The sequence below is a fragment of the Stegodyphus dumicola genome, chromosome 11 (genome assembly GCF_044657685.1).
Source record: "Stegodyphus dumicola isolate Sdum_Otavi_A_Nest chromosome 11, ASM4465768v1".
Taxonomy (NCBI): Eukaryota; Metazoa; Arthropoda; class Arachnida; order Araneae; family Eresidae; genus Stegodyphus; species Stegodyphus dumicola.
Genome location: NC_140778.1, coordinates 134,707,862 through 134,852,040, shown reverse-complemented (window position 1 = coordinate 134,852,040; position 144,179 = coordinate 134,707,862). Strand labels below are relative to the sequence as shown.

Here is a 144,179-nt window from a genome sequence, read left to right as displayed (position 1 = left end):
GTTATAGCAATCCTATATACAAAATTTCAAGGTTCTGAGGCTACTCGGTTTTGAGCTATGCGAGATACGTACGTACGTACGTGTACGCACAGACGCTACGAAAAATTCTATAATTTAATTTTATTTTAAGATTTTTAAATTAAATAATTTTATTTTTTTTTTGTTTTATAATTCTATAATTCTGTAATTCTATAAATCTTTATTTTAAATCATTTTTATAACTTTTTTTGGGGAAAAGAGTCCTTTATTCTGTCCTTTCGTACAGATGTCACTCAAAAACATCGTTAAATTGCATTTGATAGCGGTCAAACTGAATATTTTCGTTGAAATATGAGACCTGAAATTTTTCGCGATTACAATATTTCCTTTTTACTTCGTACAAGGAAGTGAAAAATAAACTTTTATTTCATCCAAAAGATTTGTTTTCAAATACTTAAACAATCAATTAATTCACTTAATCATCAATTAATCATTAATTTATTGCCTGAGGATATTTTTATAACCTCATTTATTACAGTGTCATAGTCTGCGAATAATTTGACATCAGATAAAAAAAAATTTCCTATCTATGTATCTGAGTTACGAAAAAAAACTATTGCTATTTTTTGCTAATATTAAAGTTATTTCTATAAAACGACCGTATTTGACGGCATATAAGACCCCCTTTTTTTCCTAAATTTGGTCTCAGAAAAGTTACCTGCGTCGTATACGTGAAGGACACAGGTTAACTTTCAATACTGAATGCTATTTTTAGCCCGGATAAAGGTCTAGACACCTATAACCTTTTCTACATCTGTCATAATTATTTTGCGCATGCGTGAAATATCTGTCGCCAAAAAGCGCCAAAGCTCGAAGCTGATGTCGAAGTTCGAACAGGTTCGACGGTCACATTACGTCTATGGAGCCTTTCCTTCTTTACATAGACTTTCTTTGACTCAGCCGACACACGTGTCGGTATCGGTGCTTAAAACTATTTGTTTAAAAAAAATATCCTGGAAAACAGGAGATTAAGAAACTACAGGAAAAAAGAAATTAAGCTATACAATTCAGTATAAACTAGGAGTGTTAAATTACGCCAAAGTGCATGGAAACAGAGCAGCAGCAAGGTCCACCACCTACCGAAAAAATGATACGTACTTGGCGAGCAGGAAGATCAACTGAAAACTGCTAAAAAACAAATAGATAACCTTCGATGCCCAGCATCATCTTGGCCTGAACTTGAAAATGCCGTAAAACTGTGGGTGATAGTTAAGAGGAAATCTGGGATAAGTGTTTCGACTAAAATTATAATCAACGAGGCCAAAGGATTTGCAGAAAAACATGGAAATCAGAACTTTTCAGGGTCTGAGGGCTGGTGCTACAGGTTCATGAAAAGGCAAGGCTTATCAATGCGCATAAAAACAACTATTGCACAGAAAATGCCAGCAGATTATGAAGAAAAAATACTAGCATTTCATAGGTTTGTTATAAATGCACGCAAGAAAACTTCTTTTGAGCTCGGTCAAATAGGAAATATGGATAAAATTCCACTCACATTTGATGTACCATCCAACAAGACTGTGAGTATTAAAGGGTCTAAATCAATAACAGTAAAAAACCACAGGTCATGAAAAAACCCGATATACGGTAGTTCTAACATGTTGTGCTGATGGCACAAAACTACCGCCATTTTACATATTCAAAAAAAAAAAAAAAAAAAAAAAAACTCATCCGCAAGAAAAACTTTCAACGGGTGTAATTGTTCACGTTCATCCGAAAGGCTGGATGAACGAAGCTGGAATGAAACTGTGGTTACAGAACGTATGGGCGAGGCGACCTGGTGGACTCTTAACCCCTTAACTGCCGCGGGCGTATATATACGCCTTGCTCAGCCGATGCGTTAACTGCCCCAGGCGTATATATACGTCCTTCCAAACTGCTATCATTTGCTTTGCGCTGCTACACCTAAAATTATTCGCAAAACGCATCGGCTGCGCATCTGGGGCAGTTAACGCATCGGCTGAGCAAGGCGTATATATACGCCCGCGGCAGTTAAGGGGTTAAAAAAAACCCTCTCCTTTGGTTTTGGATCAGTTTAGCACCCATAGAAATGAAACCGTAAAGAATAAAGCGAGAGATTTAAAAACCCAGATAGCTGTCATTCCTGGTGGACTGACTAGTCAATTGCAGCCTTTAGATGTATCGATGAATAAGCCATTTAAGGGAAAAGTGCGAGAACGATGGAACAAGTGGACAAGAGAGCCACATCACACCCTCAGATAGGATGAAGCGGCCCTCTATTTCACAAGTGTGCGAGTGGGTAAAAAAGTCTACGGAGGACGTAAAGGCTGAAGTAATTTTTAAGTCCTTTAAGAAGTGCGGAATCAGTAATACTCTTGACGGAACGGAAGACGACGCATTATTCGAAGAAGGTGATACTAGCAATGACGGAAACAGTAGTGATGACGATATTCTCGTTTTCGATGATGATCGTAGTGAAAAGGATTTTTATGGTTTCGAAAGTGATTAAAGTCTAATTTCATGATAGACAACTTTTTCCTTGAATCTGCGTTTTTTGTTGTTTCTGCTTTATTTTGTATTATGTTTGATTGCTTGCCATTTATTCATTACTGAGATTTACACATCATGTTCAAAATAGCTTGCCGTTTGTTAATTTTCCTTAATAAAAATATGTTTGGTAATTGCATTCAAGGATTGTTTATTTGGCTTTCACGAAACGTGAGAACGAAAAGAAACCACATTTTAAGTTATTGTGGTACCGCGCAGTTGCGCGCGGACTATTGAAACTTGTTTTCCTTGTGTGTGACCTTCTAAATAAGGGTGCGTCTTATATGACGTCAAATACGGTAATTGAAATTGATTTCACCTTTTACAGACTTTTCCAATATCTGATCAATACAGTTATTTTTTCCAGTTTTTCTTTTCTATACTGTTTGCGGTTTGATGAGAACTTCTCTCGCCTTTTTTTTATTCGTATGGATAATGTTTGCCAGTGGTTGTATTCCCGTCGAACACATTGTATCCTTATTTGAAATTACTCTACATGGTACCCAATAGTCTTTGTTAAGTTCAAATGAATAACAAAGTCAAAAACCTCTCGAAAACAGAGTTTTTATTCATTGTATAATGAACAGAAGGGAAAAGATCTGCAGTCTTAATTTTTGGGGAAGTGTGCATCTTTTGGTCTACAAAGGCCAAAATTTAAAATAATTCTCTTCCTATCCTTTGTAAGAATTTCTGAATAAAGACCAAAATAGGGTGAATATCTTTCATTTTTTACATCTCTAAAAAGCAGTTGGGACATTTTCTAACCTTTCATCACCATTTATGACTGTAATTGAATTATTTTCTGACAGTTTGTCTTCTTCTGTGACTACAGTCGAAATAATTTCTGGCAATTTTTAATTTTTAAAATTGTGTTTTAGCTGTCACTTGGTGAATTTAAATGTTCGCTAATTTCTGACGACTGTTCCTGTCAGCTCAAAACTGAGGCCTGTTATTAATCTTAACTAGAATCTTCAGCTTGGAAATATTGATCAACTGTCTTGCCTCTCTTCATTGCCTGGTGTAAACCATTGCATAATTATTTTTTTTCTTTCTTTTTTGCGTCCCATTTAAAGCTTTCTTCTCCATATTATAAGAATTTTTTTAATGTTCTTCTTGTTTTTTAATGTTATAAATAAAAAGAGATATAAGTAGAATAAATCATTTAATTCACCACTTAATGAATCAAAACCAAAAATTTAATAATTGTTCAGTATTTTATGCCTATTGAAACCAGTATGTTTTGTATCGTTTCTTAAAATCGTAAGCAATTTATTTCACATTTTTCTTTATGTACACGTCCAGTCTTAACATAGTTTTAATAATTTTACTCTTAACATTCAATTACTTAATCATCTGCGCAAGGTAAAATTAAAGCAGTCTAATCAGTATACCGAATTCCCACCAGTGGCCGAATGAGTAAGCCTGCTTAACAGTAGTAATTCAAGCAAGAGTGTATATATTGTGATTTTTCAAATCTGTTTAAAGTTTATATTCATTTCTTTTACATGTTTAACTTTTTTAAAGAAATATATTTATTCAAGTTTGTGATGTAAAGAAAAGTCTCACTTATTTACTTGCTTACATTTTTGAAATACTATACTTTTTAATGCTACTATATTGATTGACTCAAGCTAATTTTAATATTTCTGGTAATGATAATTTATATATCTTAGAGGAAAGTGAGATTAGTTTTCTGAATATTATTAATTTGTAAATTGACAACAAATCAAAAAATAGTAAGGTGTATAGTTACAGAACTTTATTTTCTTTGTAAGTTTGTCGTTTTCTAATTTTGATACTAAATAGACTCAATTCTGGTTCTCGTTTCTCAATTTTTGAGGGTATATTCCGTATTAAAAATTTCGTAAATAATATTCCAAACATTTTTGAAATAATAAACATTCAGATTTATTCCATTAAAGATTTTTGATAAATAAATTCTTCATAAAGCTTCAGAAATTTATTTTAATATATTTTTAATGTATTTCTTCTGATACTTTCACTACATAAAACTTGGTTTATTTCATAACATTTGTTATTTATGGTAAACGCTTGACAGAAGGCTCCGGAAATGTCGACTGTCGGGTAAGTAAAATTTTTAGATAGTCAAGGGCATAAAAAGTGCAACCCATCGTAGAAAAGCAAAATTAATGAAAGAAGAAATTTCTTCTTTAAAATTATAATAAGTAATCTTATTTGTTATCCACTTGAATATTAAACGCCTAATTCAAAATTTATAATACCGTAAACAGGAATTGCTGTACAAAGTACAATGACAAATTAAAACATAAAACAATTTTAAATTAATTTATGCGGATTTCAGGTAAACGTTCTGTATTTGCCTTGCTTTTATTTCGAGATTGATTTTGCAGTCGTTAGTAGTAGTCATATACTTCCAATTACATAGATGTTTTCAATGTCAAATTAAAAAATATATACTATATATATAGTGGTGAAAAATAACGTAATAATTTTTAATGAGTTTCGCAGTTCCTATAATTACATCTGGGAAAATTTTATATTCATTATGAAAAAATAAAATTACAGTACAAAGTCCGTAATCCGGACATCCATTATCCGGAATGATTTATAATCCGGACCTCAAAGCCGCAAACTCATGCATGCGCATGCGCGCGTCCGCTACGCATGCGCATAAAGCTAGTAAAGCGTTTACCCATGCGCGCTTCCGATAGTGAAGAAAGTAACAGAGAACGTTATTGAAAACGAAAAAATTTCGATTGACAAGTTAGTTGGTATTCTCGACACAGCAATTACAGGACCTGAACAGTGGAACTTTGTAACTGTACAAGAAATTATGCCTGTTTATAGAATTAAAGAGGAAGTATTAGCACAAAAAACGAAGCAACTTAAACAACTTACATTGATAGAAATGTTTACTGAAGTAAACAAATAAATATTAAGCCTTTTTTTCTTTGTACATTTTGATGCCCTTTGGATCCTAATTGCTCTTTTTTTCATAAATAACGGTTTCATATTTTTAATTGTAAAATTTCTGCATGTTATCTTACTAGATTTAAATTGATGATCTATAATCCAGAAAAAAACCCTAATCCGGAATCGCCGAAGTCCCGACGAGTCCGGATTACGGACTTTGTACTATATAAGGCGTTTCATTATCGTATGACAAAAATTGACAGAATATTTAATTTCAAAATTTGCACTTTTGGATGCCTTAATACTTTGTTGGCTATTCTGGCATGCAGCAGGAGATGCACCACACCTGCTGTTTCCAGATTACTGAATCTGGATCAGGACCTTAGTGTCCTGACGTATGTAAAAGTCCAAAAATGAAGCTTCTCCAATTGAGATAGCCTTATAAAAGAAAAAGATAAGTGAAGCCCTAAGCTTCGGTGATCAGCAAGCCATGTCTGGAGTATCTGCAGAAGGACAGGCAGGTGGGAAAAGCTGGCTGGAACACGTGAAGAGATATGTAGAATCTGAAACGTGATGAGCTTGCAAAGTACTGTAAAATGCACAAAACAATACATGTATGCAGAAACATTAAAGACAAATTCTATGTAAAATATAAAATATCATCTGTTCTGACAAAACAGCAATTAATTGAAGTGATTGCTTCTTGAGTAAATAACAGGAAAAATAATATGGGATAACCTATGTACAGGAACAAAATTTTAAAATTGCTCTTTTAAGGGCAAAACAATCAAAACACTATGAGTTTTCTGGCTTCTGGTAGCAAGGATTAGCGGCGTAGCAAAGTCCGAATGTTCACAGCACTAGAAATACAGTCACAAATATGAAAAATGACCCCTTAAAATTGTTCGTACAAATGGGGACAACATATATAAATATACAGTGAGTTCATAATTTCACAGAGAAACCATAAAAGTATCAAATTTAATTAAGACCTGAGTGAGTAAGCTAAGCTCTCTTTAGTCGGTTTAGGTAGACTGTAACAAGTGAGCGGCGAATTGGCGAAGAAGTTTATCTTCATTAAGTATTTCGTAACTTACGATGTTAGCGAAATTAGCCGGGTTGTAGGTAATCGTTCTACTAAATAATTTTTCATTAAAATGATTAATAAATTCTTGAATTTGTTCTAAGTTTACATCCGAGTGCAAACTATCATTTCTGATGAAGTAGTCTGGTGATTATTCTTAAAAACTTGTTTTGAAGGACTTGAAGTTATTTGTAGTCCTTGTCTTTTGCATTTGCCCAGGCAGGGAAAGCGTATCTGAGAATCAGTCGAATGATTGTAAGATGGAGTCTCTTTTTCGGCTGTAGATAGCTGTTCACATTTTAATAGTGGGGACATAATTTTGTAGGCCTTTCTGTTAAAATTTAAATTATTTGTGGGTAAAGAAATGACATAGCCCAGGTTGAACAATCAAATATAATGGGAATATTTTGGTTACATGAAAACAAGCAACCACAGCAATGCACATCAGATAAGGATAACATGACAACACTGCTGTTTCCAACTAACATTAAGTAAATATTGTGATTGGTATGCATATCTTATTTTTTAACACGCCCCCTTGTCAATCACACTACGTGCAAGATATTTACATACTTCAATAAAAAATTAATCACGCTGTGGTTGTACACATTTACAGAAAAACAATGTAGCTGCTATTACATGCTTAAACACTATTGACCTCTACTTATAATTTGTATAATTAAATGAACACATATTAAGTTATACCAGGAAACATAATGTTTACATAGAAATAATTAAGAAAAATCTGTGTCGACTAGCACTTTTTGAGGTGAAGCAGCTAATTCACTACAGATTTCCTTGATCAAATTTATAATCCATAAGATTTTCTTGGCAGTATGACACATCGCCACATACTCTGCTTCTGTCAACGATAAAGCTGTTGTGGGTTGCTTCTTGCTCACCCATGAGATTGGAGCACCTGCGGTAGTAGCATTATATAACCACTGTAAGATTTACGGTCAGTTCTGTCATCTCCCCAGTCAGCATCTGAGTAGACTTGAAGTGGCTTACCTGACTTCTGGAATCTCAACTTTCTGTGTTGTGTTCCCTTTAAGTATCTTCGAATGTGTTTCACACCTCTCCAGTGTCATTAAATTGGGTCATTATCTTTAGTGTGTGTTTCATTAAATTGGCTCATGTAGGTGGAAGAATAAGCCACGTCTGGGCGAGTACAACAAGTCAGATAAAGCTGTAGCTTGTCTGTAAGGGATTTCCTTGCTGTTTTCTTTGATTTCTTCCCACTGTTGTTCATCTAGCTTCTTATGTTTTATGCTGGGATCCAGTGGCGTGGATGCACATTTTGCTTCAGTCATTTTAAATGTTTCTAGGATCTCTAACACATAAACGATTTGATCTAGCGTGTATGATCATTTTTTTCTTTGCACATTTGCATGGATAAGATAGGGCTTGCAGGACCTAGGTCCTTGACATTGAACCTTTTCTTGATGCTTTTCTTGAATTCATTTATCTCTGGCATGTTTCCAACTATCAGGAGGTCATTAACATAAACTCCAGTTATGATGTTCTTCTCATGACAAAAGTAAATACAAAGGTCTGCACTTCACCTTTTCAATCTAAACTGGATCAGGAAGTCGTTCAAGCAAGTATTCCATGCACGTCCTGATTGTCGGAGACCATAAATGCTTTTCTTTAGGTGGCAGACAAGTTGTTCTTTCCCTTTCTCAATGCAGCCTTCCGGCTGTGCCATATATATGTCCTCTTTTAGAATCCCATTAAGGTATGCAGTTGTCACATCCATTTGGTGAACCTCTGCCTTTTTCTCTGCAGCTACGGCAAGCAGTAACCTTATAGATTTAAGCTTGATGACTGGTGAATAGGTGTCTTGAAAATCCACTCCGGGTATTTGCAGATAGCCTTTTGCCACCAATCTGACTTTGAACTTTGCTCGGTTCCCAATCTCGTCTTTTTTCTTACGAAACAACCATCTGGATGGTATTACCTTGGCTCCTGGTGATTTAGTAGTTAGTTCCCATGTTTGAGTTTCAGTGAGGTTCTGAATTTCTTCCTCCATGGCTTTTAACCACATGTCAGCTTCGGGTGATTTCAGGACATCTTTTAAAGTTACTAGGTCCTTTTCTTCATATTGTCGTATCTCTTGGGCACCGTACAGATAAAAATCTTCGAAATGTTTAGGAATTGTGATGCTTCTTTTTTCACCTCTCTCACTCCCATGGGTAGGATTTCTGGCTGCTGCTTCAACTTCAGGGTTTAGGTTGTTAACAACGTCTTGTATCTGTGTAACTGATTTGCCTTCATCTTCGTAATCTGGAGTATTTTCAAGCTGTAGGTCTTGACATCTTTCAGAATTTTGGTCAATCGGATCATTGGGTTTCATCCAAGTCATTTACATCAGGAGTTATGTGATCTAGAGATGAATCACGAGTTTCTGTCTCAGGTAGGTCCAAGGGATATTCTGATTCAAAGTCTTCAATTTTAAGGGTAGCTTCTTTTGCAGGATTGTCACACTTGCTTAGTTTTAAGGGGAAAACATTTTCTTCAAAAATGACATCTCTGCTGACAAAAAAATGTTTCTTCTTCAAGTCATACAATTTGTAGCCTTTAACTCCTTTAGGATAGCCCACAAAAACACATTCTGTAGCTTTAGGATCAAGCTTGCTTCCTCTTGAGTGTGAGAGAACATGACTCCAGGCTCTGCAGCCGGAAACTCTGAGGTGGTATGTTTCGCTTCCAGATCCTGACCATCTTTCCTCTGGAATATCGCCATAAATTGCCATAAATAGGCGCTTGTTGTGGAGATAGGCCGCAGTGCCATTGCTTCAGCCCAAAACCTGTGATCTGCTCCGGACTCTATAAGTAAGCATCTTGTCGTGTTTATCAATGTTTGGTTCAGTCTTTCTACCAGATCATTTTGTTAGGGTGTGTCAGGTACAGTTAGTTGTCTTTGGATCCCATACGCAGCGAGGTACTTGTCAAACTTTTCACTTATATATTCCCCACCATTGTCATTTCTCAGGAATTTGATTTTTCTGTTTTGGAGACTTTCTACCATGCAACGGTACTCCTCAAATTTTTCTAGTACTTCACTTTTGGCTTTCATAGAGAATGCCGTTGTATAGTGAGAAAATTCATTGGTGAAAGTCACAAAGTAATTCGAGCTTCCAAAGGAAGGGGGAGAAATTTTACCAACAACATCTGATTGTATAACCTCTAGGATGTCTTTAGCTTTTGTACTGGCGGCCTTTGGAAATTTCTTCCTTTTCATTTTCCCCTGGATGTAGACTTAGCAAGGTGCATTTACTAATACTGTTGATTTCAGGTTTCTGCCAATTTTTTGTTCTATAAGAGTGTGGATGACCAAATCTACGATGCAACAAGTCGGCACTTTCAGTTTTCGTAACGTAGGCAGTTGCCATCTTTTCTTAGATTATGTACAGTCTTCCTTTTTTCTCATCAGATAGAAGTCTCCATTCTTACCAATCGCTTTGGTTTTACCTTCAGCAAATTCTACTTTTATGTATCTTTCTTCAATTTTACCAATGGATAATAGATTTCCTCCTAGTTCTGGAACATATAGGACATTTTCAATAGTGACATTTTTTTCCTCCATCTTCTTCTCCAACAGAAAGTGAAATATTTCCAATTCCAGTGACCTTTATTCTTTTTGAATTAGCAACTTCAATTTCAGATGTGTATTTCTTAAGGTCTGAGAATTTTCTTTTATCAGAGGTTATGTGTTCTGTAGCGCCACTGTCTAAAAACCACAGATTACTTTTCCTTGATTTTTCTTCGTTTGCCAGAAGTGCAATGTTTGTCTTGAGGTCAACTTCAGTTTTGGCACTGTTTTGGCTCTGATATTTGGCCTCTTTACAATTTTTAGAGATGTGCCCCCATTGGCCACAGCTGAAGCATTTAGTATTTCTTCCTCTGTTAGTTTCTTCTTCATTTGGCCTTTTAGCTGCATACTTCTTCACAGGTTCTCCAAATGCAGGCTTCTTCTGGTTGGTGTAAAAACTTTTAGTGTGAAGAGCTTGTTCTTCATCATACACTTTGGCTGAACTCTCATTTCTAACTATACGTTTCTCTTCTACAAGTAGCCTTGGTTTCATAATCGTAGTTGTCAGATTTGCTTCGTTTTTTTTCCAAACTTAGGATGAGAGATTCATAACTTTTAGGCAGTCCCAATAGCATCACTAGGGCCACTTCTCTATCTGTAAATGCATATCCATTATTAGCCAATTTTCTATGTAAGTCCATTAATCTTGCTAGATAGGATTGGACAGACTCATTTGGCTTCATATTTATGTTAAAGAATTCTCTCATAAGGTGCAGTACGTGAAACAAACCAAATTTTGTATTCATTTCTTTTCGACAGTTTCAGGCGTCTCTAACGCAATCTCCGATATCATCTAGAAATGTATCTTCAACTATGAGGAATAATAGGGTAAGAGCTTCGTCATTCATTTTCCTCTCCGCTTCATTCATTTTAATTCCAGTTCCAATTTTGTGAAATGAACTGAAGTAATAATTGGCGCGATGCGCTGCTGTTTGTGACGTCAGCCTGCGTGCTGAGTGTTTCGAAAGTTTTGCTTTGTAGACAGAACGAAAGCTGATCTCGAAAGCGTAAGACTGGTTTGATGAAAATAAAGAATGGCTTATTAAGAATTTTTTTGTCTTTATTCATAATGCACCCAGCCTCGGGTAGAGGCAGCCCGCAACTGTTTTGAATATATCTGATTTATATATTTTCTGTGTTCTTCATAACATAGTGATACCCTCGGCGGGACCGGGTGCTTATGGATTAGTATTTTCTGATTAAACTTTTGATTTTGAATTTCGATTTTGAGTATACTTTGAAGATGGATTTGATCGCTTTAAAAGCGCAAAGAAAAGGACTTAGAATTGCCTTTTCTCAAACCTCAAGGAAAACCGAAAGTGAATTAACTAAAGAAGTAAGAGATTTAAAATTACTTTTGATCTACACTTTTTGGAACTTTTACAAGTCGTCCAGAGGAGGAATATTGTTGCATCACCATTTTATCAGGTGCAATTCCCCTTTTTAACGTACACCCAGCACTAGAATTAGATTCCTCTGCACCCAGTTTCTTATCAGGAATTATGTTTCCGTCATTGGCCTGTATCTCCAGAGGAAAGATGCGTTGTATTGGTCGTATGCCGGGTCTTAAGTTTAACCGTACGAATCTTTCCATCACGTCCAGGGATCAATTCTGTAATTTGGGCTAAAGGCCAAAATAAACGTTTTCTGTTATCATCTCCCATCAGTACTATTTCTCCTACTACAGGTTCCCGAGATCGTTTTTCATTATGCTTTTGAACCAGTTGACAAAGGCATTCTTTTCTAAATCGTTGTCTCAGATCATTTAATAATTTAGTTCTATACTTTAATCTCTTATTAAGACTTGACGAATTTAATTCATCAAGATCTTCAACATTGGAATTTCTATTCTCGATAAGAAACATGGCGGGTGTCAGAGGTACTAATTCTTGCGGATCTTCAGAAACATAAGTTAAGGGTCTAGAATTAATTATAGTTTCACGATCACAAATAATAGTATAAAGTTCTTCATATGATAACACTGATTTACCTAAAGTACGTTTCAGCAATTCTTTTACTGTACGAACCAACCTCTCCCACCAGCTGCCCCACCAAGCTGCAGTAGGTGGAATAAATTTCCAGAGTATCTTTTCAGTTCCCGTTTCCTTTAATACTTTATCCCAATTTAGTTTTGATAAATCATTAGATGCACACGAAAATTTGTCCCGTTATCACTATAGATTATTCTAGGGCGTTCGCGCCTAGCAACAAATCGTCGAAGCGCCAGGAGAAACGCATCAATAGAAAGAGAATTTACAAGTTCAAGGTGAATGGCACGGTACAGAGCGCACGTGAAAAGCGCGATCCATACCTTTCCTCCATTTTTTAAAAACAGCGGTTCAGCCAAATCAATCCCTATGATTTCAAATGGCGCACAATCCGTAACTCGGTCTGGTGGCAGAGGTGTCGGTTCGCTTGACATAGCCTTAGTTTTAAATCTTTTACAAACGATACAGTTAAAGAGGGCATTTTTAATGGCCTTTCTACCTCTGACTATCCAAAATCTTTCTCGTAATATACATTGCATCATCTGAGGACCTGCATGACAGTTCTTATTATGCACATTTCTGATTAATAACTTAGTGAAATCACATTTTTCTGGTAACAGTATTGGGTACAGAAAATATTCATGGTCATCTCTATTTAGTATTCTCGTTTTAACTCTCAGAATACCATCATCATCAATGAGCGTTTCAATAAAATTATAAGACTTCTTATCAGTCAGATAAGGATTTTGAACCAAACGAATTAAATTTTTCTCAGAATTTTCAATTTCATACTGTGAAAGTTCAATGTTTCTATTCTTTTCAGAACCTTCTTTACAATTATTTACAAATCTAAATATCCATGCAAATATTCTAATCATTTTATCATAATTGGATACACTGATTCGATGCCAAGGGGTGCGTCTTTTGATAGATCAATATTCACTATTTTTATCTTTTTCCTCTCCAATTCTACTTCTTCATGCAAACAAATGATCTCGCCAGTGGGCCAGTTTTCAGGGCCTTCTCGCAACCACAACGGGCCTTCCCACCATCTAGACCAGGGATGGGCAAACTTTTTCGATCGCGGGCCTAAAATCGAAAAAATAAAATTTGGCGGGCCAAGATGAATTTTTCTAAAATTTTAAAAACAATATACAAGTATTACAATTTAATATATTAATGAGATGAATGAAATTGAGATTTCATTTTTAAAAGTTCCTTATATTGAGGTTCGAAGTGAGATGTACTGATTCTAAGGAACGAGGATAAATGCTCATCTGTCAGTCTACTTCTGAAATAATTCTTTCTAAGGTTCATAGTTGAAAACACTTGTTCACATATATAAGATGAAGCAAACATAGCACTGATTTTCTGGGCATGAGATATTAAATTTGGGAAACTTACTTTCGATAATGATTTGTAAAACTCTAACTTTGGCATATTTAGAAACAATTGCTTGAGATGATTGTTAGATTGCAACTCAATTAATTCAAGCTGCAAATCTGACCTCACTGCTTCACAATTTACGTTGAATGGCATGGTAAAAATATCCAAATCCAATCTGCGTTCGAACTCAAAAATGCAGTTTTTCAAGCTATCTTCATAATTCTTAAGGTTCTCTTCATTTACTGAGGGTATTGAATTTAACCTCGGGAAATGAGATAAGTCGTTCTTACCTAGCTGCCCAGCAAACATATTAAGTTTTAGTTTAAAAGCTTTGAGATGTGACCAAATATCGTCGATAAATTGATTTTTCCCTTGCATCTTGACATTCAAGTTGTTCATATGACAAAGAAGATCTGTGAAAAATGCAAAGTCTGAAAGCCATTTTGTATCTTCTAACATTTCGCACTCCGCAGAATACTGTTTCTCATGGAAGAACGACACAATGTCGTCTTTCAGCTGCCAAACCCGCTCGAAAACACATCCTGCACTAAGCCACCTTACTTTCGTGTAATACAGTACATCAGAGTATTCAGATTGCACTGACTGAAGAAAATCTCGAAATTGCCTGTGAGTAAGCCCACGAGATCGAATAGTATTTACAAGCTTCACGACTGTATCAAGCACGGGTTTCATATTCCATGCAGATTTACACAGAGCATCTTGATGTATAACACAATGTAGAAAAACAACATTGTTCCCGGGATAGTTTTGATTAAAGAGTCCAAGATATCCAGTTTTTTTTTCCTATCATATTTGGTGCTCTGTCGGTTGTAATATTACATATATTTGTTATAGGCACTTTCAAAGTTAAACGCCCTTCCTGAAATTCATGAAAAATATCATATCCTCTTGTAGTTTCTCATCAACACCTCTTATAAATAATACTAATTGAGCAGTATCATTTATATCAGTGCTTTCATCCATAGCTATGGAACAAAATTTAAACTGGCCAATCTTTGACTCTAATTGTGATGCCAAATTTTTATCGATGGCTTCCATTCTGGAAGTCACCGTTTTTCGAGATAAGCTTACAGTCTCAAAATTATTTTTCTTGTCTACACGTAAAATTATGTGAAGATAGTTCTATGTTATTGTGCCCATCCGGCATAAATTTGATTGAGCCAGATAAACTACTGATCTCAGTTGTATTCTGGCTATAAGTTATCAGTCAGTCAGACGTAAAACATCACAAACTTGGAGCATGCATTGTTTAACGAACTCCCCATCACTGAGAGCTTTATTATTTTTAGCAATATTGTATGCTACAATGTAACTTGCGTGTGTAGCTGCATTTTGAATACTGTTCACCTTCTTGAAAAAATTTTGCCGGCCTGATAATTTTTTACGAAGACTTTCTGCATTTTTTTTTTTTTTTTTTTTTTTTTTTTTTTTTTTTTTTTTCATATTCGGACATTGCTTCGTAATTGGAATTCTTATGCTTAGATGTGAAATGACGGGAAATGTTATATTCTTTGAAGATAAGACAGCTTCATTGCAGATAAGACACACTGGTTTATCTTTTACAACTGAAAAAAAATATTTCCATGTCCATTCATCATTAAAAGCGCGGCACTCTGAATCAACTTTACGTTTTTTAGTAGCCATTTTGGGGTTGAAATATTTTACGAATAACCCAAACAAGCACTAGCTACGCTATACTTTTAATAATTTCACCACTATTCACAATGACGCTATATGCCCACAATCTTTCAACACGCAATCAATAATATTAGAACTCGCGCCAAAAGAAAAAGCCGTTAGATGGAGCTTAAAATGCGCAGTCTGCCACATGTGAGGTCTAATTCACCCATATTGAATTCCCATATGTCTGTTCCACAAGAAAAAGATAACGCTTGTTGGCGCCAATCTACAGCTATAACTAATAAATAACTTCCGCTTTTAACACTTTACCGATTGAAAACTGCCTGTGTTTGCTATTTCCTTCGATTTATGTTTTGTAGAACAAAAATAGAGAATGTAAAAAGATTACCAGCTCTCTGAAAAAAAAGGAAGAAAAAATATAATATTTAAACAAAGTAGAAAAGGAGATGGATATATAATATATAAATATTTCTTTTAATTTGCCTCTGACCGGCAAATTAAAATTATATCCGCGGGCCGGATAGAACCTTCCTGCGGGCCAGAGTTGGCCCGCGGGCCGTAGTTTGCCCATCCCTGATCTAGACCGAAGCATTTGCTTCGCAAAACATCCGCGCGATAACAAGTCGGCAATATTCAGTTTCCCTGGGACATGTCCCCATGAATGACCTCGCGTCAACTCTCGAATCTCTTTAACCCTATTTTCGACGAAAACGGACCAATTTCCTTGCTCTGTTATCCATCAAAGGGCAGTGGTTGAATCAGACCAGAAGGTAACTTTTAAATCGGGCAAACTGAGAGCTTTGATAATAGAATTTGCAAGTTTAGAACCTATTCAACAGGCCATTAATTCTAAGCGAGGAATGCTTAAAGGTTTCAAAGGCGATACTCTAGACTTCGCTCGTACGAGATTTATTTTTACTTCAGAATTAAATATTGATCGAACAAAGACGCACGCTGCATACGCCCCCTTGCAAGCTGTGACGAGCCTGCATTTATCCATGGCGGCCCGTAGAGCAATCACAAAACATCCGATGGTTCAGTTTTTCTAATGCTATTTATTATTCGTTATATTTACATATTTACAACTGTCCTATTGTTAGGCGGACTACCTTCACAGAAACCATATTGCCTAATCAAACGACATTTCGTTTCTACTTACATGCATTACGCTACTGCCAAGCAGCGCCCTCTACTTCTCTCTTTACAACACTCCTCACCTGTGAACTCAAAGTTCACACAAACCGAATACAAAATAAACCAGTATTTCTAAATCAAACACAACATTTGAATACTATATAAACTACATCAAATTATAAATAACAATTAAGTAATGTTTAAACACATTAAATCAACTTATAAAGTAATTACTAAATAAGAAACATTATACTAAATCAAAATTCGCAAGAATTATATAAACTAAACTACATTTAGCAACAATCAATAAAGATACTCTGAAGATGACATAAGTGCAAACAACAAATTAGATTATTACAGTGTAACTCTTTACTACTAATTATGCACTTCAAGGTTGTACAGCAATTGTACTGGTCTCTTTAGATTACCTGTTTGAGTTTTAATGAGACAAGAACGAACCTGACCATCTCTGCCAGGATAAGTTTCTATTATCTTACCTAGTGTCCACAAATTCCTAGGTAAACGGTCGTCATGTACAAGGACTACATCATTAACATTAAACTGACCAGACACTTTAGTAGGTGGACATAAATTCACAGATCTTAAAGAAAGCAAGTAATCCTTCCTCCACCTATTCCAAAAGTGATTTAACAAGGTTTGTTGATGTTTATACCTTTTGATCAAGGAACGTCTAGACCCAATCAAGTCTTCTCTGCACACTTTTGTAACTGGAAGAGAAAGTAAACGTTTACAAATTAAGAAATGAGCAGGAGTTAGCGGTGAGGGTTCTGAAGGGTCATTGTAGACATACGTTATGGGCCTTGAATTAATTATGGCTTCGATTTCTACGAAGACTGTTTCTAGCTCATTCAAAGAGAGACTAGAACGTTCAACTATCTTCCTTAAACAAGTTTTGATCGTTCTAAAATGCCTTTCCCAGAACCCTCCCCACCATGCTCCTTTTTCCACAATAAACTTCCATGTTATACCGTGGGAAGAAAACACATTTTGTACAGATGGATGTTGAATACACTTCCAAATTTTTCGCAACTCGAGATCAGCACATTTGAATGTCTTGGCATTGTCCGAATATATCGTTGAGCACAATCCACGACGAGAAATAAACCTGCGAAACGCAAGCATAAAATTCTCCACGCTCATAGAAGGGACAAGTTCCAGATGTAAAGCTCGAGTTGTAGCACATGTAAACAAAAGCAGATAATGTTTATTCTTGCTGTCCTTTGTAAAGAAGGGACCAGTATAATCCAGCCCTGTTACAGAAAATGGAGATGATTGAAGAACACGATCAAGTGGTAAAGGAGCGGTTTCCTGTGTACCGGCACGCACTTTGTATCGTTTACACAAAAGCACTTACTTAACGTGGACTTGAGGAATTGGCGTCCTTTTATGATCCAAAACTTTTCTCTAATATCAGCTAAGGTAGCTTCGACTCCAGCATGAAACAATTTGTTATGAGACTGAAAAATTACTAGTTCACTGTATCTATCTTTATAAGGTAACAGCCATGGGTGTTTTTCTTCGAAAGCAAAGTCTGAGAATTGAAGTCTGCCCTTTAAACGCAGAAGACCATGGGTATCGAATTCTGGGTTAAGTGAATAAATCGACGATGTCTTTTCTAAGCATTTTTCACTTGATAGATCTAGAATCTCTCTCGCAAAGTATTTTCGCTGTGTAACTTTTACCCAATAGAGCTCAGCTCGCGAAATTTCAATAGAGCTTAATAGACCTTTGACTTTCGCTGAATTTCGTTTTATATTGTTGGTAAACCGCATAACATAAGCCGTAATTCGATACACCTTCAGCAGCCTGCTGAATCGCGTTAACTCTAGTAATGCCGAAGATTCTACGTCTTGAACAGAAACATGAAGAGATGTTTGCATCCTTGCTTCGTTCTGAACGCTCTCCTCGTCGATGTTGATCTGTTGATTTACTGGCCAAACACTTTCAGGTTGAGAAAGCCAGCTAGGTCCCTGTAACCAAAGGAAATTTCTCACAAGGTTAAAGGCATTTTCTCCTCGAGATAAAAGGTCAGCAGGGTTTTCACTCCCACTGCAGTGAAACCAGCATTCAGGATCCGTGAGTGACTGAATATCAGAAACTCTGTTTGATACAAAGGGTTTCCAATTTCTTGCCCACCCCTTTATCCAGTAGATAGTTATTTGGCTATCACTCCAAAGAAACTTTTGATGACACAGTTCAGGAAACAGCTTTGTCAAATACATAGACAATTTGGCGGCTACTAAAGCAGCCATCAACTCCAAACGAGGTAAAGTCATGGTCTTGAGTGGAGCTACGCGGTAATGAAACTGGTGCAAATAATGTTTTCTGAATCAAGGTATGCTACTGCGCCGTACGCTTTAGGGCTAGCGTCAGCAAATACATGAAGGCTAACATTAGATTTCTCACTACTACCAAAATATTTTCTCGGAAGAGAAAACTCCTCCAACACCTTTAATTCAGATTGCCAGCGACTCCAGTCCTTAATTATTTCTAATGGAAGGGTATCATCCCAGTCCACACCTAATGTCCAAATTTTTTGTAACAGAATTTTCATTTTCATCACAAAGGGTTGAAATACACCAATTGGATCGTAAACTTTGGCCACCCTTTGGAGAATAGTCCTTTTTGTGGCCTCAGCACTGTCATGGGATAAATTTCCTAAAAATTCGCAATTCAACTTGATCTTATCTGCTTCAGAGTTCCAGATCATGCCCAAAAATTTTGACTCTTTAGCTGGTTCTATGTTATAACCTTTACCAATCCACCAGGAATTAAGTTCCTCGGAATTTGACCTTAATTTTCTCAAATTCATCTCAGCGTCTTTAAAAATCTTAACCGCGTCTGAGCATAATCGACATGCATCTTCAATAGTGTCTGCACCGTAATATAAATCGTCTACATATAACGAGGAATCTAACATTTCATAACTTTCTGGATTTGTGCTTTTATATTTTTTAATGTGGAATTTTATAGTCATCGCTAAAATTGTTGGACTACAGCAAAGTCCGAATGGAAGACGTTTAAACCTTAAAACTTTATATTTTTCCTCACTATTCCCGAACCAAAGAAATTTTAAATATTCCCTATCCTTTTCTAAGATTCCTATCATTAAAAAGGCCTTAGCTAAATCTCCGCTGAAAGCAATTTCATACTTCCGAAATTTTAAAATTATGTCCAAAACCACGGGGATCAAATTAGGTCCAATGTCTAAAAAATCATTTAAGGACTTTACACCTTTAGTTCTAGAAGAGCTCGCGTCGTAAACAATCCTACACCTTGTGGTTTCCTTAGGTTTTATTATTTCCCTGTGCGGCATAAAATACGATGCCTCCGTTATTTCCTGTGAACACTTCTCAACTATACTCTCCTTCATTTGCTCTTCAATTACGGATTTATATTGCTGATAAATCTCAGGATTTCTAATAAGTCTATTTTTAAGACTTTCAAATCGTCTTAATGCGACTCCAAAATTATTTTCTAACTGCCCTGCTTCCGATTTCCATAATAAGCTGACATAGTATCTATTACCTTCTAACCGTATTTCCTTTTCAAAGCTTTCAATCATTTCTCTCACCTCGTTAGAAATCGCTGAGTCATTGGTAAGGCCCAGCAAATCTAAAGTCCACAACGATCTCAATGAATCAGTTACGCAAGAAGAAAGGTTTACTATTGCCGTGTTTTGAGATACTATTTCGCTCTCTTTATCTTGAAGGCCGACTGGGACCCATCCAAACATAGTAGAAATCGCATAAATTTCCTTTCCTAATTGAATCTTTCCCCCCCCCTTACCATCTTCCAGTAATAATCCACACCTATTAGAATTCCAACGCTTCTTTTACATAAACAAGCGATTCGCAATCCACACTCATTCATCATTTTTAGTGTTTGTTTTGACGGTGTGGTCATATGCGCAGCCGTAATGGCGTCAGTGACGAGACAGCTGATTTTTATTTTGTTCTTTTGCTTCGCATCCGAAACACAGAATTCGACAACCTTATATGTTTTAGGTACTGCGTATTTCATTCCGAAAGAATAAATAGACAATGTTTCTTCTCCAACAAATTTTAAGTTTAATTTCTTAACTACACTAATATGAACAAAACTTCGTGTAGCACCGCAATCGAAAATTAAATTAGTTAACTCTGACTTTCCGTCATAATGAGCTAACACTGAACAGGTTTGCAATAAAGCATTTTTCTTCAATGATTTATCACAAGGAACAACAGAAAGCGTGTGTTCTTTTGGGGAGTTTTGTGTTTCATCTACTGAATTGTCTCGCGAGCTTTCGCACAATTCTTTTATACATGTTTTGATTTGAAGCCATTCGCGCTTTGTTACGATTTGAACTACTCGTACAAAGTGACTCATGATGCGACTTAAACCCGCATTTTAAGCAGTTAGTTTTATTCCTGCACGATTTCCAAATGTGATATTTTCGAAAACAAATAAAGCATCTATTTTCAGTACGTAACTTACACAATTTTTCTTTAATGCTTTTATCACAAGAAAATGAGTTATGGGACTTTTCGCAGAAGATGCATGCACGATTATCAACAGCATTGAAACTGGCAGCCGTAGGTACATTTCTGTGTATTTTCTTATAATCAGACTTAGCATGTTCGAAACGTGGAGGCAAGGTATTTCTTTTATCTCGCGTCAATAAACTCGACGCTTCACGACATTCAATTTCTCGCTTTATGAAGTCCAACAAGTCAGATATATTAATTTCTTCATTTGGGTTTTTCCGTCGATTAAATTCCAGAACGAACTCTTCTGGAATAGCTTTAAACAACACAGGTATTAATAACTGACCAAATGAACCTTTCGTAACTCCTTGCGGTTCCAAATTCCGAACTGCAATTTCGATTTCATCATATAACCTACGTAAAGCTTTAATATTATTTGAATTCCTTACTGGTTCTAAATTTAACAGTTTGTTCATGAATTGACTAATTATTATTTCTTTTTTCCCGAATCTATCCTTTAAAGTTTTTATACTCTCATCGTAATTTTTTGCATTTAATTCTAATGAAGATACTACATTACTCGCGGCACCCGTAAGTAATGTTTTCAAGTATGCGAATTTTTCTATCTTACTAAGACTTTCGTTTTTGTCTATAGTGCTTTCGTAACTGTTCCAAAACTCCGTAAATTTTTCAGGATCACCTGAATATTTCTCTAAAACTAGTTTTGGAAGTTTTACCGTACTTTGTACATTTTGCAGTCTAACCAAGTTTTGTTCAGGATCTTTAATACTTATTTTATCCTCTTCCAACATTCGATTAATTCGTTTAATAGCTCGAGAACATTTTTCTTTCCTCAGACTCAGAACTAACCTCATTCTAACTCAGAACTATTCCACAGAACTAACTACATCCGCTTCTAGAGAATCTATCTCAATTGCGGAATGAATTGCCTCGTCTAATTCTTTCAAATTACTTTTCTTTTCTATTAATAATTCATGCACTTCGCATAATTCATCTGTATCTTTCTTTGCTAAGCTATCCTCGACTTTCTTTAGTAGTTTAGATACTACCGTTCTCAATGCGGTTCTCTTTCGTTTTAATCAATCTAGTTCTGACATTATTTTGCGTTAATACACAAATGTACCTAAGACTGCAAATTATCAAAATTCAAATCAAACACGTTCAGAATTTAATAATAATCATGCTCTTACCTAGGGCATGGTCTGGACACATATTTCCTCGTGAAGTTCACTTTAACAAATCCAAACATTGCCGTACGATGCACCATTGTGACGAACCTGCATTTATCCATTGCGGCCCGTAGAGCAATCACAAAACATCTGATGGTTAAGTTTTTCTAATGCTATTTATTATTCGTTATATTTACATATTTACAACTGTCCTATTATTAGGCGGACTACCTTCACAGAAACCATATTGCCTAATCAAACGACATTTCGTTTCTACTTACATGCATTACGCTACTGCCAAGCAGCGCCCTCTACTTCTCTCTTTACAACACAAGCATCCACAAATACATGTAGTTCAGACGTGGCATTCATAAACAAGTATCGAGGCAAGGTAACATCTTTCAAAACATTAAGTTCTTTAAACCAGTTCAAAAATATATGTGGAAGTCATCAACGTCCAATGCTGAATTAGAATACCAGGATTATGACGTCATCAGTGTGCCATCGCGGCCCAGCGCAGTGGGAATCATCCCAGACAGCACTGAGACCTGGTCGAGAGTGGAGGGCAGACGTGAGCAGACGGCTCACACGTCTTCAAGAGTTATTAACTTGATGTTATGCCTTAAAAGGACTTATCTTATGTTAATCCTGCATACCGTTAACTTCATCTTTATATACTTTTCTTAATTATTTTATTTCTTTATATTAAATAAACATTTAAATATTACTTCGTGCTCCCATGCTGTGAATCAAGTCAAATTCTACAAAAAAATATGGCGCCCAACGTGGGGCCTCGAATTCCAAAATGTGCGAGTAGTAGAACTGTCCTTTGAACTACTGAGTGAAAGTTATTCTATTTATTGGATTACTCGTATAAGGTGTAGATTACCCAATTGACGACGATCATCTGTCGGGTGAGTACAAAACTTTCTTTCCAATATGAAGTTAGTAGAAATTCCAGAATTGGAAGCAGCTTTAAAGAACAGTAAAAGTTCTGAAATCAAAAGTTTGCGTAAGCTTATTTTTAATACTGATGGAGATCGAAATAACCGGAAACGATTACGTGAATTTTCTGGCTTTATATTTAAACCAGATTCTGAAAAATTTAATAAGAAAATAGACGCAGTGCAGAATAGTTTTACTTTGAATGAGTTAATTAAAATTTGCAATGTACTGTGCATAAATTCAGAAGGTTTAAAAACGGAAGTCGTAACTCGAATTGTCTCTTAGCTATGTGATTTATCTGTATTATTTGAAAATGTTTTGCATGAAGAAAATAGTGATATTGAAGATGAAACTATTAATAAATTTTCTGAAGTAATGCTAGATGATAATCAAAGAGACAATCCTGGTTTTAATGAGTCTCAAGTAAACAACAGTATGCAGCTTCCAATTCAAGATCATTTTAAACCTCATCTTAGTTTTTCTGATATTGAAAGTATTGTTAATCCTTTTTCTGGTAATGCATATGAAAATGTTGATAAATGGATTGATGAATTTGAAGATGTTATAAATTCTTTGAAATTGAGTGATTTGCATAAATTAGTTTTTGCTAAAAGATCATTAAAAGGTAAAGCGAAACTATTTATTCAGAGTGAACCTAAAGTTAATGACTGGTGTAAGTTAAAAAAGCTTTTGAAATCTGAATATGGTAAAGCTTTTAATTCTTCTGAGTTGCATGAAATGTTATGTAAACGTAAATTAATGCCTAATGAATCTCTAGATGAGTATTTTTTGAAAATGAAAGAAATGTGTTCGCGAGGTAACATTGAAGATGCTTCATTAATTAAATATGTTATTGATGGTATTCCCGATTCTGTGGTTAGGAAAACTATATTATATGGTTGCGAAACAATAGCTGAATTTAAACAAAGGCTTAAAATTTATGATAAAATGAGATCGGACAATGATAAGTTTAAAAATCCGAAAACGAAAGTAGACACTCAAGTTAAAGATAGAAGTAAGCTTTCGTCATCAAACCGAAATCAATCTAACGTTAATAAGGTCAAATGTTTTAATTGCCAGGAATTTGGGCATTATTCAAAGCATTGTGTAAACAAATCAAAGGGTGTAAAATGTAAGAAGTTCGGGCATTATTCAACGAACTGTCCAGAGCAGACCACCGAGACACATCAAGCAGCTTTATTACAACGAATTTCCGACAAGGATAGAATTATGAAGACTGTAGAAATAAATAATCATTTAGTTAATAGTTTAGTTGACACTGGTTCAGATGTAACGATATGCAGTGTAGAGTTACACAAGCAGATTGGTTTTCCTAATTTAAATTGTAGCGATATCACATTAAACGGAATTGAATCAAAGCAAACGTACCCCATCGGCTTTTTCATTTCTGATATTTCAATTGATAGTTTTTCACTGCGTACGAAAATTTATGTTGTTAAGTCATTATGTAATCAAATTGTATTAGGTTTGGACGTATTGAGTCAGTTTAACTTCTCTTTTACCGAGAATGGCCTTCAAATAATTTCTCATCGGAATAAAAGTAATGTAAACTTGATAATTGCTGAGTCATCTCGAAATTCTAACGTTCGTTGCGTTATGGGAAATTTGAATATTGCTATCTCATTGAAGAATGCTTATGATCCTTCGCAATCGTCTGGCGTCTCTGTTAAAGTAAACAAAAGTCCCGAAAGCGGAAGTAGCTCGACGTTTAATTACCTTTCACATCTGTTGAATGCTATTTATGTCAACGAGATTGATTTATCGCATATTTCGAATGCAGAACATAAAGAAAGACTGTGTAATTTAATTAATTCGTACCAGCCTCGGAAAAATAGACAATCTGACTTCAAGATGCAAATAAATTTATGCGATGATATTCCTGTCTGTCAAAATAGAAGATACATGTCTTTTGCGGAACAAAAATTTGTTGACGATCAAATTAAGGAATAGTTAAAAGAGGGCATAATAAAGCCTAGCAATTCTAATTATTCGGCGCCTATTGTTTTGTGTAACAAGCGTAATAATTCGAAACTTTTATGTATAGATTATCGGAAATTAAATAAGAAGATTATTAAAGACAAATTTCCACTGCCTTTAATTCCGGAAGTACTTGACCGCTTAGAACAGTCCAAAGTCTTCACGACACTAGATTTGAAAAATGGCTTTTTCCATGTAGACATAGATGAAAATTGCACCAAATATACCGCATTTGTAACACATAATGGTATCTACGAATTTCTTAAAGCTCCTTTTGGTTTATGTATTAGTCCAAATGTTTTTCAAAGGTACATTTATTCAGTATTTCGTGACTTGTTAAATGAAGGTGTACTAATTATTTATATGGATGATATAGTCATACCGGCTAATGATGAAGTTGAATGTTTAGACAAATTAGAAAGAGTACTCAAAACTGCTTCGGAGTATGGGTTACAAATAAATTTCAAAAAGTGCCAATTCTTAAAACGTAAAATTGAATTTTTGGGACATGTAATTGAAAACGGAACTATTCGACCATCGCCTTCCAAAACTGTTGCTGTTCGAAACTTTCCACAACCGCGTAACTGTAAACAACTACAAAGCTTTTTAGGACTAACGGGATATTTTCGTAAATTCATTCCTCAGTATGCTAAAATAGCTAAACCTCTTAGCGACTTGCTTAGAAAAGGTATTGGTTTTAAGTTCGATTCCGAACAACAGGAAGCGTTTTGCAGATTAAAAGAAATTCTCTCTCAGGCACCTGTTCTACACATATTTAGGCAAGGATATCCATTAGAACTTCATACTGATGCTAGTAGTCAAGGCTTTGGTGCGGTATTACTCCAATTGTCTGATGATGGTAATTATCACCCAATCCAGTATATGAGTAAGAAGACTTCACCGCAGCAAGAGAAACTCTGTAGTTACGAATTAGAAGCCCTTGCAGTAATAGAAGCTCTGAAGAAATTTCGAAACTATTTGTTAGGGACTAAATTCAAAATTGTAACTGATTGTAGCGCTTTTCAGAAAACTTTAGATAAGAAAGATTTAACTCCTAAGATTGCGAAATGGGCAATGTTTATTGAAGAATTCGATTACGAAATTGTACATCGTTCAGGAAGCCAAATGAAACATGCTGATGCTTTAAGTAGAAATGCTTTAATTTTAACATCATGCACATCCGATATAACTGAGAAGATTCGGTTAGCACAACAACAGAATGAAGATGAACATGTGAAGTTAATCAAGAATTTAGTTGAGAAGGGAGAAGAGAATGGATTCTTCGTGAGAAATGATATTTTGTACAAATTTGAAAATGGTAAAGATCTTCTAGTAGTGCCAGAATCCTTACAGAATGAAATCATACAGAAGGTACATATAAAAGGTCACTTTGCCGTAGATAAAACTGTGAATGCTGTAGAGCAAGAATTCTATATTCCCAGACTGAAATGCAAAGTTGAAAAAGTAATTGCTAACTGTATAGAATGTATACTGTACAACAAGAAGCAAGGAAAAGCAGAAGGATTTCTTCATCCTGTACCAAAAGAAAACGTTCCCTTGAGTACGTATCATATCGACTTTATTGGACCTCTTCCATCGACGAACAAGAGATACCAACACATTCTAACTGTTGTCGACGCTTTTACGAAATTTACTTGGTTCTATCCAGTGAAATCACCAACTACGCAAGAAGTTATTTCAAAATTGAAGCAACAACAGACTGTATTTGGAAATCCAACCAGAATCATTTCAGATCGAGGTAGTGCCTTTACATCGAAAGAATTTTCAGCTTATTGTACTGAAGAAGGAATAGAACATGTCAAAATTACTACCGGTATTCCAAGAGGTAACGGACAAATTGAGCGAATTCATAGAATTTTGATTCCTGTTTTGTCAAAATTATCACATGAAGATTCAACGAAATGGTTTAAGTATATTCCAGATATTCAGAGAATAATCAACAGTACAACTACGAGAAGTACGAAATATTCACCGTTTGAGCTTCTCATAGGCACGAAAATGAAGAATAAAGAAGATTTGAGAATTAGTGAAATATTGAATGAAGAATATTTAAAGCAATTGATACAAGAACGTGATGAAATGAGAGAAGATGCGAAAAACAACATTTTGAAGATTCAAGAAGAGAATCGTAAACAATTCAACAAGAAACGTAAGAAACCGAAACTATACAAGATTGGCGACTTGGTAGCCATTCAGAGAACTCAATATGGGACTGGTTTGAAACTACGACCTAAGTTTCATGGACCGTATAAAATCATAGCTGTTCGATCAAATGACAGATATGAAGTCGAGAAAGTAGGATGCCATGAAGGACCGAATTTGACATCTACTGCGGCTGATCATATGAAGCCATGGTCAAATTGATTTAATGCTTGTATCAGCTCAAAACCTAAGGACCTGATACTCTCTTTTTCTTTTTTTGTTTTTTTTAATTCTCTTTGCAGGTACGTGATAGTGATGTCCATTCAACAGACATCGAGGACGATGCCTCTTCAGGCTGGCCGAAGCTGTGGAAGTCATCAACGTCCAATGCTGAATTAGAATACCAGGATTATGACGTCATCAGTGTGCCATCGCGGCCCAGCGCAGTGGGAATCATCCCAGACAGCACTGAGACCTGGTCGAGAGTGGAGGGCAGACGTGAGCAGACGGCTCACACGTCTTCAAGAGTTATTAACTTGATGTTATGCCTTAAAAGGACTTATCTTATGTTAATCCTGCATACCGTTAACTTCATCTTTATATACTTTTCTTAATTATTTTATTTCTTTATATTAAATAAACATTTAAATATTACTTCGTGCTCTCATGCTGTGAATCAAGTCAAATTCTACATATATTTACATCATTTGGAGACAATTCATCATCCCATGCAATTTTCACTTTCAATTCCACAATTTTTGCAACAACAGTTTCGGAAGCAATTTAGTTGGCGTTAATAAACCAATGGGATATAAAATTACTGCACAATTGCCAAAATTGTCCTCTTTGTGATTTTCGTATCACAGGTCAATGTATCTGTATCTGTGCAGCACCTCAGCGTATCATTATCCAAATTCCAAATTACCCCGAATACGGAAGTATTCCCTGAATGTTTGTCAACATTTGAACCAGCCACATTGCTTTCAAAACCGCGCAAGTCAAAACATCCATTTGACATGATTAATTTGGAATGTTCAATAAACGTAAACTATTCATCAATCCTAAAAACACTAGATAAACAATTATCCACATAAAATGACAATTTCAATTTTTGAGCAACTTCACTATATTGACGTGGACAATTTTCTAATAGATGCATTATAGATGCGTTCAACAAGTAGGGGCTCGAAGAAACTCCAAACACAACTCTGCAATGCCTATAAATTAATTGCCCTTCATTCCATGGGAAAAAAAATCTGAGAAAATCTCTATCTTTAGATGCGACGGATGACATTAAAAAGCTTTTTCAATATCGGCACTAATACCAATCGGATACATTCTAAAACGATCTAGAATATCAGTATTAATTCAATAAGATTCATTCCTTTATACAAACATTCGTTCACAGAGAGTTTCCCTTTCTGAGATGCAGAAGCGTCAAAAACAGGAAGAATTTTCGTGGTTTCACTTCCTTATTTGATTACAGGCCTATGCGGCAAATAATGACATTCATTATTCAGTTCGTTTTCTGGTACGCGTTCAATAATATTCAAACTTTCCCATTCCTTGAACGCATTTTGATAATCATCGAAAAATTTACTACATCTGAGTTTATAGATCATCTTTTGATACCTTGAAAAATTTACTACATCTGAGTTTATAGATCATCTTTTGATACCTTTTCCAGGATAATTCTTTATTATCGGTTAAATGTGTCGTATCACATTTCCCCGGAAGTTCTTCTTCATGTCTTCCATCTGGAAGAATTTTCATTTTATTCTCAAATTCAGATAAATTAAAACTTTCTTTCTTGTTAAAAGTTTCGATTGTAGCGCATATTCCTATTTTTTCAAGTTCCCATAACTCATTCAGAGGAATTCTCCTGACATGCATAGAAAATGTTTTCAAAATATTATCCTTTTCACCCGAATTTCGTTTTCCAAATACCGTCCACCCAAGTTTCGTTTCAACAGCCGTTACTCGGGACTGTAATTCAATAAAATTTCCCGTCAATAATTTTCCTATAACATCTGCTCCGATTAAAAGGTTAATTTCAGTTTCCTTTCGCAATGGATCAGAAAATTCGATTTCCTTTTCTTTTAATTCATTCAAAATCTCTTTATCTTTAACCTTAGGAATAAAACCGCAAATCCTTTTTTCAGAAAGTGCTTCAAAACTACATGCAAACGTTCCTTTTAAATTGCTGACCTCGACCGAAAACACTTCATGTTTAGCTTTCGTTTCGTCCCCCCTCCAAACAGTGCATGTATAACTGTCTCCTTCCTAAGTGGAGATGCTTTAAGGTGACACATCCTACTTTCACTAACGTAGCTACTTTGGCTTCCGCTATCAATTATGCAGCGAATAATTTTCTCGCGACCTTGATTCCGAATTCGAACGCAAAGCGTTTGCAAAAATACAGTTTCGCTTCTGCCACAGTTAGAAAGAGAACTCTCTTTTGAAACATTTATCTAATCATTATTTTTTTAGCTTTTGATTATACATTACATCAAAATGATTACAACATTTGCAAATAGAACAACTTAATTTACCTTTCAAAGGAAAAACTTTACTAATGTGACTCGCTCTTTTCAGACAAGAAAAACAAGCATCTTTTTTCTACAATAATTGTTGTTTAATAGCTAAAGTCATTTTTTTTTGCAGAGTAACATTTTTTCACTAAAATGTTTCTTTTCACAAAAGTTACAGATCGGAACACTCTTACCTGAATTCTCTAGACTTACTAGAGCTGATGCTGTTACGGGTTCATTTTGCTTTATCTGCTCGTGGTTAAAATCTTTCTTCCGATGGTTATGTTGGGAAGCGAAACCAGTTTTTGCGAGTTGAACCGTCTCTTCTCCCTTGACTTCCTGTTTTAGGAAATTCATTAAATGTTGTAAGGATCGAGTCCCTTTAGTTTCAATGGAGTCGTGATTTCTGCTTCTTTCCCATGCCATCAGTACTTCTTCTGGTAAGCAACTTTCCACTAAGGGGGTCAAAAAATCCCCATATTTTTCTTGTGTTCTCCCCCAAACTTTCCAACGCTCGCAGTTTTCCTTCTAGTTCATCATACAGGGAGGGCAGATCAGTTTTCGCTCTTCCGGTTACAGCGTTCTTCATCACTGGGCTTAACAAGTCTCTCACATAGATTTGCACAAGTAAATCTTCGCGTCCAAAGCGCTCTCTTCGTTGTTCGATGGCTTTAGGATAATTAGCTGCCGTTGCCGGGAAGCTAAGGACTAGGCGTTCTGCTTACGATTTGGGTTCTATGGCCTGCAACAGATACTGCATTTTATCTTCATCCGCAATAATTTTGTCGTCGTGGATTTTCTGGAACTGACTCCAAAAAGTCAGGTAATCTTTAGCTTTACCACTGAATTTTTTAAGCTCAATTTTAGGCAATTTAAATTTCCTAGATTCAGAATTACTTGAAAGAGAGGAGGCTTGTATTTCCGCATCTATTTGAGCACACTTTTCTAGAAACTTATCTCGGTAATCCTCCGCTTCTTGAAAATCATCACTAAATAATTTTTCTCCATCTTCAGTCTGCAAAATCTGCTGCGATATAGCACTCTGGCATACGTCAAGTCTCTGGAATTTATCACAAAGTTGACACTTCAAAATCGAAAGTATTTTTAAATCTCTTACTTCTTTAGATGTTTGTCTCTTAGGCAATGTTGTGAAATGAACTGAAGTAATAACTGGCGCGAGGCGCTGCTGTTTGTGACATGCTTGCCGCCCAACCGGTATAGTGGTTAGCGTTGCTGACTACCGTGCCGAAGGGTCCGGGTTCGAATCCCGGAGAAGGCATGGATGTTTGTATATGTTTAATAAAAATTTGTAAAAACGTTTGTTGTTAATTTCAATATTAACCCTCACGAATGGGAGGAAACGGCGTTCGCCAAAGTCCTCATCATCTTTCTTCTTGTCTAAAAGGCAAGATTGATACTGATACTGATACTGATTGTGACATGCTTATTCACAAAGCCTACAGACCGTTTCTTCTGCTGTTTGCTCCGATTGGTTAAAAGAGGTAGGGTTACAGAATCTAGTGCTTGGCGACTTTTGGTTCATCGCCTTTACAATTTGTATCTGAGCGTCGTGTATCAAAAAGTGAGCATATCACACCGGAGAAACCGCAGCCCAGTGGTAATGAGCGCGAGGATAATTTTCAGACTTCTAGGTCGCCAGTTCTGTCCCCGCTCGTAGCTTTCATAAACTCTGCTCTATATGGATTTATTTTTATTTTAACTTTATTGAATGACTTTGTCATTATTTGTCTTTTCGCCTTCGGGTACGGTGTTAAAAATTAAACGCTTTTATTTTCTCTATTTTTGTTAATGTTAATTTTTCTTATTTTTATTTACTAGTTTGTACTCTTTGTAGTAGGTACCAGTAAGCAAGATTACGATCCAAGATCCCGAAAAGCGTTTCAATAGATATAGCGCATAATGGAATAAAATATAAGTTTAGTTATACTTACTCGTAAAAAGAATAGGTATTCGACACCCTTAAATGTTTACTGAATGTTTTCATTTGGTTAATTTTTTAATATTCCTTTATTTGTATAAATTAATGCGCTATGAAAATTTACACAATAGACTCTTCCTAAGCGAAATAACGAAAAAGTGCATATGCTGTCTCGATATCAACACCTTTTCTTGTAAAACAATTACGTACTTTTAAAAGTTTAAATTCAAATACAAATAAACTATTAATAAGATCAGTAGGTTATTTAAGATATATTCTACACAATTCCTCTAAGCTTTCATTCATAAACTAAAAAAATATTGAATGAAATAAACGCTTGTTGTTTTCGTTTGTTTGGCGTTAATTAACACGCCTACAGGGCGATAACTCGCCATTCCAAATATGACCGCCAAGCAGATGTTTCCTCCAATGAGAGCAGCCCGTAGCGAAATTGTCTGTAGGCTTTGTGAATATGCTTGTGACATCAGCCTGCGTGCTGAGTGTTTTCGAATGTTTTGCTTTTAGACGGAACGAAAGCTGATCTCGTAAGAGTGATACTGTTTTGATGGAAATAAAGAATGACTTATTAAGAATTTTTTGTCTTTATTCATAATGCACCCAGCCTCGGGTAGAGGCATCCCGCAACTGAACGAACTGGTCGACATGATTTGGAAAAAATTGCCGGCGGGCGTAGAGGCATGCTAGGAGAATGTTAACGTCATCTGGAAAGCTGGGGAAATCGTTAACGTTAATTATGTTGAATTAGAGCCCAAGGATGCCATCTTGTGAAATACCAGCAAGGTTAATTAATTCAAATCGGCTTTTCATGTTTGATAGTAAAAGTGTAGACAAAACATTTGTGTAATAATTTGGCGAGAAATTTCTCGCCTACCGAGGGAGTAGGCTACCGAGTAGGCGGGGCTTAGAAAACTTTATGCACATATTCGAGGTCTTTAGGCAATGTTGCTGAAACCATTCTAAATGCTTCTAAGTGCGTAGAGTACGTGATATAGAACCCTATAAAAGGAAGAAGGTGCATTTTGCCAATTTTAATAGATAAGAAGCTTAGAAAAGTGCGTCTTCCAGTGTTAGCTGTAGTTTATTATTCAAAATAAAATTAAAAAAGTAAATTGTCGCTTGCAAAATTTAGTGATATTTTTCATAGCAAACTTTCAAATATTATTTACAAGGAAGTAATTAAATAAATTATATTATTAAATTAAAAAAGACTTATGAAAACGATGCAGATACTTCTCATCTTCATGAGATGCAATTTACAAATACTGCACTCGGAACCGTCTTTCTGTGACTTTTACTGATCACGTCTCTTTAAATATTACCTAAAAAGGTTACCGCTGAAAAAATGAACCTGCTGTATAATGTTATTTTATAGTTTCTTCGTTGCTTTTATTAACACCATACTTTGATTTTTTTTGTAAAATCTAAATCTGCTTGCTATCTTTTTCTCAAAAAGTAACCAAGATATCAAATCTTTAGCAGCACATTATTTTTAAGACCCGCCTACCATAAAACTTGCACCGCTTGGACGTATTAGGTTTTGAACTATCACTGACATTCGTGGTGCATATTTTTGCAATAAAAAGTGTGCAAAATTTTTCATTTTACTAATTGCTTTTTACTTATCATTACGGATTACTTTTTAAAAATGGCAATGCATTTTTTCAGTAGATCAGTTGTTAAATTTTCTTTACATTATGTAACAGTTCCCAACAGGTACTAAAGAATTATGCATGTACAAAGCGTAATAATTTTTTAAAAAATTCAGTTTTCATAGTTGAGCATTTGAACAAACAAATGAGAAATTGGTTAAGTATTGATTTTGTTAAACAAGCTCAATTTTATAGTAATTCGTTCAATCATGTTTAATAAATTTGAAACAGATAAGAATAAAATCAATGCATTAAATATACTTGGTAGTTTTAAGAATGAATATACCAAAATTCAATTCTGTTACAAAAAAATTAAATATATTAGTTTTTAATAAGAATCAGATTATAATGCAAGATAACAACATAAAATTAAACTCAAATGAATATGATGGTTGAAATATAAATCGTCACTCTAACGCCCACCAGCGGCCGAGCGGTAAAGACGCTGAACACTGGTAGTTCGGTCTGAGGTTCGAATCCCGCGAAAGGGCTGACTGCATGTGTAACGTGTATACGAGCCAGTTTCCCTTAGAAAGTCCTCCACGAAAGGCATCCCTCCCTTTAGGCAGATAGCCCTCGCGTGCTTTGCCATAATTGAATAACCCAACCCAACCCAACGTCACTCTAACAAAGTAACAGGCCCACCATCGGCCGAGAGGTAAAGTCGCTGAACACTGGTAGTTCGGTTCGAATCCCGAGAACGGGCTGGCTGCATGGGTGTTTTCGTGGTTTTCCCCGTGTGTAACGTGATACGAGCCAGTTTCTCTTAGAAAGTCCTCCACGAAGGCATCCCTCCCCCCTAGGCAGATAGCCCTAGTGTGCTTTGCCGTAATCTCAATAAACCAAACGCGAACGAGCTGGCTGCATGGGCGTTTTCGTGGTTTTGCCCCATGTGTAACGTGTATACGAGCCAGTTTCCCTTAGAAAGTGATCCCTCCTCTTAGGCAGATAGCCTTAGTGTGCTTTGCCATAATTAAATACACCAAACACCAATAAACGAAACCTAACAAAGTAACCTATTTTCTTTCCATTGAGATACCACCTTCCTACGTCTATTAAAAAATCATGTCACAACTGAAGAGATTTTTCTCTTAAGGTCACCCATTCGCTTCTCAGTCCTCATATACAAAATTACTTCGCACTACATTGCTTTATTAGCGGATTCACATTTGTTTGAATAACGCACGTGCTACATTGCGTTTAAGCAACGCTGCACATTGCTCGACACAATTTTATTCTGTGTACATGGGGAGAACAACGATAGAGCCAGTTCACATTCCTTAAAACTGATAAATTGGAAGCTATGCAAAAAGTGGTGATCAAAATCAATGCTATAAGCAAAGAAATTAAAGCAATTTTTAAGATTTCTGGATGCAAATAGAAAAGCAAGGTTAGAATACCTCCTTGGCGATAGCAGAAATGCCATCTACCTGTATTCTAACCTCCTAGTACCAAAAAGATCCCACTTTAGTTTGAAGAACTACATTTCTTTATCACACATATATTAACATCAGGACACGGCTGTCAAAGATTCGGTCACCCTTAACCAAGACCCACTGTCAGCATGAAAATATTCCTTTGTGTTTCTGCAAAGGAGGTTAAAAAACATCTATAATCTAACCTCCTTGTATTCCTGTTTCCCTTTGTGAACTGACGCAAGATCACCGCGTTACTCTTCTGATATACGTCTGCTATACTTGGCCCAAATGTAGCAGAAACGAATACTGCAAATTAAATTTCTGCAATACGAAACGAACGAATATCGAAAATTCCTTGACATACGCAAAATTAAAAAAAGAAGGAGATTAACCGTAATAGACAAAAATTTGTGAGTTTCTTTTTACTACACATATTTACATTATTCATCTTATTTACGAAGAACGCATGAAATTTCAACTTATCCTACTTTTTGCACGTAGAAACACAAGTTATTTGACCCGGTTTTAATTTTCCTACTTTACTAAATATCAGTGTTTGTGAATTATATTTACCAGAGGTATTTATTTTATTTAACTATTTGTACAGTAAGAAATTAGTAGATAGCTATAGAACATGTTATACAATTGAGATACATTCCAAAAGAAAAAAGAGGAAAAATGTCACGTGGTTTAATCGTTCGCGTACAATCAAGGATCAAGGATCAAGGAAGTGCAATTTACGGAGTTCATAGGCAATTACGCCTTTACCTCCACATCTTCAAAGGAAATTTAATCATCCGAAAGAGGGTATTGTCAAATAGGGTAAAAATTTTGATAAGCCGAATGACTTGGAGTAAGTGCCTTCACACTGAGTCAAAAAAAGGCAAAAAACTCAGAAGGTCTTAATTTTGCGCCGAAAAAGGGCCAGAATAATTTAGATAGGGGCAGCCATAAAAATTTTGACTAGAAATATAAAAGGTGAAGTTTCCTTGAACCTTGATAATCATTTTCTTGGCATACGTCAGATGAAGGGCACGCAGGGGAATTCCGATGCGCGCTCTTCGAGGTGGGGGGGGGGAAGGGGGGAACCTGTTTACAGGTTGAAAAAGTGGTTCTGTCAGTGATCAGCTGGGAGGGAGAAGTTTCATTTTATTTTTGACCGCTAGTCATTGCGGTTTTTAAAAGCCAAAAAGGACGCTGTTAAGCGCCTAAGAAAGTTCCTTCTTAAAAGAAGAGAGAAGTTAAAATTTAAAGAATATTTTTCAGTTTTAGAGGGAACTTTTTCAGTTTTATTTTAGTTGAAAGATGATAGTAAGTTAAAGCAGTCCTATTTGACTGTGATGTTTCTTGTTAAAGAAACGTTAAAGAGGTTCCTCGAGTTAATGCCGTGTGCATTAAAGAACTTTAGAGGCGGGGGGGGGTTAAGGAACGAGAGGTAATTATTCACGTGGTTATCGGTGTGCTCATATCTAGCCCGTTTAAAAGGCAGAGCCGAATATTCCCTATTGAGTACCGCTCTGGGTCTCTTTCGGGAAGAAGCAACTGCAGGTTACGGGTAGCATATGAAGCACAGGATTAGCGACACGTTGAATATTTTTGAAAAATTTTTCCGAAAGTCGCTGTATATAGCGATTAATGGGCATAATTTTGAGGTCGTTATGAATCTCTTCGTTCCGTACATACCACGGAGCTTTTAGAATTTGCCGAAGCATTTTAGATTGAAAAATTTGGACATGTTTTCTGTTAGTCAGTGCGCATGGGCCCCATACGGGACACGCATACGTAAGAACCGGCCTAATCATTGATTTGTAGAGCAAGATTTTGTTATCAGTTGACAGGTCGCTATGACTAGCTAAGAGGGGGCGTATGAGTCTAGTAAAACACCTAGATATTTGTAAGAAGAGACCCAGGGAATAGGTTCACCGAAGAGCATTAAATTGGGTAAATTTGGGATATTTCTTCGGATGAACATGGTGGCAGCACATTTTGCGACATTAATTTTGATTTTATACAGACCGAGCCAGAGTTCTAAGGTCGAAAGGTAACTCTGCAATTGTGAGATTACCTGGAGGGTGTTGGAGTGTTGAGAAATGATGGCTGTATCGTCTGCGTATAATGCAAGATCGATATTTGGGGCCTTAGGAATATCATTTACATAAAGGTTAAAGATTGCGGGGGCGAGGAGACTTCCTTGAGCCACCCCAGCATAGATTGGGCGGGGAGAGGAGAATTCGTGGTTAACTCGCACGCGGAAACTGCGTCCGGTCAAGTACGAGTTAATAATTTTAATGAGATGAGCCGAAAAACCAAGCCGCATGAGCTTGTAAATAATCCCGTCATGCCAAGTCCTGTCAAAGGCTTTGGCAACGTCTAGATAGACAATTCCAGTTCTCTCTCGCTTACGAAAGCCTTCATGAATGAATTCCACTACACGGAGTAACTGGTGTACCGTGGAGTGTTTAGGTCGGAAGCCGAATTGTTCCGGGATTAGTAAATTTTGATCCCGACAGAATTCATTCAGGCGATTAAGTAAGACAAATTCATAGATCTTAGAGAGAGAAGATAACAGACTGATGGGTCTGTAATTGACGGGCAGGTTTAAATTTTGTCCCGGTTTTGGAATGGCAACGACTGCTGCAATTTTCCAACAGTCGGGGAAATAGCTTCTCCTGAGCATTAAATTTATGAGGACCGTGATCCATACGATAAACATAGGGGGGAAGTTTTTGATCATGCGATTCGAAATAGAATCTATGCCAGGTGCCTTGTCAGGTTTCAGTTTGTCAATGAAAACCATGACTTCAGAAGGGTCCGTCGGCCTGAGTTCTGGTGTGGTAGGTTGTGATAGAAAATCTTTAACCCGTGCTTGTATGCGCCCCTGTGTAACCGGACGGTTACAGTAGGAGTCGTGGTTTGTTGTGAATTGAGTTGCAAGGCTGTCAGCTATGACATTTGCCTTTTCTGAGTCAGTGTAGGCCATCTGCGCGCCATCGGCCGTTTGAAGGGGCGGAATGTGTGTTTTATGTTTGCGTAATCGGGCGGCTGCGCGCCAAATCGATTTGTCTTCAGTCGTTAGGGACTCAATGAATGTTTTCCACTCCGCTTGTTTTAATAAGCGGGTTTCGGTCCTTATCTCGTTCGTTCGCGTACACTTAGCCGATAACCATTTAGCCAATGGGACACTTAACCGACACCATTTAGCCGACATGGACACTTCGCCGACACAGACAGTTAACCGACATGACATTAAGCCGACAATGAGTCTCGCTCTTCCCAATGGTTTTAGATTTCTAATACTTTCACATTTCATTACTACTTTGCTCAACACATAACACTATATTCATTCCCGTATAAAGTCGTTTCGCTCCTCCCTCTAATGAAATTTCCTTTCCTTGTCAGGAAGTAGAATGATTCGCCCTACTCCTCGCTACACTGGAACTACTTTTATTTTTTTTTTTTATCTAAACTGCTATTTACACCCTGTACAATTACACGTTACAACAATTACAGGTTAAGCATCGCATATTTATTAATATGGAATAGTATTCCGGCACGGGAAATCGTACTTCTTGGCCGACGGCAAAGCCAGAGGGCTATTTGCCTAATTTATACCTTTGTGGAGGACTTTCAACGGAAAACTGGCTCGTATACATGTCACACATGGAGAAAACACCCATGCAGCCTGTCCGTTCGCGGGATTCGAAATTCGGACCGAACTGCCAGTATTCAGTGACGGCCGCTGTAGAGTGACAGTTTTACTTAATATATAACCAGTATCTTCCAATAAAATTGCCTTTTTAGGCTAGAACTTTATAAATGCATTCAAGAAATTGGACACCAAAAATTTCCCTATTACCGTGTGGCTACGACAGAAACGAGAAAGCAATGAAAGAGAAAAAAAAAAGTTAATGAAAAGTGAAATGAAAATTTATACATTTTTAACAGATATTGAGAAAGTTACATTTTATGAAAAAAACATGAAACAATATAACATATTGTATTAAAAGTTACGCATCGTGACTTTCAAAACAGTATATAATATTATCTAGTTACATGACTGATCTAGTTAAATTACGCCTTAATAGATGGCACCACATTACGGTGTCTTTCAGGATTTCTCGCTTTGCTCCGCCCTGCTTGGTGCTCCTCCTTCTGCAGATTCCACCCATTTCTCTTCCGAGATTTTCCAACGTCCGGAATTTCATATCAGCAACGTTTTCGATATATGAAGAGTGTCCTGGAAGAATGTAGTTTTTGAGAATAGAATTCAGTAATGAATAAAATAAAACCTTAAAGAATATTTTACTTCTAAATTAAACAGAATGCAGCAGTTTAATGCTATAAACATTAACCTGAGTATTTTCAGAGAGAGGCGTGGTCAATAAAATGTTACAGAATTTTTATGGTAAGTATGGTGGCAGGACAGCCCATTATAGAGATCAATAATTTATACCTTTGCTTGTCTTGATTGACTTATTTTAATTGTTTCTAATAAAAAAATATATATATATCGAAACCCTTCACCACCATATGTTTCTATAAAAAGTATAATTCAGGAATAACAATAATTTTTATTGCATTATTTAGATTTTTCGGTACTATTCTGTTTTGAGGGCCCTAAGAAAATTGCCGTAAAAATAAGTATAAGTTGGCCTTGATTTCAGATTGCGTAAGTTTATATAGTTCTATATTTCTTAAGACGCCATTGAAATACTAGTTTAATTTTAAAATCCTTTTTTGATTTTAAATCCTTTCTCGATATCCCATGGATTTAACAATTTGGGAATTTCCCATGACGAAAAGTCGGCAATAGAATTTTCGGTAAAGTGCAGAATCAACCACTGCTTGACGCGTTTTTAAGAATTGCACATACTCGGTATCCATGTGCACATTGACCTATTTTCACTTTAAAAAAAATCCTAGAATTGCACAAAAATGGCACTGCGCACACCCTTGACTTCATCTATGTACACATCGACCTATTTTCACTTAAAAAGTAAAAGAAAATTGACAAAAATCCAATTGTTTTTAAATGCGGCAAAAAAAAAAACAAAAAAAAAAAAAAAGTTTAAAATGCGGCAAAAAAATAAGTGAGCGATTCTGCACTTTACCGAGAATATTTTCAAAGAAAAGGCATCATTCATTATGGAAAATTCCGTTTGAACAACCAACGAGATGAAATTATGCTTTAGCGATAAGTCGGTAGCGAAATAGCGATGCAGGCACCCATTCAGTTAGGTTTAGCAATTTTTATATAAATTATAATAATGATCTGAAATAGTTATTTACTCTTATGCTTCCATTCCGTCATTTTTAGGCTTTTTCATATAAATTATAATAATAAAAAAGTATTATATGAAATTAACCTTTCATCTAAATTAAAACATCAATCTTAGATAGTAATTTACTATTATACTTCCTTTCTTGCCGCAATTAATAGGGTTGCCGCAATTCTTTTTGGCAGCATTGGCATCAACGATAATTTGGCGATTTTTTACGGCCCTCGAAACCGAGTAGTACCGATTTTTCATGACAGGAAAAGGAAATTTTATTTGTGGGAGAAGCGAAACGATTTTGTAAGGAAAAGAATGTAACACGATGTATTGAGTAAAATAGTAATGAAACGTAAAGGTATGAGAAATTTGAAAGTATTCGGAAGAGCGAGATTGGAAAATGGAAGCATCTCCGCAGAAAACCCGGTAAATGTAAACATTGCCAACTTTGGCGATAATAGTTCAAACCTGGTAACCTAGCTAATTCATTCTATTCGCTTATGCGAAGGTTGTCGTTGTTCGCATTTGGAGATTTATATTATTTTTCTCTTATTTATTATTATTTTTTCTGAATTTTTTAACAACTAATAGATAGAAATATTTTCGCGTAATTAAAGAAGTTTTCATTGAAAGATGCCGGTTCTCGGGTCGTCAGTTCGGGTTCAAAGGAAGAAATTATGGCGGGAGGGGTGAATGCTAATTTGTAACATGGCTGTTCACGTTATGTTCTTAATTATTAACAGCTGTAAGCACGCAGATCCATGAGGTTTCCAACCCCTATAATAATTTTAAAATTTATAAAGTTCTAGTTTTATTAAAAATGCTACTGAAGAAAATTTGATTACTGTTGAAGGTTATTTGTATTGTGAAATATATTATGAAAAAGGATAGGTATTTGTTTCAACGTAAAATGCTTTAAATGCAAGTAATTGCAAAATAAAATGCTTTAAACGCAAGTAATTGTATGCAAGTAACTTGAAAAAAAAAAAAAAATACTTAAAACTGTATATATAAACTGTAAATATGTATATAAACTGTAAAATATGTAAAATGGATATATTAAAGGTCATGCATTCATTAATTTATTACATGGGCATGGCTCTTACCGAAATACATCAATCAACAGGCAAAGTACTTAATAGTGAAAAAAGACATTTGTAATAGAAATATTAGTATTCTATATGAATTAGAGAAAATACATATAAGTATATTGTAAACGTAAGTATAAGAATACTAATTGTTATTTTTTAAATGAATTTTTACTTCCCGTTATGTTTAATACATTGTTTTCTGTGCTAACTTGAATTTAATAGAAATTTATTTTCGTATATCACGTTCAACCTGTTAGTTTTATATCTACATACTTATTATCTGTGAATTTTTACTACCATTGTCTGCTAACTTGAAAGCTTGGCGAGTAAAACTGCAACGGCGCCAAAGGGTTCTTTCCCGAAACGCCAACGGGTTCTCTGCGGATGAAAACTCTGGAAAGGAAATCTCGTTAAGTAAACAAGAAAAATTATTAACGATGTGAAAGTGTTTAAAAGAACCCAGTTGATTTAATGAAGAAGCTTTACGGATAATTTTTGAAGATCCCAAATGTAATTAAGTGATCCCCGTACTTAGCTAAAAAAATTCTTTTTTCCTTTCAAAATTTAATTCATATTCCCTGACGAGAAATTTCAGCGTTTTTTCAGTTTGGCCAATATACACCAAGCAGCACGATACATAAACAATGTTAAATTAACACAATAATTAAAAGCATAAAATATGAGATTTATAAGAATCGAAAAATGGAAAGAATCGAAAAATGAATTTTACTGTTAGGTGAAAAAATAACTTAAATATTGAACTTATGGAGAAGTCGAGAAATTTTGTAATTGATAGTAAGTTTAAATAATTATTGGGTATGTGCCAGTTAAACGTCACTGTCGGCTTAGTATCCTGTTGACTAATTTGCAGTAACGCTGACTAATTTGCAGTATTTTGCAGTAAGTTTCGTAACGTTTATACCATTAGTTAAGTTGATAAACTGGTACTTTGGTAGATTTACTATCTTTCTTTGTTACACGTTACTCTCCTCAATGTAGTACATTATAGATCGCATCAAAAATTAATCGGAACGGCAGCGGATAAAATCTTGGAATGACTGCTGGTGCAATTTATTTACAAGACTTTTATATTTGAAACAGCATACCGAAAATCCTTACATACTTTTAATACAGATCGGAGATGATCTTTCTTTGAGAGGTGTACGACCCGAGGGCCTTTACCACAACATTTTAATCATTACCCTAGGGACCTGTCAGAGTCATTAAATACCTAAAATTAGGAAACGTCCTGTGTGCTTAGATAAAAAGTGTACTGTCTTCAGTGGAAGAAATAGTGCAGGTCAGGGCTTAAGTTCTAAAATTAGAAGTGCCGGAGCCCTATGGAAAACTGTGAGAAAGGAAAGAAAAAAAAAAAAAAAAAAAAATAAAAAATAAAATAAATAAAATATCTAAAAATTAAAATAATTAAATAATAAATTTAAGTTATGAAAAATGTAAAGAGAAATCTAATAAATTATTAAATTAATTTTAAATAGTTAAATAGAAAAAAAGGCATCAGACTTTGTCTCATTTGAGGCATTGACTGGAATCACAATTCCACTTAGATGCTAAGAAGCACCTCAGCCGATCTCCGTCTGGGTTTAAGTCCTGATTATACGTGTAATGTACTATTCCAAGGAATGACAAGTATTACACTTTTTTGCAGTACAAGGAGAAGAGTATGAGGATATGGAAAGAAATTTAACGGAAAAGTGTAGCTTTGAAAATAAAGAGGGGAGAGTTCAAGACTTTCTGATCGCGATGCCCTGCCGATATAATTCTATCCGTCAAGCAGAAATTTTCACTGACTATTTTTCCTGAATACAACGTGAGAATAAAAAAATAGACTTTTGTATACAAGTGACATTAGTGGTTCCCCGTTGATTTACATCATTCAGAAAGTCTACAGGAGCTCTGCAGTAGGAAGTCACCAGCATGGAATGCACGACCAGGCTATCACTTTTAGTTGATAGCCTGGTCTTTGAGAGATACAAAATTTACCCGCTTTCATAAATTCATTGCTATCCTGGAGAATAAGCCTTTGACATATGACTGTGGTACTTTTCTTTCCTTAAAAGTCTCAACCTCTGTGCAAAGCTTGAGTGCGAGAGAAATACAGGCCTGCATTCAGAAGTTAGAATTGATTTTTAAGGCATGTTTACTATTAAAACAAAATTTATATCCTAAAATTGTGGTTCACTTACATAACAGAAGTGCCGATTTAGGGCTCCGGTGCACTCCGACTGAAATTATAATTTATCTCGAAAACTGTAAAATACCGAAGCCGAGCTCCGGTGGGCACCGCCTCAATTTAAACTCTGGTGCAAGCGTGGCGCCATCTATGGGCCATTGTTGAAGTCTTCGTTGGTTGGTCCCATGGACCTTATAAGGCGAAATATTTTGTCACAAAGAGGATTAAATTACAAAAATATTTGTGGCAACACAAACTTTCTGGTTACTAGTTTCCAAAGCAGCTATATTATGTAGTCAGCTGTAAAAGGTTGGAAGTAATTGCTTTTAAAATAAATAAAATATTCCAATTCTTGCAACAGTCACATATTGGAAGATCATGAGGGGTTTAAGGTGTATGAGCCCCCTTAAAATAGTTGTGTATCTAGATATGATGCCTGGCGGTAAGCATTTGATTGCAACATTAGTGACGTTATCGTACCCCGGTGCCTTCTTATTTTTTAGCTTTTTAATAATATCCAAAATTTCCTTTGGACGTGTGAGTTCAAGATCATTTGTGTTGTCATGTGACTGCATCCAGTTTTTAGCACAGTATCTAATGTAGTGAACAACGTCCCAATCGCAGGGGTCGTCCTTAGATTTGAACTGTTCTACAAAGTGATCTGCTAAAATATCAGCCTTATCCTTGTTGGTTAAAGCAATCCTGTCATTATTTTGAATGAGCTTGGAGGTCATGGCCTTATTCTTTAGCATTTTCACAAAGGACCAAAAAGAATTGCTGGGTCCGTTGAAGCTTTTTATCTTCTCGTCCCAAACTTCCTTTTTATATTCGCTAATTGCCTTGTGATAGTCCTATTCACTCTATTTAGATTAGCCTTAGTGTTCGGGTCCCATCATCTTTGCCAGTTTTTCCGTAGTTTGTTCCGCTCTCTCTTTTTAACTCTCTAATGTGCGAAGGAAGCATGTCCGTGCAGAGATTCATAGGAATTAATTTAGTAGCCTTGTTATAAGCATTGTTAAATGAAGTAATGAGTTGATTAAAAGCGACATCTATATCTTCAGCAGTCCTGAGACTGCATTTTCCGGAAGGGTAGCTGGAGAGATTATTATAGAAAGGCCTTCCAGTCAGTAATTTTAAGCTTATCAGCAATCAAGTCTTTTATGGTACCCAAGGTGGAAATAACATGGACGTGATACGAGTTTAAGTGGTGTATTACCTCTATGTAAACTGGAAGATGGGTAGTCGTGATAATCAAGTCCAGGATATCACCTTTATTTAAATGCTCGGGTAAGTAGGTGTACTCGCTTGGAGCATAGAAGTACACTGGGTAGTTGCAAATAAATTCAAAACGTTTTCCTCCGACTGGGTTTGTTTTCCTGCATAACCACTCTTGATGTCTGGCGTTAAAATCACCCGCTAGGATGATTGGCTTGGAGGATGATGGGTACATCAGCAGTGAATTGTTCTCCTCTTTCCCCAAATACACTACGCCGTTAAGCAATAACCATTCACTAAAGATATTGCGTATATTTCCACTCATAATAATTTAAATTACGAAAATCTCACAATTAGCACTTGAACACACGAATCAGCACCACAATTATTTCGAAAGCGCGCCGTAGTATCAAAAGTGGGATATGCCGTCTTCTATTTGCCAGATGAAACTAGTCGATATTTCCGTGCCGAAAAGTGGGGTAGGTTTCGAAAAATGCAACCCTACTGCATAAACTTTCCAAATAAATAGTAAACTGATTTATGACCGCTTCGTCCTGCCTTCCTTGCTAAGTCTAGTGCAAAATAATTGTATTTCGTTTATCAGGACATTCGTCTCAAGACACTTGTTCTATAATGGTTGAACTTACTGAAGAGAAATTACACATAATAAACAGTTTCTCTCCCTCATCCGGTGATCTAACAGAAAATCTTCGAACTATCGAAGATCTAATAAGGCGATACGATTATTAAGGGAGAACTCAATGCTAAGAGTACAATCTGGGGCTCCCCATTTTAAGATCGAAGAGGAATAGAATTGAGAGAGTCTTCCAATACTCTCAACTTGTACACTGAAAACAGTCTTCCAACATAATCATGTAGTAGAGGAAGGAGTTGGATCGACATTATAATGTCTAAACATGGTATGAACACTCCTCTCGTTGCTAACTGGATTGTTATAGATGAAATCTCAGGAAGCGATTACAATTATAGTACTCTCGATGTTCTCGTCAAATACAAAAAGAGACGTCAATATTATATCTTAAAAATAGACTGGCTAAAATCAAAGACTTTCAGTGTACTTTGGAGATTTTATAATAGAGAATTTCCAAGGTGACGTGGATCTGAACTCAGTGATGATGGAATGGACAGAGCGGGTCCAAAATATCTGCAGTGAACGGAACTTTGAAAATCGAGGGCCCCCGTCAATGAGTGTTCCACACGGGGAAACCTCGTTGGAATATAAAGCTACAATATTTAAGAAAAATGGTCAATGCAGAGCGCAAGTGTCTCCAACGCTGGATCTCGAATGACACTCTAGGAGAATAATATAATGTTTTCTATAAAATTACTTTGCTATATGCAAACGAAACCTATTTATAGCGAAAAAACAGTCTTGTAGAAAACACCTCAGTTCTGTCTCTTACGGGTTTCCGTTCAGTACCCACTGTGAAATTGCACTGAAACATCTCTTTCAACTGAACGGAATTAAAAAAGCGGACGGTACTTTGACCGAGAGTAAAAAGAACACAGTAAAGGATGAACAAGAGGCGCATAGGTCTGTCAATGAAGAAGTCTTAAAATCATTCAACACAGATGACTTGCCTTTCTCGGTTCAAGAGGTTGTAAACGCGATCAAAAGCTTGAATCCTTGAAAAATGCCAGGAATATATGACTTGCCTGAATAAATAATATATGAAGTACGCATTTGTGGCCAACATGGAATTCATGATCGGGCTCTTCAACTTACTAGTGGAAAAAGGCATATTCCCAAAGTGCTGGGAAACAGCAAAACTAGTGTTTTTTAGGAAAGATGGTAAGGATCCAGGAAAAGGCGCATTTCTACAGATTAATGTGTCTATTAACAGCCTGGGGTAAGGTTTACGATAGATTACTAAAATAAAGATTAAGTTACTTGCTCTTCTGGAATAACAAATTATACTCTATTATGCATTCCCGCGAAGTAAGAGTATTACACATGATGTACAAGAAATTATCTACTTTGTGGAATATAATAAATAACTTAAACCATATTCTTGTCTGATATCCTTGGATATCAAAAGAGCTTTCAACACTAAATGGTGGACTACTATCTTATTCCAATTAAAAAGGACTGAGATACCTACAAAATATACATAATATATTTAAGGACATATTAAAAGATTGCAGCATAATATACGAAATATGAAATATAGTGGGCTGAAATTCAAGCCCACTATATTGGAACTTAATCATGAATACTGCATAACTAAATCTTGGGGAAGATATTAAATCCCAAGCTTGTGCTGACGATTATTATTGATGATTTCGGGCTCATCAGTGGCGTTCATAGAACAAAAAGGAAGATGGGCTATTTCCCGTCTATTAGAATGGACAAGAGAATGTAAACTGGAATTAGACAAAGAGATGTACATATTAATGTTTCTACCATACAAAGAACAGAGTCTTGTCCTGTAAATAACAGTCGGAGGATTCAACATCCAACATGTTAAAGAAATTAAATGTCTCAGACTTAAACAAAATGCTGTGATGGCTTGCACATAGAGATTACATCAAAGCAAAAATTGGCAAGATAGTAAACAGATTGAATTTGATGAAGAATTATTATAAGTTAGTAGTAAAAGAATTATATAAGAGGCTGTTATTACGAATAGCAACATACGACTGCCAAGAGTGCTGACGGCAAATCTCGCAATTAGAAATGAAAATAGACTTTCAACTCTACGACGTTTTAATTTGAAGCGAAAAATTGGAAAGAGATTCTTCAAAAGGGACGATCATCCAACCACCAGATCCATCTACATCACTGGATCAATGATCTGCCGAAAAAGTTCTTAAAATGTTCCTTTTCTTCTTTTTAATATGGTTAAGTTCTGAAATATGCACTAACGGTTACAAAATGTAAGAGGGAGCAGGAGCTGCATTCTGTGTCTTCGAACATGGCAGGATAGTTTTCAGAAAATCATATGAATTAAATAGCGATTGCTCCGTATATCAAGGGGAACTGAATGCATTACACCAAGCATTGTTATGCACTCAAATATTAAAAGGAAAAACTGCCATATTTTCTCGGACAGCCAAATGGCTCTTAGGAACCCTTGGCAAATTTCACAAGGAATCAATAATAGTAAACGAGATCGGAAATCCTGTGAAGAAGACTAAAGCAACACTACAAAGGATTAAAGGCTACGCAAGTTATATCAGAAATAAAACACCAGATACATTTTAAAACGAATAAGAATCAGCACTAGAACACGACTGAACATAAAACTGCCAAAACGTCACATCAAGTCAAATTTTAAGCAAGAAACAATTAAAGAATGGCAGCAAAGACAGAATTCATTGGAATTAGCAGATTGACGTATAAATTGGTTCCTAAAGTTAAAACAAGATGACTATGCTCGGATTTCTTCTTGACTCAAGTTTTAACAGGACCCCAGGCATTCCCTTCCTACTTGAACATAAGTAGATTGATGAGTGCTAAATGTATATGCGGTTTAAGAACAGCATATGAATCCTGCCTGAGTGTCAAAAGCTATCACAAATTCGAAAGCGTTTCATAAAGAAAGTTTACTTCGATTAATTTCAAAGACTCTCACAAAATGGGAAAGGTAGACAACTCATCATACATTCATGCAATATCTGACAGGCCTTAGCTTGGGCATCCCATCAAATGGCGTCTGTCACTATAGAAAATTGTATCATGCCAGGAGGTCCTACCATCATATACGGATAGCTTCAGAGAGGGACATGGTAAAGAGAGGTATGGGCAAAACTTTAAAACCATCAGAATTGTTTCCTGCTGTCGCTAGACATTTCTTTAAGGTCTCAACTTCTTTGGCGACCGCAGAAACCCTGTCATCAATTTGTTATTGGATAGCAGATATTGGATTCTTCGATTTGTTGCTCCACAGTCGAAAGCATGTCTGCTATTTCCTCCTTTACAGAGGAAACTCATTCTTCATTTCCTTCAACTTTATTTTCCACCCCCTCTATTCTGCCTTCCATAGTCTCAAATTCGTTTTCTATTATGGAGGTAATTTCGCAGTCATTCAGACTGATGATTAGAGAACATACGTAGCTGTTGACCCAGTACCATAGGTGGTCAGAGCAGTGTTAGTGATACGTTTTTAACGCAATTCTCTTTGCTTTAACTAAATTTTAACGTGCTGTTCTAGGTACCCTTGGGTACATAAAAATGTCCTTATTTAGGATACTGACTGACATTATGGATGACGAGGACTTGAAATCGTAGCGTCCTTATCGATCGAAAAAATATTTACTATTCCCGATAAGGAAGGATGACTTTCTGATATCGCCAAGGAGAAAAAACAAGAAGAAGAAAATAAAAACGACGTCAGAGACAAGAGAAATAGGAACAGGAAAAGAAAATGGATAGGAATCCTGCATTAGATTGCCTGATGATATTAATCAAAAATGAAAGAGTGGAAAAACTAATGAACATGCTGAAAGAAAACCGGGAAGGAAAAGAAGCCAAACAAATGGAACTTGAATCGCAACAAGGGAAGAAAAGTAAAACCGAAGAGGAAACCCAGAAAGATGGCTAGTGGATATTACGAAAAGAAAACGGCAAAGATAGTTCAAAATACTGAACCGAAGGAGATACCGCAGAAAAACAGATTTGAGCATTTGGACGAGACGCAGAACGCAGAGAAAGGAGGAGCGAACCCTGACGAAACGCTTCCATCCATACTATTCCAACAAGGAAATGTTGATTGGCTGAAAATTGAAAAAGAACTCAGAAAAGTATGCAACGAGAACAAAGAAGCACAAATGAAGTCGAAACCGATTTTTGGAAACGTCAAAACTGTCGATGACTACAGAACTGCTACGAAACTAATGCAAGAATACCGTTCCATACTTACCTAATGAACCACGAAAAGCAACTAAAAGTGATCCTGAAAGACCTCCCTAACAAAATCGCAAAATAAGCTATATTTGCGGACCTGAAAAGACGTCTATAACTAATACAAGTCAAATAATTATGCAGAAGGAGGAAAAATAATTTTTAAAAACTACCTATATGGCTCTTGGAACTGAAGAAAAACGAAAACGGATATGCGATCCATTCACTCAACAATATGTTTATCGTTAACGTTAGATAAAGAAGTTCAATCCGCGAAGTGTGTGTGTGTATTATGGCAAAGCCTCGAGGGCTATCTGCCTAAGAGGAGGGATGCCTTCGTGGAGAACTTTCTAAGGGAAACTGGCTCGTATACACGTTACACATGGGGAAAACCACGAAAACACCCATGCAGCCAGCCCGTTCGCGGGATTCGAACCTCGGACCGAACTACCAGTGTTCAGCGAATTTACCGCTCGGTCGGTTGGGGGGCCCCCAATCCGCGAGGTGAAGAATGCATAAGTGAAGAATGAGTTTCCTCTGTCAAGGAAGACCAATACAGTGTTTTAGATGTCAGGACTGGGGACACTCCCAACATCTTATGCATAAGTAAAGTAAGATGCTGTAAGTGCGGAAAAGTAACGTTTGCCCACTAAAGAAAGAAGAAAAGCCTGTTTGCATTTTCTGCAAAGAAAATCATGTATGGAGTTACCGAGGATGTAGAGAATACAGAAAAAAGTTTGAAAAGAAGCCAGCCCAACCAAAGCCGAAAGAACTCGTGAAAATGAAAGATTTCCCCGAACTAATTAACGCAGATAACGAAGAAAAAAGGAAGTATACGCAAGCCACTATTCAGCGAAAAAGTCCAAAAGAAAATAACTAAAATCCCGGAAGAAGTAAATGAAGCCATGTCTTGGTTAAAAGATACAAGAATTCCTAAGCAACATAATCGATCATCAGGAAAAATCAGAAGAGCAAAAACAACACCTGAAAATTTATTCGTAGGGTTCAGAGCTGCGATGTATTTAATAAAAGTTGCAGAGGAAGAAGATGAGTTCTGCTACTTCAAAAATCCCAACGATGAAACTCAAAAACTAATGTAATTTAACAAAAAAAACAAACAAACAAACAAACAAAAAAAAAAAAAAAACCTCTTTCTCTCAATCACAGGGTTCCTGTTTCCAAGCAGTAGCTATCGGGGCCATTGGAGGGTGACCTCCCATGTGACTGGCCTTGACGAATCAACGCGTACGAAGGATAGCGTAGAAGTTCCATTGATAGAGAGGATTTTTAAAGCTCAACTTCTTGGCTTTGCCACCTTTAATAATTTTTTTTGTCCCCAAGACGCGGTACAAATGCGCTTTATTTAAAAATCAACATGAACGCATAAGGGGGAATGAATTACTGATTAGTATTTGTTTGTAGTAGACACCAGAAACGAAATCGACGATTCCAAGTAATTTCTTTTTTTATTTCCTCTTGACCTGCTTCAGTCTTTTCTCTTGACTTGCTTTCATCTTTTCCTGAACAGCCGTCGCTCTTTTGTACCAGATTTTAGGCCAACTCCCATCTTTTTTTGAACAGCTTTCATATCCTCTTTGATTACAAAAACTAATTCCTCGCATTCCAAGCTGCCAGCGTTCTGCCGCTAGTCTCAGTTCTGGATTCTTCGGAGTTGTGATTATTTGGTCTTTCATAGCTAATGCGGAGTCTTGATTATTTGATCCTTTCGCTTCCTCGGATCTGTTCCTTTGATTACTGTGTCATAGTATGACTATGTATATTAGGTATCACCTTTTTTATGCAATATTACTGTAATAGTCATCTAAAATAATGAATTATATTTTTATTTACTTATTTTACTAACGTTTTGTAAACAAGAGCTGTGAATTTGTCTTTAATCTTTTTAGAATTACTATACATTTATAAACATAAATTTTCCCATCTCATGTATTTCTTTAAGGTTGCGGAACAATATGTGGATCCTAACGAATAGTAGAACATCGAGCGATATTTGGTATCATTTTGTCAAATTAGATGAAGAAAGAAAAATGTTGGTATTGTCAGCAAACAATTTCCTGTTCTTTGGGATTTGCCTCCAATCTAAAAATTAGTTTTTGCACTGTGCTTTGTAGTAGCAAAAAAATATCAATTATAGTAATTAAATAATCTAATCAAGAAAAGTGAGTTTAGTTATTATTTGTTTAACTTTTCAGCATATTTTTTGTTCCAGAATTTTGTTGTTGTTTCCATGCAGAAAGGTTTTTTTTTTCTTTTTAGAGAATCTCAAAAGTACAGTTGAAAGAAGTCAATCCAGGGAGTAAGCGCTGTGGTTGAGATGATTCCAGCAATCCTACTCCTTGTTCAGTTCTTTCTGCTTTCCCCCCATCTTTGGACGCCTCTCTTGATCCAGCGAACGGGCTGCCTGCATGGGCGTTTTTGTGGTTTTCACCATGTGTAAAGCCAGTTTCCCTTAGAAAGTCCTCCACGAAGGCATCTCTCCCCTTAGCAGGTAGTACTAGAGGCTTTGCCATTAATCACATAATCCAAACTCTCTTGATCCACGCCAGTTCCGAGGGCATTCATCAAGGTCATTGTTAGTCTAGGTACAGTACTAACGTTGAGTTAACAGCTACAATAACTGTGACCAGATGCTCTCCTCGGCCTTACGTTTTCATCTGGCCACCGAGATATTTCCAGCACTTTCTGCTTCTCAAAATTACCGATTTGCCGAAATTATGAATATTATTGAGAAAAAGAGGAACTAAGAAGAAAGTTTAAGGATAGAATTTGAGTGCCAATTTTTTTTTTTTTTTTTTTTTTGAAAATGTAATACAGTCAAAAGTCTTTAATCCGGACTCGTCGGGACTTCGATTCCGGATTATCGGTTTTTCCGGATAGATCATCAGTTTAAATCTGGTAAGATGGCATGTGGAAATTATAAAGTTAAAAATATGAAACCGTAATTTATAAAATAAAGAGCAATTATGATCTAAAGGATATCAAAATTTACAAAAAAAAGCTTAATATTTATTTGTTTACTTTATTAAACATTTCTTTCAACGCGCGCATGCCTAAAACATACATTACGCATAGTCGAAATTAGAAAATTGCAACCAGAAAACTATTAGATGTGTATTTGTGATATTTATAATGACGAGGAATTTGATTTAAATCATATCAAAGACGGAGTACATCGCAATGAAATACTACATTTAGTAAGGAATTATAAGCCGAATAAAATAAAAACATCTGCGTGAAATTGATAAACAGATTTCGGAATGGTTAGAGAAACAAAGGATATGCCTTTATCCATTTTTTGCAGCAATTCCATTTTTTGTTTGATGGACATCGAAACATGCTTTCGCTTTGTAGATTCTTTGGCAGCGGCAGAATTGGAAATTCTTTTTGACATAATAGAAAATTCAAGCTTACTTTTATAAAATTGCTCTAACAGTCTGCAAAAAATAATAAGCCGGGTCCAATTAGAAGATTAAGGAACAACGCAATCCGTAACATTAACTGAAATAGATATTTAGATAATTTTAGCTTAGCTTATACCGTCCGTTATACATTAAATGCCTATGCGTAAATGTATTATGGGCATGCGTAGACGCATTATGTGTTTACGCATGCGCAGGGAGATTCTAGCTTTGAGGTCCGGATTAAAGACTTTCGACTGTAGTGTATGCAGCACATTAGTCATTTGGAAGGGACTCTATTTTTGGCATATTTGAAGACTCTTAAAACTGCAGCAACCCCTTCTTCTGCTGCTATAGAATAAACCAATGCAGCATTAACACATTCGAAACCAGAACAACATACAATAATTATCATCAAGAATATTTTTAATATAAGAAATTGCCAACAGACAAGATTATCATGGTTTGGATGACTTCACAGTTTTGATTTCAAAAATTTAAAGTAAACAAATAAAGTTTCAATGGGAAATTAGATTTTTTAAATTAATATTTACACCATACTTGTTATAGGGAGGTCTTCTGTCAATGTCTGCACCTTTTGTTTCTTTCATGAAGCTGTATTCCACTAATTGTTTAAGTGTATGAAAAAGTACATGCAGGCCCCTCCCAGATTTTAGGCATTTGCAACTGCAGAGGCCTCTAAAACCAGCCCTGATAAGACACTACTTACCACCGCAAAGACAAATTACGTGTCCAGCAAATTGAAAATGGATAAAATGTGACATCTTGTGGTTCCTTATTAATTTTTATTGTATTTAATGCAGTGGATCTGACACAAATTGTTTTCATGAAAGAGGAGGGGCACAAGTTATCTAGACAAACTTGAATTTTTTGGCTTATATTATACTACGATGGATAATTACAACGTAATGATGTGTGCAGTACTTCATTATCAATTTGATTGTAATGTTGTAATAAAAATGTTTATTATTGTTCTGTTTAACGTTGAGGTAAGGTCATTGTGAAGCAAACATACAAATAACCTCTATCTGCCTACTATAAAGCAATGATATTACTTTGCATTTTTATCAATATATGGACCTCTGTGCCTGTAAGTAAAAGAAATTTCCATACAATGCTTTAACTTTTAATATATAGTGTTGATAATGAATATATATCTACAGTATTTCATAATATATGAGATGATAACATAGACATACAAAAATATTAATATATATTGGTTAAAGAAGAGCAATTGCTGCTGGTGATGCATGTAAATATCATAACTTGCATAAAAACTGACATATCATACATGCATACTTATATATAACATAACTTTATGAAAAATAATAAATAAACTAAAGCAGGACTTGTAATTCTTTGCAGTATAAATTAATTTATGAAAAAACAAGATGACCACCTTCATATATATAAATATTTGCTTATGTTTATTTAATGATTATAATAATTTTCGTTCTATATAATGGCTATTTTGATTTGAATAATAGCCACTAAACAATAAAAATTATTCTTTCTGAAAGATATTATGACATTTATTTCTATGCATAATTAGCAGAAATTCTTGTCTGTTACTATTAACTACCCAAATCTTATAAACCGATAATACAAGCTTATGATATCAATGATAGTATCATAGAATGTATTTTCTTTACCTTGTGATTTTTTCTTTTATTTTATTGTATAAGGGCTGGCAATACTGTGCCAATTCTATAATTGCAGTTCATGAAAGTAGCCTTTTTACGATTTCTTAAAACCGATCATTTATTTGCTCAGTATAGAACTTCAGTGTGCTTTATAGTGGCAGGAAAAAAATTTTTTTTTTCCAGAATAACACTGAGTTGCATACAGGATGCTGGTTTTAGAAGATTTGCAGGAAATCAGTATAGGCCATCGCCATGTACACAGATTTCAATGGATTTAAGGGAATATGGATTAGGAATGGGAAAAGTACCACATCCATTGTATCGACTGTAAAAAAGTATTCTATAACTTGTGTTTGAGAAGCTATTGCTTTTTTAGAAACAGTGTTTAGAGTATGAAGGCTGCTATTTTGAAAAGAAAACCCATACCTGACAAAATGAACTTCAGTGATATCAGTCCACGAGCACAAGTTTTGTGAAATAGTATGTAACATGCAAAACAGAATAATAAGTTATTGTTTAGATTATAGTTAAAACTTCTGACTAATGGCAAACCAGTAATAATTGGATATTAGTACCCCTAATGCCAGTTTACATATGCATCAAATGTACTTTTTAAATCTAAATGGAAATCACTGGTTTTGATTAATTTTTCTGCCTCACCATATGTTTGAGTCAACTAGAAAATATAATCTATAATACATATAACAATTATATACACATCATATTTAGGATTTCTCATATCATGAAAACTAAATTTAATTTTTTTTGCTAATTTTTTAATTAACTGTAATAACATAATTCTGAATTCAATTCGATATTTCAAGTAGTTGCTGACGTACCTAATGTTAATCAATATTTCTGGATGTTAAATAATTTCTTGATAATTATATCAATAAATTATTTAACAACCAGAAATAAAATGTCAACAATATGTTGAAGTGACTAAAGGAACAAGAATCAGTATTAGTTGTATAAATTTACAGAACAAGTTCTGAAGGTTAAACAGAATCTACTTCAGCTGCAGGAGTAAAAATGATAAGGAAGAAGCAGTGCTCTGTTGATAAAAACAGATAAAAAAAAATTCAGAAAGCTCTGACTTAAAAAAGGAACAAACTACTGGCAACATATTGGCAAAACGTGAAATGGTAATTTCTTTAAAAGCTAAAGATAAAGATGGATTAAAATCAGGACCAAAGAATTGAAAAATTCTTATGTACGTGGAATGCCTGGAGAAATGTAAAATATGATTTTTTTTAACCAGTGCTGTTAGACAATAGAGGATTTATTCTTTTTTTTTTTTTCCTAACTATCATACTCCTTAAGTGTGAAATTTCAAGGTTCCATGAACCAAACTATCTAACAAAAACATATGTGATATAAATAAATTATAAATTAAACTAAAACTGATAAAAGAACATTGCTTTTTTAATTATGCTTAACGGTATGATACAGAAATTCTTAAATTTTGGCGCTAGTGGGAATTTTACACGTACAGGTTTGTACATATACACACATTTTTAAATAGATACACTACAAACTATAAAAGGTAAATGTGTTATATTACATTACAGAAATTTTTATCAAATTGTCTGTGGTTTGGTTGTTTTCTTTTTGGCTTGAAATTATAGTTTTTGAGTTACAACTGGAATATATGTAATTTTTTTTGGTATATTATTGGTTTTTTCCAATGATAATATTTGATTTCATGAAGTATTTAAAGTAAGTTAAATGAATCATTTTATTTCAGTCATTATTATTATAATTTTCAGTCTTTTCAATAGTTGCGAAAGGTTAATTGTAGGATTATTAAATATGCACAGTCACTGTTGCAATTGTGTAACTGCAGATGATTGTGGCTCACAATCCCCTAAGCATAATTAATAAAAGTCCTTTTTTATTAGTTTTGATTGGCTGTACAGATGAATTATATAACTGAATAAAATTTTTTACACAAATGCTAGATTACACATTACATAATTTTACGGCATAAAAGCAACATGTAAAAATTGTTGCTTTTTTTATCATTACTTCGCATTTGAGCTGAGACAACTTTAGAAGATAAAAGTATTGTTAAGTTTCTCTTTCCTTCTGATTACTAACTATTTTGGGGCTGAAAAAAATATTTTTTCAACTTAATTAAAATCTAAGTGATTTTTCAGGATATCTGATGATTCTTTTCATGTTTACCAATTAATTATTTTAGATTTCTAATAATTTTTTCTCCCTTTTCCCCTCCAAATATCTATTATCTATGTGGATATTAATGCTATAAGATCTTTCATAAGAAGTATCTGTAGTATTTTGAAAGTTACTCTAGTGTTAAATTTTTATTGTAAAGGCGATGGGGGGGGGAATAGGTGCTTAACGATGTAAATTTTATTTGGGTAATAAAAAAGTTCTAGAAGAAAAATTATTTTAGTTACATAATTTTTAGAGTTTGGTTTTTAAACTAAGAATCATTTTATGTTTGGCAATCGCATTAGGTAAAGGCTCACACATTTTCTAGAAGAGATAATATAAATTTGCAAATTTTTTAATCCTTGGGTAGCTATCAATTTTGTTTCCTTTCGGGACCCATTTTTTTTACTCAGCCAATTATTCATTCTTACTCAGCCAATTATTCATTCTGAAAGCTATTAAATTTGTTCTACTAACTGACTTCATGAAAAAAGCTTTCATTTTATAAGAATCTATCCCCAAATGTTTGAAGTTAATGGGAGCATGTGGGCAAAATACTAGTAATTCAAGGAAAATATTGTCACTATTGATAAAATTTTATCAAAACGTGAACAAGATCATAGGACATACAGCCCTAGTATAGCAACTTTAGATTTATCATTTTTTCATACTGAAAGGACTTTCAGGTAAAAAATGCCTGATATCAGATGAGGAGGCCAAAGAGTTTGCCTGACTGTAAAATGAAAAGAAGAAAGCTAGAATTTAAATAAAATTATTAGTTTTGAGGGCAACATCACAGACCTATCTTCAGGGGGGGGGGAACTGGCTCTTCATGTACAGCAGGACTTCTTAAACTTTTTTCAGTAGTGGGCCTTTTTTATTGTTAATATTTTTTTTCATGACCACATAAAATTTACTAAAATTTTACAGGATCCCACAAGCATTGCGCAAATCCGACACACGTGTGAGTGAAACTGCCAATTTTTTCACTTGTACTGTAATATACTATTGCAGTTCTAGGTCATTAACTCTAATTATTTTAAGACATAGAACAAAGTAAAAATGTTAAATAAGTAACAGACGAAATGACTGCGAAGCAAGTAAAATGAATGTTTATATTATGAAAAGAATGCATCAAAATGTTTTCGTTTTTTCTTTATCTGTATTGTCATATCATGTCATCTATTTTCAGATATATTGTGTAAAAATATTTGGTAATTGTCAAATTATTATAATAAGCTAAAGAAATATCAAAACTGCTCAAATTTCTGGCAACACCCTGCTGCAGGTCCCGTGATTCCCATGGGGGACGCAACCCACAGTTTAAGAAACTTTGATGTAGAGGAAACCTATGTCAGTCCAATCTGAAATCTGCATCAATCTGAAGTGTTTTTTTAAAAAGCTAATTTTACATATTTCTTTTTCAGACAGACAGTTAAACATTTTTAAGAAACTGGTGGTGATACCCCACCAAAATAGCCCAAGACTAAATAATCTTTATCTAAAATGGGTCAACAAAACAACCCAATTTCAAATTCTCAATAGTTATAAAAATATGCTTTAAGAAATATGCATACAATATATTAATAAATCGATATACAAAACTTACATATCAAGATAACGTGAAATGCAGTGAAGAAGTTATTATGTAAGATATTCACATAGTTTTCTACTAATCCAGACAGCAATTAAGTTGGACATATTGTATTCCAGGTGCTTATTAAGTTGCAAGAGGGGGAAGTACATGCCTATTTTCTGTCTATTTAGTAAAATCTTTTGAAACTTTACCACCATCCATAACCAAAAGACTGAATGTTGTCACCGCAGCTGCTTAGTCTAGAGAGAGACTGGCTGATTTGAACAAACCTGAAAGGCCTGATGTAAGCACAGTTGGCAAGTGTTGAAAGTCAGTCTTCTATGTTCAGGCTCTTTTTGATGCAGTTAGTGTTGTAGCTTCGTGTAGAGTTCCAAGGGGTAATATACTTTAAGGTTTCAATAAGCCATTAAAGCACAAAAGGTGATAAGTTGTTTTATATTATTTTAAGTCTCACTAGATGCAAAGAGTAGGTTTTACTTGAATTTTTACATTTTTGTATTTTATCTTGTGACCACAGTGAGTATTAATGAAAGGCAATAACTCGCTTTAATATGTAGAGGTAATTTTTAAGGGTAAACAGTTAGTTATCAATAATTAAATTAGGTAGTTTAATAACCTTAGTCATTATGGATTTACATGGCCACTATTAAATTTTATTTTTTAACAATATTTGTTAAAAAAGCCCTATTAAAATCACAATCTAATAACATTTTACAGTTTAAAATACATGTAATTTATGACATTGATTCTTAAACAATATTAGGATAATTACACATTAAAAGATACAAAACATTTATGTTTGTTGAGTGTTGTTGTTTTATATTTTGTAACAACAACACTCAACAAAATATTTATCCATCATTTTAATTTGAAGGCCTTCCCAGACATTTTGGCTAGTTTATATCGATTTCCTTCTCTTTAAGCATCTTTTCTTACAATTAAAGATTTGTCTCAACATGCAAACAAATGCTCTTGCTAGTTTCTGCGTGCTTTATCTCCTAACTTGTCAACCTCTCCACAATGTACTTATGAGGTTTTACTTGATTTGGTAAAAGTTTAACAGTCCAAAACTGATGACAGATGCGAAGCACGTTATCGCTATGTCTGAAAGTAACTACAATATTAGACAAAGGTTTAAATAAGCCTCTTATTTAAAAAGAACTTAAAACATAAAGGCATGTTCTGATGCTGACAAAATCAATTACAGCTCACGGTAATGTAATTAAACAAGAACAGTCAAATTCAAACTAAAAATGTGGATTAGTGGTCAAAGATTATACAATTTAATTTTAATTTAATCTGGCTCAGTAACTCTATCATATGAGGAAATAGAAATGGGAAATTATGGTAAAGGCTGAAATCATAAACAATGGAGTAATTTACATAATAATAACTGCACATATCTTTGAAGAATAATTTTCTTTATGTATTAATTTTGAAAATAAATATAATATCAGACAAAGTTTTAAATAAGCTTCTTATATTTAAAAAGAACTTAAAACATAAAGGCATGTTCTGATGCTAACAAAATCAGTTACAGCTCACGATGATGTAATTAAAGAATAACAGTCAAATTCAAACTAAAAATGTGGACTAGTGGTCAAAGATTATACAATTTAATTTAAATTTAATCTGACTCAATAGAAATGAGATATCATAGTAAAAGCTGAAATCATAAATAATTGGGTAATTTACATAATAATAATTGCACATATCTTTGAAGAATAATTTTCTTTATGTACTCAGTTTCTTTCTTCAACACATTTCCTTTTCATTTTAGAATTTAATTAAGGATTTCTGTTATTCTAAAAAACACTAAATGCATTTAGAATGTACAGAAAAAGTGTCTAATTTTATTCCTTTAGTAATATGAAATATATATGGTAAAGACCAGTTACAGAGCTGATGTGGCAGAATTTTTAGAATTTAGTTACAGACCAAACAACAAAATCTAGAAATGGCAAAATTTTTAGAATTTAGAGCAGGCATTGGAAGCAGGATTTAGAAAGGCGCTAGGCAGCAGAATTTAGGATCCACAGAGATTGCATCAAGTGGGAAAATGCCTAGTGCCAGCTATGTATGGTGCATTAAGACATATTAGATTAATCTTTTAAATTGTACGTTTTCAATTTTTTTATTAATAAAAAATCCCTTTCTATAATGCCTGCCCATGTAATAAGATTAGAAGCATTTTTGATATTTTCCATGCTTGTGTCTAGTGAAAAGTAGAGAAAATAAAAGGAAGATAAACATGTTAAGATTCTAGTATCAGAAGTAAAACATTAATATTATATTTTCATTGTTCTTCCAGATGTTCTCCAAAAAGTAAGAAATTCATTGCAAACTTTCTGTAAAATACATCCATTACATGTTGATACCATGGAGACATTTTTCATTTTGTCACATAGTTCTCGAATCTTCTAGAATCGTGGCTCTATAAATCTTGCCTTCAAATCCTTCTAAACTTTCCAAGCTGCAATGTCTAAATTCCTAAAGAAAAATTATCGCTATCAATTCTGTACCAGCAAAATGCCAGAAATATTTTGACAAAAAAGGAGGGAAAAAGTGTAAAATTAATTTTATAGAGAAAAACTGATGCATATTCTGAGAATTTTGAATATTTTGAGATAATTACATGAGATAATTACTCTTACTATGACAAAAAACTAAAAAGAAGACCTTTTTAATTAGTTACATAGCTAATTTTGCTTTTGCTAAGAGCTGTTTTGTAAATTATGGTTTACAGCATTACACCTTGTTTATTTTTCAGATTCAAAATATTGTGTAATAAGTTGCTAAAATGAAACTTTATAATATGACAGCAAAAAATAAAAATGTTTTATTTTAATGTTATTTTTTAAATATAATTTCAATATATTACCATTATTTTAATGAAATTTATCAATGTTACGATGTTTTAAAAAAAAACTGTAAAAAAATTCTCAGATCTCGGAATTAAACATTTTCTATAGAAACTGATCTTAAAATCACCAAAATGTTGATAAGTCACCAAATTTAGAACTGTTTATTAAAAGAATTCACATCCCTAAAAGCGAAAAGTTATTTATGGGCTCTTTATTAGAAAAAATGAATTTCGCTATGCTCAAGTTTTTCTTGCTTAGAACTTCGAGTATCCCATCCTTTATATTAAAAATAGAAACAAATTATAACAGATGAACCCATTCAAAAGATAACCATATATGTCAGTGGATCGCCAAAAATATTCCTCCAAAATGCTAATTCACACTCAAAATGGCAATCGTTAAAACAGACAGAAATTTCAGATAATTAAAATTAAGGATCTTCTGCTGATTTTGGCCAAAATTAAGGATTTTTAAGGACCAAAAATCGATTCCAAAAAATCTAAGGACTTTTAAAGACTCAAGAACCGTATGAAGCCTGTGAAAAGGACTACAGATTAAATGGTTGTATGAAAGAAATAGACTGAGACATACCTATCAATTATCTGGGCTAATGCTACAGAAGCAGATCAAAGATAGTTTAAAAAACATGTATAATTCAAATTATCAAACTACGCACGAAAATACATACAAAACAAAAAAATCTTGCAGATCAACCAAAATTATGCCTTCAACTATGCACATGCAGAATGAATTTTATACGGTAATTGTTGAAAGTAAACTTAAAGATGTAATTCAGCAGTTTTAGAGCACGCTTGCGCTTTTAGACTTGCGCATTTACTTTTTACACGCTCTCGCGCACAGCACTGAGTGTGCATACACGGGCACTGCCACACATGGATAATTCACAAAATGGATAATTGAGGGCAGATTGTATTCAATAATTATTTTTCAAATAATAACATGCTCTAAAAGTTACCTACTAAGTAGTTAAAATAAATTTTATTCATGAAATTGTATAACCTTTCTCTCTTCTTTTAGTTATTCATTTTCCATCAATCACTTTAATATGTATGTGTGTGTGTACTGAATATAGATAAAAAGGCAATAATACTTTAAAGGGTAGGATTAATGGTCAAATAAAGTTAAATTATTACACATATTCAACTTATTCAACAACAAGATTATCATATCAAATATGAGATAGTTTTTCTCTATTTAAATTTCTTAATTCCATTTAAATTTCTTAATTCCATTTCGGCTTTTTTACGTGATCTACTAATAAAAATATCTGAGTCATATCGTATATCTAACTAAACAATGATCATCAGCAAATACCGAGTAAAAAAGTAGGAAAGCATGAATGAAAATGATATACAAAGCATTCTACGAAAACAATATACTTCATTCTGTTTTAACATAACACATATCAAAAACTTATTTTGTGTATCATTTATTATTATACGATAGTCTCAGAAACAGGTAACACAAATATTAAGCAACCAAGAGCTAAGTTTTTGTTTTTCTATTTAAATATCTATACAAGAACATTATTCTTTTGTTCATGTTTTTCCACTTTTTAGGTCGTGTCCACCTCCAAAAATAGTAAGCTCTTTGTTTTTCTAAAAGCATTTGAAATTCATTTCCTTGGAAACCTCGTAACCATGGAGGTATGTTTGTTAACAACTTGACAGGATGAATGCTCCCATCGCCCAAGATATCTGTAAAATAAAAATTAAAATAGTAAAAATATAAGGAAAGTACACAGATTATTAATTTTAATACTAAGGTCAAATTATAAGGACTTATACGAGGCAATAATATTTCAGCAGATGTAAAGAATATAGACTAAAACATCAAGCTACTTTTCTTTTTTTAAATTTCTTTCGATTAAGGCCAAAATTAGAACAGAATAATTTTTTCCTTTTCTTTTTATTTTTGTAAAAGCCAGGGATTGTTTTTTATGTTTTAACCATTATGTCAGGATAATGGAAAACAATCTGTTGCACTTCATAACCATCAGTAATTGCCTTAAAAAAAAAGTTATAATTGGATGATTAACACAAAACTTTTGCTTCACTAATTTTGTTTAATCATGAACAATCTCAAAGTGAAAGCAGTGGCATAACTAGAACTCTTGGGCCCTTACGCAAAAAATTTTCCTGCCCCTTAAATAAATTTGCTGTGCTTAAAAAAAAAGGAAAAAAGCGCATTCCAGGAGCTGGTGTTTTGATGATGATTTTTATCAGATTCGGCGTAATAAAAGCAGGTTCTTAGGGAATCAAGTGCAAGGTATGTAACACGAAGAATAAAAAAGAAAATATTTTTCCTTGACCAATTGCGGAATGCAAATTTACTTTAGTCTCAGCGTAACATTTGACTTATTTAAGTTTTTTTTTTTTTTTTTTTTTTTTTTGGTGTGTGTGTGTGTGTGTGTGTGAGTGAGATTTTTCTCTCCTTTCACTGAGATACATACTGATAGCAAATGAATAACTCTACATAAAAACAAAAACAAGTTGATGTAAAGTACAGCATTAAAAAAAGGATGAAAGCCTAGATTTGCGAAGATTTTTAAACAAAATCCAGTAAATTTTACAAACAAATATATTGTGAAATTTTATATAAAAACCTACACCAATTTAAGTTTTTTCCACTTGATTTAGCAAACTAATAAATACCTAACTGGTTATGCTATAAACTGACAGAGACAACATAATAGGTAAATGTATAAAAAAGAAATCACTAATATATAGTGACCTGTGATGTACTCAGCATGATGAACATGGTTTATGCAATAATATATAAGTTAATAAATAAGAATTTTTATAATGTAAATGTTACATTTGTTAAATATAAAACATATTTATCATAAATTTCTTAAAGGAAACTATCTGAAAATTCAATTCTTGTAGAAAATATGTATGGTAAGGTTTCCCCCCCTCTCTTTAAAAAAAAATCTTTTGGTACACTAAACTACTTGAATACATGATTTTTATAAACATGTGCATGGTAAAATTTTTTCCCGTTTCCTTTTAATTTTTCTTGGTCCATACTGTTCTTTTTTTCTAATGTTTTTTCATAATTAAGTGTTATTATAACAGTGGTGGCCTAAATTCATTATAAAGACAAAAGTCTTTAACTGCACCTCCTGACGTTCATTTCTGCAAAATTATTTATGAATACCTGGACGTCTAATTTCTCAGCCATATCAGCTTCAATGCTCAATAGTGATAGGTTTGACAACTGATCTTCCGTTACAGTGTTTCTCAAGTACGTTTTTATTAGTTTCAGTTTTGAAAATTATATCTCACTCATGACTGTGATTACAGGTAATGATAAATACAATATAAATTGTACAATTCCGAATAGTTGCTTGCCATACCATAAAATTTTTACCACTGCTAATATAGCTAAATCCTTAATGCATTTCTGTTCTAAAAGTATTTATAAATAACAGTAGTGGTACTTCAAGTGCATTAGTAAAGTCTTCACATGTTTTCTGTCTTTTTGAAACATTATTAATAATTTCCATATTTGTTAATGATAACAGAGTTTTAGGTTTCAAAATGGAAAACATCATTGCGATTTTTGTCATTCCAGTCATTCTATATTTTAACCGAGTATTTAAAATAGCGACAGCAGCATAAAAACTTGTTACTTTAAAAGATATTTCAGAATTTTCAAAGCTGTTATTCTCATTAACTCATCAATAAATTTTTGTTGTCTCTATTTTTCTTTCATTTTCAAATTTAGTTTCTGTGTCCCCATTTATTTGCAATAAACCCAACTTCTTTCATAACATCTTCAAACTTGTTTCTCATATTTTACATACTAATAGAAATGTTTTTTTAGATGTTGATGAGCTTCATTCAAGTTGACTGATTTTCTGTGTAATATTTAAGATATTGCATTAGTAAAAGATATAAACTTTTTCCATAAAAATTGTTTAGATTAAAAATTCAAAAGATTTATTTTTTAACCTATTTGAAATGTCTTTTTCTTGCACTTTCTTTGAAGTTAATGTAATTTAATGCTTTCAAGATATCAAAATTATCTTATTTTAAATTGCTACCAAAGATCATAATAGTCCATGCCACCTTGTAGGATTTAGATTTTTGACAGTGATGTTACTGTTACGGAGTCAGCCTGAAGAAAGTAAACTCCATCTTTTTAAACTTTCTTTGAAATATTTAAAGAATTTCAAAAAATTTACATAGCTCTCTTACACTTTGCACTGCATCACTGTATGTGCTTGCCTCAAGAAATTCAGAACTTGTTCTCACAATACACTGGCAAAAGCCTAGCCCTGGTTATCAGTAATAACTCGAAAGCTGTCCTCTAGAGGGGAATCATAATGAAAGCACACAGCTTTTTTGTTTTGTTGCATTCAGTATAAATTCAGCTGTTTCATATGCTTCCAAGGGTCTTCTATGTGCATCACATAAGGTATGCATCCCTTAAAAACTTAAAAGACAGATTCTAATGTGTATATATATGTAAAGAATAGAATACATGTTTTAAATTTAAATATGTAAGTGTAGTTCAGCAGGACATTCAAGGGCTCCCTAAGCCTTTGGGCCCCTATGCGACAGCATTCTTTTCATACCCTTATTTACGCCACTGAGTGAAAGGGCTATCTGAAACTATCAAACATGAGAAAAATTGAGACTAAATTTTTAAAAGTAGCATCGGTCTTATTTAAATTTTATCTTCCAGAGAAAATATTGGTGGTCTAGCAGCTAATCTGCCCATTAGAAGTTCTTGGGTCAAATGCAGCTGTCCACTGGCGGCCTAGCGCTAAAGTCGTTAAACACTGGTAGTTTGGTCCGGGGTTCGAATACCGGTGAATGGGCTGGCTGTATAGGTTTTCCCATGTGTAATGTAAGTATAAGGCAGTTTACCTTAGAAAGTTTTTCACTAAGGAATCCCTCCCGTTAAGCAGATAGCCCTCACATGCTCCATATTAAATAAACCAAAACCAATCAAATGGAGCCGTTGCTGGCATTTTTTTAACTTGCATTTTTATTTTTTAAATGCTGCATTATTTAAAACTAATTGTGAAAAATACTTTTAAAATAATATATAAATATATATATATATATATATATATATATAAAATAATATATAAATATATAAATATATATATATTTAAAATAATATATAAATATATATATATATATATATATATATAAAAAACTAAAGGCTTTCACATTTTATATTACATCCAAAGGGGCATTTTTTAACATTTTGTGTGTTAGCTTTATTTATTAAATATCATGTTATTTGCACTTAAACCATAAAATTCAAACCAACAGCAATATTGCAAAATATTTAAAAGAGCACATCACTAGAATTTCTGATACATGGTCTCGCGCACTGGAGATAAAAACGTGTTTTTTTTCCCACATACAGTTTTGCAATTGCTAGCTTTGAAATCGCTGAGTTTCTTAGTCAAAAACTCATAAATGCTTTACAAAATATGAAATAGATAAAAAAACAAATTCAAAATTTGGGCTTCCAGATGCCCATATACAGGTAGAGACATACATTTTACAAAATTTGATGGTTCTAGGTACCGTTGTTTTAAAACGAGAAATGCGAAAAACTTATGCATATTCTTCATTATTTAATTTCTTTAAATATAATATAGGGCGATAATATTTGGTGGCAACGATTTCAAAAGTTACTTACCATTTATAGTGGATCGAAGCAAAATGCCAAAACGAAATTAATAGCCCTTCTGAGCTAACACTCCTTTGAGCTAAAAGTGATATACGACAATAATTTTGTATGAATGGTGATTTTTACTTATTTCACTCTGACTGTATTTTCTCATACATTTATTTCTGTTTGAATATGTTATTTATAATACAGGCATTAAAAATATAAAACTGGCACTAGATACACTGAATACATTTTTATGCAGTGCTGCAATATTTGATGAAGCACATTTTCTATATATATTTTAATATTTCACCAATAGTATATCATAACCAAAAATTTAAACTGCAATAAACTAGTATGTCTTTAATGAGTTCCTAATCAAGTATCTTAAATTTAGAAAATTTTTATAATACACAGTACTTATGATTTGTCAGTTAATTCGTGAAAAGCAATACGTTAAAAAAGAGGAAAAAATTGCTTTTTGCATAAAATATTTTTAACATATAATTTTTTAAGCTATTTTCTTGACAATACTTTTTATGAAAAAGTTTTTTTAAAATAAATATTAAAAGTCTTAAATATACCTAGGTAAAAACTATTACCTGAAATTAAATCTGAAATGAAAACTTTCATTTAGTAAATCTACACACCAGCCTCTAAATTAGCACTGTTTCCTCCAAATGAAAATACTATGAATGTTTCTTAAAACTTTAGCTTGAACTCACGTGCAAATTTTGAGAGCTATGGCCTAAAGCTTCACATATATAATAACTTTGAGGTTCTCCATGATGCAGAATTTGGGTGAAATTATTTTGAAATTATTTCTGATACATGGTCTCGCGCACTGGAGATAAAAACGTGTTCCCTTGTTAGCTAAATATTCAATTATCACAATGTGAGAAATATACACACATTTATGCAGATTTTTCATTATTTAATTTCTTTAAATATAATGCAGGACTTTTGGTGGCAACAGTTTGAAAAGTAAGATGGACATTTATAATAAACGAATGCAAAATCGCTAAATGAAAACAATAGTCCTTCAGGGACAAAGCCCCTTTGGACTAAAAAAGAAACAATTTAAACAACTTACATTGGAAGAAATGTTTAATACAGCAAACAAATAAATATTGAGCATTTTTGTAAATTTTGATTACCTTAAGGTCATAAATACTTCATTATTTCATAAACCACTATTTCATGTTCTTATTTTTATAATTTCTACATGTAATTTAACGAGATTTAAACTGATGATCTAATATCTAGAAAAATTCTAAATCCGGCATTGCTGAAGTCCTGACAAGTACATATCTCAGACTTAATACTGTATTAGACTTACATATAGCACTACTATGATATATTTATTTTGAAACAAAATCAAACTCTTCTTAAATGATATGCCAGTTTCCCCCCAGATTGAGTCTATACCTGAAATTATACAGAAATATCGAATTTTGTAAACATGTAAACCATTCTTAAGATAATCATGTTTAAAACTCCGCATTAATTTTCAAAATGGTCCAAAAAAGTTAAAAAAGCAGGGTTGCAGTAAAATTAAGAATTTAAGTTCAGAATAATTTTTGTACATTCCATTACTCATCCAGAAGCACTTTGTTTTAAAAATTTGCAGATGGATGATATTATGGAAACAATAAACTAAAATAAACTTTATTCATGGGCAAACCTTGAGTCACTGAGAAATTGCTACATTACTTGAAGAAATTGAAAAAGAATACGAAGAAATTATTTATTATAATGAAATAGGGTGGTTATTAAAGGAGTGGTATTCATTTTTTTAAAATATAACAAAAGAAATAAAATATTTTACGACACAAAGACAAAGCGCAGATGAAATGATAAATGATTCAGCATTTCTTGTTAATGCAAGTAGCCACTCAGATTTTCAATAATGAGCTGCATGGAAAGAAAAAACTTATCACAGACATGCTTGCTTGTATTAGTTTTTAAAATTAAATTGAAATTATGGGAAACATAACTGGGAAAAAATTATGCATTTCATATATCTTAAATATTGTTCTATTGCTTCAGGATGAAAACCATTACAAAAATTATTTAAAGGATTTTAATGATCTGACTTTACATCATTATTATTAGCATTAAAAACATACATTCACTTCATTATAGTTTTCTGATGCATTATTATATACCAGGAAATCTATAAATGAAGTAAATTAATTTACACTGTGATGCAAATAATATCCAATAATTTGATTAATAAGATTTCTATTTTTCATGCCCTCAGTTATGAAATTTTGCAATAAGAATGATAACTTTGTCTGAGAGAACATCTGTATATGAAAAAGATTTTTTTTTTAACCGATGAAAATTAATAAGAAAAAGAGCCTAGTTGACCGATAAGCATATACGATCTATGAAAAAGATAGTTTCTAGTTATTTTTTCTCTAATATTTCAAACTTCATCAGATTTAAAATGCCATCAGAATGCATTACTATATCTGAATTTGGGGGCAAACTGAAATTTGCGCAATACTATTCAACAGCACCACATTTTACTGCCTCATAGAACATGCTTCACATGAAAATGCTTTATCCCATTCTTTGGATCAAAGTATAAAATAGGATATGTATAATTGCATAATTTTGGTAAAATACATTAAAAACTTTCTTTTGAGCTACCACAACATTCTTGGCCATATGCAACTAAAACTAAAATTATGCAGCACTCATAAGTATTTTTCATTGGGGAATCACAATTTTAAAAATTAAATTGAGCTCTGAGCAGGTGTTTATGACATCCCATATGTATTTAATATGATTAATATCCAAAGAGTTAAAAAGCAAGGACATCAAATAAAATTAATCAGGATATTTCTCAAACTACTGTAGCACAATTACGTGAGAATGCCAAGAATTTTTCTGCTACAAGAATCTATTTTTGGTGGGAAAGACAGAAGCTGCGACTAGAAATGATGCACCATAATTTCGGACAGATAAGCCGCAGATTATATACGTGTTTAAAAGTTGAAAATTTAGGTCTGAGGTGTATTTGCACAGGCAGCACACCTGAAGAAATTATACTGTTCTTCTATCTTTAAAACTTCTAGTTTATATTGTAAGTTATGAACATGCGAAACAGTCAATGTAAAATTCGCTGCGACATTGTAGCCTGATACAAGAGTTCAGGTTGCACTAAGGTAATGCAGCAAATTCGAATTTGTGTTAAACTTTGTGACGAAATTAGGTGGCACTTGCTGTAAAGCCGCCATAACGTATGTTGACCAATTTTTTTTTTTTCCAATGGGCCACAGGAACATTTACTTTGTCAACTTCTTATATGTCTCTTGATGCTTTGCAGCTTGCTTATTGCTTATTTGTTGCAGTGCCTATTTTATTGTTCATGCTAGTTGAATTAAAAAATATATATATTATTACAGTCAAAAGTTGTTAATTCGGACACGTCGGGACTTCGGCGATTCCGGATTATCGATTTTTCCGGATTATAGATCATCATTTTGAATCTGGTAAGATGGCATGCAGAAATTATAAAATTAAAAGCATGAAACCGTAATTTATGAAATAAAGAAAAATTATGATCTAAAGGGTATCAAAATTTACAAAAAAAAAAAAAAAAAAAAAAAAAGCTTAATATTTATTTGTTTACTTTATTAAACATTTCTTTCAATGTAAGTTGTTTAAGTTGCTTCCTTTGTTATGTGATAATACTTTCTCTTTAATTCTATAAACAGACATAATTTCTTGTTCAGTTACAAAGTTCTGCTGTTCAAGTCCTATAATTGCTGTGTCGAGAATGCTGACTAATTTGTGAATCAAAATTTTTTCGTTTCCAATAACCTCTGTGTCACTTTCTTCGCTATCGGAAGCGAATTATAATGATGAGGAATTTGATTTAAATCATATCAAAGACGGAGTACATCGAGATGAAATTTATATTGAGTAAGGAATTATAAGCCAAATAAAATAAAAACATCTGCCCTGAAGATAAGGATAGTGCTGACAGATCAACTTGCAATTCATTGCGCGAGCCGCGGCGTCCCCCCTGAGCAGAGCAGAGTGAAATTGATAAACAGATTTCGGAATGGTTAGATAAACAAAGGATATGCCTTTATCGATTTTTTGAAGCAATTCCACTTTTTGTTTAATGGACTTCGAAACATACTTTCGCTTCGTAGATTCTTTACATATTAGTAAACATATATCAGAAATTCTATTTGACATAATCGAAAGTTCAAGCTTATTTTTATAAAATTGCTCTAACAGTCTGCAAAAAATAATAAGCAGGATCCAAATCGAAGATTAAGGAACAACACAATCTGCAACATTAACTGAATTAGATAATTTTAGCTTAGCTTATACCGTCCGTTATACATTAAACGCGCATTTGTAAACGTATTTTGCGCATGCGCACACGCATAATCGCAGCCGTGAAGGTCTTACGTGCATGCGTCAAAGCAACGCATGCGCAGAAAGTTTTTAGCTTTGAGGTCCGGTCTTTGATTTCTGATTACGGGTGTCCGAATTAACGACTTTTGACCGTACAACTTAAAGAAAACACTATACAGCTGCTTTTAAGCATTCAGCAGTGAAGAAAGTGATAGAAATTGAGTTGCTAGAGAATTTCAAGTAAACAAGAGACATCCAAATAAGAAGAATTAAAGAAAATGCCTAAGAATAAAAAAATCTTGTCAGACCTCACATCTTAGTCTGGCCTGTTTTGGAAGAAAATTTAGAGAAATAGACAGCACAGCACGGAAAAGGGATTATCAGTGTTAATAATCAGAATTCACCTTGTAAGTGCTCAACAAATGGGGAACAAAAACTTTGTCGGTGGTCCTAATTGGTGTTTCAGTTTTACAAAATGAAAGAAATTAACCATCAGGACTAAAAAAACAGTTGGACAGAAGCTTCCCATGGATCTCTTTTTTTCGAGTACATATTTAAGAAAATTAATGAGCAAAATTTGAACAGAGGAAAAATACTAATATGGATGAATTCCCTGTTAATTCTGATTGTCCTCCAAGCAGAACTGTTCATTCAACATGTAAAAAAACTATTTCTGTGTTAGCAACTCATGAAATGAAAAAAACATCTTTTACTTGTGTTTACGGATGTATTGCCAATGGAGCAAAGTTAAGCCCTTTCATAAATTTCTAAAAGAGAAACAGTTCCAAAAGAAAACTTCTCCAAAGGGATATTATTTGCGCCAATGAAAAAGGATGGATGTGGAAAGAAATGATGTTTTGCCTGCAAGAAATTTATCAGAAAAGGAAAGGTGCTGTTTTGCAACTTCATGGACTCAGCATTCTGGATTCAATGCGAACCCATTTAGTGGATACTGTAAAATTTGAAGCAAAAACACTTAGCAGCAATGTTTCAATGATACCAAGTTGGCTTACAAAAATTTTACAGCCAATGCATCTTTATCAAAATTTTCAAGCACGAATTATGAAAGCAATGGAAGAAGTGGATGTGAAGTGGACACATATTCTGGACAGATAAGAAAAAGCCTTGTATGAGGAGGCTGCCTTGTGGGTCCATAAAGCATTGCAATCGGTCCGAGCTGATACAATTATATCAGCCTTCATTTAATTGGAAATCACTGAAAAATAAAATGACGATGATGACGTTTGACAGTTTTTGTATAAATAAATGCAGTTTATTTTAATTATAAAATTCCATTTGATTGTTTCACTTATGTATTTCATTTTTCATAATATGGCAATTTATAGTGATAAGCAAAATTTATACAACCTGTAAAAATAACATCTACTGGAAATCAGCAGAGTTCATTTTTGGCAAATTCAAGGTAAGATGTTTATTTTTATTTCTTAACATATTACTTTCATACTTATATTGTAAATGTTACAAATGATACTTACATCCCTATGGAAAGGAACTACTGAATAAATGAATAAGTGCCACGTTTCAAAATACTTCCTTGTGGCGTATATGGTGGTGCGGCTTATCCGATCAAATTAAAAATTTTTTTTTAAAATGATGTTGCAGCTTATCTACCTGAAATTATGGTAACTAGTCGAAGAACATGTTCATGTAGATTTACAAGCTTACCCCTTGTATAATAGCAGAAAAACATATCTACAAAAGGACAAACTATTTACAGAATATATAAGCTTTGAAATATGCACCATACCAATATAGTCATTCTGTCCAAAATACTTCCGCTTCTCAGACCACTCATTAATAGGCTTATACTTTTTTAGCCAATGCAAGGCTACTTTACTCTTCTTGTCGGTCTCTTTAATTCTTGGCAAGGTATCTAAAATAAGAATTAAAAATATAAAAAAATTTTAAAAAAGCAAAATTAGGTAGCCAGAGTTTTAACATAATAGCTGAGAGTGTCTTTAAATTTTAATAAAATGCTCTTTTTTTTTTTTTTTTTTGGTTATAAATTTAGCAAGACAGTGCCATTAAGTCATTACGATAAAAAATGCAATAAAATTCCGATTATCTATGTGCAGATTATCATGTATCAGGCCCCCCCCCCCAAAATATATATAATACCCAAAAAGAAGAAAAATTGGTACTTATGTATTATCACAACCGTCTTAGTAGAAGTCGCCAAATTCTGGCAATCATGCACATAACAGTTCTTTAGGAACCATATCCATTGTAAGTTGCAATCCAAAAATTCACTGAATCAAATTTTTCTTCTGTAAAAAATTACTAAACTGTGCCAAGGTGGTTGTGCTAATAGTACTGAAAAATTTATTGAAACATTAGTTAAAAAGTAATTGATAGAAATGATTCCTGCAACTGTGAATTAGGAACATTTTACAGATAATATGGTAACAGCATTGAGTCTCCTTTAAATTATGTCTCGTTTTCTAAAGTCTAAAACTATAAGTGCAGGAAAATGTGGAACGAGAAGGAATATTTCTCAAAAGCATTTTTGATAAAGTAAGTTATTCATGAATAATCATAGCAGTACAAAGAAAATACAGATCATGACAAAATAACAACAGCAGCTATAGAATATTGGAATAACTGGTGAGTTTTAGATAATATAGATGAGTGAACAAAGTTTATACAACTTAAACAGTATTGGTCTACTGCCAAAGAAGGAAACAGAAAAATGAGAGTTCATATAAATTTCATCGTTAATATTACGAAATTTTCAGTTAAAATCCCTCAACAGCATATTTTTTTTAAATACCATTGCAATTCTTGCTATTTTACAGGACCAATTTTGGATAATCAGTATTTTCTGAGTATTAATTAGAACACATAACCATGACTTTAGCACAGAACTACTTAAATTAACTATCTTCATAATTAACAATATTAATTAAGACCATTTACTAAAATTTCTCTGGTACTTAAGCATTATCCCACAGACTGTAAAACTACAGCCAAGGAGCACAATTTAACACCAATTATATATAAGCGAGCCATAGAACAGTCATCACATCTGCATTTTCGTTTCATATAACTCCAATCAATTCTCGATAAGTCGTGTTTTATTTTTATAAGCAAGCACATAAATTAACTTTTACTGCAATATTTTTCCCCTTGCATTTTGAAACAAATTATTAAAATCTGGAACCTGTCTTCCACAGAACAGCAAGCAGTAGATTATTTGGATAGTCTATATTTTAGGGTACCCCTTGGATCATTGCGAAGTTGTTTCATTTATGGCAATCTGAATGTTTTACGGTGCATGTTTTGGAAACCCAACCATGACATGATTGGTTGAAATGCTATCATGACATCATGGCAGTGATTTTGATTGTTGGGAGAGCATTTCTCAGGGCTTATTTCCGCGCTGGATGTTGGTTAGGAAGTACGTTGCTGATTTTGTGCTTTACACTGTAAAATGGCTGCTGGTGGTCAACTAGGTGTTTGGTGGCACAGAACAAGAGCGGAAGATGTTTTTTTGAAGTGGTTGAGGACAGAAGAAAAGAAACTTTGTTGAACAGAATATCTCATGTGGAACAGCGATCATATCCGATTGTTAGCAGTCGTACGATTGCTTTTCTCATAGTGGCTTTGTTCACCTCTCAGTAAATCATGCAGTGACATTTAAGGATCTGAAACCGCAGCTCATATCAAAACAATTAAAGGTATGTGGGACGTAATAAAAAGGGACTTTTCGAAAGAAATACCACTGATAGTCCGGATATTGAGTCTTACTTTTGTTAATTTATGTGGCAATAGTAGTATACAGATTCTAGTTCAGATAATTTTAAACAGTTTTTGGTTGCTGTTAAGGAATTCTGTATGCCACACACTAAAGACACAAAAATTTCTAAATAAGATAAGTTGGTACAGTCAAAAGTCGTTAATCCGGACTTGTCAGGACTTCGGCGATTCCGGATTATAGATCATCAGTTTAAATCTGGTGAGATGGCATGCAGAAATTACAAAATTAAAAATATGAAACCGAAATTTATGAAATAAAGAACAATTATGATGTAAAGGGTATCAAAATTTACATAAAGAAAAAGCTTAATATTTATTTGTTTACTTTATTATACATTTCTTTCAATGTAAGTTGCTTCGTTTCATGTGATAATACTTTAATTCTATTAAACAGACATAATTTCTTGTTTAGTTACAAAGTTCTGCTGTTCAAGTCCTATAATTGCTGTGTTGAGAATACCGACTAATTTGCCAATCGAAATGTTTTCGTTTCCAATAACCTCTGTGTCACTTTCTTCGCTATCGGAAGCGAATTATAATGATGAGGAATTTGATTTAAATCATATCAAAGACGGAGTACATCGAGATGAAATTTATATTGAGTAAGGAATTATAAGCCAAATAAAATAAAAACATCTGCCCTGAAGATAAGGATAGTGCTGACAGATCAACTTGCAATTCATTGCGCGAGCCGCGGCGTCCCCCCTGAGCAGAGCAGAGTGAAATTGATAAACAGATTTCGGAATGGTTAGATAAACAAAGGATATGCCTTTATCGATTTTTTGAAGCAATTCCACTTTTTGTTTAATGGACTTCGAAACATACTTTCGCTTCGTAGATTCTTTACATATTAGTAAATATATATCGGAAATTCTATTTGTCATAATCGAAAGTTCAAGCTTACTTTTATGAAATTGCTCTAACAGTCTGCAAAAAATAATAAGCCGGATCCAATTCGAAGATTAAGGAACAACGCAATCTGCAACATTAACTGAATTAGATAATTTTAGCTTAGCTTATACCGTCCGTTACACATTAAATGCGCATGCGCACATATTCGCAGCCGTAAAGGTCTTACACGCACTTGTAAACAAACTTTCTGCACATGCGTCGTGTTCACGCATGCGCAGAAAGTTTGTAGCTTTGAAGTCCGGATTATAGATCATTCCGGATTACGGGTGTCCGAATTAACGACTTTTGACTGTATTACCTTTTTGTACTGCACAGATTAGATAACGTGTATTTCCATTTTTATGTTATTTCCTTTTTTTTAATTTAAAGTATAGTTTATTGAAATTATAATTTTTTTATGTACTAATTACGTTTAATTGCATTAAGCTTCGTTCAGACGGGGGCATAAAGCGCATAGAGGGATAGTCATAAGGGCATAAAATACGGGACATCCGTTCACACCTGCGAGACGGGGGTCTAAGCTGCGGCCAATGAGAGAAGCTACATTTGGGCATGCGTGGATGTGTCTGATGCTAAAGCAAAGTTTAAAGTTTAAAAAAAATTAAACATTTAGCAATAGTAGCAATAAAAGCTCCCTGAGATAATATGTTGTGCAGACATTGAAGACAATAAAAAGTTTTGAACTTAACCAATTTATTAACAATATAATAAAGAATAAAAACACAGAAAATAAATTTAAACAATATCAGAGTCTTAGGAAAAATATAATATAATCAACATTCATCAAATAATAATTTTACCTGGTCTCCAAAAAACACTGGCATTCAATACAAACAAAAATGTCCTAAACTGTAATTATGCGGCCTAAAAATGAAGTTGGCTACACATTCAGAAAGTCCATGATCAATGGCTAAGAAAACACCTGAAATCAAGTTCTTGAAAGCACTCAAAACTGGCCTAACTCTGTTTGCATGAGTTGAACACGAGGAATCGCCACTCACATATTTTAAATGCCACCTTTATTGAAGAACATGGATGCCGCCCATGGCAGTCACTCACATGGTATCCTCTGGAACCAAGGAACTCATTCTGGAACAATCATCTTGTGGATATGAACCAAGGAACTCATTCTGGAACAACCATCTTGTATACAGGAATCAAGGAACTTTGTTCAGGAACAGTCATCTTGTGAACAGGAACCAAGGAACTTTATTCACCGGACTGCATGCATCCTTCTGAAGGGGCTGGAAACTGCACACCCAAGTGCCAGGAAAGCAGGAACTAGAAGGGTTGAGCCAGAGCGACGTGAGATACTTATAGCAGAAGTAGGTAGGCATGACGTCATCTCATGGCAACCAATCAGCTATCAGCACGAATCGGCTTTCCAGATGATGTAACCTCACGTTTTGTTTTTGCATCTCAATTAGGTTGAAACAGTCCGTTCTCAACGCAAACAGTGGCAGTAAGGAAAAGAAGTAGAAGTAACTACTACATTACACTAAAATAAGAATTAAACTAAATAAACATTTCAAGAAGGAGAGATGATGCAGTAAAAGGTTTACAATAAGTTATATTTTCCAACAGTGTCTACACCTTTTGCGCGCTGTTTTCTAGCTCAATTGATTTCTCGCGCTTGCTCTGCTTGTTTTCGTTATTTTGTGTCATGGCTTTTTCAGCTCACCATAAAGTTTTACTGGTTCAACAGAATGCTTTTTTATCTGCCCTTCTTATGAGCCAAGAAACAACGGAAGAAGGTAAAAAAAGAAAAAGAACATAATGGTCTAGAGATATTTTTTTGAAAGACCAACACTTGGTTGGCACATATATTTCTGTGCAAAGCAGTATGGAATATTTCTGAATTTCTACCAGAGAAATAGCATGAATTTAATGATCAAAATTCCATTCAAATGATAGCAATAAAGAGTGGATAATAATAACAAATACCAGTCAAAAGTCGTTAATCCGGATGCGTCGGGACTTCGGCGATTCCGGATTATAGATCATCAGATTAAATCTGGTAAGATGGCATGCAGAAATTATAAAATTAAAAATATTAAACCATAATTTATGAAATAAAGAACAATTATGATCTAAAAGGTATCAAAATTTACCAAAAAAAAAAAGCTTAATATTTATTTGTTTACTTTATTAAACATTTCTTTCAATGTAAATTGTTTTGTTTTATGTGAAAATACTTTTTCTTTAATTCTATAAACAGACATAATTTCTCGTTCAGTTACAAAGTTCCGCTGTTCAAGTGCTATAATTGCTGTGTCGAGAATACCGGCTAATTTGTCAATCGAAATTTATTCGTTTTCAATAACCTCTGTGTCACTTTCTTCACTATCGGAAGCGAATTATAACAACATGGAATTTGATTTAAATCATATCAAAGACAGAGTACATCGAGATGAAATACTAAATTTAGAAAGAAATTATAAGCCGAATAAAATAAAAAATCTGCATCTGCCCTGAAGATAAGATCAACTTCCAATTCATTGTGGCCGCGATGCCCTTCCCTCCCCCCGCAGAGCAGCGTGAAATTGATAAACACATTTCAGAACAGTTAGGTCATTTTTTGCAGCAATTCCACTTTTGTTTAATGCACTTTTCGAAATATACTTTCGCTTTGTACATCCTTTACATATTAGTAAATATATATCAGAAATTCTATCTGACATAATCGAAAGTTCAAGCTTACTTTTATAAAATTGCTCTAACAGTCTGCAAAAAATAATAAGCCGGATCTAATTTGAAGATTAAGGAACAACACAATCTGCAACATTAACTGAATATGTTTTGAATATGAATTATGAATATTTATGATAATTTTAGCTTAGCTTATACCATCCGTTATACATTAAACGCGCATGCGTAAACGTATTTTGCGCAAGCGCACACGCATATTCGCAGCCATAAAGGTCTTACGCGCATGCGTCAGAAAGTTTGTACCTTTGAAGTCCGGATTATAGATCATTCCGGATAATGGGTGTCCGAATTAACGACTTTTGACTGTACTATTCATTAAATTATAGTCCATGTTATAAATTATGTGTGCTATTCAGTTTCATTAAAAGTAAATTCCTTTCATGAAGAACATAATTAAAAAACAGAACAGAACTTCAACAGGAGACAAAACTGTTGACTTAGGTTGTTTTAAGGATATTTCATTACATTTTTTCCTTCTTGGACTTCATAAGAGCATTTTATCAAAAGATTAATCTTTTATTACTTATACAAAGCTTATACCATTGAACTGACTATTGCGACTATTCTTAAATAAGTGAAAATAACTTTTTCTTTTTTTTTTTTTTTAAAGTAACCTTTAAAACATTTTTTTTACCCTTTAAAAAAACAGCAGGTTCTTGATATTGATTTGATGTTTTAGTGAAATTAATTCATGAAGTTTGTTTGGAAAGAAAATCGGCATTTGAAGCAAATAGCAATACAATATTTCCAGCTTTTTCGATAAATTTATTCTCAAATACAAAATTAAACAGGAAAAAAAATGATAGTAAAAGAAAGTAATAATAATAATTTACACACACACACACAGTTGTTGTTTGATTTATCGCCAAGTTGTTGTTTCATTCATGGTAGCCTGAGTAATTGAATGTTATGGAAACCCTACTGTGATGCAATCGGGTGCATGATTCTGGAAAATTTTGAATCATGGGACGTTTTGTAAGTGTTGGTTTGATTCTTTAGATGGTAGAATAAACGAATGTAGTAAGATTAATTCGAAGTTTCTGTACGATTTGGAGCGAAAGGGGAAAAGAGCTTTAATTGACTGGTGTGTAAATGAAGGTTTACTTGGTAGCCATTATAAGTGTCCTGTATGTAGGAAGGATATGCGTCTAGTCGAACGTAAAAACCGTTTAGATGGATTTGAATGAGTCTGTAGGAAGAAAGGTTCATATGGTCACTATGCGAAGCGTTCGATCAGAAAGAGTACCTGGCTTGAAAAAAGTCATTTGAGTATGATTGATACTTTGATTTTTACATGGCTCTGGGTGTAAGAAGTGAACTCGAAAATCATGGTAAGTGAATATTTGCTTTTGGTAGTGCTTAAATGTAACACATGATTTTCCTTTTTTATGTTATTTTATTGTTTGATTTAAAATGTATTTGATTGAAATTATGTATTTTTTGTTTGCGTATATTGTAGAATTTGGTGTTCCTTTGACTTTTTAAGTGAAAATATGATGTGTACATGGACAAAGTAACGGGAGTGCGCAATGCAAGTTTGTGCAATTCTGGGATTTTGTTTAAGTGAAAATAGGTCGACGTGGTATACATGGATAAAGTTAAAGAGTGTCCAATGCCATTTTTGTGCAATTCGAGGATTTTTTTTAAGTGAAAATAGGTCAATGTGTACATGGATAAATTCAAAGGAGTGCGCAATGTTATTTTTGTGCAATTTGAGGATTTTTTTTAAAATGAAAATAGGTTGAAGTGTACACAGATAAAGTCAAAGGAGTGCGCAATGCCCTTTTTGTACAATTCAGGGATTTTTTTTAAGTGAAAATAGGTCGACGTGTACATGGATACCGAGTTTGTGCAATTATTTGTCTTGTTATTTTGGCTTTGTACCGCTTCGCAAGCCAAAATAACGAGTTAAAGAATTGCACAAAATCGGTATCCCTGTACCGCCAAAAATCGCCAAGGGGTACCCTAAACTATACTTTTACCGAAATATCTTAGTCTTATAAAACATGCCAAATAAGGCATGACAGCAACAGGAAGATAGACATTTATTGGCAAGTCATTGGCGCCTTATTTGCCATATTTTATATGACTAAGATATTTCCTCTCAGATTTCAGAAATATAATGTTTTAGAGTGCTACTGTACTTACTCCGTATTAACTAGTGGTCGAATTATTGCTGGTACCTATCACTTATCCATTTCCTGATAATCCAGAAGTATAACATTTAGACATTTTAGAATTGTGAGCTGCCAGTACTTCAGCCATTTTCCACTAGTTAATTTAGCATAAGATCGTTAACATTGAAGAAATAAATTAAAATTGAATTATCTGTAATATTTAAAATATCTAATGCATCTGCTGAGTTTCAGGACTGATTTTTTACTGCATCCTGACAAAGGTAACAAATGAAAATAATTACTAAATCTTGCTTCCACTAAAATATCATTTGCTTCCATAGATTTGATAGATTTCCAATACGTTTTGGTGCTGTTATGAAACTTTTATTAATATTGAAGAATTTTCTTACCTTACTTTGCTCTTTTAGAAGTGAAAATCATAGAAAATGCTACTTTATATTAAACAGTTTTTTTTTAAAAATATTTTTTGCAAAAACAATACTTTCTCGTTTGTGAACTTAAAATCTCTTTTTATTTCACAAAACAAAATAACGGTATATTAAATGATGACTGACCTGGTCTCTTAAAGAATGGATCATTATATCCAAATCTCCTTAGATAATGCCTTTTCCATGGAGTTTCACGTATATGCCTAACTTGCGTGAAAGAATTTGGAACAATAATGCTTTTGATGACTGATGAACGGATCCAATTCATGTTGTACACCTGCCATAAAGAGTAAATCAGTCTGCATATTCAAAGTAAGGCATAAAATTAAAGTAAATAAAATAACCAATATACTGTAGAAAATCTAACCAATCTCAACTAAAATATGAATATTATATACCTGTCGAAGAACAGTAATAATAATATTTTTTTCTAATATAATATATGTGTTTTCAAAAGTTAAACAACATCGCTTTCTCACGGAGATCCATATTTAATTTACCACTTCATTTCATTTGAAATACAATTAACCAATAATTTGTAAAACACATGTATATTTTTATGCATCAAATCATTATTGCAAAGATTCATAAATATTACCTTACTTCGTAAATTTTCTTCTTAATCCATATGATCATAATACATTTCACTATTATTTTGTGTTAGAGGTAAGCCACGCAAATATATTTCTTTGTAGAATGTCAAGCTATGGAATTAATTATTATCAATTGTAAACAAACATAAATTTATTATTATTTTATCGAATGTATTAAAATAGTGCTGAAGAAATTTGCTCGAGTAAATGTTATTAATTTCCTTGATTTCATCAAAGAAATGCAAGATGAGTTCGTAACAAAAATTTATCAAAAATTCATCAGTAATTAGCTGTTTGTTAATTAGAAAACTTTTTCGATTTCTTGGGAGTTGGGAGAACTGATTCCCTCGAATTCGTTTTCTTATTGATTATTCTAAAGAACGCGACAAGTGTCTACCACAGAACAGAATGCTTTCGGGAAGGATTTACTAAAGGGAAGGGCTGTTATTCACAATATATAGGAACTCAAAAACTAGCATGCAACAAGCCTTTTCGTGGTGTTGAATTCCTGGTGTTCATCGCTTTTATCCTCTCAGCCCTTGGTAGGTCGCCTTCAAAATTAATAAAAGCTTTATCTATTAAACTAGTGCCAGTCTAAAATTTAATTTTTGCCACCCCTCTCCCATATATGTGTTTTGTTTAGGAGTAGCAGTTGAAAGAAAAAGGGGTCTATACCCCAATTACCAAAGTTTAACGTAAATTGACTTGTTTAGGAATAGCGGCTGAAAGAAAAAGGCTGTGATGTATTTAAGTATCTATATCCACTATTAAAGTTTAACTATAAGATTTCAATGAAAGTTTAGCTATCAGTGAATTTCATTAAAATCCGCCTTTTGATAGCTGACAGGATTTTCATTGCATATGATAACATTATTAATGAATTTAATTAAAGATTTTCAGGTTTCTCATGTTTTATTTATTTATTTATTTATTTTTGTTCTAATTTTCGAAATTTATTTTTATTTATTGCTATTGTATTAATGTAAAAGGAATGTGTTTCCACTTCTGTTAACTCACATTTCAAAGTAAATGTAGAACTGAAGGGTCATTCAATATAATTAAGTAATCCAGTATGAGGAACAACAGTATTTTTCATGTTTTTGGATATGTTTCACATGTTGAAAAAAGTACCGTTATGTTTTTAAGGCTTATTTTTTGTTTCAAGTTATCTGCTCATTGTTTCAAGTAGTCTACTTATATAAGAAATGGCTAGGTTGTTAAAAGTTTGTGAAAAATTACCATTTTCTTAGCTGCCGACTTTCCCCATTTTTTGACATATCTCCTGGTAGATCATGAATTTTCCTGGGTTTTTTTTTTTAGTCTTTGCTAATGATAGTGTTTTCCAGCAATAAAATTTTATTGTGAATATGGGGAAAGTGCAGAATCACCCACTGCTTGGCGCATTTTAAGAATTGCACAAACATGGTATCCATGTATACATCGACCTATTTTCACTTAAAAAAAAAAAAAAATCAGAGAATTGCACAAATTCGGCATCGCTCACTCCCTTGACCTTGTCCATGTACACATCAATGTATTTTCACTTAAAAAGTCAAAGGAAATTGATAAAAATCCAATTCTTCTTACTCTTGTAAAAAACACCAAACATAATGTGCCAAATAAATGGATGATTCTGTACTTCACCTACACTCATTTACTCCTAATGTTCTTCAGCGTACTTTTATTATCAAATTTTATTTGATCTGAATTGTCTTAATCTGCTGTAAACATAAAACTTTGCAAAAAATTTAACCAAATATGTATTCGGTAAATATTTGTACTTATATTTTACATTATAAGTTTACCTACACATTATTATTAAGTTTATATAGTATGTACATTAATTGCTAATTTTATTTTTATCATGTTTAAAAGTACTTTGATAAATTAAAGGTTTCCTTCTGTATTTAGTATTTTCTCAGCATAAAAAGGAAATCACAAAAGGAAGTTAACCAAAGAACATAAAATTTAGAATATGTTTACTTTAATATATTTTATGCTCCTTGAAGAGTCAAATAAATTTAATCATGCATTATAAAATTAATTAAAATTAATTTTGAATTCTGAAATGATGCTGTCATGCAGTGTGAAAAACTTACATAATCTCCCGGTTTTGGGGATCAATAACCAGGTCTGTAGTAAGACTTCTAGAGACTGTAAGCATTAAAATGACCGGATAAATCCGGTCATCAGAAGTTTTACTACTTGGCATATATTAGCTTATAATTTAAGATATTTTGCTTTCTTATTTTCTTTAATAATGCAAATATCATCTTAATGAATGTAAGTTTGTGAAAATGCAGACTAAAATAAGTAATTACTCAAACTCAATTAATAAATGCTGTTTAAATACCAGTCTTTATGACGGAAACTTTTTCATCTTGCCGATAACATGCTGGTTTTTCATATTTCAAGGTTGACAGCTATGCATTACCTTTTGATCTTTTTATTCAGTTCTTTTTATTGATATTTTCATTTTCAGTGAATATATGTTTTATGGCTTAAGATTTTGAATTTAAAAATTTACATAAAATTAAAATGTAAGTTGTATTAATATTGGTTTTAAGTTATGAATTTTTCAGTGAGTGATTACAAATGCTCTCATCAAAAGTGTTAACTTTATCTTGAGTTCATTTCTTAATGTTGTAAGCCAGTCCACCTCCTCTATTATCAACAGAGCAATAATTTTACTAAAAGAGAAAAGGATAATATTCATAGAATGAATCATGAAATGTTGCAGACGTTTCACGGTTTATAGTTTGGCAAAAATTTTGCAATCTGAATTTACACTAACGGTTTTATAAAAATTAATGATCTGAATATATATATTAAGATTTCCAACCCATTTTTTATAAAATTGGAATGTAAATAACTAGCACATAGCTAAATGAGCATCATATTTTGTATGTCTTCAGATTGGTATTTATGTTTGTAGATCAGTCACAAATCTCTAAAACTCCCTAAGAATTTGAAATAATAATTCCGTGAATTCTGAAACAGTCATTTTAACACCCTTTATTTTGAACATGTAATACAAATGCACTTTTCTTGAACTAGAGTTCTCACATACTTTGCATAATTAATTAATTAATTAGTTTTCATGAGTTTGACTAATTTTGAATTGTGAATTTTAAAACTTTATATGGCACTTGATTATTACCTTTCGCCCACTGGCGGAAATTTTGGCAACTTTCACCAATCACCAATTGTTACTGCCAAATTCTAAAGGACAAAGTCATATATAATTGGCATTAAATTACACTACTTGTCCTGTTGATGCGATAATACATAAGTACCCTTCAAATATATATATATATATATATATATATATACAGTACAAAGTCTGTAATCCAGACGTCCATTATCTGGAATGATCTATAATCTGGACCTCAAAGCCATAAACTTTTTTTTTTTTGTATGCTTTACGCATGTGCGTAGTGCATTTATGCATGCACGTTTAATGTTATGCATGTGCGTTTAATGTTTACGCATGCTTGTTTAGCACAAAAAATTGAGCAACTTAAACAACTTACATTAAAAGAAATGTTTAATAAAGTAAACAAATAAATATTGAGCTTTTTTTTTTTTTGCAAATTTTGATACCCTTTAGATCATAATTGCTCTTTATTTCATAAATTACTGTTTCATATTTTTAATTGTATAAATTCTGCATGCCATCTTACCAGATTTAAAGTGATGATCTATAATCCGGAAAAACCCTTAATTCGGAATCGCTGAATCCCGACGAGTCTGGATTACGGACTTTGTACTGTATATTACAGTTTCAGAAAGAAGATCAGTTGAATCCAATCTACCTCCTTTTGATAGCACCGAATCAGATTTTTATCACATTCCTCTTCCTACATATTTTTTGTAATTTTTGTATTTCCCATTTCTGTGGTTTAGTGACTGTTGGTTGATTTTTTACATATTTATAAGGAATTTTAAATTTTGCTTGTTTTGAATTTCATTTCTTTTGTTTCTTTCTGTATTTGGTTCTAAATTTCTTATTTTTGTCTATACATACACACACACACACTAAAGAAAATTTGCTTAACTGAAATTATTGTGGTGTTGGAATCAGAAAAATGCCATTATTTGTCTACTCTTCTGTTTGATGAAGGCTGTCCACAGATTCAGTGAATGTCTCCAAGTATTTTTGGCAACTTGCTAAATAATTTTGTTGTGATTTGGAGGTTTTTCAGTCTAGCCCTAACTAGTATTCTAATGTATGTATATAATATAGTATGAAATATCACATTTATGTGTATACATATATGTATAAAATATATATTTAATAAGTGAACTGAAATTCATTGAAATCGAAATAAGTTTCTTAATACTTGCGCAATAATTGCAAAGTAATTATTTAGCCAATATTAATCAGGATAGCTCCAAAGTCACGTTTTACAATCGTCGAAGATCTGTACACTCGCTGGAACAATCAGCGACACAGCCTCACACTATCAGGCAATAACGGTGGAGACAGCTTCACTGCAAAGCACCAGAATACAGCTCCTGACTCTGCCCGGTCGTTCTCGGAACTTTCAAGACTCTCAACTCTAGAACTCGCGAGGCACTCAACAACACACAGAGCACAGCTCCCGACTCTTCAGTTCATTTGCTCCCGGAGCTTAACACACTCTCTCAATGATGCACTAACCACGATACACTAAAGGACTCTTCGATGTACTCGACGACCCACTCGGCACTCGCTGGTCGGCTGTCAACTAGATTGTCTCCAAGCAGACTAGCTAGATGAGACACACTAACTGACTGCGGACCGGGAGGGTTTATATGGCTTTCGGCTTGTGTTTGAGAACATTCTGGGCTAAACCAGTAACCATTCGTTCCAGAAGGTTCTCCATCCGTCTACGGCATATTGCCAATTTTGTCGCCAAATGGAGATTTCTCGCCAAATATGGCAACACTGCATTCCCTTGCCATTTTATGGCAACCCTAAACCTTCTTTGCAGAGAAACCTTCTATTCTCACCGTGCCTGTATATTTTGTAACACTGCCCCTTTCCAAGGACTGCACGTCCCGGGCAGAACAACGCTTGGTCAGAAGCCAAATTCAATGCAATTGAAATGTTTTAAAACATACAGATAACTAAAGAAACAAATATTTACCCTATGTACAAGTTACATACACAAATTAAACACATCACAATTTTAATCACAAATTAATGTTAAGATTGAATTTCATTCTCAGTCTTTTCATTAAAATATACCCAGGTCAAATACTTTTCCACTGCAGTTCTCAGATGTATTTCTGTTTTGCATATCACAGTCTGAAGATTCAGTCCTTTCAGACTTGTCATCCACAGGAAGAGGTGAAACAGTTTGTTCACCACTCTGTAGTTCATTCGCAGCATGCATACAGTTCACCTCGGTATTTTTAGCAGTTGGTAGATGCTTATTTATCTCTATTTCCTGAAAACCAGTTCCGATGTTTGCATTAGAATCATGAATAGAATTCTATCCTTTACAAGCAGAAGTATCCAGGTTTAGAATCAAGTCCTTGTCTGCAAAACCTGCAGTATGAAGCACACACCCAGTTTGTGAGGTGGGCGAATTTTCCTGTAATACTGGAGCACACTTTTTAAGCTGTACATCAGCTTCACCCATCTCCGCATCAAATAAACATTCAGATGGTTCAATACTTGCTAACTGTGACTTCGTAATTTCACTTTCAGAACAGACGAACCTAACAGTCACATTTTCACTTTCTTCCATTTCCACTTCAGGCACTTGAGAATCAAAAGCTGGAACTGTGTATGGGAAATTCTAAAGATATGCTCATTTTAAAATTATTTTGCGACATTGCTGTTGAACTGAATTTTATGGTTTAAGTGCAAAGAGCATGATAATAAATAAATAAAGGTAACACACAAAACGTTTAAAAAATGCCTCTTTGGACGTAATTTAAAATTTGAAACCTTTAAGATTTTTTTGGTTAATGATGGTTCATTTTAAATATTAACCATAAGCAATGTCCCTTTAATATCGTCACTAAATAAAGGTGCTTGCTGGAAATTTGTACGACTGCGCCGATTAGCCTGTGCGCGGGCCTGACCATACTACGGATTTCAGTATCTATTAGTTAATTGATTATTGAGGCATTGTTATTGCAATAGAATACTTCTATTATATTATCTTCATTTATTACCATTTCTTCACAAATTTCATAAATTTGAAAATTTCGCTTTTGTTTTGCTCTAACTGAAAACCTTCACATTTGCGTGCGAGCATCCGCTATATATTATTGGCAATATATCATAAGACTGACAACAAAAGACAAGTTTTTCCATTAAATTTTGTCTTGCTTTTATCACACACTAAGGAAGTTATGCCTTAATTACTGTACGTATTTAGTTATTTATTATACTTATATCTATTTACCTCATACGCTTAAGTCCCGAATAAATTAATTCATACATATAAATAAGGCTTATCGGAACAACAAATCAGTTATTCTTAATACAAGCAATGCTAAATATAATCTTTTAGCCTATGAATATCATTTATAAAATTTATTTTTTGCTTATGGAAAGAAATTTATGTTAAATTTCTTTTTGTCAACATATACAACACTCTGCAGTGCAATTGGCTGAATATGTAATTGTTGCCAAGCATAATGTCAGTATAAAATTGGCATCGCCAAACTATGGTTCTCTGACCAAGTCTGCCCTGCCATTTGTTTTTAATCCAGCCTGTGGGATGATATTGTTTTTTACATGAAAACTAAAACAACTTGAGCATTATTTTGCAATGGTTACACTTGAGGGGAAAAATTGAGAATAATAACCCCAAGTGGAGCTACTTGTTTGTCATTGTTTTTAAAAGCATTTCCAACCTGCAAATGTTTGTGCATTGTATGCAGCGAAAGCGTGTTGACAGTTCTGCTATAGTGGTGTGCATGGTATCGTCTGTCAAGGTACAGTGCAATATCTTATTTAGTACATACTGTTACCATGTATAAGAAACATGGTATAAGGTATGTTACCGTGGTATAAGAAGAAAAAAGTAGACCTCGCTGCATACAATGCACGAACATTTGCAGGTTGGAAGTGCTTTTAAAAAAAATGACAAACAAGTAGCTCCACTTGGGGTTATTATTTTCAATTTTTCAAGTAGAATGGAGTGCTAGTTATTTTTCCATAGAATTAAATGACAAAGTTTTATATTCAATATGCTATAGCATAATAGCTGTCTGAAAAGAGTACAATATATGTCATCATTACCAAAATATGCATGTGACATGGTGTTCATATCTTACAGAAAATGAATGATCATTAAAATTTGAAAGTTTAAAGCAGAATGCGTCATCGCAATGCAATTTATTCATAAACTAAAAAATGATAATGAAGCAGTAAGTAAAAGTCAGCTTACAAATAAATTGTTTAAGGCACATCAAGATTCACTAAAAAGAAAATGCAAAAACTTTTAAATGATATGATTTTCATTAAGTCCTGATGAGGCAACAGATGTTACTGATACTGCCCAATTGCTGATATATATTTGAGAGGTCAGTGCTGAATTAGAAGTGATTAAAGAATTAGTGTGTATGAGTAATCTGCTTGTGAAAGCTATATAAGTGAAGATATATTCAAGGAAATCGATAAAACACTAACACAATACAGTTTAAAATGGAATCGCTTAAAATGTGTCACAACTGATGGTTGAAAAAGTATGTGTGAAATCAGCAAAGGATTAGTTGGAAAAATTTTTAAGGCTTGTGAAGATGCTAAATATTTAAAACCTCTGGTAATTCATTGTATTGTTCAGCAGCTAGCTCTTTCTGGAAACACTGCTATCTGTCATGCCTTATTAAACTAGTTGTATCAGTAGTAAACTTCATTTATTCTCTTGGACTTAACCATAACCAGTTTTGTAAGTTTTTATTAGGGATTGACAGAGCTATAGCTAAGGTTTTCAGCACCCAGGGACAACTGAAGATTTTGCACCACTTTCGGTGTGCCAAGAATAAAAAAGTTTCATTTTAAAATTCCGTTACATCAATTTGGCGTCCACTGGATGCTGCGCCCGGTGATAGGTGTCCTCCCTTGCCCCACACTAGCTATGCCATTGGGAACTGAAGCTGAATGTCCTGACTTATTATAAGCTGTTCAATGGCTGAACAATGGGAAAGTTTTTTTTTTTTTTTTGAGATTTTTTTAATTGATAGAAGCCATAGATATTTTTTTAAAAGAGAAAAATCAGATTGTTATTGAACAGTGAATAGCTATGAAAATTAGTATTTGCCACTGATGTCATGAGATATTTTAACAAATTCAGTTTAAAATTACAGGAAAAAACAGTACTTGTGATATATATTCTATTATAAAGGCATATCGCCAAAAATTTGCATTGTTTGAAATGCAAATAACATTAAATAAATTTGATCATTTTCCATGCTGTAAAAAATTTCAAATATTAATGAAATATCTGTTCCCAAAAACATTTGTGTAGGATATATTTTGTGAACTTATACTACAATTACGACAGCATTTTGCGGATCTTGATGCAAGTAGAAAAGACATTTCCATATTTCAAAATCCATTTGACTGTAAAATTGAGGGGCTTTTATCAGACCTTCAACTGGAAATGATTGATTTCCAAAATAATATGTTAAAAATGGTGTTTGCTAAATGCAGTTGCTTAATCATAGAATTCATCTGAATTTTCTAAAAAAAAAATCAGCAATGAATCAAAGTTTCATTTAGAAGATAAATTTTGGAGTTGTTTGCAGTGCAGGATTTCTATTATAGGCACTATGGACAATTTTTTGCTGCTGTGCTATTAATAAAAACATATTCCTCTTTATCATTTTTCCCCAGTATACTTGAAGTTTTTATTTCTAGTTATCAGTCTTTAAATATGAGTGTTAATTCTCAGTACTATTCCTTTTTAAAGGGCTCACTGTTAACTCTTTTTAATATTAATTTCTAAATTTTAAGGTTTTGAACTTAATTAAAATCAGTGGAGGAGACCATAAAATAGTAGCTCCTTGGTAACCATACTTCACAATATCAGCAATGGAATATATCTATGGGTTATATCTATATAGAAGAAGGCATATAACATAAAATTTAACTTTTTGTATTTTACTGCCAACTTTGCAACATGTGAGCTCGCTGTTGTTAAGTTTATCTGTATTTATTATCAAAACCAATTAATAATGGTATTTATTATATATTAGAACTGATATAAGAATAATACTTTATATATATAATTAATATATTTGTGCACTTTATTAATGTTTACGAAGTGTTGAGTAACAGTATGGACTTTAATTACTTTGAATTTACTTGTAAACTATGATACTTTTTTTTACTTTTAAAAATATTGTTTTCTTACAGAAATTCTGGAGAACTCATCAAGATCAAGCGGTCATATTTTTAGCTTTTAAAAATATTCTTTTCTAATAGAAATTATGGAAAACTCATCAGGACCAAGTGATCTGGATTTAAACAAAGAAAAACTTCTTGTTATGAAGGATGAGTATCGTCGTCTGTGTTATGAAGCCAGAAAGAAAGAATCTCTCTCTCATTCTACTCACGCCAAGATGCAACAACAGATTCGACAACAATGGTAATTTCTTTTGTATATATATAAAAGATTTCCGGTTTCGGATTCCGGTGTTAGAATCACTGTTGCTGTAAAATTTCAACAGCTTTTCTTTATTTTTCTGTACATCATACACAATTGTGTCGCAATTCCATACGATTCTGCTATAAACTGAGGAGTAGCACCTGCCACCATCTTTTGCAGAATTTGCACTTTTTGCATTACCGTCAATGCAGCGTGTTTACGTTTCTCAACGTTACAAGCAGCAAAATCATGAGTGCGTTTCTTATCTGTAATTGTATTAAAAAGTGCTGAAATTTAAAATATTCTTAATTTATCCACAAAATAGCCAGATAAAAAAAATGGCAGCACTAAATAATCTCGTTAAATAACAAAGCTCAGAAAATACAATAACGTGAATCGTGAACTTGAAAGAAGACTTGGGTGAATCGTCTGCTTTTTTACCTCGATGCAGAATAGAGGGGAAGAAACTTTTATCATGATGTCAATAATTTGGTATTTCCATTATGACTCAATATTATTCGGTAATTATGATGTCATTATTCGATAAGTATTTTTTCTTCGATATTTTGTACTCAATATTGCGGTTTCCGGAACCTATAAACTGAATGTTTATATTTTGAAAGGCAACGCGGATTTCAGGTCAACAGAATTTCGGTATTTGACTGTATTAAACGCTAAGTGTAAGTATGATTAGTTTAGGGTGCTTATAAAGCAAATGATTAGTAGATATGAAAGTAACTGAGTAAAGAAATATAAGCTGAATATTGTTGTCACTTAGTATATTAACACAGTACAGTTTGATAATTTTTTTTTATAAAAAAGTAGAATGATGTCTTGTAATTGGAAAAAAAAATAATTTCATACCTATTTTATGTTTAAGTATTTTTAGTGAAAATCAAGCAATAAACTTACTTAAAAGTTTCTTTTTCCCTCTTGTTCTGGAGAAAATTTTGGTGATTGCTTTGAAGAACAGATTTAAAGCAGTTGTTTCCTTTGCAGAAAAATACTGTATTTATTTTCTACTAATTATTTTATTACAGACTGAGCCAGTACCAGGCATTTTTCTACTTGGTGCAGTTTCTGTGAGTTCTAAATTCAGCTGTCTGGAAACTCCCTAAATTCTAAAACTGTCGCCATCGCAAAGTTTTGCTGCTCATTACATCTGTAAAGTCTTAAAAAATTTACCATCCTTAAATTCTGCTGCTGATATGACTGTACCAAACATGCTGCCTCTAGTGTTGTCCCTGATTATTATTAATACAGAATGATCTTGATGAAAGCGATGTTTAAATACAGTCTTTTCTGCTGAGAATGTATAATTCTGGCATGTGTTGTGGCATAATTTTTGCTTCAAAGCAGTGCTAAGAATGAAAAACTCATGTTCATTTTTATCATGTTCTGTTCTTTTATTTTTTAAAAAAGAAAAGAATGCTAGTTAGTTTGCTTGCAAAATTTATATGTAAAATATATGTGGAAAAAGTGCTATTTCTGATGACATGACTCAAAGCTGTTTTGAAAAGTGTGGAAATTTTTACCTCAAAGATGATGCACACTCTGGACATCCATCTGTAAACAAAGACCTATTAAAAGAAACTGTCACTGAAAATCTAAGTTTTACAATTCAAGAACTATAAGACAGAATAAATATTCCAAAGGGTACATGATCATTTCAAGAAGATTATGTATGTAAGCTATTTTGATATATGGGTACCTCATACTTTAACAGAGCAGAATATAATTCCTTGGGTTCTGGCTTGTGTTTTTATTGCAAAAAGATAAAAAAAAAGTTCTTTTTAAAAAAAAAAAAAAAAAAAAAAAGCTCATTATTGGCAATGAGAAGTGCAATAATGTTAAAAAGAAAAACATCATGGGATAAGCCCAAAGAGCCACCTTTAGTAGCATCAAGGGAGGGGGGAAGTGCTGCATCCTAAAGAAATAATGCTTTGTATACCCTGGCACTCTACTATAATTGTATACTTTGAAATGTTGCCACCAAATCAGATAATAAATTTGAAAAAATATTGTTCCCAGTTGGCAGTTTTAAAAGCAAAAATTGGATCAGAGTGTCCCAAATTGAATTGATCAGTCTTTGAGGTATTGGCTTTCAAATTTCAATTTCAATAAATTTCATACAAAAACTTACCAAGTATGGCTGAGATGTTTTGTGCTAACCATATTTACTAGATCTTGCCCTGTCGGATTTTCATCTTTTTAAGTCACTTTAAAAATCAGTGAATGGCCTGGAATTCACTTCTTTGGAGACTGTCAAGCAGCACACATTGGTAATTTCTGCATGTTAAACAGCATGCCAATAATAATAATAAAAAATCTAATGACCTTTTTTTAAAAAAAGGATTTTTCCTTCTACATGAGAGATGACAAAAAGTCATAGGATAAAATGTTGCTTATGGAATTCAGTGAAAGTTCCTTATGTTTTCTGCTGCTTCATTTGTATTTATTATACTTATAATGAATACAAATGAATCGTTAATCCGGACTCGTCGGGACTTCGGTGATTCCAGATTATCGATTTTTCCGGATTATAGATCATCAGTTTAAATCTGGTAAGATGGCATGCAGAAATTATAAAATTAAAAATATGAAACCCTAATTTATGAAATAAAGAACAATTATGATCTAAAGGGTCTCAAAATTTACAAAAAAAAAAAAAAAACTTAATATTTATTTGTTTACTTTATTAAACATTTCTTTCAATGTAAGTTGTTTAAGTTGCTTCGTTTTATGTGATAATACTTTCTCTTTAATTCTATAAACAGACATAATTTCTTCTTCAGTTACAAAGTTCCGCTGTTCAAGTCCTATAATTGCTGTGTCGAGAATACCGACTAATTTGTCAATCGGAATTTTTTCGTTTTCAGTAACCTCTGTGTCACTTTCTTCGCTATCGGAAGTGAATTATCTCATAATCAAGTTTTAAATTATATTTCTGAGATATTTTAAAAATATGCCTAATAACTGTGTGCACATGAAAATTTCACAGCTAATTTAAATGCTGCTAGTAAAAAAAAACACGGAATTCTTAGAGTTTTGCGATTAATAAAAGTTAACTGAAAGAATATTAGATTCAATAGGTACCAAATTATCAAAAAATTGAAGTTTGTTTTTATTTTTTTATATCCTTTATTTCATGTCACTATTATTTCATATCCTTTACTGTGTTAACTTTTTTAATTTCCTTTTATAATTGCTATAATCTTATAGTTAGCATAGTAACTTTTCATTTTTAGGGAAATTCTAGAAGAATTAAAAAAGAAAAAGTCTGAGTTAACCTTGCAACTAAGACTTCAGGATTCTGAAAGCTTTTCAAACAAGGGAAATAAAAATTTTCAACATTTTCTCAAGTCATTGGAAGATATGGTGAACCTTGAAGAACAAGTGAAGAAGCAAGCAAAAGCTCTTGAGCAATATAAGAACGAAGTAAAATTTTATGATATAATTATTATTTTTTCATAGACATGAAGCAAAATTCACTTACTGTAAAACTATCACCAAGCAGCTCAGTTTAGCTGCAATTATGGATAAGCCATGATGTCGAAACACACGTATAACATCTACCCTTTCATATGATGTAATGTTGATTGATTCTTCATAAGTCATGTTTTGATTTTATGAAAAAGATTATAAATTAAATGCTGTTACTGTATTTGTTTCTGCCTTTTTTTTGGGGGGGGGATGATTAAAATTTGGAACCTGCCTTCTGCAGAATAGCAAGAGTGGAGTATCCTACCGTAAAAGAAGTCTGTATTAATGACATGATATGGTACTTTATTTAAAAATGGATGAAAAATGGCAATGTTATATGAATATCCATTCGAAAAGAATATTAAATTGAGCAGTGTAGAACTGTGCTTGTGACTGCACTCTGGTTCAAATGCAGCTCAGGAGAGTAAACATCTGCTAAATGGGGAAAAATATCTGAATATGGCCAACAAAATAGCAAGGATAACTTCATTGGCTTATAACAAATGGAAAAAAAAAAAAGACATTTAAAATGATTTCAGTTGTTGGACATTGATTCCTGTGATATTTTTCTGTGAACTTAAATATTCCGACTGTCTTATATTACTTACATAAGCTTGACCTTATTACTTACATAAGCTTGACCTTGCCAATCACAGACCTTGGTTTCTGCGAAAGTTATGATTAAAAAAGAAGTGCTGAAGTCTATGGAACAAAGGACTGCATCAGATTCTGACCTGGTTTTCCAAACAATTTGCAGAGTTTGTCATGAGTGGAGAATTTGGTCATATTTTCACATCCTTGTTATTTCCCAGATTTCACTGCTAGTGTTTTGATTTTGAGATTGATTAATTGAAACTTTTGTTTTTTAACTTTGGATGTTAGAGAACTTCTTTTTAGATATTTTTTGTAACATTCCTATTTTGTAATATTTCAATAATTTTTATTGTCCTCTTATTTCACACCTTTTGCAATCAAAATCTTTCTAAAAGTATGCAAAACAAAAGTGTGAAAAGAAATAAAATATACTGATTGTTTGGGTTTTTGTCATTAAAGTATTTTGACTTCATTTACAAATTGATTTGTTTAATTAAGATGTTTTGACATCATATAAGCTTAAATCTCTCCTGTCTAGATTGCAGACACCGATAAGAAAATTAGGCAGAAACAGAAAGAAATTGTCCAAGCTAATCGAAGTAAAGACAGAATAGAAAGACATCGAAAGAATATTTCATTCTTGGAAAATAGACTGAACAGTGTAAGCAACTTATTTATTTATTATTATCTACCATTGACTCCTTATTAACTAGGTTAACATTGGAGATGTCATGCACATTTAAACCCAAATCACTGTTAAGCCAACAACAGGTAAAAAAAAAAAAAAAAAGTTGTTGTACTAAAGAAGAAAAACCCATACTATAATTAATAGAAAAATGCTGTTAATAATTTATATGAATTTTTAAGCAGTATAATTTGAAGAGTATCTTCATTTAGTTATATAAATTAAATCAGCATTCAAAACAAGATGAACACATGTGCAAACAGAAAGAATAATGTTTTTGTTTTTATTACTCTTGTATTTTGATAGAAGGGTAATAAAGCTGGAAATTTGAAAGAAAGGAATATTAATAGCTATATACTTAATTTCTTTTTATTAATTGGCAATTAAAATTTTTAATGGATGATTTAACAATGTTTATATATTCCATATTATCTGTTAGTATAAAAACAATTCCTAATCTACTGTAACATCATCTATCACTTCTGTTATCCCACACAATTTTTTCTACTTTTTGTATTTCCTGAGAAATTTTTACTTTATTGTGATGGTTTAAAGTAATGATATTTAAATCATTCCTCAGTTAAGAAAACTTAACATTTTAAAATAAGATGAGATTAGTTTGCAGTTGATATTTAACTCAATGTTTTAATACTTAATTTCTTTACTTTAATATTTTGTATTCATAAATTTAATTTTTTAAATAATATGTTTAATAAATATTTAGTAATGTTTTAAAAAATTGCATGCTCATTGGTTTTAAATGTTTTAAATTCAAATTAAATTTAAGTAAATGTATTAGATTATATGTAGGGTATTCAGTTTAAAACAAAACAATCAGTTTATAAATTGTATTTGTAATATAAATATAATATGAAGTATAGATAATTTGTATATAGTAAATAGATAATTTGTATATAAAGTAAAAATATTGTATAGATAATTTGTATGTAAAGTAAGAGCCCTACTATTCAGCATTCAACTAAACAGAAAGCTCAATCAACTAGAATATTTTAGAATTTTAGAAAAAAAAAAAAAAAAAAAAAAAACTTTCCTTCCCCCCCAAAAATTAATGAAACAGATTGTTTGTAATGCCAGTATAGAGCTTATAATATTATTAATGCATATACATTGTCGCCAAGCAGCATGATTTAGTGCCATTAATGGATAAGCATGATATCCCAACACAAATCATAAGAAATTTGTTTTCATTTAAATATAAATTTGATTAATCTTCAATAAGCCAATTTAAATTTTACAAAAAAATATAAGTTCTATTTTTTCCTCACATTTTGAAAAAATGATTAATGTTTGAGATTTTGTGAAGTAGAGTATATTCAAAGGTGTAGAATCCAGGCATTAAAAAAAGCCACAATATGCGACTTTCAAAATGGTTGAATAATGGTGATGCAACATAAAAAATTATAATAAATGATTTAAGTTTTTCACATATTCTATCAGTAATCTGTATCACTTTATTATTTAAGTAAATAGCTTTGTTCATTTCAACATCTACCAGAATGATTGTCGACATCTCCACCAATTTTCTTGTTTGGTGCAAAATTTTGTCTTTTTCTTTTTTAAATCTTGTATAATTTTAAATATAGGCTTTTGATATTCAAGTTAATAACAAATAAGGTGATTGTTTTATAATTTTAGAGTGTTAATTTTTCTCATTTGGCTTTTCTAATGTGAATTCCTTTTTTTATATGCTCAACCATCCAGAATTCAGCATTTTCCATGCTTTCTGAATAGTCAAGCTCTTACTATATTTGTGAAACAGAATGAACCATTTGTGAATCAGTAAATGCATATATTTGTGATAATAACTTGCCCAACTTTTGTGGAAATTTTCTTTCTAGTTCAGTGCATTTGTTTGCATGTTTTATCAAGTTCTTGATGATGATATGAAATTTTTAAGTATGCGTATTTTGAATGGCAGCAGTAATTTCATTGTCAAGTTTCATAAAGTGGGGTATTGTTAATGAAAACAGTTTGTTTTATTTAAATATTGCCATTAAAAGAGTTTAGACTGGTCAGATTGATCACAGTCTTGTATAATTCTATCAAAACAAAATAAATGAATTGTTATATAATAATCTTTTATGTATTTTATTTATTTTGATTATTTATTGAAAAATATTCTTTTTTTTACATTAATAGATTATCAACTATATTAGGAAGCAGTTTGTGAAGAACATGAGAAAGGCTAATTTTAACAATTAGGAAGTGATCAAAAGATTTAAAATTAATGGTTGAATAAATGAGAAATAAATTATTGGTAGATATAGGTAAATGAACGAGATTTAAAATATTTCCTGAATTTTATGTAGTAATAAGTGATATAAATTATTTGTAATATTTGAACAGAGTCTCAACAAGTATAATCAACTTCTGATTGCAAATAATGCTTTACGAGAAGAAATCAGTTCCCTTCTCCTTACACAAAGTTCTTTTCGAAGGAAATATGCTCATATCAAACATTTACTAGCAGTTGGTAAAAAGACATGGTCTGAAGTCATACATTCTGCAACTGTATCATATCAAACTGGGTAAGAGAAGCTATTGAATTTTTATTGAAGGAAAATATATTTAGTTTGAAAATTATTTTATAAAACTAAAAGTCATTAAACTGAAATGACTAGAACAAATTTAAAGTAAAATCATTTTTATTTTTGATTTATAATGTTTATTATATGGAAGGTTGGAAAAGCCACAAAATAAATAAGCCACACCAAAATTTCACTTATTAGATCTGATTTTTTTAAAACCTGAATTGTTTATTGTCAATTTATTTGTGAATATTATGTATTAAATTTGTGTCAATTTATTTGTTAATTTATTGATAAAATAGGAAGTGAATGATATCTAAAGTGATGTAACTTTTAGTTTAGTTTGTAGCTTATACATTTTAATGAAGAAATAATTATCTTATTTGCTGGCATATGGGATGCACCGGCCTATAAGATGCACCCCCTTTTTGATACACGCTTTTAAAAGATAAAACTTTATTACTGGTCATTATAATGAATTTACAGTATTTTAAATATAAAGTAATACAAACACAAAGTCTGGCATCTTTTGCAATATTTTTGTTTTAGTCTGCATACATAGCTGGTTTCTCTGAATCTTGAAAAACACCAATCCAGTAAAACTTGTCAATCCAATAAAATCAGCAATCTCTTTATCAGTCGCTATCACTTTCGCTTGATGAATAATCATTTTTGCAGAGATTGAAAGTCTTGCTCTTCTGTGGTCTAAAATCCAAGTATTCAGCTCTGCTTAAAAGTTCAGACCATTATGCAGTTCCTTTTTGTAGGTTATGTGTACTGTGAGTTGCTTTTTTTTTAGATTCTCTTCCTGATTCCGCCAAGCTCTTATCATTTTCTCAGTTGGGGATGGCCTGAAATGCCTCTCTGCGGCCCTGTTTTCATGTATTTTATCATACGCAATCACATGTAACTTGTATGCGATATTATAATAATGCCAACATTGTTGTTTAGCTATAATTTTATTTATTTACTTAAGAATTTAAGAAAACTGAACAGTAGAAATTTTGCACACTTGGAAGTCGTTCACAAAAGTTGGAAAGTTTAAATGAGCCCAGCTGTGACCGTCATTGATAGTACATGCACATTCGCTGAACTCTACATGACTGTAATATTCCCACACTCCACAAGGAAACAAGAAAAAAAAAAATCGCATAACTCCGAATAGGGGAAATTTCTAGAAATGAGTGTAATCAAAAACTGAGTATCGATATATAAGACGCACCCTGTTTTTCAGACCTATTTTCAGAGGGAAAAAAGTGCATCTTATACGGCGGCAAATATGGTAAATACTGTATTCTTAAATAATTTATTTTCTGTTCGGAAATACTGTAATATATATTAAAAAAGTATTGTGGTATTATTATACTATTTTGCTCATATTGCATGAAAACTGATATTTAAGAAAATTTCTTGATTATATTATTTTAAACTTTTTTTTTTTTTTTTTAAATTTAGAAGTGAATGTTTTAATGAATGAAAAAAATGCTGTGTATTCTTTCTGTCCAGAATTATTTGTCTTTTAGAGAATCTGTGAAATATAAGCTGAATTTGCTGAAAGAAAGAACTCAGATTGATCAGAAGAAATTAGGTGAAAAAATCAAAGAGCTGAAAATATTAGTTGAACAAGATAAGCAGTTAAAGGAGTTTATGGAATTTAAAGCAAAGGAAAGAATGACAGCCAGGTTTGTTGATAGTTTGTTACAAATTATTTTGAACTGCAGGTAACCTGCGATTTACACATAGGGTAAATTACTGGATAAATCACTGAAATTAAAATTAGCATAATTTTTTTACAATGCCCCAAAAGCCTTTGGAAACTTCATGTCCAAAGTTCCCCCCCCTTGATAAATTAAAATCTTATTTTAAGTGAGAAGTTAGAAGGCATATTTTTCTGTGGCTGAATATTGATAAATAGTAAAATGGCTTCCTGTTTAGATATTTAAATAGTGTATAAGTAGGGGGAAGGGAAAAGAAGACTTTTAAAAGAATCCATTCATTTTGATAACTGTAAATATTTTGTATTACTTGAATATGCTGACAATTCAGCCATAAAGCAGTATTTGCTTTCTGATAAGATGATCATTTTTAGAAAATGACATAATAAAAATGGCACCAAAGCTTCCTCAAAAATTAATAAAATTTTTTCCTTTATAAATAGGTTAAAGCATTAAATGCATTAAAATGAAATTTTACATATGTAATCATATTTTTTCCTTTAGTTCCACTCATGAAACCTAATTCATGTTAGATTATATGTTCATGTTAGAAGTATATAATTATACATAGAACTGGATTGCATTTTGTAATCAAAATAAATGATGTGAGACTTAATGATTTGGTAGTAGAATCATTCTGATAAAAAGTATGAAATATTATAAAAATTGTAAAATGCATTTGATGACCTCTAAATTAAAATTATATTAATCAATATAAATTATATTTGGACAAATAAAGAATACATTTACAGTTATTTAAAATAAGAATTTGCATGCTACAAATTTTACGATTTTTTAGGTATAAATTTAATTCATTCAAAATTATTGAAACATAAGTACTTAAAGTTGAATTAGGAAGTAGAATTTTGTATGAATTTTTATATTGATTATATTTGAAAATATGAAATTTTTTACAAACATATTTTTAGTTTTACTTACATTGACTGAATATTATTTATAAATTGTAATTTTATATTGATAAATTATATGTTTAATTAATACTTTTCCCAGAAGGTATTAATTAGCTTCACATTAAAAAAATTAAAATCAGTTTAAGAGTCATTAGTGTTTTTTTAAGCCCAGAAGGGCTGTTAATTTAATTTTGACATTTTGTGTTGATTCACTATAAATGTCAGTTCCCTTTTCAAATTGTTGCCACCAAATATTATGGCCTTGTGTTAAATTTAAAGAAATTAAATAATGAAGAATCTGCAAAATATATACATGTTTCTCGCATTGTGATAAAACAACGGTACCTAGACCCATCCAATTTTGAATAACGTAATCTTCCACCAAATATGGGCATCTGGAAGCCCTAATTTGGAATTTGAAATATGTTTTATTATCAATTTCATATTTTGTAACACTTCAACAAATTTTTGATTAACAAACTCAATGATTTCAAAGTGAGCAATGGCAAAACTGTACACACACGGAAAAAAAAAAAAAAAAATTGTCTCCAGCACGCGAGATTGTGTATCGGAAATTCTGAAGTTGTGCTCATTTTAAAATTATTTTGCAATATTGCTGGTGAATTGAATTTTATGGTTTACGTGCAAAGAATATGATATTTAATAAATAAAGGTAACTAACAAAAGGTTAAAAAATGTCTCTTTAGGCATAATGCAAAATCTGAAAGCTTTCAGAATTTATATATATATGTAATAATAAAATTCCATAGTCAAGAATACACTTAAAATTCTAACTGTATGTTATTTTCATTTTTTTAATGGTGACGGTCTCTTATTTGAAAGTACGTGGAATTAAATCCACAGCCCCGTAGTCAAGTTTGTTTTCCTGCCTTTTTCTACATGTACAGTTATAGAATGTTCTGGAGATATTTAAAGCGAACTGGAATGACTGACGAGGCTGACGTCATTTCTTGGAAGCTCCGCCTTTCCAGAGGCTATAAAAGGACTCACAAAGGAATATTGGGGTCTTTTCTTTAATGTAACGATGCAGTAAACTTCATACAAAAAGTTATTAGTAATTCTTTTTTATTTGCTCCAGAAATATGATTTTTGTAACCGCTATTTCTCCTGACCAATAATAAATGGATCCTGTTTTTTAAACTTATCGTCTGATAATTTAAGCTACGACTACATCTATGATTCTTCAACAATCTATTTATTCCGGACAAAAGCTGGTACATCACATATATATATATTCCCCCCCCCCGAAACGGCTATTAGTCTCAAAATGGGATTTTGTATGGGATCACTGTAAATGCATTGCTTCACTTTTCATTCGAGCTGCCATTTGGATAAATGTAAGATATTTTTTTTTCAAGTCTGTTGCGGATTAACAAATTGTGATATGCAAGCAATGGATGCAGTTCTAAAGAATATTTTTTTCTTATAATTGAATCAGATTGATTTAAATAATAAACACGTATTTAATTTATGATCTGTTTTATTAAAATTATTCAGTATTTTTATAAAATGGCATTACATTATATATTTTTTAAATATTTATTTCATATTTTGTAAAACTTTAATGAATTTATGATTAACAATCTCGGCGATTTGAAAACAAACAGTGGCAAAAAGGTGTCTGGGGTGGTACGTGTGAACAGGCAGCATACAGTTTGCCAAAAAGCAGAATCAGTTGGGATATCAGATGTCACATTCTAAGGATCTTAACATGCATAGGGTGTGTCAACACATTGTTTGTCGCATGTTAAACTAGAAGGGAATTCAAATGGAAATGGCAGGAGACTTAATCTCGGCTGTTGACAAAGATCCTTCCCTACTTGGCAGAACTGTTACTGGAGATGAGAAATGGCATTTTTTGTATGACCCACAAACCAAGAGAGCATCGACAAGGTGGAAATCACCACAATCTCCATGGAAGCAGAAATTCTGGAAGCAGAAATTCCGCCAAGATCACTGTAAAGGAAAGGTCATGCTAGAGGTATTCTTCGATATCCAGGGCATTGTGCATCAGGAATTTATTCCTGAAGGATGCACTGTGAACAAAGAACTCTACATCAAAATCCTGTGTCTTTTGCGTGAGTCAAACTTGAAGAAGAGACCAAAAATGTGGGCTGAAGCAGTCACGGGTGCTGTTGCATGACAACGCTTGTGCTCACCATCCCTACTCGTCAATGACTTTCTTGTGAAAACGAAAACAACTTTTTGCCTCATCCTCTTTACTCACCTGATCTCGCACCCTGCGATTTCTTCCAATTTCCTGAACTGGCCGGATGCTTGCAGGGTAGTCAATTTTAATCGTCAGTTGAAGTTAAATGTGCATTGCAGGCTGAATTAAAGGACATGGCTAAAAAGGGATTCTAGACATGCTTCAATGAACTTTACAGGCACTGGCAAAAGCGTGTTGTTGCACACGGATCTTTTTTTGAAGGAGGATGCGTTTCTGCAATTTAATTCATAGTATTTTTTATGTTATACACTCAGTCCGGGAACTTTTGAATTCTACCTCGTACTTTTCCTTGGTTTAAATTTTACATTGGCATGCTTCTCTTCCAATTTTATTTATCAATTGTTTCCTATGATGTGTTTGTGTTCTATAATGAAACAGGACAACAGTTTTATAAAGATTAATTATTATTTAATTTTAGTATTTGACATAAATTTTAATCATATATGTGAAATAAAAATTTTTTAAGGATGTTGAAATTTAATGAATGACCTTCTTATCAGTAAAGGAATGACTGATCTAATGTTTACAATGTTACAATCAGATTTTACCTTAATGCACAAAGTGAGTTTATCATTTATAAATAAGTATTATTATTATTTGCTTAAAAGGCAAATAAGGAATCTGTCTTTAGCTGTATGATAATTAAAATGAATGTATTTATTATAGTGATATCTGTTTTAAATGGGCTCATTTATACTGAACTGCTCAACTAGAACTTCATACTACTTTAATCATAGTTATATTAGGCAGTTTTGAATCTTGTGGTAATTTTGCCTTTAGATTGAGAAATGTGATGGTACTGATAAAAATCTCTGCTGCACTAGCTGTAATGTCAGTTACTAGAAAATAGACAGTACAGGATATGGCTAATGAATCCAAAAGTAATAGTAGAATGTCCTTATAGGTCTAGAGAGTTAATTTAATTATATTCACCCATTTGTATTCATGTCTTAAGTTCTGATTATCTAGTTATTTATTTACTTTCTCCCTTTCCTTTTCATTCTAGTGAAAATGAAGAAATAGTTACAGGAAATGAGCAAATTCTAGAGCATAAACTTCAAAATTATCATAGCATCCTTGCCCGAATTCAGATGGCTTCTGGATGCAAAGATGTTAATCATATATGCAAAAGCTATATTGAACAAGAAGAAGCTAATTTAGCATTATTTGAAAAAGTTAATGAGATGAATCTTGAAATAGAGAAGTTACATGAAGAAGTTACAGCTCAGAGGAAAGAACTTGAAATTATTACTCGACAATACAAAGAACAACAGAGGAAAGATTTAGCTATTAAAAGTGATATTGAGGTAAATCTGCTAATTTGTATTACAAAGAGTGGAAAAAATACCCGGAATTCAAGAGTGTTGAAAATGTTTTCATTTTAGTGTTGTGTGAATTATTATACATTGACAACCCAAAACATTATTACCATTTCCACATTTTTCAAAGATCTCATCTGCATGACATGCACTTACTTTTGCAAGTGATGGGAAAGGCTGCTGATCTAAGCAAATTTGATAGAGGGTAGATTGTAATGGCCCTAAGACTTGGAGCGAGTCTCTCAAAAAAAATCATTCAGATGGGTTCGAGAATGGTCAAAAGATTTAGGAACTGTCTGAAATAGGATACCTGAAACTTTTCATGAATGCAATACTTCATTTACTTCGTACAAGGAAGTAAAAACACAGATAGAACAAGTGCTTATCAAAGTTCTAAAGTTCATCATGCATGTCCTTATCAAAATACTTTTATAAAAAGTGAAACAATAAATTTCAAAGCTGTGTAAATAGTTTAATTTTGGCAAAAATTTTTAATTTATATTTTAGAGTTAAGTATTGCATTTTGTTGTTAGTCATTATTTTACTAAAAGAATTTAAAGTTATAATCACAATTACCAATACAGAAATCACTATATATCAAGCTCTATTTCTATATATTTCTGTTTAATGAATTTTTAATTTATAATTTATATCTATTTCTGTTTAATGAACTCAATTGTGTTTAGAAAAGAAGGGATTTTAATAAGCGGTGGGTAGTGGGTATTCATTTTTTTTTAATTAATTAAAAAAATTAGGGGATCCCTGAGGATGTGTTGTGATTCCTGTAACAGAAATGCACATTTAATATCTTTTCATACTGCTAATTGAAGCATCAATTAAATCCACTGCTATCAAATGCTTTTTATATTTATTTAAAACCCTGTCTAAAGATATATTTCTTTGTTTATAAGTTGTACAACTGTAAAATATTTCTGCTGTTATGAAACTATGTAGAAAATTATAGAACTAGAAAAATTAGGTCATCCCTGAGGATGTAATTGTTTAATAGGATGTGTTGTGATTCTTGTAACAGAAATGCTCATTTAATATCTTTTCATACTACAGTCAAAAGTCTTTAATCCGTACTCGTCGGAACTTCGGAGATTCCGGATTATCGGTTTTTCCGGATTATAGATCATCAGTTTAAATCTGGTAAGATGGCATGCAGAAATTATAAAATTAAAAATATGAAACCGTAATTTATGAAATAAAGAGCAATTATGATCTAAGGGGTATCAAAATTTACAAAAAAAGCTTAATATTTATTTGTTTACTTTATTAAACATTTCTTTCAACGCGCGCATGCGCAAAGCATATATTACACATAGTCAAAATTAGAAAATTGCAACCAGAAAACTATTTGATGTGTATTCGTGATATTTATAATGACGAGGAAATTGATTTAAATTATATCGGAGTACATCGAGATGAAATACTACATTTAGTGAGGAATTATAAGCCTAATAAAATAAAAACATCTGCCCTGAAGATGAGGATAGTGCTGACAGATCAACTTCCAGTTCATTGCGCGTCGCAACATTCCCCCACTTCCGCAGAGCAGCGTGAAATTGATAAACAGATTTCGGAATGGTTAGAGAAACAAATCACCTCTCTGTCACTTTCTTCATGCCTTTATCCATTTTTTGCAGCAGTTCCACTTTTTGTTTAATGGACATCGAAACATGCTTTCGCTTTGCAGATCCTTTGGCAGCTCCAGCATCGAAAATTCTATTTGACATAATCGAAAGTTCATGCTTACTTTTATAAAATTGCTCTAGCAGTCTGCAAAAAATAATCAGCCGGATCCAATTCGAAGATTAAGGAACAACGCCATCTGCAACATTAACTGAAATAGATAATTAGATAATTTTAGCCTAGCTTATACCATCCGATATACATTAAACGTGCATGCGTAAACGTATTATGTGCATGCACACACATATGTGAATGCATAAATGTATTATGCGCATGCATAAACGCCTATGCGCATGCATTAACGTATTATGCATTGACACATGCACAGAAAGTTTGTAGCTTTGAGGTCCGGATTATAGATCATTCCGGATTTACGACTTTTGACTGTACTACAGGGTTCGTACGGTCCTTAAGAGTCCTTAAAAGTCCTTAAATTTTTTGGAATTGATTTTTGGTCCTTAATTTTGGCCAAAATCAGCAGAAGGTCCTTAATTTTAATCATCTGAAATTTCTGTCTGTTTTTACGACTGCCATTTTGGAGGAATATTTTTGGCAATTCATTGCTGTATATATGGTAAATCTTTCGAATAGGTTCATGAGTTATAATTTGTTTCTATTTCTAATATAAATGATGGGATACTCGAGTTTCTAAGCAAGAAAGGAAACATAAGCATTTCGAAATTCATTTTTTCTAATAAAGAGCCCTTAAACAACTTTTCGCTTTTGAGGATGTGAATTCTTTTATTAAACGGTTCTAAATTGGGAGACTTTTCAACATTTGGCGATTTTAAGATTAGTTTCTATAAAAATTTTTAATTCCGAGATCTGAGAATTTTTCGACGACTTTTCAGACATCATAACATTGATAAATTTCATTAAAATAACTGTAATATATTGAAATTATATTTAAAATAGAACATTAAAATAAAACATTTTTATTTTTTGCTGTCATATTATACAGTTTCATTTTGAATCTGAAAAATAAACAAGGTATAATGCTATAAAGCACAATTTACGAAACAGCTATATCAAAACCAAATTAGTTATGTAATTAATTAAAAATGTCTTGTTTTTAATTTTTTCATAGTAAGAGCTTTTCCCATGTAATTGTCTCAGATTATTCAATATTCACAGAATGGGCATCAGTTTTTTTCTATAAAATTAATTTTATACTTTTTCACTCCCCCCTTTTTTTTTCAAAAATATTTATGTCTTTTTGCTGTTACGGAAATGGTAGGGATAATTTTTCTTTAGGATTTTAGACATTGCAGCTTGGAAAGTTTAGAAGGATTTGCAGGCAAGATTTATAGATCCATGATTCTAGAAGATTCGAGAAATATGTGACAAAATGAAAAATGTCTCCATGGTATCAACATGTAATGGATGTATTTTACAGAAAGTTTTCAATGAATTTCTTACGTTTTGGAGAACGTCTGGAAGAACAATGAAAACATAATATTTGAATGTTTTACTTCTGATACTAGAATCTTAACATGTTTATCTTCCCTTTGTTTTCTCTCCTTTTCAGTTGACACAAGCATTGAAAATATTAAAAATGCTTCTAATCTTATCACATGGGCAGGCATTATAGAAAAGGATTTTTTTATTAATAAAGAAATTGAAAACTTACAATTTAAAAGATTCATCTAATATTTCTTAATGCATCATACACATAGCTGGCACTAGGCATTTTCCCACCTGATGCAATCTCTGTGGATCCTAAATTCTGCTGCCTAGCGCCTTTCTAAATTCTGCTTCCAATGCCTGCTCTAAATTCTAAAAATTTTGCCATTTCTAGATTTTGTTGTTTGGTCTGTAACTAAATTCTAGAAATTCTGACATATCAGCTCTGTAACCGGCCTTTGCTATATATATTTCATATTTATTCTGAATGTTTATATTACTAAAGAAATATAAAATTAGCAGCTTTTTCTGTACATTCTAAATGCATTTAGTGTTTTTTAGAATAACAAAAATTCTAATTAAATCCAAAAATTCTAAAATAAAAAGGAAACGTTTTTTTTAAAAAAAAAAAAAAAATAACTGAATACATAAAGAAAATTATTCTTCAAAGATATGTGCAGTTATTATTATGTAAATTACCCAATGGTTTATAATTTCAGCCTTTACCATAATTTCCCATTTCTATTTCCTCATATGACATAATTAATGAGCCAGATTAAATTCAAATTAAATTGTATAATCTTTGAACCATTAGTCCGCATAATTAGTTTGAATTTGACTGTTCTTGTTATTTAAACCTTTGTCTGATATTGTAGTTAATTTCAGACATAGCGATAATGTGCTTCACGTCTGTCGGAGGTTTTGGACTATTTAACGTTTACCAGATCAATTAAGCTCTCATAGGTACATTGTGGAGAGGTTGACAGGTTAGGAGATAAAGCATGCAGAAACTAGCGAGAGCATTGGTTTGTATATTGAGACAAACCTGTAATTGTTAGAAAAGATGCTTAAAGAGAAGGAAATCGATATAAACTAGCCAATATGTTTGCGGAGGCTTGTAGAAACATTAGATATTTTTGAAAGCAGGAAAGATAAAAAGTTAACAACGCCTTCGCCGGGAATCGAACAGCGGACCTCTGGAATACCGGCCCAGTGTGCAAACCACTACACCAAGAAGGTGGGAGAAAATCCTTATAGGCTTCAAATTAAAATGACGGATAAATATTTTGTTGAGTGTTGTTGTTACAAAACATAAATGTTTTGTAGCTTTTAATGTGTAATTATCCTAATATCGTTTAGAATCAATGTCATAAATTACATGTATTTTAAACTGTAAAATGTTATTAGATTGTGATTTTAATAAGGCTTTTTTTTTAACAAATATTGTTAAAAAATAAAATTTAATAGTGGCTATGTAAATCCATAATGACTGATGTTATCTAATTTAATTATTTTTAACTAACTACTTAACCTTAAACATTATCTCTACATATTAAAGTGAGTTATTGCCTTTCATTAATACTCACTGTGGTCACAAGATAAAACACAAAAATGTAAAAATTCAAGTAAAACGTATTCTTTGCATCTATTGAGACTTAATAATACAGGGTGTCTGATGATGGGACAAACTTGGAGGGGTGGTGGAGCGTACTAAAACATGCATTTTTTCATAGGAATGTAGGGTCTAAAGTGACTGGTTAAGGCAGGAACGTAAAAAAAAAAAAAAACGACACGAGAGGAAAATGTGTTTATGTACAAAATTAACGCAAAGTGTCTCTTTGTAGCAATACAGTATTCACAGTAAATGTTCAAAATTGCGACCACCATCAGTAATGCATGCTTGGTAACGTCGCAGAAGGGATTGACGAACATTTTGAAAATCGACGGGCATTTCGTGCACTCTTACAGCCACAATGGATAGTCGTGCATCGAGGTCCTCCAGTGAGTCAACGGGAGTCTCGTAAATGATGCTCTTCAGATGGCCCCATAAAAAAAAAATCCAAGCTTGATAAATATGGCGAACGGGGTGGCCGTCGAATGGGTCCACCACGGCCAATCCATCGGCCCGGAAATGTCCCATCCAAGTAATTGCGGACCCGCACATGGTTATGGGCTGGTGCACTATCATGCTGGAACCACGTGCGATCACAAACGACAGCCGGAACATTCTGCAGCAATTCCGGTAGCACCTCTTGTAGAAAAATGTGATAACATAAGCCATTTGTACGTGCAGGTAAGAGGTATGGGCCTATGAGGTAGTCGTTAACAATACCCGGCCCCACATTCATGGAGAAGCGGGTTTGGAATGCATGTGGACGTGTGGATTATGAGTTGTCCACACATGCATGTCATGGCTATTGAAGATGCCGTCCTGTGAGAAAGTTGCCTCGTCCGTGAATAGCACATCCGATGGGAAACCCGCCTGCGCCGCACACTGCTGCAAGAACCAATGACAGAAATGAACTCAAAGAGAGTAATCTGTCTCTTGCAAGGCTTGGACTCTGCAAATCGTATGGGTGCAAACCATTTTCATGCAGTACTCTCCAAACGGTGGAATGACTCAGCTGCAGACTACGTGCAGTAGCTCTTGTACTTGTCTGAGGTGATTCATGCACAATGTTCAAGATGGATTCTTCAATGCGAGGTTGTCGTGCACTTCTTCTTTCACTCATAGTGTCAGAGTTGGCTTCAAATGACCCGTTTTCGCACAGAGACCGATGCAATCTCTTGAACGTTGTGTGCTACGGCATACGCCTGTTCGGAAACCGTTCCGGTACAACTGTAGCGCTGCTCTGCCGTTCCCATTAGCAGCATGAGATGCATGTCAGCTTTTTACTCTCGACAGCAGAGTTGCAAATGATCCTCTGATGCATCGGATCGTTGTTTGTCCGACTCACTACCGCTGCATTGCCAACCAATCACAGCTGTAGTTCCTATTACTGTTAGTGTTCCCTTTTTTGAACATTTATTGTGAATACTGTATTGCTGCAAAGAAGCACTTTGCGTTGATTTTGTACATAAACACATTTTCCTCTCGTGTCGTTTTTTTGCGTTCCTGCCTTAACCCGTCACTTTAGACACTATATTCCTATACAAAAAATGCATATTTTAGTACGCTCCGCCACCCCTCCAAGTTTGTCCCATGATCTATGAAACACCCTGTATATACAAAACAACTTATCACCTCTGGTGCTTTAATGGCTTATTGGAACCTTAAAGTATATTAACTGGGTTACAACCCCTGGAACTCTACACAAAGCTATGACATTGAATGCATTAAGCAGAGCCTGACTAACTTTCAAGACTTGCCAGCCGTGTCTACATCAGGCCTTTCAGGTTTGTTCTAATCAGCAGGTCTCTCTCTAGACAAGGAGCAGCAGTGACAAACATTCTGTCTTTTGTTATGAATCATACTGATTATGATCTTACTTCTCGTTTTAATCTATGCCGTTTAACATAAAATCTACCTGCTATTTACTAAACCTCTGGACTGACCAAGTGTGTGACAAAATGAGACATAAAAATATCAACATGAAGCTAACTGTTAGTAAAACGTAAATGTCACTTATCTTCTTTCAAACATGACCAACTATTATAAGTGTAAAATATTTAATGCTACTTGATAAGTTGCATAAAGTTTATTTTTTTATCAAACATTTTAATAATTATGTTAGTTAATTCATGTTTAGTAATAATGGATACTACTTAGGGATCTATTTTATTTTTAGGATGGTATTACAAAAGTGAAATTCAGGCATAGAATAATATTTTTAATTGACATTATTCAGTTCCCATTTGCTCATAGGTCCTTAATTTTTTTCACTAATGGTCCTTAAAAGTACTTAATTTCCGTGTGCAGAAATGTGTACGAACCCTGTACTAATTGAAGTATTAATTAAATCCACTGCAATCAAATGCCATTCTTCCAAGAGGGCATATCTTAGCTTCTATAGGCTCCATGAAAAGATCTACCATGTTGCAACTTATTTACCTTGGATATCCTGAACATGCTGAATACAATTGAAATCGAACAAGTATGATTTGGAATCCAGTCAGATATCTTCAGTTTGAAGATATTATTATATGGTTTTTATATTTTTTTGAAATAAGCATTTGATATCAAACATGTTTCCTTATATAATTTGTTCATTAAATAGTGCAAGTGAAAATAAAGACTACACAATATTGGTACTTTGACTGGTGAGTCGGTTAATTTCATGAGTGTTTTTATGGTTTTCGATTAGTGTAACATAAATAGCTGTTAGTTTTCCATATTAACTTTTCTATGAAACTTCTTTTCCATTTAGGCAATTAGCCTTTTTGTATTTGGCCACATTCAATGAAACAAACAAGCAAACTTCATAATTTGGTCATGTTTGGATATTGTATACAATGTATTTGCAACTGCTTGTATAGCAATAAGTTTTTAATTTTAGTAGCATAATTTTATGATAAATAATTACATTCTGTGGAATGCTAATAATTTTCATGCAGCTGCATCTATTTTATAATTATTCTTAAATACTGAATATAGTCTATGCTAAATACAGTATATCCCAAAATTATCCTTAATGTATACATAACTGGGTATTTTTAGTGTTTCAAAACATCTTCAAAGCATATTGTAGTATATTTTTGTCACTTTAATATGCTGCTCTTTTAAATCTGCTGTTCAGAGAGCATATTCTGTTCTTTGAAAATATAGTAAAACTTATAACTCAATTTTAAATCATGTATTTGAAAAATATTTCAGTATCATTGTTTGATAATGTAATAACTTTTTTAGAATGTGACAGATAAATTACGAACTGAGGCTAAAGAACTAGAAGATGCAGCTGATGCCAGAGCTGAGGAACTAGAATATGTAAAACGGGTGTTATTGAAGATTTATGGTGCTTTAGATGGAATTTCATTCAGTGGTATTTCTTTTTCTGTTGATGACAGCATTACAGATGACAATATTCTATTATACTTAGAAGCTCTTGAAAGAAGAATATTAGAGTTAATAAATTGTCATAACTTCATGAAGCGGAAGGTAAAGGTAAGGTAAAATTTATTTATGATCCATTTAACTTTTCATTTCTTTTTTTTTTTTTTTTTTCTTTTTTTTTTTATCTTTGTGGTGCATATTTTATGTAAAGGTTCTATAAATTTACTTTGTAGTTAAAATTTATTAGTAGTTTTAATCTTAAAATTTTTCTTTTGGGCTACACATAAATTTTAATAAAACTTTAGATATATCTGCTGAACTTTTTTTTTGTTTTTACTTTTTTAAATGCTTATTATGGTTTATAATTTAAAGCAATAAGGGGGGAAAAGTGTCTTTCTTGTATTATTCAATTTAAGCCAAATAAAAAAAGTTCATTAATGTAAAATAAAAATTTTTAATGGGGGTAGTGACAATGTGCTAAACTTTAGCACTGAATCAGTAGAAAACACATTCAAAGATCTGTCTACTTTTCAAGAGACAGCAGTATCATGAAATGCATTGAACATTTTCAATGATTATAACTGATTCAGGTGATTTTTGCATGTTATTAATATTAAAGTTCAGAGATTTGTTTTGTTCTTGCTAAGACTCTACTGAAGAATTCCTGAAGAACATCTAACCATAAAGTTTCAATGTGATATAATAAATTTTTAGAGTTAGGTTTGCAGTAATTTATTATTTATTGTGGAAAATGCTCTCCTTAGTTTAGTTATATTTAGAAATGTTTGCTTTTATTAGAATTCATGCCTTGATTTTTCTCCCCTTTAGCTTGCATTATAAATCTCAGTTTACATTTACACTGCGTCTTAGAAAGATCTAAGATTTTAATACATTTTTAATCATCTGTAGAAATTATAGAGTGTCCCGTAAATGTTGCGACAAACTTCTGGGGAAGGTAGGACACATCACAAGGATTAAAAATTGCATAGAAATCCATGCCCGGAAATATCAGGGGTAAGTGGTAGTAGAGTGGAAAGGAAACAAGACAGTGATTAATTTGAAACATTTATTGCACATGAATACAAATGGTGTATAGCACCTTGAATGTTAAACAGACGCTCGAAGTTTACTCCATCAGACGCCAAACATGCCTGACACCAACAGACCATTGATTGCCGGACATATTCAAACACACCAGGAATTTCTTTGATTGTAGCAGTTGCATAAGTGAGTCTTGCCACAAAATACATTTTAGACATGTGATATACAACACTTTTGATGGCTCCAAAAAAGAAATCAAGGCTCGATAAATCCTGTGAGCGTGGGGGCCAGAAAGTCAGCCACCATGCCCAATCCATCGATGCAGGAATGATCTGTTCAAATGGCTACAAACATCCAGTCCAAAATGAGCAGGCACCCCATCCCCTTCATGTTGGAACTATATGTTGCACCTCATGTTTGGTGGAACATTGTCAAGCAAACCATGAAGAACCTGCTTCAGGAACATCAGATAATTCGCAACATTCAACCTGGATAGTAAAATGTACGGCCTGACTAAGCAGTCGCCTACCAAACCCAGCCACACATTAACTTTAAAGCATTGTTGTGCTGCATGGTGCTGCACACCGTGGGGGTTTTCTTGAGCTCACAAATGCTGATTGTGGTGATTTATTATGCCATCCCTATTGAATGTGGCCTTATCCATAAATAACACATAAACTGGGAAATTAACATCATGGGCATTTTCTTGCAGAAACCACTTTGCAAAACGCATCGTTCAGGATGGTCATCGGGGAGCAGTAACTGAACCCTTGGAGACAAAAGATGTGGAAGGATTTGGCGTTTAAGACATGCTGAACACTGGTATGAGACATTCTTAATTGAGAGGCAATGGAACGTATGTCAATTCTTGGATTACTCTCCACCGTATCCAACACACTTTCCTCTCTAATGACCGAGCGAGTCAATCGGGGCCTGCCCTCACTTGTTGTGACACTTCTTAATGACCATTGTCACACAGATTTTGATGCAGATGTGCAAACTGTGGTGTGCTTGATGTCTATCTGGGAAGCATTGTTAATAAATGCATGCAGCTGCTTGTCCATTACCCTCGTCCATTATCCAGTGCATGTCTGCAAGCTCTCTATTTGTATAGCTTTCCATGCTCTTCGTATGATGCTTACTGCTCGAATGAGGCAATCCTTACTTTCCACTAGCACTCTCCTGTACAGCACCCCCTGGCAGTGTACAATGAAGTTTTTGGGCATGGGTTTCTATGCAATTATTAAACCTTATGATGTGCCCTACCTCTTCTAGAAGTTTGTCACAACATTTAGGGGACACTCTATATATGGCTGTAAATACTGAAATTTCAAATAGCAAGATTTCAGGTGTAAAGTATTTATGGCTTATTTTCCTACTATGTATCAGAGTAAACTTGTGTTATTTTTTGTAGTTTTTAAGGTATGCAGATACAATTCTCTGGTTACAAAATATTATTTTAGATTGCCTTACATTGCAATATAAATTATTTTTTCTAAACAAAAAATATTTGTTTTGTAGTATCTAATATCGAGAGGGAGAAAATATAATTTGCTAAAATGCATGTTTATAAATTATGTTCTCAATTTCTTAAGTTTTTTTAACTGATGCATAACAGGTTTCATTGTCTGTGCAACATTTATGTATGTTTAATTATTATATATATATAGGATGGGATATTCAGCACTATAGGAAGCATTAAAATATTTAAATATTCCAATATTAAAAAAGATAATGTTATTCCAATATAGTGCATTTCTGTTAACAATTAATATTTAATTGTGTGTTTATTTGTTTTAGAATAAAAGCCTTTGTTTTATGTATGTATACAGGCAAATTATTAAATGCATATGTGACATCTCTAGTCTGTTAAGACTTAAATCTGAACAGTGGCACAAAGTTAGATCTGTGAATAAGGCTGTATAATAATTATCTTTTAAAATTTTCGAGCATTGAATAGGTAAATAAAATATTTGGTATAAAATGAGGTAAATTTCAAAGACGATATTGATTTTTTTTATGCTACAAAAAGCATTAGTTAGGTGCTTCTTGACTACTGAAGTTGAATTGTTGTTTAACCTGATAAAAATTTTAATACCTTCATTGGATGCCCCATGTATTTTTTATGAAGATTAAATTAATGAAATTAATTAAATTTATGAAATTTTAATTAATTTAATTAATTTAAAATTATTTTTATGAAATTAATTTTGCATAGTAACATTAAAAATATTTCTGATATATATGTATATTTCATTGCATAGCTCAGCTATGTTAAAATAAATATTTGATTAGTTTCATTTCTAATTATTTAACTTTCTTATTCCAGTCCTGTGAATCCAAAAAGGGACTTAACAAAAGCAAAAATAATACTCATAAATTAAATTTTTCATTGACAAGAAAATCTCCTCATTGCATGCCTGTCCATCTGAAAAGGTTTAGTTTTTTCAAATTTTCTATAGATAAAATTATCTCAAAATTTTATTTTGAAACTTATGCAAATTTTTCTAAATTTATTATTATTATTTAATTTATTTACTTCTTTTAAATTTTCTGTTGGTCAAATAATTGTTTCAAAGTTTTATTGCAAGGGTTATGCAAATTATTCTAAGTAATTTTGTAGTGTTTAATTTATTTGTTTCTTAAAACTGCCAATTATTAAGTCGCAAAATTTTATGGCGTATGTAACAAAATAATTTGTGACATAAACAATAAACTTCAGTTACAGTGAAATAATAATTTAATGCTGTAATTGATTTTAATATGGAGTAGGTTCTAATATACTCGGCATTTTTTCCCATTTGCAATTTTTTAATGAAAAAATCTTAGTTAAAAATATGAGAGAAACATTCGTAGTAGTAGAAATGTAGAGAAAGTTGAAATATGTAAGTAAAACTGAACTTCTTAAAAATGTGTGCAAGGGCATTCGTTTAAAAAATATCACTATGTATCAAAGCTTAATTGTTATCTTTTTTTTACATTAATCGAATATGTATGGATATATACAGCGTGTTCACAGAAAGATGGTTCATAAAAAGATGGTGTTGCCCATCTGGTGTAGTGGTTAGTGATCCTGATTGCCTTAGTGATGGGCTCAGGTTCCCAGAGAAGGAAGGTATGGTTGTAACTGTTCATCCCTTCATAAGAGGCAACAATGTTTACCTATCAGGTGCTTCCTCAATGAAATGGCCTCAGTTCCGGCCCTTGTAGTGGCCCAAGGCTAACGGCTATTAATTAAAGCACCTGGCTATTAAAATAATAATAATAATAATAAAATGATGGTACTCATCCCTTCGTCAGCTACTAACACTGGAATTATCAGGAAAACTTGGTAGAGTGATCAGAATATTTGATTAAACATCTTTCTTGTAAAATGTGCATGTGCAAATAGAAAATAGCCTCCTTTGATGGTGTTTGCCACAGTGGAAATGATAATGCATACGATCTGTTGTTAGCTCTTCAACATGAATATCAGTTTACTGACTGCTTTCAATTTACTCAGTTGCCAGTTACATTAAAACATTTGTCTTTGAACTGCATTCTGAGGAACTTTTCTGTTCCATGGAACTTCTCTTGGATTGTTGCAAGTCCAAATCAGAACTCAAAGAATTTTTGACTGCAATGTGAACTGAAACTTAAGTATCCAAAATAATTAATTAGATTATGTTTTTATTTCTATTGTCATCTACAGTAATATGAAGAAGATTCGTTTTTATGAGTATTATTGTTATGAAATTATAATTGTTGTTTCATTTTCTACATAAAATATGCACTATATTGATATATGGTCAGTGTATTTGTAATTTTGTGTTTGTGTCTGCCTGTGGTTGGAGGCAAGTCTAATCTTAAACCTAGAAAATACCATCGTAGATCTATTTTTTTCAGAATGTTATTGGGAGAGCAATTAAAAGGCATAATATGGTTAGTACGATGACATAATATATGGCTACCATATTTGACAGCATATAAGATGCACCCTTATTTAGAAGGCCACACACAAGGGGAAAAAGTTTCAATAATCCACGTGAGAGCGTGCTATCACAATAACTTAAAATGTGGTTTCTTTTAGTTCTCACATTTCATAAAAGCCAAATAAATAATCATTGAATGCAATTACCAAACATATTTTTATTAAGGAAAATTAACAAATGGCAAGCTATTTTGAACATGATATGTAAATTTCAATAATGAATAAATGAATGAACGGCAAGCAATCAAACATAATACAAAATAAAGCAGAAACAACAAAAAACACAGATTCAAAGAAAATGTTAATTATTATGAAATTAGACTTTAATCACTTTCAAAACCATAAAAATCCTTTTCACTATCATCATCATCGAAAATGAGAATATCGTCATCACTACTGTTTCCATCATCACTAGTATCACCTTCTTCGAATAATGCGTCGTCTTTTGTTCCGTCAAGAGCATTCCTGATTCCACACTTCTTAAAGGATCTAACAATTATTTCAGCCTTTACGTCCTCCCAAGATCTTTTTACTCACTCACACAGGGCCGCTTCATTCTACCTGAGGGTGTGAGGGCGTGATGTGGTCCACTTGTTCCATCGTTCTCGCACTTTTTCCTTAAATGGCTTATTCACTGATACATCTAAAGGCTGCAATTGGCAGTCAGTCCACCAGGAATGACAGCTATCTGGGTTTTTAATTCTCTCGCTTTATTCTTTATGGTTTCAGTTCTATGGGTGCTAAACTGGACCAAAACCAAAAGAGAGGGTTTTCTTAAGAGTCCACCAGGTCGCCTCGCACATACGTTCTGTAACCACAGTTTCATTCCAGCTTCGCCCATCCAGCCTTTCGGATTAACATGAACAATTGCACCCGTTGGAAGTTTTTCTTTTGAATATGAAAAACGGCGGTAGTTTTGTGCCATCAGCACAACATGTTAGAACTACCGTATATCGAGTTTTTTAATGACCTGTGATTTTTATGGTTATTGATTTAGACCCTTTAATACTCACAGTCTTGTTGGATGGTACATCAAATGTGAGTGAAATTTCATCCATATTTCCTATTTGACCGAGCTCAAAAGAAGTTTTCATGTGTGCATTTATAACAAACCTATGAAATGCTAGTATTTTTTCTTCATAATCTGCTGGCATTTTCTGTGAAATAGTTGTTTTTGTGCGCATTGATAAGCCTTGCCTTTTCATGAACCTGTAGCACCAGCCCTCAGACCCTGAAAAGTTCTGTTTTCCATGTTTTTCTGCAAATCCTTTGGTCTCATTGATTATGATTTTGGTTGAAACATTTATCCCAGACTTCCTCTTATCTATCACCCACATTTCTACAGCATTTTCAAGTTCAGGCCAAGATGGAGCTGGGCATCGAAGGTTATGTTTTTGTTTTTTAGCAGTCTTCAGTTGATCTTCCTGCAGTCGCCAAGTACGTATCATTTTTTCGGTAGGTGGTGGACCGAAATGCCTTGCTGCTGCTCCGTTTCCATACACTTCGTCTGGTATTTACTCTCTCACTGAGACTATAGATCCATCAATCGGTCAATGAAAGCAGAATTTTGCGCAAACTGAAATGCAGCTATGAAGTAACTTTTCGAAAACCATTTCAGCAGTAAGTTCATCCAAGAATACTAGAAATATTTTAATATCTGGTTGTAATGAAATTTTTCCGCCAAAAAACGGTCTTAGTAAAGTTAGACAAAAAAACATGAAAGCAGTACCTTTAATGCAAATAGTAATCACCACCCAAATCTATGATTTTCTCCCAACGTTTTAAAATGTAGGTTTTTAAAGTTTTCCCAACGTTTTAAAACGTAGGTTTTTAAAGCCTCCGGCCCAGAAACCTGGTGGCCCCGAGTCCAAAAACAGATTAACCTCATTTCGGACGTCCTGTGCAGAATAGAAGATAGTACCAGCAAGATGTGACTGCAGGTGTATAAAAGATATAAGTCTGAAGAAGCGATGTTGGGGCTATATGATGGGTGTGGCAAAAGATCCCATTCGAGTCCTTGCAGAGCCCAGCCGGTGAATGAACCTTTCTGCGCAGAAACTCCATTTGACATTTTCCTTGATAGCAGCATCAGCACGGGCTAACATCTCACTGTATACCTTACTGTCCATGATTTTACCTTTTCCAGATACTCTTTGTGGATAATACCACGGCAAAGCCACCAGATACAAAGCATGATCTTTTTGTTAGTCAAATTACACTTTGCCATGCTGCTGACTGGCTCACCAGGCACAAAACTAACCCCCCTTTCGGCCTGTGTTGTTGAAGTAAATCCACATTTCATCACAAGTGAAGGATCCGGTCCGGAATTTTGTCCTTGTGTTAATATTCGAGCAGATTAGTGCTGGCCTGAACACCTCTATCCTTATCTGCATTAAGTCAGTTCATGCAGCACCCAGCGATTGAATTTGCACGTCAAGTCTCTGTGATACATAACGCTACAAATGGGCATGGCACTAATGTCTAACTCCTTGGCAAGCTTCCGAGTAGTTGCATGCTGATTTTCTTCCACAAGTTCTCGCAGGCGGGCCTCATCAACATGAGTAGGCTGGCCAGAGCGCTGCTCTTCTTGAATGTCATATGATACATTATCAGTACCTAAAGCTGTGCACATGATTTAGTGACATTTTGTAGCTGACATTTTGCAACAGAATTGGAAGTAAATGATGGTTCTAATCAGGTAGCGTAATAGTTCCATTTCAGACAGATTGTACTTAATGATAAGGATATTTTTTTTTACAAATTTTCACAACAGAGTGTACTAAAGCAAGTCTCTTTCTTTGAAATTCCAAAAATCATTTGACAAAAATATGATTAAACACCTCAACGCGAACCAACTGTTTGCACAGACTATATTCGCATTGGCGGGAAACGTTCGTTAAAACCAGATATAATCTCTGAAATGTGGAGCATTGCAAAGTCATGAGAGAACGTGTCTGCAGATATTTTTAAAAGTGTTTAGCATAATATAAATTTGGCTACCAAATTTCATGATGGTAATGAAAGCGGGGAATCTGAAGGTTTTTCGAATATCATAAGCAAAACGCGAAATTTTGCAACTAATGAAATAATCCTGAGAAATGAAGATGATGTAAATGAAGGCTCACATTGAGATGACAATGCCCTCAATTATAAAATTAATTGATGGAATAGCAAATATGTGTAATAAGTTTTTTCTGGAAAATATCGCCAATTATCTTGAGTCACATTTCAATTTCACATGCTGGTGATTCAGAAAAAATTTTCTTTATGTAACATACCTTTTTATTTAATAATAAAGAATATTTTTAATTTTAGAATTTCTATATACCATCTTACTATGTGTACTCTGATGGTCTTTAATTCAGAAATCTCCGAAACCCCGGATGGCCAAATTCCTCACGATTTCGGACTTTTGCTGTATTATATTAAATTAATGAATTTTTATCTTGGTAAATGTAGTATATATGTATGTTTATTTGATTTTTCTTTTTCAGTAAGGTTACCAATCACACAATGAATGAAAATAAAGAAATATCTGAAATTTTATACAACAGAGAAAATCTAAATGCTTTTGCAAAGAAGCTGGAGCAGAAAAAAGCCTAAATCTAGTTTGTACTTTTTCAACCGGTGCTGCGGTCCGTCCAAAACATATGAAAATAAAATATACATAATAGTAAAATAAAGAGCTACCTTCTTTCATTGTTAAATTTATTTGTGTTTAGAAATCTAGTGTTGCTTTCATTTTTGGGTAATTTTATTTGCTTAGTTCTCAGTAAAAAATCAAGAGAATGTATCTTAAATATACAGCGCAGATCACAAACGAACATATATATGATCACTTTGGAATTGGGGGAAAATTTGCTTGAAAACAAAAGTTGCAAATTTATTAAAGCTGTCAAATCACCAGTATAATTTTGTGCAGCTCTGTTAAACTGCATAATTGAATTTTTTAAATTTACAATATTCTTCTTTTTAGTGCAAAGGGATTTGAGTCCAGAAGGACTATTACTTTCGTTTTGGCATTTTGCTTCGAACTCCTATAAATGTTGGTTTTTATTTTCAAACTGTTGCCACAAAATATTAAGGTCCTTCATTATATTTGAAGAAATTGTATAATGAAAAATCTGTATAAATGTATGTATATTTCTCGCATTGTGATAAAACAACGGTACATAGAGCCATCGAATTTTGAATGACGTAATCCTACTGCGAATATGGGCATCTGAAATCCCAAATTTGGAATTTTTATCTCCAGCGCATGGAACTGTGTATCGGAAATTCTAAAGATATGCTCATTTTAAAATTTTTTTGCGACATTGCTATTGAACTAAATTTTATGGTTTAAGAGCAAAGAACACGATATTTAATAAATAAAGGTAACACACAAAACGTTAAAAAAAGCCTTTGTGGACGTAATTTAAAATCTGAAACATTTCAGATTTTTTTTTTTTTTTTTTTTTAATTACTGTTATTTTTATGGAGTTGGCCCATCTATGAGTAATACAGTAAATACTGTGGTCGCTGAGTTCAAAGAAAAGTTTTAAAATCAGTATTTACAGAAAAGAGAGGCAAATTTAATAAATATTTTAGTTTTTTTGTCAATTTTTTTAAAGTTTGCTGAGGTCACTGAAATTGTTATCATGTAAAAGAATTACTAACTTATATATTAAATGCATAAGTAAAAGGGATCCTTAAAATCTAAGAGCGTAAATTGCGCCAGTACTTCCTTATTTTTAGGATAAATCATAATTCTAGCCGGTGGGCACCGGAGCCCTAAATAAGAAGGTTCCGGAACTCTTTTTATGTAAATGAACAACAAGTTCAGTATAGAAATTTGATCTTGAAAATTTTACTTTTGGCATTTAAAATCACTTATTAAATTAAATTATTTTTAGTTATATTTAAAATCACTTATTAAATTAAAAAAAATTTCGATAGATTTTATGAAATTTTAATTATTAGTTAAATCATCAATTATTTAATTATTTTAATGATTAATTATTTAATTTTTTAATTGTTAATGATTTTATTAGTTATTTTATTTATTTCTACTTGTTCCTCTTTTCTGACAGTCTACTGTAGGGCTCTGCACTTCTAATTTTAGAAATTAAGCCCTGCCTAAAACTTAATGTTGATTTTTTATTTGTAATTTTAATAAAGAAAAAATGTAACAAATGATGCCTAAGAATATTAAAGATACATTGAGATAGTTATTTCTGTTATGAACAGACATTCATGTCAGATTCTAAAATTTTTAATGCATTTTGTTTGGTATGTATATAACAATTATTCTAATTTTTTTTTTCTTTTTAAAATTGATTAGATATTTGAAATAAAAATATGCTATAGAACAAACACAGTGTACACATTAAGAGAATTATCCATTTTCAACCATCAAATTTTTTCTGTGCTTTAAAGAACTGGGTTTCATTAAATCAGTTTTCTCTGCCCTCAGTTTACATTTGCGTAACTTACAATAAACTTTTTTCTTGTTTGTTTTCATTCTTTCCATCCAAATATCAAGCATGTGCATTTTAAGCCAAGCATTTGGAAAGGCAATTCTGAATTTTTTCCTATTACTCAGAGTTCACACTTTAGTTAACACAGGAGGAGATGTAACTTGACTCTGGTCAATGAAACATATGAAAGTACGAGCTACTACCGTTGAATATTGAATGCATATTCACTCATGGGCTACAATCGCACTATTACCTATTACCAACTTTTATTTAAGCCTAAACAAATTTTTACTTTTTATTATAAAATAATTTAATATATTAATTACATTAACATATAGGAATTTTACGATATATTAAAAAATAAAAATATCAAGCAAAATCTCAGAAGTATAAATTTTAGTACCACATGTTTCTCAAAATTAGCAAATTCACGATAAATCGCACGATTTGGCAACACTAGTGTGAAGGCATTCCCAAGCATAGAGGAAATTATATCATCATAAGGCATATCCAATCATGAGCACGGATTTTTCCCAATGCACGCGGCGTGGTACGGGATGAATATGTGCTTCGTTGGTCTAGCAAAGCTCTGGTGATGTTGGCTGTGGTCAAACTACTCTCGCAACCCAAAAACTATTGGTCTCAAAGCACAAGACCCAGATTTCAGCAAGAAACCAACCTTCATACATGAAGCATGTGGTCAGTATAAAGTATTATAACAATAATGCAATCAAATGCATTCAGATATTTAGGTAAATTTATAATACTGTCTCATAAAATTATGACTTTTTAAAATCTAGGTACTTTTGTAAGAATGAATGCCGGTAGAGATTACCTTAAAAACATTAGCATATTTATGAATGAGAATTTTCATTCTTACAGAAAATTATTACAGTTTCACATTTTTACAAGATTTCTTTCAATCTTGCAAGAATCTTCAGTTCTTATTAATTTTTACAATATAATTAATGTGTTCATATGGAATTAAATATCAGTATACAGGGTGTACCGTAAATGTTGCGACAAACTTCTAGGGAAGGTAGGTCACGTCATAAGGATTTAGAATTGCATAGGAACCTATTCCCGGAAATGTCACGGGTAAGTGTTAGCATAGGTAGAAGATGGGAAAGGAAACAAGAGAGTGATTAATTTGAAACATTTATTGGACATGAATACAAATGGTGTACGACATCTTGAATGTTACAACAGATGCTCGAAGTTTGCACCATCAGATGACAAACATGCCTGACACCGACGGACCATTTGAATGCTGCGAATTATTTAATCTTTCTCAGAGCAGGTTCTTCCCAATTTGCTTGGCGATATTCCACCAAATATCAGGCGCCACATATTGGGGGCCCATGCTCATTTTCGATTGGATGTTCGTAGTCATTTAAAAAGATCATTCCCGCATCGATGAATTGGGCGTGGTGAATCAGTTCCCTGGTTCCCACACTCACCGGATTTATCGAGCCTTGATTTCTTTTTGTGGGAAGGCATCAAAAGGGTCGTGTATCACGATCCTGTTGCGTCTGAAATTGATCTCGTCGTAAGACTCGCGTGCGCAAGTGTTACAACCAAAGAAACTCACGGTGCGTTTGAACATGTCCGGCAATAAATAGGCCGTCGGTGTCAGGTATGTTTGGCGTCTGATGGGGCAAACTTCGACCATCTTTTGTGACATGCAAGCTGTCATACACCATTTGTATTCATGTCTAATAAATGTTTCAAATTAATCAATCTCTTGTTTCCTTTCCCATCTTCTACCTATGCTAACACTTACCACTGACATTTCCGGGCATGGGTTCCTATGCAATTCTTAATCTTATGAATTATCTTTCCTAGAAGTTTGTCGAAACATTTACTGTACACCCTGATAATTGTCTTTGAATATATTAGCGCAATAGAAAATTTTCATTTGTATTTTAAGAATTTTCAATTATTACTATTTTTATTCTTATAAGAATGTTGGGGTATTTCTCTTGTAAGAACAAATACTGCTATAGATTACCGAGAATATTAGCATATTTTTCATTGAGAATATTCATTTTTACTAACATTTTCTATTCCTACTAATTTTTATTCTTACGTGAGCGATTAGCATTTTCTTTTTACATCACAGCATCTGTATAGACTACGTTTGAAAGCATTAGCTGAGTGGTATTCAAACTTTATGGCAGTGCGACCCCCCCCAAAATGAAAGTTTTCAGATTTTAAATTATGTCCAGAGGGGCGTTTTTTCAACGTTTTGAGTGTAACCTTTATTTATTAAATATGTTCTTCGCACTTAAACCATAAATTTCAGTTCAGGCAATGTCGCAGAATAATTTTAAAATGAGCCTATCTTTAGGATTTCCGATACACAGTTCCGCGCCCTGGAGATAAAAAGTACCCCCCCCCCCGTAGATTGTTGCCATTTCTGGCTTTCAAATCGTTGAGAATTCGTTAAGGAAATAGAATTAGTTAAACTTTACAAAATATGAAATCGATAATAAAACAAATTCCAAATTTGGTTATGTTACAATTTTGGAACAATTTGTCAGCACTCAACTGGCGTTGGAGGATCGACCAGGTATCGACTGGTTCATGCAAGATTGGGCTCGACCACATCGAACAGATAAAGTTTTTCGCTTTCTTCATGAATACTTTGGAAATAGAGTAATTGCGTTAGATTATCCGCAATTTACTGACACAGGAATAGCTTGGCCTCCATATTCTCCCGATCTGAGTCCTTGTGGCTTCTTTCTGTGGGGCGCATTGAAAGACATTGTCTGTCGAAACAATCCCGCTACTCTAGATGAGCTTGAATCGTTGTTTGGTGTTGCATGTGATTCCATTTCCATTCAGACATTGCAAGACGTGATGTCAAATTTCATTGTTCGTTTACGCCACCTCATTGTTTCGAATGGTGAATATTTAAAAAAAATTGTAATTTGATTGCAAAAGCTACTTGTTTTTTTACTCCTTTCAGAGAAAGAGTTTTCAATGCAGAGCGCCATCTGTTAACGATTTTCGTAACTAAATTTTCTAAACTTTTGTAAACCATTTTTCAGTTTTGCTAATGAACGTACAGTTTACCGCATAATTCTATCGATCTTTGTTGTAGAGATATTTAATTTTAAAATCAGGGCTTATTCGCTGATCATCCTGTATATTCTTTGTATAATTTACTCTATTTACTACAATTACAGTAATTACATATGAAATATTGAGTAATTTTTTAAATTTTTTAGTGTCTTTTGATTTTTCATTGAAATTCTGGTGACGCATACATTATTTTTAAAATTTTGAAAACTGGTAAAGAAAGCTATCTTTACCACATTTCTTCTATACGGCTATATTTTCTGGAAAATTAACGTGTCGAATGCTGTAAGAAGGTATATTTCTTCCAAGAAGATTCAAACATTCCACTGAAATGAAGAAATGATCAGAATTTGCATACATTTCTTTTAACTCACATGCCCTAAGTTACAAATTCTTTGCAAAGTCTATATTTTAAAAAGCTATATTTATTATATATACATAAATTTCTTTGAAGCTATATTTTAAAATTATAACTGAAAATGAAATAAAGTGGAAAATATATATGTATACGGGGATCAACATAACTATGTGCTGACACTTTAGCTAAATATAGTCATAAAGTATATGAAGTAAAAATGGGAAATGCTACAGACTTGAGAAAAATAAACTACTTTTTTTAAACAAAGATTTCTTAAAATGTGTAAAAATAATTAAGTTACATCTAATAATAAATAATTTGAAAAATAACAATGAATTAATAGTTAAATATTGATAACTTTTAAATAATTAATTATTATTAAATGCCTTAAATATAAATTTATTTTTTACTTTTTCCATTCATTAATAAAAATTTAGCAACTAGACTTTTATGAATTGTGATATTCTGTTTCTATTTTTCAGAAGTTTAACGAGCATGAAGACAGAAGATCAACCGTGTGACAAATCTCAATTGAAACTATTCGATTCCGAATTTCGAAAGAAACTGATTTTAATCACCTTAACACAATAACCAGATTTCAAATCTTCTTTTACCATTGGGCCTTTTACCGAAAGGCACACAAAATATGAGTGACAATAAGATCACAGCACAAAACCTCAGCTTAAAAAAGCCCCAAATTATTATTTAATTAAGATTATCATTATTAGTTTAGATTATTAGATTCAGCATGATTGAATTAAATTAATCATTATTATTATCATTAGATTAGATTAATTATTATCATGATTTATATTAAGATTATCATTGTTAGATTAGATTATCAGATTCGGCATGATTGAACTAAAATAGTCATTATTATTATTTTTAGATTAGCTTAACCATTATAATGATTAGATTCTTAATAAAAGGAACCCAAATCATCAGTTTAAAAGGCAACCCAACTCCCTATATCTCACAAAAAAGAAGGAAATTGATTACAGAAGTTCCCTAAAAGATCACCATGCCTGAGACCGTAGACTCTAAACTAGGCTGTGAACATAAGCGTAATTTATTTTCCAAAATAAATTTAAAGTTTGATGTAATTCTTAGACTATCGTATAAATCTTAACACATATTTAAAACCTATATGAACCAGTAAACTGGCATTTCAGAGAGCGGTTCGCATTCAAAGATTTATCAAAAAGGCGAATTTTTTAAGCAAAAGATAAGCTTTAGTTCAAAATTTAGCAATAGACGGCGCTGCACCATCAATATTGCGAGAATTTGAGAAAATGTTTTTCCAGAGGCGGGCACTAGTGATTATAGCAGCTGGCCACTATTAACCCTGGAAGCGGTGGTCACTTTATTATGGAGACATCTAATAAATGAGCCACCATTGCCCCTATGAAGGGACGGACAATTTACATCCAAGCCTTCACCAGGATTCGAACCTGGATCCTAAGATATGGCAGTAAGAGTCACTAAACAGTTACCCGTCTGCAAATTAAAGTTCTTTAAACGAAGATGTACATTTGACAGCTATTGGTAAAGCTGAAATATAGTAACAAAAACGAACGAATGGTATATTAATACATGATCTTGGTTTTTGATTATAGTTTTATAATGTGGTGTTTCGTTGTTTCGAGCCAATTACGATACTGCTTTCGAGTCTTTTAAACAACTGCATTTATTTACATGTATACATAACGGCAGTGTTTTCGTATTTATTGAGTATGCTAATTAGGTTTTATAATTTATCACAGACTCCTCGATAAGTCTCGATCAATATTTAGGTTTTCACTAGCTCACAGAAGTGATTTTCCTTCTCCAACAGCGGGCCCACCAGCGGCCGAGCGGTAAAGTCGCTGAACACTGGTAGTTCGGTCCGAGGTTCGAATCCCGCGAACGGGCTGGCTGCATGGGCGTTTTCGTGGCTTTCCCCATGTGTAACGTGTATACGAGCCAGTTTCCCTTAGAAAGTCCTCCACGAAGGCATCCCTCCCCTTAGGCAGATAGCCCTCGAGGCTTTGCCATAATCACACACACCACACCACTTTCTCCAACAGCGAAACACCACTTCTAGTGCTTCCTTTTTTTTTCGTTGTTAGATTACTTACTTAAACTTAAAAAGCATATTTAATGCAGGAGAAGAACGTGTTGCGCCACAATTTGATACGAATAATGCCCATCTGTCGGTAAAAACGTCACGTGAAAATCTATTTTATACACTCATGTCTATAAATTAAGGATAATTCGGAGTCACGCGGAAATCGAACTCTAAAATAAATATATCCCCTGTAAAATCACTACACACATTTTCAAGAATCATTTGCAGATTTCAGGAAGTAACCAGATGTCACCAATGGTACTTCCTAATGACGAGAGTTCAAGAGAGTGATATATAAAGAATACAGGCAAAAAAATAAAATTGTTCGCAGGCGCTTTATAAGCATTTCAGTGCAATAACCGAATAGTTATGACACAAAGGACGCATTTGGATGATTTTTTACTTGGTAGAATTATCGGCCGTCTGGAATGTGGGCGTATCGAACTGGAAGTATCAGACGAACTTGGAATTGCCTAGAGTGTCATCTCCGGGCTTTGGCAACGATTCCAAGATGATGGTAATGTGAGTAGACGTTACAGCACAGGTCGCCCCAGAGTTACAACGCCGAATGAGGACCGGTATTTGGCAGTTACTGCCAAAAAAAAAAACAGGCGGAGCACAGCCTCAGACATGTCTCGTCAGCTCTCTTCAGCCACTGGTACGACAATTTCAAGGCAAACCGTGTACAGACGCTTAGGGCAGATTGGTCTATATGCTCGTAGATCTGTCAGATGCGTTCCACGACGAGTCCAGGTTTAAGAGCATGCATTGTGGACACCGCAACAGTGGGCTTGTGTGATGTTTTCCGGCGAGTCCAGGTTTAGCTTGTAGTCTGATTCTCGCCGGACTTTCATATGGAGAGCTCCAGGTACCCGTTACCACCAAGAAAACATCATTGAACGACATCGTTACGGTGGTGCAGGAGTGCCGTTTGGGGTGGAATTATTCTGGGTTTCAGAACTGACCTGCATGTTCAAATTGGAACCATGACAAGCCAAATCTATCGGGACGTCATTCCGGAACAATATGTACATTTGTTTCGGGGAGCCATGGGCGCACAATTTGTGTTTATGGATGTCAACGCCCGTCCTCACCGTGCAAGCATCGTAAGCGAATGCCTTCAATCGGAGGATATCACCCGTATGGACTGGCCAGCATTCTCACCGGACTTGAATCCAGTAGAGCACGTGTGGGACATGCTTGGCCGACGAGTTGCAGCCCGTCAACCTTCTCCTACATGTCTATCGGAACTTCGGAGAGCATTGCTTTTTGAGTGGTGTAATATCCCCCAAGATCAGATCGATAATTTGATACTCAGCATGTTAGGCGTTGTACGGACTGTATTGCATCGTTTAGGGGACATACAATGTATTAACAATCATACCAACCATGTAATATTGGTTTTTTGTAAATAGGGTTTTTTTTTTTTTTTTTTAATTTGCTCCAGGGAGAAAAAATCGCTAATTTTTTTAATAATATCAAACATATAGCATCTTTTTTTGCTCTTTACCTTTTGTTTAATAAATAAGCTTTACAAATAAGTCAAATTTGTTTTGCTTCTAACTCTTCCTTTGCCTGATTTTGCATTATCCTTAATTTATGGACATGAGTGTATTTAAAAAAAGAATCCATCTTGTGGTGAATGGCAAACTGCATTCTGAAACAGCAAATTTCTGTTGTTATTTTTTTTAAATGCTACTATACGTACAGGACATCCTGCTTATATATATATATATATAATGGCGTAGATTTCATAGTATATTGATAAAATCAAACCATATACTAAAAACTGCATTTTTATTTATTATTCTTTGAGTTCAAATAGCAATTACAGAATACCGTTTATAAGACAGTGTTGTTTGTCGCAAAATGATTATGGATAAGTATGTAATCGTGCCTTCTTGTGGAAACCATTAGCGGTACAAATTCACGCTCAGTATCCGTTACTTATTAAGAAAGACGGGTTGCAGCAGTTTCAGGCAAATTTTCATTCATGACAATTACAGCCACATCACAACTGCCGGTGTATAATTGCCGGTCATTTTCATAAAAGTCATGGTCAAAAATTGGCAGATAAACTGCAGCTTAAAAATAGTAAATAAAAGCAACTTTTCGCTCATGTATGATTTTTGTTAATATGCTATGCGTGTGTGTATATTTTAAGATTTCGAGACGAATTAAAATTTAATAAAAACTACTGCAGGATTGCATCCTGATTTAAAAGTGAAACGAAAAATAATTGAACGACAGAAAGCTGAATTTAGTAGAAATTTAATCTTCTTGGATGTAGCTTTCGCCTAAAGCGCTCAAAGCTGAAATGGATTTTTCATAACTGTATACGTTTTTTCCCCTCGAAAGCAGTGTCGTTATTGGCTTGAAACAACAAAACAGTCTAAATCAGTCTATAATCAAAATTATGTATTAATATAGAATTCGTTTGCTTTTGTTACCATATTACAGCTCGTCACAGTAAATAGAAAGTGACAGCTTTGAAACAATGCTCATCTTGCTTAGTGATATTTCTGATCCAACTTGAACTCATCAGATCTGCTTCGTTCAGGTATATATATAAATATATTCTAAGTTTAACATGGCATTGCTATTACAAGCCTGTAGTTTGGATTCAATAAAAATGCATTTTGACTTGTTGACTGCAAAATATTAAATAAACAAAAAATTATAATCACTTCATGCGTTCAAGATTATTTACGTTTTAACAATCATTACATAATATCCGATTCCTTTTAATAGACAAATAACACTTTTTTCTTTGTTAAAGAACAAAGTATTCTGAGCAAGCGTATTAGTTAAACAACGGTAAAGCATAAAACAGTGTGTCCAACCGGTGGCTTGTGGGCGCCTAGTAGCCTTCAGTGCTGTTTTTATGCATCCACCACCTACAATCGTACTATTTTCATGAGACAAAAGCATTCGTCGTATCTTTAACGAGGAAAACAAACACAAAAAAGCTCTAATTAAATGTCGCGTAGCAATGAATTTTGTAAATCTGCCTTAAGTACAGTGCAATGATCAATGCGATGCATGTTATAAAATGTATAGTGTAACGAGTATATGCAGCAAACATGCGATGTAACCAGGAGAATGGTTTAACCACAAAGTTAGATTTGGGATGTTTTCAGAGTACAGCAAAATTTCCGCAACAATGAGCTTTTAAAATAATGTTATTCCATCGAAAGTTAATATGGAATGTATTGTGTCTTCAGATCTGTTTCCTGTATTTTGTATATTCTACTTTATACAACGAAATAGATATCTGATAAATAATTTCTAAAAAAATCCACAGAAACATCTGATACTTTACCTTTGTATGGCCACGTAATGTCTTGAATTCGGAGTGTAGCTCCAGATAGTTACGGGACTCGGACGATACCCGATTAGTCCATGCAAGCCGCCCGGGTGTCGGGGCCTGGTCTCACCTGTCACCTGTAGCGTGCAGGGGCGTTGCATTCGCGATTGCCTTACTCGTGTGTTATCACCTTCAGTCTGTCCCATTACCAATATTTCATCTGCGCGACGGATTAGAATTAACCGCTTGAGTGCCACGTGTCTTTGCTGTTTCCCAGTCCAAAATGGCGACCCACCAGCGGCCGAGCGGTAAAGTCGCTGAACGCTGGTAGTTCGCTCCGAGGTTCGAATCCCGCGAACGGGCTGGCTGCATGGGCGTTTTCGTGGTTTTCCCCATGTGTAACGTGTATACGAGCCAGTTTCCCTTAGAAAGTCCTCCACGAAGGCATCCATCCACTTAGGCAGATAGCCCTAGTGTGCTTTGCCATAATTAAATACACCCAGTCCAAAAGTGCCAAGTAGCGCCTTTTCGCTAATTTTATTCTTCGATTAAAAATGCCAAGGAACTGTTTTCTGCTCTTTACGGTAAGTTGTAATTCTTTCAATTCAGAGCTGTTCTGACATCTTTTTGAGCATAAATACAGATATCAGCGTCTTTAAAGAATATAAAAATATTTAAAGCATATTTTATTGCACTGTTTAATCAGTTCAAAACAGTGCTATTAGGAGGTCTAGATTAATTTGTGTAGCATGCAAAAGGGTTTGCATGCATTGTGTATTTCTGCACATTTGACAGACAAGGATTTCTGCACATTTGAATGATATTTGCATCCAAATGTTAGACTGAAATTAAAATTCGTCCTTTTAGCAGTCTCATTATTTTACTTTTACCTAACATAGAATGGTAACCGTAAAGTTGCGCAACGGCGGAAACCGAGCGTGTCGCGGTTATCAAGACCTGTTCACTGTTTATCACTGGTTATCAAGCCCCCTGGCGCTGCTGCACATTTGAAGAAACAATGAATCATCCACGACGATTGGACGATATGGCGTACGACATATACGTACAAACGAGATCTGATTTGGATTTTGGATTATTTAATTATGGCAAAGCACACGAGGGCTGTCTGCCTAAAGGGAGGGTGCCTTCGTGGAGGAATTTCTAAAGGAAACTGGCTCGTACACACGTTACACATGGGGAAAACCACGAAAACGCCCATGCAGCCAGCCCGTTCGCGGGACTCGAACCTCAGACCGAACTACCAGTGTTCAGCGTCTTTACCGCTCGGCCGCTGGTGGGCAGATCTGATTTGGAAAAATGCGCTCAACCTTAATCATCTAATGACTACCATTGTATGCATTGTAAATTTTATCTGAAGACAGCCTTTATATTACGGATTTTTAAGGCTTTGCCTGATGAGCTAGGTAGAGATTACGGTGATTACAATGCATAATTTTCCATGCAGAAGTAGAGGTGACTATGTCGAGGAAAACATTTAACAAGATTTGTCAGATTGCTATCTGAAATTAAAACTTTCTCATATACAGAGACACTTATGGCCCAAAACTGGATGACATGGCGTGGCTTGCTGACTTGAAAATTTTAGCCGCTATCCGAAATATTTTAGCCGAAATAATTTCAGTAAAACCGTATACTGTTATTTCCCCTTGGGACACCAGAGAGCATTTTCTTTTTTCCAGGTGTTTCTTGCGACCCCTACAATGAAAATTACTGTATTACATAATTTTATATTTTGTTCTAAAAATTTTCTAATTCTATGTAAAATATCCCTCTGAGAATATTTCTTTGATATTTTGGTGCACAAATAATCCGCAATACGGAATTTGGCGAAGGGGTTATCAACAATTTAGTGAATTAGCACTTTGAATTCTGTAGAATAGCTACAGTCAAATCTTTTGAAGTCTTATGTGGAATACGTATCCTATTAAAAAGTAAAACACACATAAGAAGAGTAAGGAAAAGTTATGGAAAATTTCGGAATAAATCAAATTTTCGTTGAAATAATTCCATAGCAATGAGGATTATTCAAAATAAAGTTCAGTATACATTTTCGAAAAAAAAAAAAAAAAAAAAAAAAATTAAAATATTATTGTTACATTAAAAGAACCAGAAAAAATTAAACCAAAATTCTTGCATACCGTTCATTTTCTGAGAATGTTTTCATTTACTGAGATATGGTTTTAATGTTTTTCTCAACTTTACATGATCAATAACAGTACACAACATATACATTCTGTCTTTAAAAACATAATTTAGAATTCTACATTTTGCAGCTACATTTTCGCCAGTGTTGAATATATAGAATTTTAAAGTATACGCTGATGAATGTTCAACGTATAGATTTTTACGATTTACAGCTGTGTTTTAAGAAATGTTGAACGTAGAGAATTTTATAATATTCATCTGTGTCTTTATAAATGCTGAACTTCTAGAATTGTAACGCATACAGATTTATCTTGATGAATATTACCCAAGATTGGTATGGTCAACATTTAATAAGCCACAGATTTATATTGTAGTATTTTACAATTTGAGATTTTATCTATACATATTGTAAAATTTTACTTGTTGAAGATTCATTAAGGCTGTGTATGGTAAAATTCTAGAATTTCAACATTTATCAAAACACACATGATTATTATAAAATTCTCTACTTTCAACATTTCATAAAACACAATTGTAAATAGCAAAACTCTAAAATTTTATATATATTTCTGCATTGATGAATACTGAAATTGTAAAATATTGCAGTTTAAATTTGCGTCTTACTGAACGTTGACCATACGGAAAATACATCGCTATGAATATGCAGAATTTTACAGTATACAGATGGATCTTAATGAATATTGTAAAGTGAAATTTTGCACCTTGATGAACGTTGGATAAGTTGAATTTTACAATCTACGACTATATCTTGGTGAATAGTATTGAACAGGGAAAATTTTAATGTATATAGCTGCGTTTTAATGAATGTTGTAGACTTTTATGATAATAACGACTGTGTCTTGATATGAATGTTGAATAAACATAATTTCATAGCGCATAACTGTATACTGAAAAATGCTGAACATACAAATTTTACAATATGTAGCTAAATCTGGATGAATGCTGAAAAGTAGACTTTTACAATATATACTCGTAATTCTGTTGATAAATATCGAACCTAAACAACTTATATTATATATCTCTGTCCTGATGAACATTGAAGCAGAATTGTATAATAAAGCTTCATCATGGTGAATGCTGAACAAGTACTCTGTGCAAAAATAAAATGGGACAGTTCTATATCTCCCGTTCTACAGGGCCGACTGACGAAATTGAAATTGCTTTTACCATGTCTCGAAAGCGCGACTTAGGATATATATTAGATTTATATATAGCATTACTTTAACACAGGTATTTTGACACAAAATCGGACATTTCTGAAATAACGTACCAATGTTTTTCCATATTTCGATTCCAAGACTCAAATTATGCCAAACTGCCAAGTTTTGTAAAAATCGTACGAGTAGTTTTTAAAACATTAGCTCTCAAAATTTTACTTCCTTATTGTCAATTAAATATGGTATATATTCATTAATATTTCTTTTTTTTTATTAAACTTATTTGGTTCTTCCTTTTATATCTCGAAATTGAGGTTCATTCCAAACAAAATTCGTCCATTTTTATGATTTATTTTTAAAATTTGTATTTTTAAGTATTTTTTGTAAATTTTTCGAAAAAAAAAATATTATCTATAGCATTTTTGTCATTATCTTAGAGTAGATGTATTTCTAAGGTTACTTGCAAGAAATTATAGATTTTTATTCAAAATTTCCGAAGATAAACTTGAATTTATACTTGTATTTTTTATTTGCTATTTCTGACTTGAAGTCATAACTCTATTCAAAACGGTAAAGAAAAGTTCAAGTTTAATAATAATGCGATAATCATATGATTACGTTTATAGGGCTGAGAATTCGGCCTTGATAAGATAAACAGAGATGATGTCATATGAGTTACAGTGCAACAAAAATTCTCTAAGGAAAAAGCAGAAGGATGCAGGATAAAGGGGAAGGATGCTATTATCTCTTGAACTAGTTCTTGATAGAAGAGCATCAATGACTACACTCGTCTAGTTTCTGCACGCTCGGAACATACATGAAACACGCAGACACGCTTCGAAACATACACTAAATTCAAAATAGAAAATAATAAATAAAATCAACTCAGTCCTGACCTTGAAGGTATAAACACTATATACAGAAACACGTAATCATAACAAAAATACAACAGAAGACAGATATATGATGCGGTAGCGAAGATGAAATATATAAGTATGTACAAATAAAGCCGCCCAGACGGAAAAGTGATTAGCTACGTTGAATGCTGTACCGAAGAGCCCGGGTTCGAATCTTGGAGAAAGTATGGGTATTTGTAAATGTATAATGTCTGCGCAGCATAGGGGCACTCAAAATATGCGGGGAGCCGAAAATTCTCTCAAGAGATTGATGGTACGGAAGAGGGGTGGGACACCCTTAGATTCCGGAGGAACTGTCAATCAAAATTGAGGCAGAACTGAGCATAAGAGTGATTATCACCTGTATGGTGCTCAAAGCTCTGGTGAACGACAGGCACAATCATGTACGCCTTGCCATACTAATAATGCAAGGATTTGATCTGATTACATAAGACAAATGAGATTAGTAACAACAACAACAGTATATAAAAAATATTACCTGATCAGATTATTTGAATGGAAGTATTGTATGATTTATTATGCGTACGCTGCTGTCAAAAAGGTAAAGAACAAAAAGAAAAGATTAGCCTATTCCAAGAAAGCAACACTATATAACCATAAAATTTGCACATACCGCAGACCTACTCATGTAGAACACAGCCCGCGGCAAGAAATTTTGTATACTAATACAGGGTGTGACAGCGTTCATAGCGTAATTTGACTTGCGTAGCACAATGACGTACTGCATGAATGCGCGCCAGCTCGTACCGCATTCGTGTACTAATGAGCTGCCATTTCGAGTGTGATAGTGATATGGATCGTTGGAGTGCACAGCATCGTGCCTTTGCTGTTGAAAGTTATTTCAAGATTAACTACTCTGCTACCCAGCGCCTATTTCTGCAACATTTCAACTTGGGACGTTATGGGAAAGTTCCAGATAGACGGACCATTGCGACAGACATTTCCAGGTAGATTAATTTCCCGTTTTGGTGACATTTCCTAGCCGTCTCGCTCACCTGATCTTTCATGTGCAGTCTTTGGGGGCACCTGAAGCAAGAAGTTTTCCTAACACGTTGTGCCACCATTCCTGAAATGAAGGATCGCATCCGAACTGCCGTCAGCAATGTCCCAGGGAATATGTTACGCCGAGTTATGGCAAGCTTCCAACGCCGCCTAGATGAATGTGTTGTGCAGAGGGGTCATCATATTCAAAAAGTAATCCACGCAATGGACAATGATTTACACATTAGTAAATGGCATACCTTTAACTATTAATTGACATAAAAGGTAATAAATAAATTACAGTTACTGCCTTATGGTGTGCTTTTAATATCCTACTATGAACGCTTCTGCACCCTATATTTCTTAATTAAGTAACGTGTTTAGTATAAAAACTCCTTCTTTTGTTCAGAGACTTTAACTGTGCATTATGGATTTAAGTAAGAAAATCGAAATAGCCAATTTTGAAAACGCCTAGACGACATCGGTTGAATGACTCCAGGCGATATGATGTACTAAGGCTCGTCAAAAAGCAAAGTGGTACTCGGAAGGAATTTGAAGCGTAAATATCAGCCATTCCATTATTTTCTTTCAGGTGTACATCCAGGAATTCCAGTCTTTGAAGATGGCCATTTCTCCTCCTGCGAGCACGAGGACAGGCCATTTAGTGGCGTTAACACTGTGGTTATTGGTCACGAGTGCCCAGGATCGTACACCGCAATGCAAGAGAGTGAAACGTTCTAGTACTTCTATTTCTTTCCTGAAATATTTTTATCACAAATATTTTATATCAGAAGAGTGTACTACATGTTACCTAGGTAGTATGCACATAATTTAATTCCATGCAGAGCTGCAGCTAGGGTTTTCAACTCCCGGGGACCACCGACGAATTTGCGCCCTCTCCTGTTTGCCAACAATGGAAAACATTTTATTCTAAAACTTCATAACATTGTTTTGCTGCCCCCTGGATATTGCATTAGGGGGACACATGTCTCCCCTGTTCCCCCAGCTACGCCAGTGATTCCATCGTGTATCAGTTAGCATTTTATGTGACTCTGTATATTATTTGTCAGGCCATTTGTACCTTAACAACAAGAAGTAAGTGACAGAAAAGAGAAGGTGACGAAATTTCAAATGGAATACCAGTTCTTTTGTCAATAAAGTCTGTCAAAGCAAAGATATTTTATCTCGAGGGAAGAATACAAGGAAGCTGTTTGGTTTCGAACTATCCCCAGATCTTTACAAACCTTATTGGAGCACAGAATCTTACTGAGAATTCTGATGGACGGATTGAGTTGAAGTTGAGCCAACCTCTTGAGAAAAGTGCATGCATGCTTATCTTTGCAGAATTTGATAACGTAACTGAGATTAACAAGTCGAGGAACATCATTTCTGGCTTTAATTAATGAATAGTTACATTATACAGGACATTTTATCTCGTGAAACAACAGCGGTCTTTCTAGCAGTTTATCCAGAAGATAAAATAAATCTTTTAAATGGAAAATCAATCATCGTTGTGAATTGAAGTCAACAGAAAATGTAACATACTGTGGATGTTTTTCAAGACAAGGTAATAGAATGCTTTCATTCTTATGACAATCTTTAAACTTTTATAGACTTCATTATTCAAATATAAATTGGTATTATAAGATATTTCTCACGCCTTCTTAGCATGCCTTCGTGATGTGGTGGACTGCATGCTGGGCGCGAATTCCAGAGATCCGTGGTTCGATTCCCGGGGATGGAGCTGCTCATTTTTTTGCTTCTTTTGCTTCCAAAAAATCCTGATGCCTATACTGAAAGATCTTATGGCGTAAGAATGATTCTCAAACAAGAAAATATTCGAAACATATATTTTTGTGTTTTATTTTCCTGGTTGAAGAAAATCAGAAATTTTTTATCTTACTAAAATCGAAGTGTATTACTTGAGTCTTAAATGAAATCCGAATGAAACTTTTTTATCTTAGGAAAAATAGAAATTAATTTTTTCGATTTTGATATTACAAAGTGTATAATGTTTTCGCCTTACATTTTGAAATTATGATCACCTTTCTTCATAGACAAAAGAAAAGTAAAGAAAAAATTAAATTGACTGAAATATTTTCGATCTGAAGATTTCAGAGTGTATCTTTAAAGAAAACTGAAGTGAATTTTTTTTGCGTTAGAAAAAGTCTTTTTTAGTCTTAAAGAAAGTGAAAGTTTATCATCTTAGAAAAATTATAAGTGAAACTTCCTGCTTTAAAAACTCAAATGGAACTTTTTCATCTTTGAAAAATGTAAGACAAAAATGTTCATCTTCAAGAAAATGTAAATGAAATTTTTTCGACTTAGAAAATATTTTTCGTCTTGAAGTAAACTCTTCCAACTTAGAAAAAACATAAATTAAACTTTTTAAATCTAAAAAAAAAAAAAAAAAAATCGAAATTTTTTTTTTTACAACTTTACAATTCGACTTCGGAAAACAACTGTAACTTTTCCCTTGAGTTTTGAATTTATCGTGGGTTTTGTTACACATAAAGCAGAAACAGAGATCTCTCTCTCTAAAAAAAAAAAAAAAAAAAAAAAAAAAAAAAAAAGGAAAATGAAACCTTTTCGACTAAAACAATCAAAACGTATTTTTTAATCTTAAAGTAAATTGAAGTTTTCAAAAAAAATCTCTTTAGTCTCAAAGGAAGTGACATTTTTTCATCTTAGAAAAAAATTATAAGTGAAACTTTCTGGACTTTGTAAAAGTGAAACGTTTCGACTAATTCATTTATATCATAATTACATTTAATTTCAGGAAGTAAACTTACCTATAAAAGCACAAGAAAGACATATGGATCAAATTGGCAATGCTTTATTTAATATTTAAGCCCCGGTATACATGACATTTAATTTATTATGAATATCATGCATACTAGTGCACTCGAACTCATTTGTCAGAACATAAAATATATTTCGTCCAACAAATTTTCCGGAAGTCCAGTTCCCATTTTTTTTTTTAGAAACATTTTCAACATGCAATTAAATTATACCATTAGTGAGGTATAATTTACTTGCATAGGAGTTATCACATTTCCAATATGTCGACTACATATCACATTATCGATAAAATACCGTATTGCGCTGATAAATTCCGTTTCATTAATTCTTCATAATGCATTTATATTTTCCTATGTCCTGATTATAGGACTATGTTTATACTGCTCATTCTTATTACAAAAAAGTTTATGTTTATCCCCCTTATAATTTGTCTGTTTTATGTACCTTAATAATCCTTACAGGCTGGCATTTTCTCTTTCCTCTGTTGAGCAATAATAAGGTGCATTGTATTTTATTTCAGCCATGGAAAGATTAACGACAAATAACTTAATTAAGTTGATCGTCCCCTTACGAATATGTATGGGAACCGAGGCACATGTTCTAGTCACGTATGCAGCTCAGATTAAGGAAGATTACCCAAGGAGACGTTAATTTTATTCTGTAATGATTTGTAAGGAGCTTACTTTTGTTCCGAGCTTAGTGAAAGCAGATTTTCCTTATAATTAAAAAGGCATCTCAACTTTTCTTACGGGACTGACTATACGGTAAAAATAATCACCGTGGATTTAGGAAATTATTCAGAAATATGCATATGCTTTTTAATTAATACGTTTTAGTTATTAAACACATGAATTAAGTCACCGTCGTTAGATAAAATTATGTTGGCTATGCTTATTTTAACGGTAATTAAGAATTTTTAACTCTATAGTAAGCTTGAACAAATTGTTAGGAAATACCTTCGTAATGTTCGTACATAATTTAAACTACTCAAATTAGAATCTTTTCCTTTAAGAGACAATACGATTAATTAACATTCAACATGTGCCATTCATAGTAGTTCATGACATTATACTTATTTACAATTTAATTACTAAAGTTGTAAGGATTTTAAGTTTTACTAACGCTTATTTTATTTTATAACTTTACTATCATCTCTTATTTTCCACTTCCGGCCAGAATAAACGCGTGAATATGTTTATGCAAAGCGCACTTGCTAACGCCCACGTATTTAAGTTGTGGCTTTTCGCCAAGAGATAATATAGAGATATTATATATAATTAGATAGAGATATTATATATAATTAGATAGAGATATTATATATAATTAGATAGAGATATTATATATAATTATATAATTAGATAGAGAGAAAGTGAGCCGCCTTGCCACTATATTACACGCGAGTTTCCAATCAGCTGCTGTCCGCCTTTAAGGCCAGAGGTTTAGTCCTCTTGATATTTAAAACGTATTGTAGTTTCGGCAGTTTGCGAACTACATACGTAATAATTTAAAAGGCCATTCTTAGCGTTAGTCAGTTGTGTAAAGCACTCGCCGTTAACTCTTATTTTTAGTTAGTTAGTAGTTCTTATATTTTTACGTTCAGACGGCAAGTGGTTGGTCTCTGTATCCCGAAGTGCAAAAGCACCTGTAATATCGTGGATAATAAAGGGTAAAGTGAACCCTTCCTGCTTGTGTCGTCCATTCCACACCTATTTGAACGTAGCTTGAGTAAGCTCCCTGCTCCTATTCACGACACGTCATATTCCCGAAACAAATCAAAAGACATACAAGTCCTGATAAAGTTATCCGTTGAACTACAAAATAATAATTATTTGTGTAGATTCAACGTAGCAAAATGGCACTGTGCGATGAACAACAGAGCAAAAACAAAGTACCTTTCGAACAGATCCATAGCTGAAGTGAGGCTAAAATATTCTCATGAGATTAAATGAAGTTCAATTGAATCATAGTAACAAAAGATTAGATTTATTACTTTCTAAAAATGAGCATATTTAGGTAGATTAATTAGATTAGGCATACACCGATTCCTTAACACTAGAAATAGACGAGCCATCTGTATTTAAAGAATTCTTTCTGAGCTGAAATCTAACCTCGAAATTGAATTCGATACCACCCTCTGAGAAATACTTTTGACATCGGCATAATATCATTTAACAGCAAATCCCAGTTTCGATCAGTGTATGTTAAAACTGTACGTAAAAACAATTACCATCAGAAACTCGAGCGTCAATAACTTCAATGTGGAAATGTAAGAATTTAGTAATAATAAAGATTTGAGGCTTGACGGATTCCCTGGAACTCCAATTCTCGGCGATAAACTGCTGGGAATTTCGTAAGAAATAATGCTGAATAGGCTAAACATAATGTTAATTGCAGTATTAACATGTTTACATTTCATTTAGAATGTCCCTTTCCTCTTATTTCAGAGCTTGTCTAAGAATAAAAAGGTCATGAAATGATGCTGTACAATTAAAGATAAACAAACCTTCCCTTTTTCTTCCACATTAAAACATTTTAAAATCAGATAAAGACATTTTAAACACAACATGAAATTATTAACACCTGAAAACGTTTCAGGTTGCTAATGATGATCATTTATAATAATGTAACTTAAGTTTATTTTTGAAAGTCAATTATTCTAAAGTTTACTTTATTTTTATCACAATTTTCAGATAAACTGATTCCAACTGTTTCCAAAATCTTCAAAATGTGTTTTATTTTCAAAGAGCAATTAACGTTTAGGTACGAATAATTATTTGAGTAGCTAGCTTGAAATTCCGTTATTTAATCAATCAGATAACATGATGGTGGTTACGTTTATGTAAATTACACTAAAAGATCGGATGTGTCAAGTCACTTGAATAATTCGTCGCCATCAAAAATGCTCTGGAGATTTATCCCTCTAAAGAAGACCAGAGTTCCAAAGGCATCATCATTTTCTCTGACTGCAGATCAGCATTGCAAGCGATCCAGAAGGGCAAATGTCAACTCAGTCATCAGATCATTGAGCTCACAAACAAAATCATTGCTGCCCAAAGATCCTGCATCTTACAATGGGTACCGGCTCATGTAAATATTTTTGGTAATGAGAAGGCCGATGAGCTTGAAAAGACATCCCGTAATTCTCCTCAGCCATCCAACTGCCTAACCCTCGTTGATGCCAATGCAGTTGCCAACCAAAGACTAATCTGTCAAGTTAAAAGAAACTCCATCCCGGAAGTGAACTGTGACACAGCCATATCGACTATCATAACCAGACTTAGGAAAAATCACTTAAAAGGGATGAGGATTTCTGCAGACGGACAGCGTAGTTACACCAACATTTGTCCTCATTGCCCAGATGACATCCCACTGTCTCGCCATCACATCTTCAGCTGCCCAGCAATCCAGGCCAGACTGTTTGATATCGGCATTGAAGACCCAGTGGACCTACTTTATACTGATAGAGCTGCTGAGGTTGCCAAAGCTCTCTTTAACAGCTTCGAAGCTATATAATTGCACTTTGTCATAGACACGACATCATCAATGTACAATTTTGTGCTTCAAATGCTTATATTCTTTTTTCTTGAAAATTAGTGAATCAAGCGAAAGAAAATTTTTCATGCCGAAAAGAATTCTTCATTGAAAACTTCACATATAACATCACTTCATCATTTCACTTCACTGCATATTATTTAATAATTTAGAAATATTGGCTCAGCAGAGAATTGATTTACGAAGTGACGGAACTTGGTACCCAAAAGAGTTAGCAATCATTCCAGTGTAACACGTCTTCAGCTGCACACGCTCCTGTCGATGTAATACTTCTTAGAAGCACTACGAATTACTCAACGCAATGGGTGCAATATGAAAATCTGTTAACAAAATAACATCTGTGCCTTTTTTCAAACGTGTGGTTTCTTCTTATGACAGTATAATTCATGAAAGAGTGGTAATCGGCGACACATTTAGAGGTACCCTCCCCCCCCCAAAAAAATAGGAGATTAATAAGACAACCGGGGTCAGATGAT

General features: G+C 33.4%; 2 protein-coding genes across 4 annotated transcripts; one reads left to right on the top strand and one right to left on the bottom strand.

Moving 5' to 3' along the window:
- Nucleotides 1-62,369: 62,369 nt before the first annotated feature.
- Nucleotides 62,370-81,544, bottom strand: mRpL51 (mitochondrial ribosomal protein L51). The gene is made up of 4 exons (XM_035369814.2): nucleotides 81,395-81,544; nucleotides 81,123-81,273; nucleotides 72,801-72,926; nucleotides 62,370-62,706 (listed from the first exon to the last, which is right to left on the bottom strand). The coding sequence occupies exons 2-4, from the start codon at nucleotides 81,262-81,264 to the stop codon at nucleotides 62,495-62,497; spliced, it is 480 nt and encodes a 159-aa protein (XP_035225705.1). The 5' UTR covers nucleotides 81,265-81,273; nucleotides 81,395-81,544; the 3' UTR covers nucleotides 62,370-62,494.
- A 170-nt stretch (nucleotides 81,545-81,714) lies between these two features.
- LOC118198188 (outer dynein arm-docking complex subunit 1-like) lies at nucleotides 81,715-121,491 on the top strand. Of its 3 annotated transcripts, none has more exons than XM_035369808.2 (10): nucleotides 81,715-82,131; nucleotides 91,023-91,185; nucleotides 94,434-94,623; nucleotides 95,801-95,923; nucleotides 98,315-98,496; nucleotides 100,020-100,178; nucleotides 104,380-104,680; nucleotides 112,638-112,892; nucleotides 116,152-116,258; nucleotides 121,287-121,491. In XM_035369808.2, exons 2-10 carry the CDS (start codon nucleotides 91,028-91,030, stop codon nucleotides 121,393-121,395), a joined length of 1,584 nt encoding a protein of 527 aa, XP_035225699.1. In that variant the 5' UTR covers nucleotides 81,715-82,131; nucleotides 91,023-91,027; the 3' UTR covers nucleotides 121,396-121,491. The 3 variants fall into 3 exon arrangements, with proteins under 3 accessions (XP_035225699.1, XP_035225698.1, XP_035225700.1); XM_035369807.2 differs by having other exon boundaries at nucleotides 81,716-82,131; nucleotides 90,954-91,185; XM_035369809.2 differs by lacking the exon at nucleotides 116,152-116,258 and having other exon boundaries at nucleotides 81,718-82,131; nucleotides 90,954-91,185.
- The last annotated feature ends 22,688 nt before the right edge of the window (nucleotides 121,492-144,179 follow it).

Bases quoted from the DNA above. Each gene is read 5' to 3' on its own strand.
- mRpL51 (XM_035369814.2), bottom strand. From the start codon at position 81,264: ATGAATTGGATCCGTTCATCAGTCATCAAAAGCATTATTGTTCCAAAT. The intron at 72,927-81,122 runs GTCAGTCATCAT...TTCTTATTTTAG, and splicing joins TCCATTCTTTAAGAGACCAG to ATACCTTGCCAAGAATTAAA. The intron at 62,707-72,800 runs GTATGGTGCATA...TTTATTTTACAG, and splicing joins TGGACAGAATGACTATATTG to ATATCTTGGGCGATGGGAGC.
- LOC118198188 (XM_035369808.2), top strand. From the start codon at position 91,028: ATGGAAAACTCATCAGGACCAAGTGATCTGGATTTAAACAAAGAAAAA. The intron at 104,681-112,637 runs GTAAATCTGCTA...TAACTTTTTTAG, and splicing joins CTATTAAAAGTGATATTGAG to AATGTGACAGATAAATTACG. The intron at 116,259-121,286 runs GTTTAGTTTTTT...TTTCTTTTTCAG, and splicing joins ATGCCTGTCCATCTGAAAAG to TAAGGTTACCAATCACACAA.